Consider the following 103,718-nt stretch of genomic DNA (forward strand, 5'->3'; position numbering starts at 1 on the left):
GTACCACATTTTCTGTGAAAGTAGTAATTCTCAGGGACACATCTACTTCGTTAACTGAGGTATACATATAATTGAATAGGGCAGTTAGCAGTGCAAGGATGATCAAAGGCTGTTGTTGATATAAATGTATTTAAGTTCACACAGAATGATATTTTGGAGCTTCTCTTGTTCTTCATTAACAGAACAAAATTATTGCACCTTATTCCAGGTGAAGACAAATTTTAAAAACTCACCAGTATCTGAGCAAAAGCTTTTGAATATGTTTTCACAAAGATATTGCAGATCTTAGGATTTTTTTCCTGCCCAGTTGCATTCTGTTCTGTCACTTGCCCCTGTCTTTTTTATCCTGTTTGAATGGAGGCAACAGCTATCACATCTCCATAGGAGAATCATAAGTTGGAGAAATGTTTTTTAGAGAAATAACAACGGTTTGTGGGTGTTAGTTTTTGGACAACATTCACTTTGTTTTTGCTTTTTTACTTGGGCTTCAGGAGTGAGAGTTTTGAGAATCCAGTTCTGCAGCAGCATTATATGAACCTAGAAGCCTTGGCACTTGACTTGATGGAACCTGAAAAACCTGAGGATCTGACTAGTAAGAATAATTTGATGTCCTGAAAATGGTGGTTTTTTTTTTTTAAAAATTGTTTCCAACTATTCATAAAAGTTTAGAAACACAGTTAAGAATGACATAAGAGTAAGAGCAGTATCTGATAGGGTAAACCAGATAAATTACTGGTGAACTGCAACTAAATATTGCCTAACACCAAAAACTGGATTTTTAACTTGCCCAGCTTAATGCTAGAATTCTATTTTGACTCTGTTTTTCAGCGTTTGATACAGCAGACTAACACCTTAATCTTTTTAAAAGGGTCCAATTGATTCCTTCCAGGCGGCTGGGTGGACTAGTTACTCTAGACCTCCTGTTCCCAAGAACCTTTATGAGTAATAATGATTTCCTTAACTATTTTTTTTTAGCTTTCTGTAATGCAATTGATCAACTAAATTATTTAAAATTAATTAATTATTCTTACTGCTCTTTCTTATCTAGCATTTCTGACATCTTGTCATACTGAAGCAAAGGTTGAAACAAAGAAATTAAGCACTTCAGCCTGTGCAGTGTCTTATTTTTGTTTTTTCCTTCCCTGTTTAAGTAATACTTCACTATGTCCTAGATGTATTCTTTTTTCCAAATTAAAACATTGGTAAGCAATATTTTTCATTAGATGCTACTTGTTCCTGAGCATTCAAAACATACATGTCTGCTCATCATGGTATGTTTCCCAGGCAGGCCCATGAGAGGAGAATCTAGACCACTTGACAGCCTGCTGTGAACAACTTGGTCAGCACTTTGCAGATAAAATTACTCGGATTTCCTTTTGACTTGTATGCTATAAATAATACAGATCCTGTGAATGTAATATTGGTCCCCACTTTTCCAACGATTATGTTTTTTAAAAAAAATTGTACAGTATGATGATGTTGACAGTATTCCTGATGAGAGCCACTATATGCATGCTAGATCTATGCTTATCAAAAAAGACAGAGGGAGATTGGCTCAGTGTGTAGTGGGAGTGACCAGTTCCTCACTAAAGCAAGATAGAGTCTGGCATGCCTAAAAGAGGCAGTTATAAGACTGCTGCTGAAAAAAACCTCCCTGGATCCCATTGTGTTTGGACAGCTATTGCTAGTTTCCGACATTATTTTTGGCCAATGTACTGGAGTGTGTGGTGGTCTCTCAGCTCCAGGTGTTCCTAGATGAGACAGATCATCTATATTCATTTCAGCCTGGTTTCCGTCCTGGCTATGGGACAGAGATATTTTTGATTGGCTTGGTGGATGACATACCTCAGGAAGTGGAACTTGTTATGCAATGGATCATGTTATCCTTCTAGACTGCTTTGGTGGGATAGGACCTGGAGGCACTTTTACAATGGCTTTGATCCTTCTTTGAGGTGCAAACCCAGGTGTTGCTAGTCAACTCCTATTTGACTCCTTGATCAGTGGGGTGCTTCAGTTTTCTGTTTTGTCCCCCATGCTATTTAACATATATATGAAACTGCTGGGAGATATCATCCAGAGGTTTGGGGTCTGCTGCCATGAATATATAAATGGATCCATTACCCCTTTCCAGCTCAATCCAAGGGAGCTATCTTGGTTCTAAACTGGTTCGTGCCATCAGCAATGGACTGGAGGAGGCTGAAACAAATTGAAATTGAATCCCAACAAGACAGACGTGTTCCTGATCATTCGAAAAGTAGATAAGGGAATAGGTATTTGGCCTGTGCTGGATGGGATTACACTCCCTCAAAATGCAGGCTCTAAACTTGGGTTACTGCTGGATTCAGCCCTGAGCATGGAAGCTCAGTTTTTGGCAGAGGTCAAAGGTGCTTTTGCCCAATTAAGGCTTGTGCCAGCTGTGCCCATTCCTAGAGATGTCAGATTTGATGATGGTGACATATGCCTTTGTTACATTTCATTTGCATTATTGTGGCATTCTATATGTGGGTTTTCCTTTGCAGAGTGTTTGGAAACTTCACTTGCTTCAAAGGGCTGCAGTCAGATTGTTAACTGGAGCTGGGTACTAGTAGCATGCATCTCCTTTGTACAATAGCTCCACTGGTTGCTTGCCCATTTCTGGGCACAATTCAAGTTCTGGTTGTGATCTATAAAACCCTGTGCAGGTTTTTATCCAGGTTATTTGATGGCTCATACTCTCTCATAAAGGCCTGCCATTGTTTAGAAATCCTCTAGTGAGGCCCTTCTCTCTGTTCCAGCAGATTCACAGGTACATCTGGTGGCAACTGGGCAGAGGGCTGTTTTGGTGGCTGCTATCAGACTCTGGAATTCCTCTCCTAGAGAGGTTAGACTAGCACCTTCTCTGCTATCTTTCTACAAGTTGGTTAAGGCCTTTTTTGGTTCACCAGGCCTTTGAAGACAGGCTACATAAAGGGTAATGAACCTTATATAATAGGTTGTATTTCGTATCTGTTGTTTTCATTTAATGACTATTTTTAGTCAGATCTGTATTGGTAGCTTGTCTTGCATTTGTAATGTTTTATTATATAAATTGCTTGTTTTAAACTATTGTGAGATGCCTCAAGTCCCAGAATAGGAAAAAGGCAGGATAACAGTAATGATAATGATGATGCTCTTGAATTGTATTGCTTTTAAGTTCAAAGTGCATGTAAACTTTATTTGTAGACTTATTATTTCTATATATTTTAATGTAAATTCTAAGATAGTCTCTTCTGGGTTGTTTTCTTACTTTCCAGTGCCCAAGGTTGAGGTCATGGATCACAGGCTTGATAACCTTGTGGAGGAGTTCAAGCAACTAGTGTACCCACCAGGCTATGATCCTGATGGAAAAGCTACAAAGCGAAAACAAGGTGGGACTTGAAGAGTGCATAAAGAAGTTATAGATATATCCCCCAATTACATACTACTTTTATTAAAACCTTTCAAAATTCTGATGTGAAATCCAAGTACCATATATACTCATCTATAAGTTGACCTGATGTATAAATCAAGGGCAGGTTTTGTGGCCAAAATTATGGATTATGCTATGGCCCACGGATATGTTAAGGATAAAACTTAGGGCATGTCACAAACATCTTTTCCTCTCTCTTTAAATTGCATACAAGGAATATACTTAGGAAGAGCTAAACAGAAGGAGTGGATCTGTTTATTTTAAGGGTGCAGTGGGAGGTGTAAATGGTATTGCTGATATTCAAATGTCTACATCTATACAAAGAGAGATATTGAAAGGAATATAAATGAGAGAAAATAATGAGAATGTGACCTGGAAAAAAAAGTTGGGGAGAGAAGAGCAAGGAAAGCAACCTACAGTACTTCTGTTAGGGACCCAAGCTTACTGTAAGCCTTGTGTATGTCAAGCCAGTTTTCACAGGTGTTAGTACACAATATAGAGTTGGACAAATAGGCTAAAGTGAGAACTAAAACAAATTTTCTGTATCCCAAGACTTAAAAGAAAAAACTGCTTTAAAGTAGTTAATAGATGGTACTATACTCCATGTACATTAAACAGATTATCTAAACAAAATAATAATGTTGGAGATGTCAAAAAAAAGGCACATATGTGCACACGTGGTGGGATTGCCCAAGCATAAAGAATTTTTGGATAAAGATCCATACGGAAATGTAAATAAAAATTAAACCTAGAATATGATATGGACCCTGAACTTTACCTTTTAAATATAACTTCAGTTTTTGGTGTGGAAGGAGAAAGGAAGTTTTGGAGGACAAGTATATATTTGATAACAGCAACCACAATGATTGTGGCAAAACACTGGAAATCTCCAGAAACACCATGCATGGAGGACTGGAAATTTAAAATTTTGGAAATGAAAGAATTAGATAGGTTAACAGCAATATTAAATAACAAAGATTTAATGAAATGGGAAAAAGAATGGTCAGCACTGACTTACAATGTTGAAAACGAATAAAATTAATAATATAATTTTCTCATTATTCCTGACATCGTCTGTAATGTCATCGTGCCAATTTCCCTTCTCTCTCCCTAATCTTGTGTAAACCCCTTCCCCTTAGTTTGGGATTATCATCTATTATAACCTGTTTTAGATCAGGAGACAGCTCTGAAAAGGAGCAAACTAGGAGAAAGTGTGGTAAAGAATTTGAATTGATCGCTGCATATTGGATTGGATTTCATGGCTTTATATATATACAATTCAAACAATGATATGTGGGTTGTATTAAATAATAATAACAATAACAATAACAATAATAATAATAATAATAATAATAAATAAGTCAATCCAGGTTTTTAGTCAATTTTTGTCAGGTTTTTTAACTTATTCATGAGTATATATGGTATGACGTATCTTTCCGAAGGTAGATGGACACACGCCCGATTCTTATCTGACCACATACTAGTATGCAAGACCCCCATAAATGTATAGATACGTATTTAAAGGCCTGTCATTTTCTGTTCTTGATTCATAACTGCCTGTGGATTACAGTTGGTTTTCTCTGAAAGCTTAAAGTATGTATTGTTTGGAGATATTAAGCTATTTACATCCTTGTAGCTTGATACTAGCTAAACCGGCTAAAAAGTGATTAAACTGTGAATCTATGTGATATTTTGTAATTCTAGGATGCTTTGTAAGGTATTTCAATGATAGCAAGGCCTAAGTAGCAAACAGTTAACTGGAAAATCTCTTTACAGCAGGTGGTGGTACTGAACAACCAGAAAAGAAAGTCAAGATTGAAATCTCTGAAGAGGAGCTGAGGAGTCATGTTAAAAAAGGCACTTTGGGTAAACTTACTGTACCAGTTCTGAAGGAAGTATGCAGAATTTATAAGCTGATGGGGGGTGCAAAGAAGCAAGAGCTTTTAGATGTAGTGACTGAATATTTCAGTAAGCACTGAGTTCTGTGCACTCAGTCAGCTGCTCAGTGTCATCATCTGCTCCCTAAGTCTTAGATCTTGACAAAGGGGGAGAAAAGATACAGGGTATCTGTAATCACATCAAAAGCATGTAGGAATGTTTGCTGCCCCAAGAGATTTATAGTACTGGTTGGAATGACTTACTGATAGGAAAAAAAAGTTTCCTCCACTTCTGATTATAGGCTTCATGACAAATTGTGTGACTTTTCTATAGCTTTAATAAATACGACTTTTTAAAAATTGGTGTCTTTTTTTTTTTTAGTTCTTTTAAACGTAACAATACAAAATGATGAATAATATACTATTTTTGGAAAAAGTAGGCTGTTAGAAAAACTGCATTGTCCTACAGCACCTAGTGTTTGAGCTTTAGTAACCTATTTGTAACTTAGCTCTTAATTGGTTTGAGAAGTATGCTTGCTTAAGTGTATACTGTTGAATTTCAGAACCAAGTGATTTTTGTTCTGCTTTTACTGTAATACAGAGGCTTCCAACTTTTTCCATCATGTGGACCACTAAATTGTTCTCAGAAGCTTTTGTTTTACTATCCTGTAAGCAAGCTGTCTTGAACATTTAACATAGGCTGTAACTGATAGGAAATAAATCTACATATAAAGTGGTATTAAAATTTTCAAATAATTTATTTCTAATAATTTGTTATATTCACTCAACAACATTCTAAAATGGTTAGATAGTAGTAATCAGAATGACCATTCTCTTCTTCTTCAATAACCTCCATTACATGTATAAAGGGGAAAAATCAAGATGCTAAGACCATCAATACAGATTAGCTTGGAGGGTGTTAGGGAACTGCAGGATGGCTAACACTAGTACAGGTATCAAAAGACACTGCCATGTCCCCCCAAAAATAGAACAAGCCTCAAAAGCCAAATCCAGGCATTACAAAAGGTCAGGATAAAAAGAGCACCTGGAGGTATTTGAAAATCATGTGTAACATTTACTATCATTTAATGTAGACATTTAAGCCCTTCCACTTAAAATATATATATTAAACATTTGCCAAGAAGCAGTCATAGTAGACTAACCACAGGAACGCTTTTAAAAAGACACCATCCTGAGTAACTATCAATTTTTCTTTTTACAATCCCCGCCCCATTTTTCTTAGAAAAATAAGAACAAGATTAAAATACAAAAAAGTACTTTTTAAGTTTGAAATCCAACTTGAAATGTGGTTGCTTGCCTTTCTTTCTGCCCCTGCTTCCCCTTTATTAATATGACATTAATACTCCTCCTGAGCAGCTGGTGGTAAAAAAAACACACAACAAAACACTAATCTTATAAATGTATTATTGTTCTGTTACAAAAGGTCTTCACAGGAACTTTGCTCTGAACCTGTGTGCTCACATCCAGCAAATGACCACTAGTTTTGCTCAGAGCATGCCTGGTATAAAGCCCCTTGTTAGACCTGTTATTGGTTTCCTCTCCAAGCATTAATCTGCTGAGATAGTTATGCGTGAGGTGGGTATGGTGAGGAAGGTGTGATTGTGGCCATATAGGATACCAAGTATATGCACTAGACCACACTATCCAATCTATTTCATCAAATAAATAATTATTATTACATTTACAGTATTTATATCATGCTTTTTGCCCCAACATGAGACACAAAGCACCTTGCAAATTAAAACAATAGTTAAAATCATACAAAAGTGAGCAAAAAAGTGAAGTAATTTAAAGTGAAGGGCACCACCACTATAACTCCTCCTCTCACAACCAAGTCACCTTCCTCACTTTTTCCTGCAACATGGTGGCTGACCACAACATGTTATGTTTATTTACTGCTTGCTTGAGTCTTTGTTCTGATGAAAATGGGAAACGGGTAAATAGATAAATGTAGTATTTTAAAAACAATTAAATTAAGAGTGCTTAAAATTAAATACTGTGGGTTGTCAAGAGAACATAGAAAATGTAAGTATATTCTCACATGAATGAACATGGCACAATTCTGTAACCAGATTCACAAGGAGCAAAGAGTTTCTTAAAAGCTGTGTAATAAAATAGGCCATCTAGAAAGATAGCGATTGGTGAATTCTACCAGTACCTTTGAAAACTCGGTGTGGAGAATCAAAACCCATATAACTGAGCTAGCTACTTAGCACCAAGGCTGATGTTGCAACCGCCTAATACAAGGATGAGCAACTAAGGGGATAGGGGTAAGAATGAGTTTCCTCCCTATGCCACTGTTGGGCCAATTAGCAAGTCTAAACCCTCAGTTTTTGTCTAGTCTCTCAAAATGGCAACATTAAGTGATGATGCATCGCTTCCTGTTGCCATTTTGAGGACTACAAATGAAAACAAGTATTTGATGGTAGTACATAGTTCTAGAGTTTGTGTGGCCATTTTTGTGTATTTTCATGCATTGGGCCTTTCTGCATTGTTTTGGGGCATACAACACCTGACAACCATATTGATCCACCCCAACATAATGCAACAAAGAGAACCGCGCACAGCTGCTGTGGCTAGCCCCATCTTTGGGTAGGTTTTCAGCAGGCAATGTCATTCAAATATTTTATCCCATCTGTAACATAAGAATAGACTCAAGGCTGCTGTGCAAGGTGCAGTGTGATTCGGTTGCTTCTGTTGTGGATCCTGGGCATGACCCCAGCCTGCAATGCCTTGAGCCAAAGTATAATTGTGAAGAATGTGGGCAGTGAGACTTGGAAGATATTCTAGCCCATATTAAGTCATGAAACTCGCTAAACCTTGTGGCAATGATATAGTCTGATATACCTCACTGGAGTTATAGAGATACAATGGATAGGGAATTTGTATGTGCCATCTTTGTGCTCAGTGGAGAAAAAGTGGGATATAAATGTAACAAATGTCAATGGGAAGACATGATTGGTAATCAGTCATTGCTACTAGGACAGGTCAATCAACTTAAGCATCCTGGAGTTTAAATTCTGGCACTGTTGAATCCTGCAGGAGTACTGACGGGTAAGTGACGACAGAAAAGACTATAAGGTCATAGAGAGATGGCTTGCACTGCTTTGTACTGGTACGCAGTGCCATTTTTCTTCCTCTGGGCGGAAAGAAGTGTTATTCCTTAATTACACAGTTGCTCCAAGGGCTCACTTTGCCTCCTTTTATTTATTTATCTATCCTTTTCATTCACTAACCCCTTCATGTATCTGTACTAGTGATAAATCCATTTGTGTATAATGGCACATCCAGTGTTATGAGAGGGGCAAGTTGCTGTCAAGAACAGTGTGATCCACCTAAAACTGTGATGGCCTGCAGTGTTTGATAAATGTATTAGGTCATGGATAGCAACCACTTTGTCTACCCAGCCACCACAAGGTGGACTAAGTATATTTCTTTCGTTCTTGCAGCATAATATAATGAGAATGCAAATATGGATAAGGTAGTAATGGTAATGTTATAAACTAAGAAATCAGCCCCAAATACAGCTTTTAATTAATAAAGATTTATGGTACACCTAAGTGAGTATTTTAACATTAGATTAATGGACAATTAAGGAACTACTTTTTAAAATAAGTTAAAACACAAAGGTTGTCACCTACCATTTATTTCTTCATGTTCTTATCAAAGCTGAACATTTGGCTCTTATCTGTCCTTCACTTGTCCATAAAAACAAGGGATATTAGTAAATTCAGCAGGTCATCACATCAGCCAGAACGTTAGATGCTCTGAATTAGAACTCAAATTTTTTAACAGGCAACTGATCCACAAATGCATCTTCATTGAGAGAAAGGGCAACTGACCTAGTTAAATCCCACTGGACATAACTATTTCACATCATCAGCAAGATTTTAAATCAATGGACTGAGAATTCTTTTGTTAAAAAGTCTAAGTGCACATATGACTGAGAAATGAAGATGGTTAAGATTTATTTGGTAGACAAACTAAAGAAAGGTACTGTACAAATGACAAGATTGGGGAAAATGCTTAAAGAAAACATTTCAAATTATTTATGTTTAATATGAGTGGCTCAAGAGACCTAAACCAATAGTCTTTCAATGGCTTGTTGTACAGACTGTATTTGAGGCTTCAGCTGTGAGCCTTCCTTGATAGTAATGGAACAAGCGATGACAGGTCGAGAAACACCACATGCCCGTCCCAGGGCCTGCTTGGAGCGTACAAATACATAGGGCACATTTTTATCCTCACAAAGTAGTGGGAGGTGAAGGATGATCTCAAGGGGCTCAGCATCTGCAGCCATCACAATGAATTCAGCTATTCCTCTGTTCAAGGTTTTAGTGGCTGTGAAAAAAGAAATGGTACAATTACTACAGTGGTGTCCTTAAACTACTTGGTTATATTCACTTATGTCAAACTAGGTTAAAGGGGCTGTTGTTAGGTTCAACATTAGCAGAACAGGTTTCATATAAATCCCTTTTGAATAATTTCTGAGCTTGTAAAAAACTAATAACACTGATAATTTTTAATTATTAGGCAAGATGGGCACCTTTCAGTCAAGGATGCCATGGTCCTGAGTTTGCAAGACCAAGAGGTCTTAGGGTGCCTATTACGTTGAAGCCTGGCATCTAAAGAACTACTCTAAGTGCTAATTTATTCCACCTAGAATGTTAGAAATACAGACATCCTGAGTAGCAATATTTGCAATTAAAACATCTTTTGCATGCAGTTTTGATTAGCTATGTTGTGTGTGTCAAACCTCCAATACTAAATGGCCCTGTCCACACATACATGCTTCACAGGTTATCATTACTTCTTATAAAGGGCTGCATCAACCCAGACAAGCAGGTGGCTGTGGACAGGCTGGAATGCAACACATAAAGTTGACCTCTGGGTGAATTTCCTCTCAGCGGTTTTAGATTGAGACTGACTGATCTAACAAAAATTGAAAGTTTATTAGACACTTTCAAAGCGACACTGGAAAAGCCTTGCTGGTAACCTACTTTGTTAAGTGTTAAAGATGGAAGGCTCTTTTGCACATTGATATACCTGCATTTGGTCCTTTGAATCTTGAGGCAACAACAAAAAACCTTATACACTACAAGTATGTGAAATGCTCTGGAACAAAAGAATAGCCATATCTCACCTTCATTGGCACCTCTGCGTAACTGTTTGTAGTTACAGGATTGTTGTACAAGATCCAGCAGTGTCTTAGTGAGCTGAGCATCAGCAAGTGGATAAGCCTTAGGATTAACTTCTGCCTCAATCTAGAGAAAGAAACAAAATTAGGGTAAAAGAAAGAAGTCAGATTCTTCAAGTCTATTTCAGCTACATTAATGCGTTATTAGCTAGTTATCTTTCCATCATTTAAACTCTTACATTTGTAAGATGCCCTTTGTTTCATCGTTCAAATGTCACTTTACCACTCAACAAGCAAAGAGAGTCCCTGCTCTTAATAATAATAATAATTTGTTTTATTTATATACCGCTATTCCAAAGATCATAGCGGTGAATAGCAAGTAAGCTAATTTGCCCCCAACAGTCTGGGTACTCATTTTAGCGACCTCGGAAGGATGCAAGCCTGAGTCGAGCTTGGGCCCTTTTGCTGGTCTTGAACTCACAACCTTGTGGTTTTGAGTGAATGGCTGCAGTACAGGCATTTAACCACTGCGCCACCACTGCACTTCTAACATTCATTGTCCTAAGTTTAATATGCTGAGAATACACTCATTCCACACCAATAGCAATTGCATTTCAGTCCAAATGCATCTCAGAAAGTAGGCTCAAGTCTACAAAAGCTCATGCGGCCAACTTCTATTTTTCAGTTAGTCTCAAAGGTGCTGAAATAACCCTTTGCGTATGGTCTTTCAGTTGAGTATATTTATTCATAGATTCATTTTTCTGCTCTAAGTGAAGGACTTGAAATGGTGTTTCCATTCATTTTTATTAAGTGCATGTTCAAAACAAGATCCCTTGTTCACCCTTTGCTTGAATTTCCTTTTTAGATCTGAACTTGTTTCTGATACTATGGGCCCAAACAGACAGGCCAATACAATATAGCTGCTTTTAGTCACTTTGGAGGTATGCTGTTATCATATCTTAAGAGGCCAGAAGCTGTGCCAAAGCTGTGCTCCAGTCCTTAGGATGGGAGCATGGCTCTGGTGCGGCTTCCAGCCTCTTCGGATGCATGTATCATTTAATCAGCATACTTCCAAAGTGACCTGAAGCAGCTTTATTTTGGCCTGTCTGTTTGGGCCCAAAGTGTAGAATATAAGCAAGAAACTGCAGACCAGTCTCTTTCAAACAGTGTTCCAGCAGCCTGACAACTCCCTGTAAGTTGAATACTAAGGTCCTGCAACAGAAGGAAGTGCTGAGGGGGTGGAGATGTGGTCTTTGGGTCCTGCTTGGTGAGCAAGAAAGAGAGGAGACACCCCTTCTTGCTCCACACCAGGTACACCTGGCATCCACAGGGAATCCTCAGCAGATGGCAAGGAACCACTGTATATCCTTTGTATATAAGATATACATAAAAGATATACACTTGTCGCAAATAACAAAAACACCATGTTTTTACCTGAGAGGTCACCTCTCTAGGAATCTCCAGGTCCTCCAATGCAACTCTGTGGTCAACGTCCAACAGACACTGACCACAGAGATTGTGCTGGAGGAGCTACAAAGGATTGGTAGAGTGTTCTCTCTAGGGATCTCTAGCTCCTTCAGTGTATTAATAAAACCCGTGAATAATCAAATCCGCAAATATGGAGGGATGAGTGTATAATAAATACAGAAGATCTAGAGTGGTCCCTTGCTATCTGCTGAAGGCTCCCTCAGGGTACCAACATCTGTGGCTGAGTAAAATGGTGCCCCTTACGTAAAGTGGCAAAACCAGGGTTTGTTATTTGAGAGGCATACTTTTTTCAAGCCTGGATGCTTGAATCCCTGGATACGGAGAGCCGTCTGTTTTATTTCCCCATTTGTACTCAAAACACACCAGAGCAGCCTTAAATAGGGCGATCTAAACACAAGTCTGGCTGGGCAGAGCGGGCGAGGAGCTTCCGTTTTGCCAGGGCGACCTGATGTCCTCCTGGCTTCCAAGGAGGAGCCTGGAAATGGAGGACATTCCAGTGGGGGAACGCTCCTAGACATTAAACCTCCCTGTTTCCGAGTCCTGCTCCAAATGGACCTTCTGGAGCTCTCTCCTGGAGAGAAGGCCTGGACGGAGGAGGGGGCCTGGGTTCCTGCACGTGGGGAAAGGCAAGCCACGAGGAGCCCCTCTGCCCGATAATACTCTCCCTCCCAGGAAGCGAAAGGGGCCTCTAGGCGCACACACTCCCCGCTCACCATGGCCGCCAAGGAAGAGGATCCTCTCGGCCCGAAAGCTTCACGGAGGAGGAAGAGAGTGAACGAACGAGCAACGCTGGACAACGCAGGAAAGAAAACCACGCTCCCGGAAGTGATGTCGAGTCACGGCAGGAAATGTCCCCCTGTGACTGAGCTCCGCTCTGCAAGAGCTCCGTCCCGCAGCAGCAGCAGCGACCTCTAGCGTTGGGCGGTGGCAAAGGCGGAGGTCACGTTTCCAATGAACACTGCGGCGGGCGGCTGGGCTCCCTGCCTTTGGAGTGTAGAAAGACAGCTGCAACAACAAGGACAACAATGCATCTGAGGAAGTAGGCTGAAGCCTAGGAAAGCTCATGCTGCCAATTCCTTTCTTTCAGTGAGTCTCAAAGGTGCTGCAAGAGCTCTAAAGAGCAAGGGATAACTGCCATAATAAATAAACAACACCGATATAAAGCGACCTCTGGCGTTTCCACTGAATACTGCAGGGATCCCTTACTTTTGGGTATAAAACGACATTAATAATAATAATAATAATAATAATACAGTAATAATGGGCCTGAACAGACAGGCCAAAATAAAGCTGCTTTGGTCACTTTGGAGGCATAGTGTTTAAATGCCGCATGCGACCTAAGAAGCCAGAAGTCGCGCCAAAGCTGGAGCACAGATTTGGTGCAGCTTTCAGCCTCTTGATGCACCTGTCAATTAAACAGCATACCTCCAAAGTGACCTGAAGCAGCTTTATTTCGGCTTGTCTGTTCAGGCCCAATAATAATATAAGAAGAAGACCTTTAGTTTTTGTGGGTTTTTTGGTCTGTGTGGCCATGTTCTAGCAGAGTTTCTTTTTGACATTTCTCTGAAGATGCCAGCCACAGATGCTGGCGAAACATCAGAAAGAAACTCTGCTAAAACATGGCCACACAGACCAAAAAACTATGGATGCCGGCCATGAAAGCCTTCGACTTTACAGAAGACCTTTAGCTTTTGTTGGTGGCAAAGGAGGAAATCAAGTTTTCATTTAATACTACAGGGCTCCCTACCTTTTGGGTATAAAATGACATAACAACAACAACAACAACTTTTCTGTCTCTTCTCAAGGCTCATGGTGGGGTAGAATCGTAGAGTTGGAAGAGACCGCAAGGGCCATCCAGTCCAATTCCCTGCCATGCAGGAACTCTCAATCAAAGCATCCCCGACAGATGGCCATCCAGCCTCTGCTTGAACACCTCCAAAGAAGGAAACTCCACTACACTTCGAGGGAGTTTGTTCCACTGTCGAACAGCCCTTACTGTCAGGAAGTTCCTCCTAATGTTGAGTTGGAATCTCTTTTCCTGCAGTTTGCATCCATTGTCTCTGGAGCAACAGAAAACAAGCTTGCTCCCTCCTCAATATGACATCCTTTCAAATATTTAAACAGGGCTATCATATCACCTCTTAACCTTCTCTTCTCCAGGCTAAACATCCCCAGCTCCCTGAGTCTTTCTTCATAGAGCATGGTTTCCAGATCCTTCACCATTTTAGTTGCCCTCCTTTGGACACACTCCAGTTTCTCCACATCCTGTTTGAATTGTGGTGCCCAGAACTGGACACAATATTCCAGCTGGAGCCTGACCAAAGCAGAATAGAGTGGCACTATTACTTCCCTTGATCTAGACATGATGATGATGATGATGATGATGAGATCTCTAGAGCTGGGTGGTGGCAAAGGCGGAGGTCAAGTTTCCATTGAACAGTGTGTGGGAGGGGAGAATCCCCTTCCTTTGGAGTATAAAAAGACAACAACAACAACAACAATGCATCTAAAGATATAAACTAAAGTCTACTCTGGAGACCAAGGTTTGGATCACAGCTCAGCTACGTAAACCCACTGGGTGAGCTTGGGCAAATCACACTCTCTCAGCCTCAGAGGATGGAGAAATTCTGCCAAGAAAATCCCGTGATAGGTTTGCCTATAGGGTCGCCATAAGTCAGAAAGGACTTGAAGGCACAACAACAACAAAGACAACCCATCTTAGCCTCCTATTTACAACTTGGCAAAGCTGCCAAGTAGAGCATTTCTCAAAGGCGAAGAGCCAACCTGGTGCTACTCAATGGGCTTCTTAGCCATGCTCAAAATGGAGAACATTTTGGAATTCCTCCTGTACAGAAAATTGAAATGGAGGACATGTCCAGGAAAAAGAGGACATCTGTTCACCCTATTCCAGGACATGCCCTTCATTTGAGCCTTCTGTCCAGGAAGAATTCCAAAATGTCCTCCATTTTGAGCATGACTAAGAAGCATGTACAGTATTTAAATTTATGCGAGTGGTTTTAGCTCAGGGTGACCAGAGATTCTTCTTTTCAGGACATGTCCTCCATTTCAACCTTCTGTCCAGGAGGAATTCCAAAATGGCTGAGAAGCATGTGTTTATATTTATATGGCTGTCTTTTAGCTCAGGGTGACCAGATAGCCCCCTTTAACCTTTACCTCCATTTTGGCCTTCTGTCCAGGAGGAATTCCAAAGGGCCCTCCATTTTGGACTAAGAAGCATGAATTTATAGGAGAGTGTGTGTGTGTGTGTAGCTTTTGTTTTGTAACGCCCCACATTTCATTACCCTTATATATGTAAGTAATGGCGGCCTCCCATCCAAGGAGTAACCAGGGGCCTTTAGGGGACTTAGGCCTCACAGTCAGCTCTGACCACTTTCTGACCACTAGGCCCAGAGCGCATGCGCAAATGTAGGCCGCCAAATTCAGTCAATAGTCGCTGCCTGAGGCGAGGCGGCGCTGTAATGGCGGCGGCCTCCTCTTCTTTCTCCTCAGCGGAGCCTCTGGTTTGCGAGCGGTTCCATCCCCGGCACGACCCTCGCTGGCTCCTGGAGGGCTTGCCTTCGCCCTTGTGCTTGGCTTGCGCCCTTGAGACGCTGAAAGAGGACGGGGTTTCGGTGGGTACTCACCCGCTGCCACCCCGTTCCCCCCTCCTGCGTCTGCACTGTAGCACTAATCCGGTTTGAAGGCGCTTTAACTGCCATGGCTCCAGAGGTGCCCCAACAAACGACCATTCCCAGAATTCCATACCATGGAGCCATGGCAGTTAAAGCGCCTTCAAACCGGATTAGTGCTGCAGTGCAGATGATTGGTACAGAGTGACCAGAGGTCCTCCTTTTCCAGCTCATGTCCCCCATTTCAGCCTTTGTCCAGGAGTTTCACAGTGTCCTTCCTTTTGAGCATGACTAAGAAGCATGAATTTATATTTATATGAATGTTTTTATCTTTTATTTTGTAATGCCCTAAATTTTGTGGTCCTTTGTCCTCCTTTTCAGTTAGGACATCTGTTCACTGCAGTGACTTGCCTCATTTTGGGGTTTGTTATATCTGCAAGTTAGGATGTTTTATTTATTTTTAAATTATCTAAATGTTTATTTTTACATAAAATTATTTTAAATGTAGAGCATATTTATAAACTATAAATGTTTATAAATGTATTATATGTATGTATGTTGTTGTTTGCATTCAAGTCATTTCTGACTCATGGCAGCCTATCATGGGGGTTGGCTGAGCAGTCATAGTCCAACACTCAAAGTCTACACTATGCTGGCTCTCATACACATTCTCTCTCTCTCTCTCTCTCTATATATATATATATATAGAGAGAGAGAGCGCCAATGTGAGGGTTAAGGTCCTGGAGACCAGGGTTCAATTCCCTGTTCAGCCATGGAAATTCCCTGGGTGGCCTTGGGTGAGTTACACACTCTCAGCCCAGAAGACCCCATGATAGCTTCTCCTTAAACTCGCCAGTAGTCAGAAATCACTTGAAGACACACAACAACATTACTTAAAATACATCTGAAAATCAATATACAGTACACACAAGGTTCTTTATAAAGAATAATAAAGCAGCTCCTTGTTCTCCTTTTTGTAAAGAGCCAAGGAGATAACTGCAGATTCCTCTGTGGAGGAAGAGGCACAAATTGAAGAAGGGACAGAGTTATTGTAGTTATTTGTCTTTGTTTACAGTAAGGAAGAGCAGATATTGAAAAACTTATTTTGGACTGTAACTCCCAGAAATGTATATCAAAGTGGTCAGTGGTTCTGTTATAGGTCAAAAATAATTTTTTCAACCCTGGATGTGGTGAGTATGGAATTATGCTAAAGATGTAATGGAAAACATAGGTTTGTGAAGTGATTTCAGGGTTTGAATCTCCACTCAGCCGTGAAACCCCACTGGATGACCTTAGGCAAATCACAGTCTCTCAGCCTCAGTGGATGGCAGTGGCAAATCCCTTCTGAAAAAACTTTCCAAAAGAAACTGAGAGGGGATGTACAAATTTACAGAGAAACGTTTACATGAAGGTTTAAACTTTGCTTATATTAATACATTGTTCTTGTGTGCCTTTTAATCATTTCCGACATATGGCAAACCATAACGTGAACCACCTATCATGAATTTCTCAGTAAGATTTGCTCAGAGGAGAATTGCCAGTGCCTTCCTCAGAAGCTGAGTGTGTGTGGCTTGCCCACAGTCATCCACTGAGATCCAAAGCACACTGCAGAAATAATCCAATTTGGGACCGCTTTAACTGTCTTGGCTCAGTGCTTGGAATCCTGTGTCTTGTACAGTGGATCCTTGTTATACGCTGGGGTTTGGTTCCAAGATCCCCCGTGTATAACAAAATCCGTGTATGCTCAAGTCCCATTAAGTATAATGACATAGCAAAATGGTGTCCCTAATAAAAAATGGAACATCAAGGTAAATTTATACTATTTTGGAACATTTTCAAACCGTGTATGCTTAAATCCGTGTATAAAAAATCCGTGTATAAGAAGGACCGACTGTAGTGTATTGTAGTACTAGAGCTCCGACAGAGAAAGCTCAGTGTCTCCCACAGCTACGGTTCCCAGAATTCCCCAACATTGAGCCAGGACAGTTAAAGCAGTCTCAAAGTGGGTGATTTTTACAGTGTGTTTTGGACCTGAGTTTCCATGTCCACACAGGCAGTCACATGCTGGTCTCCCAGAGTTTTGGTCCAACACTCAAACTCCTACATCATGCTAGCTCTCCTTTTAATAAATAATGGATGTAATTTATCTTTTCTAACCTTTAGCAAGTACGCAAGAAGCATGTGCTCTTCTGCCTTCAAGAAGTTTTGTCTCGGAACACACCACTGGTCATCCCACTGTTTGCACAAGATGAAAGAGTATGTGCTTATTTCATAACAACTTTGTTTGGTAAGAGATAATCATATACTGTATACTTTGTGAATGTCACAGATTTAGAGGGATATTATCCTGCTTGAATGCCATTTCAATCTACCGTGTTTGTTTTGTATACTGGGTGAATTTACAAATTATGAGTGCTAAATTAGATGTTATAAATGTATTTAATGTACTTAGCTTTCCCTCTCTTTGTAGTGAGGTGGGCCTCTAACATCAGACAGATGTGTTTTGGAGGAAAATGTTGCAGATTACGTTTATTGAAGCTTTGTTTGTCTTTTTCCATCCCTGAATACTGTATTAGGCCAGAAGGCTTTGAAAGTAGTAATTGCAAGGTGGATAAAGGCCTGGTTTTACCTTTGTTATGATTATGCTAAGAAACAGAGTCCATAAAATGTTTGCCTGCATACCACTATGGTGGCAGTGGCAACAATAATGGCAGTGGCAACAAGTGCAGCATATGCATTTCACCACCTTTGGAAGATATTTGTATTGTGGTGGGTTGGAAAGATCTGACCACATTTATAAATTTATAAATGTCCCACCCCCGTGCCTGCCTCCAAGGAACTGTGCGAATTGCTGTTGCTGCTGGGAGGAGAGGAGACCTGCGCAGCTGCGCATCGCCACAGGGAGACCGTCTTCGGACTGAAACCATCGCATCTGCGCAGCTATTTTGTCCTGGGGGAGGCAGGCACTGAGCTGTGCCCCGGCTAGCTTGTTGTAAATTTGATATTGTATTTTATTGTATTGTGTTGTTTTGCTGCTGGCTGTATTGAGATGTGCATTGTTATTGCTATTGTCATGTATTGAGATTTGTATTGATATTTACTGCATTGAATGTATTGCTATCTGCTATTGTGATGTATTGAGATTTGTACTGATATTTGTTGTACTGAGATATGTACTGTTATGTTATTGCTATGTGAATCTGTTGTAAACCGCCTTGATTAAGTTTTTAGAAGGGTGGTATATAAATAAACATTATTATTATTATTATTATTATTATTATTATTATTATTATTATTATTATTATAAAGAATTATAAAGTGGATAGATACAGATTGGTGCAGGCAGCATTTGGTCAAAATGTGCTGCAGGTAGTGGTGACTTAGGATATTACAGTACTTATTTCCAGCCAAATCATTAGAGTTTTGCATAAGTCCCATGAGTGAGTGGATTGAGTCTGGTTTGTTGTTGTTTTGCTTTCAAGTCATTTCTGACTTATGGTGACTCTATCATGGGATTTTCTTAGCAAGATTTATTCAGAGAGGTTTTTCCTTTGTCTCCCTCTGAGGCTGGGCAAGGGTAACTAGTCTAAGGTCACTTACGTGACTTTCCATGGCTGAGTGGGGATTTGAACTGTGGTCTCCAAAGTCATAGTCCAACTCTCAAACCACTATGTCATGGTGGTACTTACTATGAATGGTCATTCTGGAATGGCAGGAGGAGCAATCCACCCCTCCCCCAAATTAATGGGTTTAATTGTTATTTTGCTGGCTATGTTAAGTTAGTCAGGTCACAGCTCTATAATTAAACTGGTTAGGAACAGATGTAGTCTCAATGGTCACAATGGAAAGAACTCAGACACTTACCTTCTCTGTTGGTACATGGGGAATAACCCATGAATTAATGGATTGCTCCTTCATCATGAATGACCTTTCACAATAAGTACCAACCTCTCAGTCAGTTTTAAGGGGATGCTGTAAGGATTATTAATGCATTTTAAATACTTTTAATATTTGAAATAATATACTATAAGTGCTGATGTTTTATGCATTTATTACTCATTGATAGCATCAAATTCTTACATCTTGCTTTGTGGTTTTGTTTCCTAGAACCGCAACATGGTTGTTGTTGCTGCTGCTATTTTGCGAGAACATGAATCTGACCTATCTATGAATTTATTTTACAGAGATATTACAAACTATGGAAGACAGCAGTGCTCTGGATTTGCCCATTGAAAGTAAGTACAAAGTGGGACACTTGAACTATTAGTGTGTGTGCAAGCAATTATTTATTTTGAAATTAAATTTGCATTAGGCTTTATTTAATAGAGCAAGTTCCATTAAGAGCAATTCAGGGACCTTCAGATGTTGTTGTTTTGTCCCAAGAGCGATGCTATGGACTTTGGGTGTAGTAAGGCCTCTGGCTCTTAGGAACACAGCCTGAACAAAAGACTTGTCCACAAATTTCTTAAGTTTCAAAAGCTTTACTGGTTATAAACACAAAACATGAAACTGATCTCCTTTTTCTCAATAGTCCTTCCTAAATACCTTGCTCTCTCTTCTTGGTGGATTCTATCTTTCTTCTTCTGAGGACTATCTTTCTTCTTTTGTGGACTTATCTTTGTCAAAGGAAAATACTCTCTCCAGGTCTGACTTGGCTGAAATCTTACTACACAACTGAAACTAGCTGGAGAGAGACAGTAAGAGACCCTGGGATTTCCCACAATCCTTGTCTTTCTTAAAGCTGTAGATCTCTATTTCCCCTTCTAAACTAATACATAGAAAGACTAATATAATCTTAACTAAATATATGTCTCAAGAGCACCAAAGATGCTCTGGAGGCATGACAGTTGTTGAATTGCAATTCTCATCTTCCCTCCCCATTAGCAAGGCTGACTCAGGCTGATAACAATATATGGAGAGGAAATCACAGCTTGTCCCTCTGTATTAAACAGTAGACTGAAATGAATTGGTCTTGTTAGTCACCACTTACATAGGATCTCAACTGGTCTATTCCAGTTGGAATTGTCCTTGGATTTAGCCTGGTGGTCCTTATTCTAGGTAAACATACTTATGATTGTTCTGTCTGGAGAGTAGCTTGATTCTGGTTTTCATGTGTTGTTTTGAAAAATACATTTGAAGATAAAATATTTGTATAGCAATAGTTGCGGTAAGTAAAACTTCAGTTACACTGAATATATTCAATGTATATTTCAGCACTGTGTGGCAAAACACAGATACCACGGCTGGTTAATCATTAGTTAAGAATCCACTGATTAGGCCTGTCAGTCTTTCCTATTCACCCAGTTTTGCATTCCTCAAATGCATCAGCATCGGAATAATATTTGCATAATTTACCGCCTATTATATTCCTCACAGCAGACCCTGTCATGTAACCCCCGTCTGGATTCCTCCAGTAGTGTGAGATTGTCTCCATCTTCCTTTTCAAACAGTTCTCTAATTTTTAATATTGGGAAGGAGCTGTGCAGATTAGCAGGGGCTGGGTTTTGTCATTCCACAGGTCTATGCTCAGGAAAAGCTGAAAGAGCACATCCAGATTTTGAATTTGAGTTATGTGAATAATACATGCCATGAATGTTCCTGATGCAAACTTAAATATGTGAAAATAGAATTGGTGGCTAAATCCCAATCAGTTTTTGTTGAAGTGGCATGTGAAATCTGCTTGATTTGTTACCAAGAAATTGATTTGCCAGTGTTATATCAGCCATCTGCACTCTTCTTAACCAAGCCAAGCTGTACTTACTGTGGTTTTCCATGAGCTTATTTTTCAGTAGAACAGATGGAATAAGATCATTAGACAGTGATTATGTGCCAAGACACCAAATCTCAGTTGGTACCAAGGAACTAAAACAGCCATCACAAGAATACCTGAGCAGTTAATTTACAGTTTCTGAATTATAGTTTTTTTTTTAAAAAAAGCTCCTGCTCCAGTACATGGAGAGCTTATAGTAGGTGATAAATCATCCAAATGTATCTTGGAAAAAGCACCTTTGCCTTAATCAAAATGCTGAAAGAAGATTCTGAGAGGGGTGTGCTGACAGCATAATTGATGGTTGTGCTTCTGATTTAACTAAGTAGATTTTTTAATTCCTTCCATTTGTATATTATACGAAATATGATATATCATGGTTAAGCTAATTTGTATTATACTATGTCTGTTGCGTAACACTAAACAAAACAGAGAGAAAAAGGATGCCTTTTTCTTCCAAATCTCTTCTTCCACACAAGGACTCTGCAGTTTAAGGACTGGAAAGATCACAGTGAGGCTGGGGATGAATGTGTCAGGTCTCTATATAATAATACCAGCAGTAGTTATGGTAAAACATACTGAACTATATGAAAACTGTATCAAGAATGAGCTTATTTTTCTTATGCTCAGTTTTGGTGGTATTGATAATGGAGCTGAAGTTGGATCGCTACTTGCATTATTTACTGGATGAATGCCGGAAAGAGGTTAGTAGCTTATTCCCCAACACCTTCCAATGTGTTCTTGCTTGAAGCTGAGGAATCTGGGGTGTGATGTGCAATCAAGGCAAGAAGATGGAAAGAGTTTTTTTGCACCATTTCCAAATTATTGTTGGTACTGTATTGGAGGATTCTTTTCTATGAGGCTATTTCTATGTTTGTGGTAATGTGGTATACCTGAAACTAATTAAAAGGTCCACTTCAGCTTACCTTCTCAGAGTTTCTTCCTATAATGTAACAAAGTTGTACATGGTGTAGTGCTTAAAAATGGCTGATAGAATAGATGAACGATATTAGCCTGTTCAATAATAATAATAATAATAATAATAATAATAATAATTTATTTATATTCCGCCTTTTCCCAGAGGAATCAAGGCAGATTACAGCAAAAACTATAATAAATAAAAATAAAAATAAAACCACATTTCAAAATCACAAGATACATGATGTAGGGAGAATCATGTCCCTAGCCTAATATCCACCGCTGCTGGCAAGTGATGTTATGTGGACAAGTAAAATGGGGAACTCTGTGGGCTCTGCTAAATAAGAAGTTCATATTGTAAAAATGATATGCCACAGCTTCCCTTCACTACTGTCATGTCACTGGTGCATCTCTCATAGGCAAGCTTCCTTTCAAACAGCTGGGCTGGAGTGATGTTCCTGGGCTCAAAGGTCTGTGAGCTGGCTTTTAAAGGTGCCTTTTAAAGGTGTCTGTAAGCTAGCTTTTAAAGGTGCCTCTCTCACAGGCATGCCTCCCCTCAAAGAGCTGGGCTGGAGTGATGTTCCTGGGCTCAAAGGTCTGTGAGCCGGTTTTTAAAGATGCCTTTCTCACAGGCAAGCTTCCTCTCAAACAGTTGGGCTGGAGTGATGGTCCTCACTCGACTATTTAGAAATAATTAACACAAATGAATGGCATTGACACATTTTTTCTTGACTTCCATGAATCCTTTTGTCTGGAGAAGTGTATCAATTGATCTGCTGTTTCACAGATACTTCCCTTATTGCAGTTCCATGATTACAGAGCTTTAAAAAGTGGTTGTGGGCTAGTCTCATGAAAGCCTTCTGCAATCATGGAAGTATCACTGGAAATATATATGTGGAACAGTAGCCAGTTATAAAATACCCTTCTTCACTCAGTGGTCCAAATGGCCTACATGATTTCTATTCACATGTGTGCACTGAGTGTAATTGGGCAGGCTAATCCCACTGAACATTTTCTATTACCCACAGTTTTTATTACTATCCCAGTGGGAAAGTAATTATTCTTCATTGTAGTGCTTTTAAAACTTTCCTTAGTTTGGTCTTGCTGGGCTTAGTTTAAGTATAAACCTGTCTTGATATTATAAATCCTGGGCATGTAAATTCTAGTTCAGTACATCGGTGAAATTCCTGTTTCCATATGACTTGCTTAGTGTTTTCACAAACAAACAAACCAAAATCTACAGTAGTCCTTTAACCTTGCTTTACTGAACATTTTCTCAGGCCTAAATATCATTATATTGTATAACATAAAGAGGTCATTTTTTGTTGCTGATAATATTCAGACAAGTTATAGCACACCAGTGGAAAACTGACAACACTGGATATGTCTGCATGATATACAAAATTATGGGTCATTGCCTAATCTGAGCAATTAATACACAGTTCAAAACATAGGGGGGAAAAACAGACATGAAATTTTTTATGGAAACTTGGTTTATTATCATTTGTCATATGAAGCAAGGATCCCAGAAAACAAGCTCCAGCTTCTCATGGACAAATTTGGAACAATACCTTTGACTAGTATAAAAATGATCCTGAAATTATATAATTGACTGCTGTACAACATTTTCTTCAACAATGACATTTATTTTTATTTTATGTTAGATGTTTAGATGAGATTTGTTATGTATGTAAGGTGTTTTTTGGATTTTTAAAATATATATATATAGAAAATATCTATTTGCAGAATACATTTCCCCTTGCTATCATTGTACCTTGATAAAGAAAGCTTCATGGACTGTATGCATATGTGAATTGGCCATTTCATACCATATTAAGGAGTACACCACAGAGCATATAATGGGAAACCCAGTTTAGCAGTTTAGGGAAACAAAGAAGACAAGTATTATATTTTTTCAAACAATAGTCTCTTGAATTGTCAGTTTATTTTATAATATTTGCAGTTGATGATTTGCTTTTTTATACCTCCTTCCCCGTAGTTATACAAGGTAACCACTGTAAGAGGTAGCTTACCCATATTTATTCTTCTTGGAAAATTGGCAGATGCCATCCCAAGTTTTGCTGAGGTATTGGTTATTGAACACAGTAAGTATTAAAAGTGAATCATAACTGTATAGTGATGATATTAAGAGCTCTCCAGAAGATGAGAGGTGCATCTTTTTCATGACACACCTAAAGATTATTATATCAGAAAACAAGGTGACTAAAACAAACCTAATTTCAGCCACACTCTTGGAAACTATTCAGAAGATCAACTGCACTCTTACTGTATAAATAGGAACCATCTTACTATTAAAATAGGAACCATCCCCTGGTGAAAGGCAAGAGCATGATCTGTCCTGGAAGCACTGACCCCTTAACCCCCCCCCCCCCCCACTCCCATCCATCTAGCCTCTAGGGTGAGCACAAACAGTTATGTCTGCTGGAATTTTGTAACTTCTTTGACATTGTTTTCCTTTGCTTCATCCTTTAGATCCTTTGCTATATGCCCCTAAGTTTTACCTTTGATTTATCCACAGGCCATATTAAAATCCATAAATCTGGCCGCAAAACTTGCCCTCAACTTATATATGAGGTTGACTTACAGTTGAGCATATACAATATTTTTGGTCAGTCTTGTAAATCTATCTTTGCAGAAGTAATTATTTAGCTTTTGAGCAAAAACATTTTAAAGGACTATGATTTAACAACATGGGTTTTGCAGCTATTGATGATTCATTTATAAATTCATAAATTTTTAAGTTTGCCTGTGTGAAGAGGAATGCTCAGGCATAAGTCGTACTCAGCAAATATATTGTATATTTTACAGGGTATAGAAGCAGAACATGGACAATTTTTGTAAGACAAAATCACTAAATGTTTTAGAATTTAGGGTTTGAATAAAAAAAACCAATATCTTGGTAGAAGACAAGACTTAAAGTGAAATGTGTGGCACTGGCATAGCTCAATAGGTTGGGTTTCATGTGGGTGTATATGGAGGCAGGAAGGATATAGGAGTTTAAACTAAGGGTACCAGGTGAGGTAGTAAAAGTGAGAAGAACTGTAGGGAACTAGGGCAGTACATCTGGGGATGAACCTTTGCATTTGGGGGTGATTTGGAAATAAAGAGCTCTATGGTGCTTTCTGCACCGCCATTTGGGACGTCCTCCGGACGTCCCATTTTAAAAAAGGGGCGTCTCTTATAGACGCCCCTGGGCCTAGTACGGACTCCGTCCGTACAAGATGGCGCCGGCCCTTCTACATGGCCGGTGCCATCTTTGCGTATCGGACGCTGAGCGTCCGTACGCGTCGCGCCGCTTGTGACGTAGCGAGCGCACCCCTGGCACCTCGCTACATCGCAAACGCGACGGAAAAAGAAGCTCCATTTTGGAGCTTCTTTTTCGGTCCGTGCGGGAGTCGGGCCGTGTGAAGGCTCCGGCTCCCCCGCGGACCTACTGGCGGCGGCGGTCTGTACCCCACCTTTGTTAATCTTTTGGTCTTTGGAAGTAGCTGATATTGGTAGATAATGGGCATGTTTTCTACTAGAAAGGATAGTCATATAAGAGGTCAGTGGAAAAAGGTGCTTGGATATTTTTAAGGATAAATGGTGAAAAACCAGTATAGGTTAAGTCTTCCTTAGGATCAGTGCTTTGAATTTCAGATTTTTTTCAGATTTCAGAATAACTGTATTTGTATATACAGTACTTTCATAATGAGATACTCTGGAAATAGGACCCAAGTGTAAACACAAACTTTATTTATATTTCATATCTTAAAGGCACCAGATCCACTTTGATCTTGGAAGCCAAGCAGGGTCGTCTCTGGTTAGTACTTGGATGGGAGACCACCAATGAAAACCAGGTGCCATAGGGCTATATTTTGGAGGAAGGAACTGGCGAAAATCACCTCTGTATTCCATGCCTAAGAAAACCTTATAAAATTTATGGGGTCGCCGTATATAGACTGGCAACTTGAAGGGACATGCACACACATACCCTTAAACACATAGCCTGAAGGTAATTTTATACAATTTTTAAAATAGTTTTGTGCATGAAACAAAGTTTATGCACACTGAACCATCAGAAAGCAAAGATGTCACTGTTTCAGCTACTCATGAAAGAAGTTTTGAGTTTTGGAATACTTCAGATTTTGGAGTTCCAGATAAGGCAGTCTCAATCTGTCTACTTTAAAGAAAATGCACTGTTTAGTTTTGAAATCTCACAATAAATGTTACCAGTGAATGTGATACGATTTACGTTTTTGTTAAAAACAAAAGAGTGTCTTTGCTGTCTTTGTCGTGTAGCACAAATATATTGATTAAGTTAATTGTTTGTCAGAATACTTGCTAAATATTGAGAACCAACGTATTTTCTGTTCTGAAATTCAAGGCTGTCTCTTCTGCCCTCAAAGTGATACCTCTTTTACAAATGTTTTCTTATACTTTCTGCATGTAACATCATGGAACATCTGGCATCTGGTTTGAAGTATCCCAGTGAGAACATAAAGACTGCTGTATGTTATCTTTATGGCAAGCTGTATTCTGTTCCCAGTGTTGCAGAGAGGCTGTCTGTACATTTCACAGAGAGGCTGTGTGACCTTTTTCTGACTACTATGAAGAATGCACAGACCAAAGAACTGCAACTTAATTGTATAGGTAAGGCTCACTGAGGGCAACTCCAGATGAGAAAAAGTCTCTAGAAGTACCAGGTTTTGTTCCTGTACGAACCAAATTTACTTTGGAGATCCATATAACATTTTACTCCTTCCAAAGTATTTTGTAGGAGTTCTTGGCATTACCAAAAACTTTACATTCCCACTGCCCAGGTTAGTTTAAATTAGCCCAGTACGGTGAGCCCTTGGTATCCACTGGGGTTTGCTTCCAGGACCCCACATGGATACCAAAATCCCTGGATGTTCAAGACCCATTAAATACAATGATGTAGTAAAATGGCCCCTCTATATAAAATAGCAAAATCAAGGTTTGCTTTTTTTTTTTTTTTTGGAATTTATATATTTTTTGAATGTTTTCAAGTCATGGATGCTTGAATCCATGGATAAAGAATCCGTGGATATGGAGGGCCAACTGTACTTTTTGAAATGAAACATTTCTGTACTTGCTTATGGGTTTCTATTGTCTGGGAAACAGTAAAGATAGCTGTCACCAAGTAAACACATCTATTGTTTTCAGGACACATGGTCAACAGAAATAAAGTGAAGGAAAGAGGAATATTAGTTCTGAAAATGATGCTAATGCTTGAACAGTGTAATATTGCTAAACCGCTTTAGCCCTGTGACTACTGAATAATAATGGAAGAGGCTCATGCTGCATCCACATGCCAGAAATAATCCAGTTTGACACCACTTTAACTGCCATGGCTCAATGGTAGGAAATTCTGGGAATCATAGTTTGTTGTGGCAGAGAATGTATTCAGGACAGGAGGCTACTGTTAGAAAAGAATACTGAAAAACAGATTGGTTCCAAGTTGGGAAGAAAGTTAGACATACACTGCATTCTATCTCCCTGTCTGTTTCAACCTATATGCAGAAAACATACATAGAGCAGGTTTAGATTTGGAAGAAGGAATAATGAAGATTGGAGAAAGGAACATTAACAATCTAAGATAGGCAGGCACTATACTATTAGCAGAAAAAAAAGCAAAGACTTGGAATGATTACTAGAGAAAATCAAAGAAGAAAGTGATAAGGTAGGCCCACCATTGAACATCAAGAAAACAAAAAATAATAAACATGGATTTACATGAATTCAAACTGAACAAGGAAATTAAAATAGTTAAATAGTTCCCATTCCTTTGATCAATCATTGATCAGGATGGAGGCAGCAGTCAAGAAATCTGAAGAAAACCAGGACTGGGACGTGCAGCTAAGAAATAACTAGACAAGAGCCTTAATGCAAAAATATAAAATGAAACACTACAGTTCAGTTTGCCCATGCCATCATATTTCCTATCATCATGTACAGATGTGGGAGCTGGACAGTGAGAAAAGCTGATAGAAAGAAAATAAACTCATTTGAGATGTGATGCTGGAGAACAGTGCTGAGGATACTGTGGATGACCAAAAGGACAATGAATTTGGTCCTAGAACAGATTAAGCCTGAACTTAGCCTGGAAGACAAGATGACTAAATTGCAGCTGTCATACTTTGGCCACATGAGAAGGCATGACTAACTAGAAAAGACAACAATGCTAGGAAAGGTGGAGGGCAGAGGAAGACAGCATACCAGATGGATAGACTGAATCCAAGGCCATGGCCCTGAACCTGCAGGACCTGAGCGGAACAGGTGAAGACGGGGTATTGGAGGTGTCTTATTCATGGGGTTGTCATGATGTGAAGTTGACTGAAGGGCAGTTAACAACAAAATACATTTAATTTACTTTATAGACTTTGAATGCATAGAGATAGCTGAACTACCCTGGAACTGATGCTCTTTGAGTCAGATTGGCACTGGTATTATCCTTCTAGCTCACATTAGATATATGGCTATCTGTTATCTACTACAGAAAATGTAGAAACTAATTTTACATTTCCCTTGTGAATATAGCTTTTATCTGCTTCGTTATCAACTTAATAAATGTGAGATTTGGAGGGAGCAAGTTGTAGACTCTCAGACAAGGAGCTAGTTGGTGAAGAACTAGTATAAGTAATGACTAAAAACATGAACTGCAAGATAAAAGCAACAATGAATTTCCTGGCTTGCCTTAGGCATGCCTGTCTCCTTGTCAACATCACTTCACCATCTAAAACATAATCTATAATATGGAAATAAAAATGACCTATGTTGCAAGCTTTTGGTAAGGAATATTAATAAAAGCACCTGAAGACATTTCAGAACCTAATGATGTATTCCCTTAAATGCTTTATAATCCCTTATTTGTTACAGTTTCTTATCACCTCTCCTCTGCTCTGTTGCAGGTTTGTTACAGCAGCTGCTGAAGTATGGTTACTTTGTTTCTGTTATTATGAGTAATTCAGGGAAAGGAGCAGATTCTGCAAGCCCTGAGTTGTTTGAGGGAGACCGCCCATTACCTTTAATGCTTAAGAAGGTAACTGCTATATAAAATTACCTGTTCTCCTAATATATGCTGAATAAAAGCATATAGTTTAATTTACCATTAAGATGAGCTGAGTATTGTTGTTGTGTGCCTTTATTTCTGACTTATAGTGACCCTATGAAGGGGTTTTCTTGCCAAGATTTGTTCAGAGGGGGTTTGTCTTTACCTTTTCTCTGCGGCTGAGAGAATGTGACTTTCCCAAGATCACCCAGTGGGTTTCTGTGGCTGGGATTCGAACCGTTGTCTTCGGAGTCATAGTCCAGTGCTGAAACTACTACACCATGCTGGCTCTCTAATTCTAAATATACTTATTTATTTATTTTTTTAGCTTTGCTGTATCTCCCTAAAAAGTAATTAGTGAATATGTTCTATAGGACAAAAAATTAAAATTCTGGTCCAAAACACATAGAAATAATCCATTTTGAGACCACTTTAACTGCCCTGGCTCGATGCTAGGGAATTCTGAGAACTGTAGTTTTGTGAGACATTTGGCCTTCTCTATCAGAGAACTCTGGTGCCACAATAAACTACAGTTCCCAGGATTCCCTAGCACTGAGCCAGAGCAGTTAAAGTGGTCTCAAACTGGATTATTTCCACAGTGTGTTTTGGAGCTCTGTATTAGGACTGAATGTGTTATAGAAAGAGTAGGTGGGAAAGCCTCATATTGCATGGAATCACATTCATGATACAGTGAGTAAGGGAGAATATATTTCTTATAATTATTAATCTAACTACAGCACACACAGTTATTTCATTTGTAATATTTATTCATACTCTAGGGGTTATTTTAATGCTATTTCAATCTTGTCCTGAAATTTAAAAAAAACCCCTCCATTTTAATATCTGTGATGTTTATTTTTTAAATTATGATGGTATGAATCTTTTTCCTAATGCACTTGATGGAGTAAATTGCTGTTAGGAATTTTCTTTAATACCAATTCTTATTTTTCTCTATAGCTATTATTGTCAAGAGATGAGATATTACAGGTAGCAAGTGCTCAATGTATATCTGCGGTACTTGTGCATTCTCCAGGAAAATATGCTCCTGCCTTTATTCATGCAGATATTCCAGGTAATAAAAATAACCAGAGTGTACTACTTGTTATATGCCTCTGGATTATCAGTGTAGGTTACCATGAAATTTTATTTCAAAGCCATATTTGGAATGCCTATAGCAGTAATTGTGTCACTTTAGTATAAATCAATAATACATTAGAAGTTAAACTTCAAAGCTTACGTATAAGAGAATTATATTTTAGCAGTCTAAATCTTAGGGCTATATTCAGTCACTGAAGCACAATCTGTGATTCAAAGTTACCACAAGGAATGAGGCACTCATTCCAAAGTAACGAACTCATTCTTTGCAGTTGTTGTCAATGAAGTGTTCAGAATATGTTCTGCACTGCCTAAAAAAATCAAAACCAAATTATCACCCACTTTCAAGGCCTTTGCAGTAGCACAATTAGTTGTGAGATGTGTGCATGAAGGAACAGTTCTGTATTGCTGCGCTAAACACTAAACTGCATGAGCCATCTGACCCATATTCCTGCTGCATGGGCTGAATTAATTGATCTTGACATGTGGCGACTTGTAGTGGAAGGGCTGAGTTGTTCCTTCCAAAATTGATGGCTAATGTTGCACATTTGTAATGTGATGTAAATATATGTCAGTGGAGTTGTGCTAGATCCCACAATTACACAACCATCCCATAGAGCATGGCTCTTAACAACAGAATATGATGGATGAGGTGAAAGACCTCTCTATCATTCTCTTCACATGTTAACCAACTGGATGCTCAAGAAGCCAATAAGCAGGACATCAACTCAATAGCACCTCCCACTTGTTTTTTATAATAGCTGTTATTCAAAGATATGCTGTCTCTAATATTAAAGGTAATATAGGCCTGTCATGAGTAATTGGTGCTGATAGCCTTATCCTTCATTATTATGTTTAATCACCTTTCAAAGCTGTCCAAGTTGGTGGCTGTCATTGTGTCTTGTAGTGGTAAATTCCACAGTTTAACCCAAATTCTAGTATTAATCTAGTCACTTCTCACTAGGTATAATTTTATATACTGTACACACATCCCTCCATATTTGCAGCTTTGATATTTGTGGATTTGATTATTCATGGATTTGATTAATATGTTCTCTCTAGGAATCTCTAGGTCCTTCAGTGCAACTCTGTGGTCAGCTTTAACTAAAAGTTGCACTGAAAGACTTAGAGATTCCTAGAGATAATACTCTACTAGTCATTTGTAGCTCCTCCAGCGCAGTTCTGTGGTCAGTGTCTGTTGGATGTTGATCACAAAGTTGCACTGGAGGACCTAGAGATTCCTAGAGAGGTATTCTTTCAGGTAAAACCACGGTGTTTTTGTTTTTTGCAGTTTTTCCATATTCACGGGGGTCTTGTGTCCCTAACCCTAGCAAATATGGAGGGACAAATATACTCTGTTATGTCTCTCCTTATGCTTTCCACCTCCCAGTAACCTTAGCAGTACTAAACAATTACATATTTCCTTGTGGGGAATTACTCTAGCCTCTTGATCATTTTGGTCCTCTTCTGCGCCTTTTCCCATTCTACTATGTGGTCATTGAGATGAAAGAATGAACCTTATAGTAAGTGATTTAATATTTTATTATCTTCAGCACATTTGAATGATGTGGACCCAACGTGGCTCTGTTCAAGCCTCCTTTGGAACTCCTACCAAAAGTGTCCTTGGAATACTTCTCTCTGTTTCTCAGCTCATTAATTTAGATTTGTTTCTGTCGTGAGTTCTCAGCTCTTATTCTCAAAACATTTGTATTTTACCAGGTGTTATGAGATGAAAACTGTGTTTCTTTTCTAATTTAGTGGAGTTACTATAAGCAAACAACCAGGTTTGATAGGTTACAGGATATGTTGCAGAGTTTTAAAACGACACTTTTGCTGGGCTCAGCTGATGCTAGGATGGATTTATTTTTGTGCTTGCTTGCAGAGTTCCTGTTTGAGTGTCTCTTCTGCATGAGTGAAATTCTCATCTGGTCAATTTATTGCTGCCTACTGCTTCTGACTGAGGAACAGCTTTTCTTTTCCAAGTGCCACACTGTTTATGGTAAATCTCCACTTTCCATAGCCTGACAAAATTACTGTTAGATTATTCAGCACCTGCACATTAGTTGTTTTCTCTGAAATTGCCACTTTCTGTTAATTTGTTTTTTTACAGAAGGTGCTTTCCATAAAGCTTCTATCCTGTAAACATCTGACATGTTTCACATATTTTTGAGGGGGTGGGGAATCAATATTTTATTTTTCACTTCTAATTCTCCTGTGTTTTCCCACTGCTCTGCCTATCTTTTACTTTTCCACAATAAAATACTTTAAGGAGAAAAAGACAGAGTAGCTGTATAATATTCTTTGATTAGTAGTACTAAGAGCTGTCTAAGTGTGGAAGCATCTAGAGAATCCAGATGATGATTTTGTAAATCTGTATATTTTAGGATGTTTTATAGCCTACACTTTGTAAACTGCTTAGGGAGTGCTTAAGTGCACTGATAAATGATATAGAAATGTACTTGCTATTGCTTTCACTGATCTGTGGTGTGAACAGAGAGAGACTTAGTTCCTCCATTGCAGGATGACTGCTAACTGTGATATCTACTGCACCAAACTTAAAACAGTGGTTCCCAGCTTGGGTCCCCAGATTTTAGGTTACATTTCCAAAATCACTGGTCATTGGTCATGCTGAAAGTTGAAGCTCAACAGCATTTAGGTAATCAAGTTTATGAACATGTGATTTAGAAATTATAGTTCCTTTAGTCAAAAGATTTTGCTATGGAGCTAATTAATTGGGTCCTGATCAGAATGGTGAGAGATTGATGATGTTGCTATCTAATTAGTCAGTTTATCTTCCTTGTTTTGTAGGAAGACTTTAATTGCTACTTCCCTTTCACTACTTGGAAAGCTTTTTATTTGAATAGCAAAATAACAGCCTTTCTCTGTTTGAAAAAAATGTAGTAAAAGAATCAACTTTAGTTTAAACTAAAACCTGCCAACAAATGTGAAAAACAAAACAGTGGCTAACAGATTGGAAATGATCAATATACATTCCCCTCCACAAAAAAGAAGACACGGAAGATTGCAGCAACTAAAGGACCTTTACATTAATCTCCCATGTGAGCAAAGTCATGCTCAAAATTCTGCAGCAAAGACACCTACCATACATAGAGAAATTCCAGACGTGAAAGCTGGGTTCAGGAAAGGAAGAGGCACTAGGGATCACATTACAAACATACAATTGATAATGGAGTGCACCAGGGAATTCCAAAAGAAAATCAGCATGTTTATAAATTACAGCAAAGACTTTGATTGCATAGATCATGAAAAACTATGGATTGCTCTTAAAGTAAAGGGAGTGCCACTACACTTAATTTTTCTGATGCATAACCTATACTCAGGACAGGAGGCAACTGTAAAAGAAAATGCAAAGAAACAGAATGGTTTCCAATTTGCAAGGGGGTCAGGCAAAGGTGCTTCTTATCACTCTACTTGTTCAACTTGTATCCAGAAAATTTCATGCATAGCAGATTTAGACTCGGATGAAGAAGACTGGAGGAAGGAAAATCAACAATCTTAAATATGCAGATGACACCATACTACTAACAGAAAACTACAGACTTGGAACAGTTACTAAAAAAGAAAGTGCAAAGGCAGGCTTAATGCTGAACATTAAGAAAACAAAAATAATACCCATGGTAGACTTATATAAATTCAACCTAGATCACAAGGAAATTGAAATAGTTAAAGATTTCCTCTACTTAGGATCAACAATTGATCAGAACTGAGATTGCAGCCAGAAAATCAGAAAAAAATTAGGACTGGACAGGGCAGCTGTGAAAGAACTAGACAAGATCCTGAAATGCAAAGACATAAAGCTGAACACTCAGGTTAGCATCGTCCAAGGCATTGTATTCCCCACCACCATGTATGGATGTAAGAGCTGGATAATGAAGAAAGCTGAAAATCAACTCGTTTGAGATGTGGTGCTGGAGAAAAGTGCTGGGGATACTTTGGACAGACCAAAACAACAACAACAAAAACTCAACACACTCACACACAAATGGGTCCTTCAACAGAACTCTCCCTGTAGACCAAGATGACTAAATTGAGCAGTCGTACTTCGGCCACATCATAAGAAGGAATGACTCATTAGAAAAAACAATAATACTAGGAAAGGTGAAGGGCAGTAAAAAGAGGTAGACCACATGCTAGTTGGACAGACTGAGTCAAGGAGTGAGTCTACAACCCTGAGCCTGCAGGACTTGAGTAGAGTAGTTGAGGACAAAGGGACTTGGGAGATGTCTCATACACAGGCTCATCATGAGTTGAAGTCAACTTGAGGGGAGCAAACCAACCACAAAACTGTTAATTAAAGTCCTGTTCCAATCAATCCCATAATAGGGAACAAGATCTGACTAATTAAAGTCAATTCACCCTAGATCTCTCAGTTCTTTTAAGTAGAAACAATAATTTATATTGGGTTCCATTGACAAGGCGCAAATATTAAATTAACATGGTCAGTACCCTAAAGGCACCAGACGGCATCTGATCTTGGAAGCTGAAGTGGGTTCAGCTCTGGTTAGTACCTGGATGGGAGACTGCTGATGAATACCAGGTGCTGCAGGCTATATTTCAGGGGAAGGAACTGGCAAAACCCGTGAATATTTCTTACTAAGAAAACCCTATGAAATTCATGGGATTGCCATAAGTCAACAGGTGACTTGAAGGCACACACAAACACACACACACACAGGAACTTTGCTACTGAAGACTTTGCAAATAAACTAGGAGTGTTTTGATCATGAGAATTTTTTTATAGATAAAAAATTGTTGTTGTTGCTCTCACATAGCACTAAATGTAACCAGCATTTAAATTTTTGTTTCTAGCTGATTTTGAAAAGTTTACGTCAGCAAAATGTATGGGTTGTAATTTGGAAGTACGTAACCATAATTTTATTTCTTTCCTTTCATATACTGACATATCGGAGCTCTCTGAACAGAATTGTTTTTCTTAGATACTCTTTTACAGTGCAGTTCTGTATGTAACTTGCAAGGAAGCCCCATTCAGGTCTTCTTTCAATCAAAACTCTATAGTTTCTATGATGTGGAGCAGATGGCCAGGAAGGAAAAGCCTCTGGCTGTGATTGGGTTAGGACCATGGCAACTGCACAGCCCACTCCCAAAGCGGGCCATTGCCTGCAGTCCCAAGCAGCACTGCCAGGAGTTGATTTAAACCAACTCCCTTTTGATCTGGTCCTTTAGATCAGAGTGCAGCCTCCAGCTGTTTTGGGAGTGTGCTTCATTAAACACCACCCCCCAAAGCAGCTGGAAGCCACTTTTTTTGCCCATATATTCCATGCCTAAATTGCCCCATTTGTGAGTATTCACTATCATGGATTTTCACATGTTGATTACAGAATTTAATTTCAGTTGGCTTCTTGTTCTAGGGATTGAACCAATTTTGAGGAGTCTGAAAGAAATCTTGCTTCTTAATAATACAGAATTACAAAAGCAGGGACTTCTGCTTTTCACTGAAATATTGAAAAGGTGAGTGACTTTAATTTTTAATTTGAAGATAATATATTATTTAAAGAAATTTGTGGTAAAATGTTCATGGGAGCAGAAGTTTTAGAAGAAAATAATATATATGTTCAGGAGAGAATGTACATAGTTCACTATGAACTTTCATAGACTTGAGCCTGCTTCCTCAGAGACTCAAGTCTATGAAAGCTCATGCTACCAACTTATCTCTTTCAATTAGTCTCAGAGGTGTTACAAGATCCCTTTGCATACGGATTTTCAAGAGTAACATGTTATATCTCGGAATAATTTACTATGCTGCATTTCTCACCAATGTTTAGTCTTAACAATAAATTTGCAGTTTAGTTAACTACTGTATTGTTTGCCTTTTCTTTCCATGTCATCAAAGTGGATTTGTGGATTTATTTCATACAAGCACTGAAATGAAACCTTGGCAGTTTCTGCAAGGAGTGTTTCTTACCTCTTTTTAACTCATAAAGCAGTTAGTGCAGCAGTAGAAATAATGTGGCCTTCCCAGGCTTAGTTAAACTGTACTTTCCATCATCCCTAACCAGCATATCCAGTATTGAGTTTGGGAGATGCAGTCCAATAACATCTTGGGGGGGGGGATGCATGATTCTTATCACTTAGCAAGATCTTGAACAATTACACAGATCCTAATTGGAGCTGTTACCATTTAATCATATTCTCAAAGTGAAATTACAGCATATATGACTATATTGCTGTTAAGTGCAAAAAACTGTATCCTTCACTCACAGCCGTATGCCCAGTTATGTACAGATAGCACCGACTTATGTGTTTTTTTAAAACACTACTTCTTTCTTATTAAAAATATGTAGATTCTGACAGAGTCCTTGATACCAGAGTGCTGTACATGATGAGCAGTGCCACAAAACCCTTGTTAGGAAATCTGTGGACCTTTCACATATGCAGTGACTTTTTGTCATTATGCACATAAATGTTAGCAAACCATATTAGATATATGATGGATCTGGTTCAAAACACATACATATATATCTGTTTTATATGTAACACGTTTTGTTTATAAGACATGCTGTAGGTAACTATGAACAGGGATTGTAGGTTAGAAATCCATCTGTTTGGTTTCTAATGCATACCGAAGTAGTACTTAATGGATTTAGCAGGCACAGTGTGAGCCTGACGATTAGTAATGAAAGTCTTTATGATGTCCATGTATGGTATGTTTTACTTACTTGGTTCTTAATCTTGTTACTTGAAGCTGAAAACAATGGCAGGGTGCAGTTAGGATTTTTTTTCTGATGCTGGTGAGCTGATATTGAGAGTGATTTAAAAGACTGTATAATGTAAATCAGGATTTTTTTTCCTATAGGTGGCTATTCTTTAAATATTTTTAATATTTCTTCTCTTTAGGCAGCCAGTAGAAATAAAACTGTTTACAAATAATGCTCTCTTTAGAGATGCCATTAATATTCTTCTGGCAGCTGTAAATTCTCCTGTTCTTGAAGTAGCAGGTGAAGCAATGAAAGCTGCTACTGCAATTCTGAGGTAAGCGAGGAAGATTTGGGTCCAAAACAAACTGCAGAAATAATCCAGTTTGAGACCACTTTAACTGCTCTGGCTCAATGCTAGGGAATTCTGAGAACTGTAGTTTTGTGAGACATTTAGCCTTATCTGTCAGAGAACTCTGGTGCCACAATAAATTACAATTCCCTGGATTCCGTAGCATTGAGCCAGGGCAGTTAAAATGATCTCAGACTGCATTATTTCTGCAGTCTGTTTTGGACCTTGGTCAGTTTTGGAGTGAGTTATAGGCACACAGTTATCATTCTGTTCATTGTTCTACTTTTCTATAATTCAGCTTGTCCTATAGAGAGGTATACTCAGGATAAAGTCATTGGTAGTATCTTTATACAAGTGTAATGTCTCATGCCTTATCCATGCCCTGCTCATCACAAGTATTTATTTATCTGAGGTCTAATTCAGGCATTTCTCACTTCACTTTCTTCAACATGTGTGAAAGGGAAACACTAATCTTTGTGTCATTATGCTTCTCATAGGGAAAACAGCATGCCTGAAGATGAGAGCTTTCTATTCATGTGGAAGTTTCCCATGCAAGCAACATCCATGATTTTTCAGGGGTCTTGTTCACATGGAGAGCTTCTCTTCTTCAGACACATTGCTTTCAAAGTAAATAAAGACATAGGTGTAAGAACTAGTTACTAGGGTCTCCCCTCAGTGGTGTCACTAGGGTTGGTGTCACCCCTCCATTTACCTCCTCCCATACTATACAGAAACCTTAGTAATGTTTTTTGTACTAATGTTACTCAGAAATTGTTTTTCCTGTATATCACTGAATGTAATAGCAATAGTTGTGACGTAAACAACTAGCAAAATTAAAATTATACATTTAAATTACAATATCACACACACAGCCTGAATGTATTTATGTGTACATAGTTACATGTAGTTAAAGTGAAAATTTGGTAAGATATGATGTGTTTAATTTTTTTAAAAAAAGAATAAAAAATATTTTTAAAAATTAAAAATTTAATTTTAAAAAACCCTCTGAGGCCTCTTTTCTTCTCCATCTGAGCCTTGCTCCACTCGGATCGTCTCTTCCGCTGAACTGCAGCATTTAAATGGAAACAGGCAAACATCACAGCCTGTTTCTGCCCAAAGGCAGATGTTTGGGGGGCAGTGGTATCACCTGGTTGGGCCTACACCTCCTAGTGTAAACCCTGGCTCCCCTGCTCATGTAGGTGGGTAACAATGACAGTGGAACACACTCCCTCGGAGAGTGGTGGAGTCTCCTTCCTTGGAGGTCTTTAAACAGAGGCTGGATGGCCATCTGTCACAGGGGATGCCTTGATTGAGAGTTCCTTCATGGCAGGGGGTTGGACTGGATAGCCCTTGTGGTCTCTTCCAACTCTGATTCTTAATCTCCAAACATTTTTGGCAAGAATTAAACAGGTGAGTGCTTGGATGCAAAACAGATAAATTTCCTTCTGTCACCTATTAACCTTCAGAATTCCACTCTTTCTTTTCCCTTTCTTCCCCATGTCATTTAAATTTTTTTAAAGCTTTAAAATTTACTCCAGACTCCAGAGCTTTAGCATGAAAACATTAGGCTCTTGTGTTTGGAAAGATCAGTTTCCTCTTCCACTAGTCAATTTGATGAACTCAGGGACTTTCCAAATTATTTAAAACAGTTGTGATATCTCAGTACAAAAAGCTTCATTTCTCACTCATTGGGACTTCCCTAAAAAGCATTTTCAATGAACACAAACCTCTTCAGTTGGGGTGAGGAAGAAGGATGAAGGAAGCTGGGTAGGCAGTTTAGTCAATTCATGTTCAGATTTCATAATGCTATAGACAATTGGCCAGTGAAAGACCTCTTCAGTGTCTTCACTCATTATTTGCTTTGGAGACCTAGATTATTATTATTTTTCAAAGGCAGTGTTTCAAAAAAATTACTATGCTATTCTGCCCCTTTCATCCAAAATTCAAGTAAAGTTTGAAACTAGTTATCTGGACCTTTTGAAAAATGGAGCTTTTTGCTGCAATCTACAGGCATTCCCTCTCTTTGACTGCTTTCAGAATGGCCAGTGCCCAGATTAGTTTCAGTCTCTCCACCACTTTTTTTTTTTGACTTAATATATTCTTACTAACAGATTATGTATTGCACTTTTCACCACAGAAAGGATCATGTAAACTTTCCACCAATAGAATACGGAGAACTACAGAAGCTGGTTGAAGGTGTACTGAAACGCTGTAATGATCTGTCACTGGCACCTTTTAATAGGAGGCTCATGGTTAGTGATTCACTGTTCTTTTTCATTCTGGTGGGGTTGAGTGGTGGGCTGTCTCATACATCAAATTGCTTTCATTTTTCATGAGTGATGAAAAGTCTTCACACTAGCAAACTCTTGTTGCTCTACCTGGCAGAGGTGAGTATTGGGGCCCCACCCCTTCTCATTAAAGGTAACCCTCTCCACCTTCTTCAATTAAGGTGTTGCAGTACTGCTGGGGAAAAACAGTCACTTAATAGTTAAGAATACAGTTGATCTTATGTATCCATGGATTCTGCAACCACGGATTCAACCACCCAGGGCTTGAAAATATTTTTTAAAAATTAGAAAAAGATTTTGCCATTTTATATGAGGAACACCATTTTACTGTGCCATTGTATATAATGGGACTTGAGCATTCACGGGTTTTGGTATCCATGGGCGGTGCTGGAACTAAACCCCAGTGAACAACAAGCGCCCACTGTATGGTTCAGGACAAAGAAGATAGCTATATTTCCTTTAAAATCTTCTTAGTGAGGCAAATGGTAGCATTGAAATGTATTTTGGCCCCCAACAGACATCAGTTTCAGTTTCTTTCTCAGATATTTGTTAAATCCCTCAGGAGTTGCTGATGATATTAAAATACTCTGAAGATGCCAGCCACAGATGCTAGCAAAACGTCAGGAATAAGCTCTTCCAGAACATGGCCACATACCCCCAAAACCCCACAAAAAACTATGACGGACTCTATTCTCAGACAGGGTAGTAGGGGTGCCTTACCTTGTCACTCCCCTTCTTGACCTCAATAAAATATGCTTGATGCTTTAGCATAAGAAGATGTTGCTTATTTTAATTCCTTATGCCATCATACTTGTTCCAAGACTGATTACCTGTTAACTTCTGTGTCTAACACACAAGCTTCCAGAGACTGAAAAAGAGCCCATAGTAAATTTTGTCCACGCACCAGTATAAATGCTTCTCTCAACCAAGCAAAACACTTTTAAATCCTATAATTTGAGACCTAACTCCATTTTTCTGAGTAGTAACAGAATTATAGACAAAAAGAAATGTTTGCATTTTGTCAGCCTATCTGTTTAACTTGTTAACTGAATATATCATACATAAAGCAGGATTACACTTGGAGGCATGGAAATTGGAGGAAGGAACATCAACAATTAACATATGTAGATAACATAATGAAACGATTACTGAAGAAAGTAATGGAAGAAAGCGCAAAATTAGGTTTATAGTGGAACATTAAGAAAACAAAAATAATGACCACATATTTACATAACTTTAAAATAGGAGAAGACATTGAAATAGTTCAAGAATTTCTATACTCTTTCACTACTTGGAATAGAAACTGCAATCAAGAAATTGGAAGAAGACTGGGGCTTGGTAGGGTAGCTATGAAGGAATTAAATTAGATCGCGTGAAGTGTAAACATATATCACTGGATACTAAAGTTATGATTGTTCATGCTGTTGTATTTTCCTTTTCTATGTATCATTGTTAAATCTGGACAGTGAAGAAAGTTGATAGGAAGAAAATCAACTCATTTGAAATATGGTGCTGGAGAAGATTTCTGTGTACTACTAAAAAAAACCTAATAAATGAGTCCTAGAGCAAATCAAGCCTGAACTCTCTAGAAGCCAGAATGACTGGACTGAAATTGTCATACTTTGGCATATCATGAGAAGACATGACTTACTAGAACAGACAATAATGCTGGCAAGGTAGAAGGAATTAGGAAGAGAGGAAGACCACATTCCAGATGGATAGACTTCAACCAAGGAATCCACAGCCCTGAATCTGCAGGACCTGAACAGGGCTGTGGGTGATAAGTGACTTGGAAATCTCTCATTTATAGGATCTGCATAAGTCGACTTGAGGGCAGTTAACAACAAACTGGAAAACAGAACTTTCTTAACATTTCTTTTCTGCAGTGGGTAAAGGATTTTCTTTTGCTGCGAGGTGACAGTTTTTTATCTGTTAGGTTTAGTTTAGAATTTTTGATTTGAGTATGGAGCATGCTACACTGGGAATTTAACACGGGACATTATGAACTTATCTTTTTCCAGGATTTTTATTGATTTGATTTTTATAGATTAAATAGAAGAAAGTTGATTTTGATTCTTCCAAACTGGAATTACAGTGGTGCCTCGGGTTACGAAAGTAATTCGTTCCGCGGCCGCTTTCGTAACCCGAAAAGCCTTCGTAAGCCGAATTGCCATAGGCGCTAATGGGGAAAAGCCGCGATTCCGTGCGAAAAAGCCGAAAAAAGCACCAAAAGTTTTTTCGTAACCCGAAAAAACATTCGTAACCCGAAACAATAATTCCCTATGGGATTTTTTCGTATCCCGAAAATTTCGTAACCTGGGTATTTCGTATCCCGAGGTACCACTGTATAATAATTCCTAATCATATTAAAAAAGAAACAGGTGGGAAAGATAAGTTCATTATGATGGATGATCAAAATGATTTCAAAACTAATATTTTTTGAAGAGAATTGTTACTCTAAACATGAGATTTACATGGCATAAAACATAGTTATTCTTTCATCTCAACATAGAGTCACCTAGGAGGCAGACATCAGAACAAAGCAATTTCACAGCAAGGGCAGTTCCTACAGAGTGCCTTGGAAAGCTTCAGAAATGCTTGTAGGTGAGTAATATTTTTGTTCAGCTTTATTGATCTTTTGGAGCACTTAGAAGGCTTCCTGCAGAGTTTATTCACATTTGTATAAAGGGGCTTGTACTGCAGATGTACCAACTGCCCATCTACACCTGAGTATCTAGATAAAGAGGCATGAAGTAGGGTTCCCTGGTTTGCACCTCTATGTTCATTAGGCACAACAGTGTTCACTTGAAGTTTGTTTTGATTTTTTGTCCTAACTGGCAGAAGCAGAGTTTGCTCCATCCCAGGCAGTAATAGCAGATCAGGAGGAGGCAGAGACATTTCACTCTGTCTAATATTGTAAATTAAGTGCTCAGAGAAAAGAGCCAGGCAGTGCTGTGCTCCACTTCAAATACAAGACACTAAGCTAAGAAGGCCAGATGGGCTGATTAATTGCTGACTATAAATTAGCTTAGCCCAAGTCATTTCATTGCTTCAGAAAAAAACTTTAAAACGACTGTGCACTGCTAATAGAGAAGCTGGGTTGAATCCCAGTTCACCACTCCAACCATAAAACAATAGAACAAACTCAATAATACACACACACACACAACCCAATTTTGCAAAAATTCAAAAGAGACTTAACAGCATTTGAACAACAATTAGCAATTGTCATGCTTCTCAAAAAAAGGAGCAGAAAAACTCTGAAAATGTGAATGATAGATGGTAGGATAATGTAGAGCAAACAAATAAAAAACAATAACCCAGGTGTCAAACAGCTAGTGGGTAGCAAAGGAGAACAAAGATCGAGGATGGAGGTCATCAAGCATCCAGTACTCAGGAGGTTCAGGGGCAGCCAGAAAACACAGCAGCACATTATAAATTTAATCTTGTTCCTTTTTCATTGCTGTTCATCATGCTTTATGCTGCTTGGCGTTTCACTGAATACCTGCCATGAAGTTAAAAAAAAAAAACTGGTATGGATGGCAGAGCGGAGGACTAAGGGAAACTACAGAGCCTTATTGCATTACAAAACCAAGCTGGGAGGGAATAGCAAAGCATGTTGGTAACATTTCCATGGGGAGCCAGACGTAAAAGTGTCCTTTTTCTTTCCCCAATGGATTTTTCCAGTGTGCTAAATTGGATGCTCCCTCTTGGCTTATTTTTGTAATGCAATAATGCATTACAAACTGTCTCCCAGTTTGTTTCCAGGAACATGCAAGAAAATTCCAGAAAATGACATTGAAAAAACAACAACTTTATGTTTAGACTTCTAAAAAACCTGATTAAATCAATGTAATTAAATCAGTGAATTGGTTTTGATCTGCACCTATGTATAAATAGCTGTATATATTTAGAGTTCTGACACCTTTAGCTTAATGTGCAAAGTTTGGGATAGGGTAAGTACAGTTCTGGTCTCCTTGTTGCCCTCTGCCACTTACATAGTAACTACATGTTGAAAATGGGGAGCAAGAAGCTATTTAAGAAGGCTTTGAGCTTTATGATTGAAATGGAATTAAACCTGTTTATTCCACATTGCAGTGCAACAATTCAGGTGCATCAGAAGCCCTTCAAGTTAATGGATAATGTTGAATGATTATATACTACAGTTTCTTATCTAAGCCTTGTGTATATTTTTTCTAGGTTAGCTGTGGAATGCCAGAATGATCCTCTGGCTCAGGAGAATGCTTTCACTGCTCCCAACTCTGAGAAAAAAGATACACTGAAAAGCTTCTCTGAGTTTCTACTGAGGATGTCTGATTCTCTTTGCATTCCCATAGTCATGGTAGGATTGTTTTTCACTATACCCTTAATCAAGCAGGTCACATATGCTTATAGGAAAGCTAGGACTTTTAAGCGGCTCACAGTCTGTGGCACAGACACAAGGAATTTCACCAGTAGAAATGAAACAGTTCACCATGTCCTCATGTTCTGCTCCCTGCCCTAATTATTGGTATATATTAAATAATGAGAATTGTTTGAAGATCCTTTAAGGTTGTTGTTGGAAGAATTTATTGTACATTTGAGTTCTTTTTAATGAACTTGTCAGAGACAAGAACTTTCAATTAGACTTTAGCATTTGACTTGGAGTCATAGGCTTGTCAGGTCCATTTAAAAGATTCTTCATTCCTTTTCTTAATTGCATATTTCTTTCTGTAACAAGGACAGTATGCTTGTTTCTTTGTTCCGCAGAAATATTCTGAAAGGGCTGTCCGTCCATATCTCATGGAAGTCTTCATCTCAACTCTCAACATCTTATTCATTATTATGCCACATATTTGTAAGATATTCTCCATTAAGTTAGGTAAGATAGAATATTATGTATCCCTCTTTATTATGTATATGATTAAGCTGTAGAATTTGTTTCTGCCTAATACTAATGAGGCCAGAAGTTTGGTAATCCAAATAAACACTGGGTCTCTTTTAGAGTAGATGTTCTTTCATATATTGAACATCCTAATTCAAACATTTTGGATGAACAAAGTTTCTTTTTCTCCAGCAACATCTTCTTTCATCAGACTAAACCTGGAACTAAAGGCCAAATTCTGCACTGGGCAAAGGTATTAAAGAGCTACTAAAACTAAATATCATACTCTGGTCTCTTGAAATACTTCTTTTCATATTTCATGGGTTAATTGCTAGAAATTGCATTTTGTTACTTTCTTCTTTTTCTCAGGTGTTATGAGTTGCTTATACACTGGTACCCCGGGATACGAACGCGCCGCGATACGAAATTCCCGGGATACGAAAAAAAATAAATTAATTAATTATTTCCGGGTTACGAACGTTTCCCCGGCTTGCGAAAAAAAGCCGGCGCTGTTTTGAATGGAGCCGCGGCGCAGCCGCGGCTTTTCCCCATTAGCGCCTATGGGGATTCGGCTAACGAAAGTCCCCCGGGTTACGAAAATGGCGCCGGAACGAATTAATTTCGTAACCCGGGGGACGAGTGTAATTTCCATAGAGCAGAAAGTTAGTTTTGAATGCTCTGGAGATGCCAGATAAAATGTCTGAGGTTATAACATTATTATTATTGCTTTGAGGGTTGACATCTTATAGAATAATAAAATATGAAACCAAAGAAAATCCTTTGATTATGATTATATTGTCAAATTTTCTTTTGCATATTTTTTCCTCCAAGTAACCCTGCTCTGAATCAAGCGTGTTCAAGCTTTCTACATAGCATGTGCCTTAGTCTCCATTCCTCCTCTGAGAAGATGGTGGATTCTTCACAAAAGGGCAAGTTTTATAAAGTAACGTGTTGCTGTGTGCATTTGTAGTACACAGGTATGAACTTGGGAAGAAAAGATGTGGCATGGAAGTCTAGGGGAAAATAAGGTCTGTGCATGGACGTCTTATGCTGTTGTCAGTTTGTTGCCTCTATAAAAGGACTCTTCCAATGTTTTTAAAATGAGAGTTCTTGTACCTCCTCCATGAGCCATTTTTTCAGCTTCTGAGGTTGCATGAATTACAAGTGTTCACTATACAAATAAACTTCAATTAACAAAGTAGATGTGTTCTTGGGCTCAAGAAAATTTGGTACCATAGGTAAAATAATGTAGAAAGAATAGGGGTGAATTTTTTACCACAAAAAAGAACAGCACTTCAACATGTTTTCAAGAATATATAATATCAAAACTAACAATAGTTTTGAAATGAAACAGCCAGCTCAGGTAAATTCTGCACAAATACACAAAAACATTTCAAACCTTCTAGAGACCACTTAAAGGTATCTTCCAAATGCTTCTGTCTTTTTTGTTTCACCAGCCTTTCCTTCTATCATTTCTACTTCTGTGGCCAAATGTAAAGATCTGTATAAAATTTACATGTCTTTAACATGCTGGGGAGGGGTAACCAGTGAGAGGCATATCTCTGCTCTCTTTTTCTCTCAGATTTGCAGGTGGTCACACATCTTCAGTGAGAGTTCCTGGGGGAAACAGCTGGTTCCCTTGCCTGTTGTGTGCAGATACGTATGTCTAGGATGACATACAGTAAAATCTTGTTCTTCTTCAGCTTTGTTTGCAGTAGCATTATTTATTGTGAATATGCGGCTGCAAGTCTGTTTCTCCAACAGACTTCATCCTTCTCCCAGTAGCAGTGCTGCCAAAAGATTTGCAGCTAGACAGCGGATGACAGGTAAAGGGGGCTGAGCAGGCATAAAAAGACTGTTATACTTTGCTAACTGAGGTATGTCTGTATTGGCTAATGATCACCTATGATCATTTGAGTGAAGGGAAAAAATTATATTCCCCTCACATTTGAGCAGTAAAGTAGAATAATGAAATAATAGGACTATTGCTGACCCAGCAATTTAGATAGGGGAACTAACATGCACATGTACCATTGTGTTGGAATGAAAAGCCAGAACTTTATTACTTACAGCTATAAAGAGCCATGCATGGGCCCAAATCCAGACAAATGACCCATTTGTTGACTGATGATCTTATTTTCCTAGCCCATGTGGTGGAAGCTACTTTGTATGGCATAAGTGGGATTCTGTGTGGCCAAAAGCCTCTGTATAGATACCACCTGGGGATGAGACAGAATGCCCCCAACTCCAAGATAGGTATGACCAGGGTGACCAGATGTCCTAACTGCAGAGGAGGACAAAGCACCACAAAATGTAGGACATTCAAGAAAAATTGAGGACAATACAAGCTAAAGTCTGAAAACACTCATATAAATATAAATTCATGCTTCTTAGTCATGCTTAAAATGGATGACATTTTGAAATTCCTTCTGGACAGAAAGTTGAAATGTAGAACATGTCCTGGAAAAGGAGGACATCTAGTTACCCTGGTATGATTTATGGGATCCAGCCTCAGGCAAAACTGCCCCAAAGTTCTTACAAAAACATTTGCCAGGCAATAGTCCCATTATATGATCTTGTGGTCATAGGCAACAGAAATCATACTCATACCTATCTTAGAGTTGGGAGCATTCTGTCTCCTCTTGACAATCCCTAGTCATAAGACATAACTTGAAGGAAGTGGGTTGGATGAAAACAAACCCAAATGCAGACTGAGGTTCAGGAAGATTTTTTTTCCATTGGAAAGGTTTTATGCTTCTCCACAGATCTATTAAAATGGTTCTAATTTGTTGGAAGCCCCATGAATATGGCATAGCAAGCCCATGAATATGTCATGGGCTTCTGGGATGTGGTTGCAGGTGGCATAGAAGATAGAGCCTTTTTTCCACTTGCCCTGATGTGGACTGCAACATGGGCTCCTCAGGTAATTTTGGGGCCATACATTGGGGTTATTCAGATGGTGAAAATAATCCAGGTAGAATCTGGATTGAATATTTGTAATTCAAATGCATTTTGAATGCATCTGATTATGTTTTATTAGGGGCTGCCAAAAAAGCCACTTAACCAGGGATAATCAGTGTTGAGTTTTTTTCTTAGTTTTTCTAAAAGATACATTTTCTTGGCTGTGTGAATAACGTATGCAAATAGACCCGGGATAAGCAGGGATACAACACTGCAGGCCTTGAATACATTCACATTTTCAACTACATCTTTATTTGAATGCTGACACATGTGAGCAACAGGACTCGAAGAGATGGGCAGTGATGCGATTCCATAGTGTGAACAACAAACCCAGAATGCTTGAGTGAGATTATTTGCATGGTTGCGCTAAAAACAACATGTGAATGGCCCCATTGTTGCCATTATTCAGCAGGAAGAGGCAGGTAAACAGTATTTACTGTTTGTGTGCACCTGCATGTATGTATTTTATGTCATTTCCTAATTATTTCCCCCCTCTTAGATCAAGAAATATCTGAACTTCTTCAGAAGAGTCTGCCTGAGTTAAACTTTGGTGTACTGGAAAGCCTCAGCTTCTTATCTGAAACTCCAGATTCCTTCTGTTTAGATGAAACTCTTCGCAGTCACCAGTATAGCCTTCTGCTTCTTTTCTACTTTGCATTTAGTCAAGAAGACAGGTTAGAGAAGTGGCATGAACAGGAAAAGCATGGTGTTATGACAGAAAACCAGAACCTGAAATCAATCAACATAACTTCTTTTTTAAAAAAAATCTCTTGCTCCTAGGTTTGTTCCAGAAACACAGCTATTCTCAGCTATAAGAAGTTTCCTCCTGTCAGTACAGGACCAGGGAGACTGTCCACCCCCATATGTCTTCAAAGCTGTTTTGTACCTTCTAGCATGCTGTCAGGACAAGACTGAAGCTTTAGACTTGGTAAATGCTGGGTTAATTACTGTTTCTAGGAGCAGCTCTTAATATTTGACTTATTACATCTTTCAAGGCTTTGTTATTGTTCAGCCTTTTCAGACAATTAAAAGTGTTCAGAGTTCTATTTCCTTGGTGATTGCAGCCATCTATATCCAACAGCACACAGATAAATTGCCAGTAGCACATTTCTCATCCTTGTTGATGAGAAAGTAGCCTCGCTTAGGGGCAGTAGCCTTCATTCTCCTTAGTGTTATCTTTTGTAAAAATAGCTAAATGAATAATCTTTGGTTTTTATTTACCACAGTGTTGTAGTGCGCATCTAAGAAAGGGGAAAACTACCACTAAAGATGACAAATAGTGAGGTAGAGAAAGGGGAGTACAAGGTCTGGATGTCTCACCCAGTGCTGAAGTAGCACAGTTAGAGTTCACAGGCATCAAAGCACTAAAAGAAAACACAACAACAAAAACTCTTTGCAAAATGATACTGGTATGGGTTGGAGGGAAGATCATGTATCTTGCCATTGGTGATGTCAAACTACTAAGTAGAAAGTAATTTTTACTTTGGACATGTGTCCTTTATTTTTATTGTAAGCATAAAACCATTGCAAGAGAAACAATAAGGGTGGAGTAGCAGAATGCAGTAGCAGAATTTAAGCACAGGTAAAATATATCTTTATAGCAAAATGATATGAGGATATTTGGATCTTAGCAACAAGCCAGAAGTAACATATTTATTGAAGGCTTTCACAGCCAGCATCCATAGTTTTTTGTGGGTTTTTCGGGCTATGAGGAGTTCGAGAAGAGTTTGTTCCTGTTGTTTTGCCAGCAGCTATAACTGACATCTTCAGAAAATTCTGAACATCAGGAATAAACTCTTCTAGAATGCAGCCTCATTGCCTAAAAAACACACAAAAAACTAAATATGTTTTTTGTAAGGAAAATTGTTTGGAAAAAGGGTGAATTGAGAAGCAACATAGTAAGTTGTTTACTATTGTTTTTCTGCATAAAGCTCTTGGATACATTTTTCTTAGTGTGATAGACATAGGTACTTTTTAGAAATAGTGGATAGTTTAATGGTTGTTCTTTATATACTTTCATATTATTATTATTCCTTTATAGCTGAATAGAACCTTGAAATGTGTATTATTGTGATGATAAATACTCTTAAAAGCTGCATCTTTCATCTCCCCCCCCCCCCTTCCAGGTTTCACTTGCTACTATAAGGAGGATCCTGGATGCTATATCTGATCTGAGCCTAGTATATGTCCACCATCCTCTGATGCTTAAATTCTTTCTACACTATCCTGAGCTTATGAAAAGATTTGGTCACTGTATTCTCCAGCTCTGGTTTTCCTGTGAAGACTACAGCCAAATTGAATCTGAAGATGCTGTTACAAGTGACTCTGCTGTTTTTCTGCAATCCTTCCATAGCTTAAATAGTTTGCTCTCCATGCTAAAAGGCAATCTCAGTGCTCTACTTGTGTTGCTGGTAAGTGTGTTTTAATGAATGCAAGGTCACTGAAGGGAAATCTTGAACCTGATAAGGATTCATTTCCAGAATTAATGTATGGATTTCTGTACAAAGTATGGATTGATGGCATCCTGTTTAGTATTTATGAAGTCAAACTGAACTTGAATTCATGGTTACAATTCATCCAACACCCAAGAATGCCTCTTTCCCAAACACACCTTAGAAGCCGGGCAGCACTACCAACGTAGGGATTTTTGAGCTGCTGGAAAGGAGGGCAGTGAGTGAAGAAGCACCCACCTGTTTCCCAGCAGTGAGGTGCTTTGCAAGAAGGATTTGTGGCAGGACCCTGCAGAAGTCCTTGTGGCTACCTGTTGGAAAGTACCTAGCTACTGGGGAAAGGCTGGCTGACTCTTCACTTGCTGCTCAAGGCAATGAATACAAGTACAGTGGATCCTTGTTATACGCTGGGGTTTGGTTCCAAGATCCCCCGTGTATAACAAAATCCGTGTATGCTCAAGTCCCATTAAGTAGAGTGACATAGCAAAATGGTGTCCCTAATAAAAAATGGAACATCAAGGTAAATTTATACTATTTTGGAACATTTTCAAACCGTGTATGCTTAAATCCATGTATAAAAAATCCGTGTATAAGAAGGGCCGACTGTATATAACATTTTCCCCAGCCTGAAAACTTTCAGGACACAATAAAGCCCCATGCATTGCAGTGCATTTAAAAGTTACTGCTCATACAGGAAGTTCACATACACATAGACATGCAAAATGAAAAATAAAAATATCAAAACAGGAAGAACATTGCATGGATAGAACCACAATTCAAAAAGGATGTTGAGAAACAAGTGTATCCAAAGGATGGTGACTAAAATGAAGGGTCTGGAAACCATGCTCTGTGAGGAATGACTTAGAAAATTGGGTATGTTTAGTCTGGAGAAGAGACGGTTAAGAGGTGGTATGATAGCCCTGTATAAATATTTGAAGGGATGTCATATTGAGGAGGGAGCAAATTTGTTTGCTGCTGCTCCAGAGAACAGGACCCGGAACAATGGATACAAGCTACAGGAAAAGAGATTCCAGCTAAACATTAGGAGGAACTTCCTGACAGCAAGAGCTTTTTGACAGTGGAACACATTCCCTTGGAGAGTGGTGGAGTCTCCTTCTTTGGAGGTCTTTAAACAGAGGCTGGATGGCCATCTGTTGGGTATGCTTTGATCAGGTGGTTGGATTGGATGGCCCTTGTGGTCTCTTCCAATTCTATGATTCTATAAGAAAATTCTCCACAATAGCAACAGCTATTAACTACTATCAGATTCTGAGGCTATTGGACATTCTGAAAGAACCCAGTATGGACTGTGATATTTGGAAAGAAGAAATACCTAGTTCTGTATAGATCTTATAAAGATCTGACTGTCTTGAGCTAATAGGGGTGGGAAGAATATCACAATTGTCTATGGACTGATGTCAAGGGCTGTTAGGATTTGCAGTCTAACAACACCAGAAACACTACAGCCATTTAAAATGTTGACCATTTTAAAAATGTTGACAATATATTTCCAAGTATTTCTATGCTACATATCAGTGTTCATGTTTGAGCTAATGCTACTGGCTTAAGCAAAAACTGTCCAGGAAAATAAATGTTTTTGAGGAACGCTAATTCTGTTTTGCAAGATGGCTATTTTAATGACTTTCAGATGTGGCCTTTCTGTATTGGATTGTTTCAGCAGATTGGAAATAAAATCACTCAGTTTTCTATTGATGTGTGCAAGCTGCTGACACGGCTTTTATTTTAGATTGTATTACAAAAATATGAATTCAGATCAAGTGTTAGTACAATCTGTTTACTAAAGAATTATTTAATTTTAATTGCTGTTATTTGGATCTAGGTCTTGATCTCTAAGTGGCTTGTTTTTTGCTCTGTGTTGACACATGACATTCACTGACTCCCAATTCAAACCCTTACTTTCCCCTTAAACCTGGGATGGAAAGGATAATATTTTATTCCTATTTTTTCTGTAAAAATGTTTTTATTGCTCTTTTTATGTACATCCCTATTGGTTCTGCTGTACCTCTTGGTGGCTTTCACTACTATCAACCATGATATACTTTTGGGTCGACTTGCTGGGATCAGGCTTGGAGACATTGCATTCTGTCCTTCCTGGAATCTGCTAGTGTTTGCTTATTATTTGTAAATTGGCTTCCAGTCAGATGTCCAGAGCTCTACTATGACAATAGTGAGTAGACACAGCATTCATTTGAATAAAATCTGCTTTGCTTTCTTTCTCAGGACCTTGTCTGCTTTGGCACTGGTGAAGTGGTTCACAAAGTCTTGATTACATTGAAGATTTTTTTGAAACTAAATGAGGATATTCATGTCTGTGATTTGCTTCGAAGCCAGTTTCTGCAGATTCTGCAGAAGCTTCTAATAGAAAATAATTCCAGCACTTTACCAGGTGAGTAAGAGACATGATATTTAAGTCTGGGAGCTGTGTTTGGATACCACATACTCCAAAGGAACTTAATTATTAAATGCTGTCTGCTAGAACTACCTAAGGGGCTGTCCACACAAGTGATAAAATGTAGTTTTGCCCCATTTTGAAACCTACCTGTTTGAACAATACATGTGGCTAACATGGGAGGAATCCGGGTTGAAACTGTGCTCTGAGGCTAAACACCAGAGCAAAATAACCCCTAGTTTGCTCTGGTTCAAGCCGGAAAGTGCAAACTATTCTACCAGCATGTGTACTGTGCACCAGTGCAGAAATAGGAGTCCCTTAGCTGCCCATAATTTTTTTTGTCGCCTGCCCATGGAATCGATCGTACATGCACATGAATGATTAGCTGCACCATTGACTCATTACACACCTTGTGAAGCAAAATGATGACCAATGTGGGGTCTCACCACCAATACAGTGGATTTATTGATAACATTAACTGTCCAATAGGGGCCATGGGGAAAGGGGGGCATGTACGAGGAGCCTCCATGACTGTGCTGTGCCAGCATGTCACTGGATGCACTGATGTGCAGAAGGGTGATTGATCACTTGTGTCATTAATTGGGCAGTTGCATAGCTGGATGTGCGGAGCAGCAAATGGGCTGGTAGGTGGGCAGGACAAGGGAGGTGTGTGCATCTGTGTGCATGTGTTTGTGGTAGAAGAAAAAAAAATGGTGCAATGCAGCTTATACTCATGAATGCCCCATTTTGGTGGGTCCATCCTTTCAGATAAAGGGAGGGGGTGTTGGTACTGACTGCTTGTTGGTGTTCAACCTGTTGTGGGAGATGGTGGTATGTTCAATGGATTCTCCCTACAAATTGGGAAACCCTGGAACTAAGCCAGCTTTCTCCCTCTGTCTGCTCAGGCCCTCAGTATTTTAGCAGTATTATAGTTTGTAACTAGTACTGTCCCTTGCAGGAGGCAGCGTAGAGGGTTACTGCTGCAAGTTCATGTAAATCCTATGTGTAGGCGAAAGGGTGGGAGTATTGATGTTTCCTTTTTAAATAGGAATTAATTAGCATGAATTAGCACAGTACTATTACTGAATTCTGGAGAAACAGTGTAATAATTACTGTGACCATATATGTTCACAGGAGAAATCATGTCAGTGGTGTGTCTTTATCCTTGATACATAACTAACCTCTCATGAATTGCATGTGTTCTTCATGAATATACATCCGATGTAAAATCAGTTAACACTCTACAGTAGTGAAGATACATCATTCTCAAGTATGGATTTGAAATGTTACATGATGTTCAAGGAAGTCCACAACAGTTTTCCCCTTAAAGCTAGATGGAATTATTCTAGCTCCTCAGATGAAAAATAGAAGTTTGTCTCAGGATACACAGAGCGTGTGGTATAGGGAGACTGGTAGCTCTAGGAACCCTGGCATTGGGAACCTATTTATCAGGTTTGGTCATGAAGTAACTTGCAAGTTACTGTATATACTCATGTATAAGTCTAGAAATGTACAGTACATGAAAAAATTGACCCAAAAAAATCTGAGTTGACTTATCCACTGGTCAGTGTAAGTATTGTATCTTAACTCTTATTTAAAAGATGGAATCATCTCCTGGTGAAAAGCAAGAGTATTTTATGTGAAGCACCGACCCCCTCTACTCTCTCATCCATCCAGTATTAGGAGTAAAGAGTTATGTCTGCTGGAATTTTGTAAGTTCTTTGACATTGTATTGCTTTGCTTCATCTTTTAGATCCTTTGCTGTATGCCCCCAGGTTTTACCTTAGACTTATCCACAGTTCATAGCAAAATCCATAATTTTGGCCCCAAAACTTGACCTTGACTTATACATGAGGTTGACTTATAGATGAGTATATACAGTACAGTATTTAGTTTAACCCTTTGTTCAAAGCATGTTGCAACTACAGCATCTATGACAGCATTTTGGTTATATTTTGCTTAAATATGTCCAGTGGAGAATCCATCACCTAAGCTAGTCTAGCTTCTCTCCCCGCCCCCCAATAGCTTTTATTGAAAAATTCTCAGCTTAAATAGGCTTCCCTGTACCTTCTACCCTTTGGTTCATATCTTTATTTAGTTAACCAGACACTGCCACTTTCATTAAACCTCCTCTTCCTGGTGCAATTGAGGTATGTAATGGAGAGAGAGCTGGACAACACAGATTTCAGATTGCTTCATTTGGGTGAGTTTCTGATATTTTTTGGTGTGAGTCTTTGGTTTAGGGATAGGAAAGCTTTATTTGCAGACAAACCAGATGTTACTTTAATAGCATGATGTGATGTCATGGACTTCTGGTGTAAAATGTTGTTTAGCTTACTATATAATTTAAGGTACATTCAAATGGGATGTGCCGCCCCGTGCGGCTCTACACAGCTTTGCGCGTAAGCTCAAAGCCGTGTATAGCACGCCCGCGTAAAACACAGGCGCACTGTAATTTGATTATGAAAAGTAATAATGTAAGGAGCTGTCAGGAGGGGAAGGGGAGAATGCTCAAGCTCAGTGCTTACAAGACATGCAATTTTTTCTGTTAGCTCATCTCCCCAGCTGGTTGATAATTTCTATTGTTAATTTACTGCAGGCTTTATTTTTAGCTCTGTTACCTCTAGTATGGGCTTCTTTGCCTTTTAGCCTGGTCTCATTCAAGACATCCATATTTACCCAAACCTAAATGATATTATTCTTTGCCTCCATCTCTCTGGAGCAAGAAGGGACCTTCAGGCCACTCTTTCTTTTCTTATAGAACATGCTATCTTGATCAATCACAAAAAGAGCCATTAGACTCCAGATACATTTTGCATCTCGGGACCTGATCTCCTCTCCAGAGATGATGGGAAAAGTAATTTTCTTTCAAAAGTGTTCTTTTTATGGGAACAGCCTTCCACAAATTGACATTCATAGTTTGGATCTTCTTTGTCATGGACACTATAATCTTCTGGACTCCTATTAACATTAGTAGGCAAGAGAAATGGAGCATTTCAGCTGATAACTCTTCTGTGGAAGAAGGTGCTGAAGTAATAATAATAATAATAATTTAATAATTTGTTTTATTTATATACCGCTATTCCAAAGATCATAGCGGTGAACAGCAAGTAAGCTAATTAGCAAGTAAGCTAATTTGTCCCCAACAGTCTGGGTACTCATTTTAGCGACCTTAGAAGGATACAAGCCTGTGTCGAGCTCGCAACCTTGTGGTTTTGAGTGAATGGCTGCAGTACAGGCATTTAACCACTGCACCACCAGGGCTGAAGTAGAAGCTGAACCCATAGCTCTCATATAAAAGCTGTGAATTTTACTTACAAGTACACATTATTTTAAATCAATTTTTCACAAGCTACATGTTTTTGCATGCTGTTTATTTTAAAATGTATAGTTTTCTACATATTTTGATTTCTTTTTTAATCAGAGAATTGTATCACAGAATTGAGAGGTGTATGAAAAAGAAAGGATTACTTGTTTAACCAACATATTAGCCTGGGAAATGTGAATCAAGTTAGTTAATTTAAAAATGTGGGCCAAATGAAATCTTTGTGTGCACATATTTATGTATAAACTCTCATGCTGCTGGTGTCAAAGAAAATCACAATCTCATCTACCATAGTCTCCCCCCCCCCAGGATTAACACCTTTGTCCCTGGTTCTTGATACAGAGGTTATATGGTCAGGATAGGTCATAGATTTCTCCTAAGATACTTAGGAGTTTTGCCTATGTAGTTGTCGAGAATCACTGCCTCATCAGTTTTCTCTAGTCTCTTTAATCAGTTGCCCTAAGAATGAATATTTATTAAATTACAGAAGTCAGATATCTGAGTGTTCCAGATCCAATTCTTTGGAGCTTTCAGGAACATTCATTTCTATTCCACAGTCTACAGGGGCATGTCATGGGGATTCTCCACCTATCATGACCCATCCCCTCTAAGGTGTGCCTGATTGTAGGCAGTAGGTGGTTCACTTTCTAGACTGAATACAGGAGAGGATTGCAAAATGTGTGCTAATTACAATCTACAGATGTGACAGTAATCATTATGGAATTTCTTGTTTTCTTTTTTGCAGTAGATATTTCTTGTCAGGGTCTGTAATGATATTAACACCAACTTGATTGGTGTTCTGAGGTGGTATAGCTGTTTCTGTATCAACAGTCTGTACCCAGAGTTTTGGCATATTTGAATACTGACTGTTTCTGTCACACAGTCAGCAATTTGTCTGGAAAATGCAACCCAAGTGATCATGAAATTCTTCAACCATCCCTAAATTTCCTCTACTGGAGTCTTCAGCAGACAACACTTTCCAGTCGGCAAAGAGGTATAAAGTTAAAATTTGATTTTGTGATTTAATTCTGATACTTCTTTCCCACAAGTTGAGGAATCATTATATATCACAGTTATGTCTGCACAATCTGGTGCAGATGTTACAATAAACATCTAGCCATAACTGAATGATTTTGTTTGAGTTTTCAATTAACGCTATTATGTTCAAATCTGGAACTGATTAATCTTTACTATGGTTTAGGGAACAGACCAGTTTGACCAGAGTTTGAGGTTTGCTTGCTTCCCTAAATCAAGACAAACCCCTTTTTATTCAGGTTTGGACTGTACAAACAACCCCGAAGGGGCAGCTTCCAGCCACCCCTTCTTCAGCCAGATTGGGGCTGCGGAAACCACATGCTGTGGCTCCAATCCAACCTTTCCAGGGTGCAAAAAGGAGCTGCAAAAAGCAGCTCCTTTTTGCACCCTGGAGAGGGTGCCATAGCTGCGTTGCTGCGGCTTGGCGGCGCTCCTTCGGTGCTACGTCATATAGTCACAGTGCTGGAGGAGCACCATGACGCTGTGCGTCATGTGGAGCAGCTCGCAGCGTCAGAGTGCCTTGGGGGGCAGAGTTGGGGCAAGCATCATGTGGACATGAAACACCGACTCCGCCCCCAGGCCAGCCCAAAGTGCTGGTTTGTACAGGGCCATAGTTAATTGAAAACAGAAGAAAAAGTTTCCAAATTCCTTGCAGCTGTGCCAAAGGAGAAGATAAGAAGAGAAAGTCAAAGATGCCAAGGCTGTTAATATAACACTAAATCATAGCTGAATTTGTATCCATATGAAACTGAAATATATTCTATACCAGCGGTTCAGACACTGACTTAATGATCTCAGTGTAGCAGTTGAAGACCCAAGCACCCCGTGATGGAGTGAACTCAGTCACTATTCCCAGCTTCTGCTAAGCTAACAATTCAAAAGCATGTAAAAGTGCAAGTAGATAAATAGATACCACTTAGGTGGAAAGGTAACAGCTTTCCATGCAGTCATAGAATCATAGAGTTGGAAGAGACCGTAAAGGCCATCCATTCCAATTCCCTGGCATGCAGGAAATCTCAATCAAAGCATCCCCTGTGACAGGTGGCCATCCAGCCTGTTTAAAGACCTCCAATGAAGGAGACTTCACTACACTCCAAGGGAGTTTGTTCCACTGTCAAACAGCTCTTACTGTCAGGAAGTTCCTTCTAATGTTAAGGTGGAATCTCATTTCCTGTAGATTGCATCCATTGCTCAGAGTCCTAGTCTCTGGAGCAGCAGAAAACAAGCTTGCTCCCTCCTCAGTGTGACATCCCTTCAAGTATTTAAACAGGGCTATCATATCACCTCTTAACCTTCTCTTCTCCAGGCTAAACATCCCCAGCTCCCTAAGTCGTTCCTCATAGGGCACATATCATGGAGTTGTCTTTGACAACACTGGCTCCCTCAGCTAAGTAATGGCAATGAGCACGGCCCCCTACAGTTGGACATGACTTGACAATTGTGTCAAAGGAGAAACCTTTGCCTTTACCTTTTATGTCTCTCTCACTGTATTACGATCGTGACCAATCACAACTGCACAAATATTGGGGAGTTATGGTTGTTATGTGCCTTCAAATAATTTTTGACATATGGTGACCCTAAGGAAAATGGCGACCCTAAGACAAACTTATCACAGAGTTTTCTTGGCACGATTTGTTTGGGTGGGGAGGTTGCCTTTGCTTTTCTCTAGGGCTGAGAGACTGTGACTTGCCAAGGTCACCCAGTGAGGTTCCATGACTGAGTGGAGAGTCAAACCCTGGTCTCCACAGTCATAATCCAACATTCAGACCACTACACCATGCTGGCTTTTGGAGTTATGATTATTTGCATTTTTTTCCTGCATGGTGAATACATATAGTATAAAGCCTCTTCAAATATGACAGATGTATAATCATGAACTATTATCTGGAATAATGTATAAAAGAAAAACTAAAATGCACTCAATTACTATGTGTCTTCCAACAATGAACCATCAGAGGGTTTAAAGATGTGGTATTATCAGTAATGGTGAAAGGGCTACCTACAGCAGCTATAGAGATGTCTGATGGTGGGTGGTGCCACTCTTCTAATTGTTCATTTTACATTTTAAAGACTTTTTACAAATCTATTTATTTACTTTTTCCTATTTTCAATAAGATAGTATTTAAAAATAGCATAATAGAAAGAAAAACATTATATAGAATTAATAATGAATTTCCACCACATAACTACAGAAATTTTTAAAATAAGACAAGCATAACGTGTAAGTTTGGCTGATGAGATGTTATAGGAGTTGAACTACAGTATGATGAAGGTCACATGTACCTCTGCCCTGTGTTTAAAATCATTGGCTGTAACAGGGACGTAGCCAAGGGGGGGGGTTTTGGGGGGCCGGCCCCCCCCCCCTTTACGTTAAATAAAATGAATGGTGTGTGCTGCCATGCTGCTGCACCCAAGCCCCATTATAATGGTGGCACTTAGTCTGGACCCCCCCCCCTTCCCAAAATCCTGGCTACGTCCCTGGCTGTAATGTTTTTCTTTCAGGACAAGGACAGTGTCACTTGTAGATTTTGGAAGCTACTGACAATTGGTACTTAAAGTTCCCATAACTGTTAACCTTTTATTGTACCCATGTCACACAGCTTTGCTAGCCCCTTTTTTTCCTTCACAGTGGTGGCAATGTTATTTTCCAATGCACCTTTGCTTGAGCTACTTGAGAAAGTTCTCCATTGCACTTGGATGCCAGCCTCTTCATCTGAACCTGCTTTCTCTGCATCCAGTGAAGCACTGCTGTGCTCTGCTTGGTTGCTGACTGCTTCCCTCTTGAGTCAACAAAATGCGTACAATACAGAGGTTAGAAATACTATCATCCTTATGCACAACTTATAAAAGGAAGGTTAAATACTAATAAGTATACAATTGTTTTTTGTAAATATGGACAAGTCACACTTTATTCTATAGCAGGAACCTGATGCAGCCAAGCACTGTTAGCTCCCATTAATGTTCCCTAAATCTGTTATGTTAATGACACACTGGCCTGGTTTGGAAAATCAGCTTAATAAACCAAGATATGAATTAGCATTTTGTCTGCACATGGAGTCTTTTCATTCTTCACTGTGTGGCACAAGCAACTGAGAACAAAACAGGGATAAAACATTCCGTACATTCCGCCTCGCACCCTCAGAACATCTGGGCAGCAACTCCTGAAGGTGCCAGGGGCTAGGTTGGCTGTCACTGCCAGAAGATCTTTTTCCACAGCTGCCCCAGCCCTTTGGAATACGCTGCCCACGGAGCTCCGCTCATCTTCCACCCTGGCCCAATTTAGGAAGGGTCTTAAAACCTTCCTATTTAATCAGGCATTCCCCGACTAAATATCCTGTGGGCCTCCCTCCTCTCTCGTGGCCGTGAGGACGGGCTAAGGGGCTTTTTATTGTTTTTATGGATTGTTGTTTTATTATGGTTGTTTTTAATCTTGTATATTGTCTGCACTTCGGTGCATTTTGTTAGCCGCCCTGATCGTTTGGAAGGGCGGGGTACAAATAAAAATTTTATTATTTTATTTATTTAAAACCCTGGCATAAAAATGCTTCCTGGGTCCAGTGGCAAAGTGTTTGCATGGACAGAGGAAAGGAAAACACAAAGAAAGCTGGGACAATAGGAGCTACAACTTTATTTATTAAAGCTGAATAGTGTTGGCATGGCAGGAGAAATAGATCCAAACGTTAGACTGCCAGCCTGTTAAAGCACAAACCACCTCAATCTGGTTTTTGATGTGCTCAACCTACCTGTTGAGGTGCAACATCAAATAACAGCTGCAGAATCCACTTGGGTGTAAGCCCCTGGATACTTACCTACAATTTGTTGTTGTTAACTGCCCTAAGTAAATCTCAATCCATGGCAACTCTGTGGATGAGAGATATCCAAGACTCCCTGTCCTCCATTGCTCTGCATAGTTCCTGTAAATTCATACCCATGATCTATTTAATAGAGTTCATCTATCTAGCATGTGGCCTTTCTCTCTTTCTACTTTGGTCCACCTTTTCTAACATTATTGTTTTTTCCAGTAAATCATGCCTTCTCATGATATGTCCAAAGTACAACAGCCTTAGTTTTGTTCTCTTGGTTTCCATGGAAGTTTCTAGCTTGATCTGCTCTAGGACCCATTTGTTTGTCTTTTTGGCTGTCCATGGGATCCTCAGTGCTCTTCTCCAGCACCACATCTTGAATGAATTGATTTTCTTCCTATCTTTTTACTCAACTTTCCAGCTCTCATATCCATACATTGTAATAGGGAATACAGTGGCTTGTATAATTCTAACTTTCATGCTCAATTGTATAACTTTGCATTTTATGATATTTTCTAGTTCTTTCATAGCTGCCCTCCTCATTCTAAATCTTCTTATGATTTCCTGGCTACAGTCCATGTTCTTATCAATGTTTGATCCCAGGTATGAGAACTCTTTTATTATTTCTATTCTTCATTGTCTAGGTTGAATATGCCAGACAACCTATGGACAAGTTTTTGGATTCTTCGTGGTCATTATTTTTGTTTTCTCTATGTTGAACAGTAAGCCTGCCTTTACACTTTCTTCCTTGGCTTTCCTTAGTAGTTGTTTCAGGTCTGTGACGTTTTCTGCTAGTATTATGGTGATTTAAATTGTTAGTATCCCTTCCTCCTATTGTTACTCCTCTTTCTTCTTTGTCCTGGCCTACTTTTCTTACAATATGTTCTGCATATAAATTGAACAAGTAGGGTGATAAGATGCAGCCTTATCTGACTCCTTTTACAGTTGGGAACCATTCTGTTTCTCCGTGTTCTGTTCTGACAGTGGCATCTTGTCCTGAGTACAGATTTCTAATCAGGACTATCAGATGTATTGGCACTCCCATGTCCTTAAGGGCATTCCATAGCCTTTCATGATCTATGCAATCAAAAGCTTTACTATAGTCTATAAACATAGTCTATAACAAATTGTAAGCCGCTCTGATAGCCTTGGCTGAAGAGCAGGGTATAGTAGTAGTAATAATAATAATAATTATTATTATTATTATAAAGCACATGTTAATTTTCTTTTGGGATTTCCTGGTGCGCTCCATTGGCCATCGTATGTTTGCAAGGTAATCCTTGCAGTGGTGGCGAACCTATGACACGCTTGCTAGAGGTGGCACTCAGTGGGCACATGCTTTGTCACCGCACCACAGAGTTCACCAGAGTTTGTTTCTAGAAAGCCAGAGGAACATGGCACTTTGTGATAAATAAGTGGGTTTTGGGTTGCAGTTTGGGCACTCAGTCTGTAAAGGGCTTGCCATAGTGCCTCTTCCTTTCCTGAACCCCTCTTGGACCTTTGGGATTTCTCTCTCTGCATTTATGGTTGAAGCAGATGGCTTGGCAGGAGTGGCCAGAGACTGCTGTGGCTGTGGTCAGGCTGTGATTGCACTGGGGCCATAGTGACCTCATGGCCCACTTCCAAAGCAGGGATGAGACTCCTGCAAATATGGAAAAACTGTGAATAACTCTGCCTCCCCCCACTCAGAAGCCAATTAACTAGCTCCCTGCCCCTTTCCCAGCCAGATTGCTTTCTTCCCCAGGGGGTGATCAGGCAGGGAAAGGGAAGAGGAGCCCCCATCCCCCCAAATCTCTTTCCCAGCTGGATCAGGGTCTGGGCTGCTCAGGGAGTGATCCAGCTGGGAAAGAGTCCTGGGGGGTGGGATGGAGGATGCTCCTCTCTCTGCCTGCCCCATTGCCACTTGGACAGCCCAGGGAGCAATAGGGCAGGCAAAGAGTCCCAGGGAGATGGAAAATCCTCCTCCCTTTGTCTGTCCCATCGCTCCTTGGACAGCCCAGGGAGTGATGGGGCAGGCAAATGGATGTGGGAGGATTGAGGTTCCTCCTGCCTTTTCCTGCTCCATCACCCCTTGGACAGCCAGGGAGTGACGGGGGAAGGGAGCGGATCCTGGAGGGATTGAGGCTCCTCCTCCCTTTCCCGTCTGGATCACTGTCTGGCCAGCTGGGAAAGAAATGGAGAAAAGCACAGGAGGGAAGGGGAGGAGGAATGCCTGGGCTGGCAGCCTTAACCTTGCGAATAATCAAAACCGCAAGGGTCAAGACCGCGAATATGAAGTATCCAATTTGTTGGCCATCATTTTATTATTTATTGATTGATTTTGTTTTCCATACTCGTTGACATATGTTGGTTAGCACTAGAGTTGTCTCTTTAAATGTAGATTGAAGCAATTTGATCGGAATATCATCTGTCCTTGGTGATTTGAGTATAAATAAACAAATTAGTGGTCTGTATAAAATTTGCTGCTTCCTCTCTTTGTGTGTTGGCATCATCGGGGTATTGGTAGTTGTGGGGAGACTCTTGAGTCAAAGCATTCTCCAGGTATGATGGGGGGTACCCAGCTGCTGCTTCCTCTTCCTCTGACAGGTCAGCAGACCATTTTTTTCTGAACCAGGAGAATATGATTGCCAGCCTAAACAAAAAAAAAGACAAGATGCTAAGTCAATGTTATGTTATTGTTAAGATCATAGTTTGTTCCAAAGCTGGTAACTACAATGTTCTGGTTTTGGACAAAAGAAAAAGCTGTGGTTGGTAAAATACTATCTGGTTTAATTATAGCCTGTGAAAGATATGAATGGCTGATTGCAGCCATTCCATATCATAGAAGTGGTCTACTCATAGTTCACCAGATATTGAACTGCAGCTTTCACCTGTCCTCAGCAATGGCTAGACTGGCTAGCGCTGATTAAGTCTGATTAGAGTTTCAGGCCAGCAGCATCTGGAGAGGAACAAGCTGCATAACCCTGATCAAAGGAGTGGCAAAATAAGTCATTGTCTGCAGAAGATCCATCCACAATGGGTTAAATTAAATCCCAACTCAAACCACAATTTATTCTATAAACTGCCTAGGTAATATATGTAAATGACATGAACCATATCACTTAAACTTAGGAAAGCGGATTCAAGACTACTGTATTGTTACTTTCCTCTGTAGTCTCTAGGAAACTTGAACTATTATGTTAAAGTATGAATTGAGAAAATTCCTGATTCTCAGGAGTACTTTGATACAAGCACAAAATTGATGGAACTACTTACTGTTCATGCGCATGAGCTAATGTTGTGTCATTGCCTAATCATCTAAAGGGAAGCAACATTTTAAAGAAACAGTTGGCCTCATTTATTTCAGCAAGGTGCTAAAAATGAAGATGAATCAAAAGCATGGTTCCTGACTGTCTGTGTTCTCTCATTGTGAACACAGAAGCTATGGAATTCTGCCTCTTATAAATTAATAATATAAGGAATAAATTGCAGGAGTTACAGTTACAGTGCCAGGGTTCTTTTTGTGGGGAGGAGTCAATCTCTGGAGAGCAAAAACAACAGAGCTTGGGGGGTGAGGGGTATAATTCCCAGAATCCCAGAATCCCTTTGATAGCATGTCTACTGAGCGTTGTAGGTTCTGGGACCTGTGAGGTGGAAAAGCTAATATTTCCAAACTGGAGAAAATACTATGGTCCCTCTTTGTGTTCTTTATAAGAACCTGTCTTTTTTTCATTCTCTTTCTGAAACCATTCCCTGATTAATTTCTGAAAGGTTCATCATGTAATCTGTCTGGATGTGGACAAATTCTTCAGTGCACTTGCATTCAGGAAGGAGAAGCCCTTATTATTCTTTGGTAGGTGACATCTCTGTCAACATTATTTAATGCTGAGAGAGTAAGTAAAGTAAAGGCCACTTCACAAGTTAGAAAATGTAAGTCACTGCTGTTTGGAAAATGTGTAAATCGTGGGACATTGCAGCAAATTGTAGTTTGTCACTGAATTTATTTCTGTGCACTATTGGAACATGCCTATACCCAGGTTTTCTTCAGTTCTCTTCTGACAGTTAGTTGAAGATGCTTTCCCAAGTGGATCAGTCAGCAGGGAAGGAACTGGAAATCTTCCTTTCCTTTGTGTTTCTCTCTTTACCCAAGTAGTTTGCAGGGAGTGCTCTACGATCCCCATCCAAGCATGGATCAAATCATTTCCTACTTCAAGTTTGCCTACATGTTCAAGTACTCTTGACCAATGATTCCCAAACTCTGACCTTCCAGGTGTTTCAGACTTCAGCTTCCAGAATCCTAGAGCATTGGCCAAGATGGCTGAGGCTTTTGGGAACTGAAGTCCAAACTATCTGGAGAACCAGAATTTGGGAATCACTGCTCTAGACCATTCAGTGAGCTTCGAATTATTTGTGTTTGCATCATCAAGTGTAATATAGGGCCCCTAAAGACAGGCCAAAATAAAACTGCTTCGGGTCACTTTGGAGGTATGCTGTTTAAATGACACACCCATCGTAAGAGGCCAGAAGCTGTGACAAAGCTGTGGCCCAGTCCTTAGGACTGGAGCGTGGCTTTGGTATGGCTTCTGGCCTCTTAAGATGTGTCTGTCATTTAAACAGCATACCTCCAAAGTGACCCGAAGCAGCTTTATTTTGGCCTGTCTGTACAGGCCCATATATATGAGCACATCACATAAGAGAAGCAGAAACCTGCAAACCTAAATACTGGATTTTTACTCCTGAGGTGATACTATGTATTTTCTATAATCAGGCAGTGTAAAACTAATGTTTCTGAAATGGACACTGCCACTGAATGATATTATCATATGGATGTGACAGTAGTCAGAAAACAAGCCAGTTTGTAAGTTTACTTTTTTCACGTCCAAATTAAAAAAAAAAAACAATTGAAAACTTAGTGTAGACATTCAAATGCAATATGGAGCTCTAGAATAGTAATTTGTAACTGCTAACAGTATCTGAAGTGTGAGATGGGGAATATTCTTTGTACTAATGTATAATTCTTTGTTCAGTCAGCGTCCTTCAATTTTTGAGAGCCTTCTTTAGGCAGACCCTCTGCTCCTCATTTGTGAAATTTGTTCAGCAAGGGAAGGAACTACCACAGTCAAAAGAGGATGTCTCCTTGTATCCACTGGCCTTGGACCATGTACTGTCCTTGGTAATCCATCTACAGAACCTATTGGTCCAGGTAGAAATCTCTTGATAGTAATTTAAATACAATTGGCCCTCCACATTTGCAGCTTTGATTATTTGCAGTTTTGATTAATATGTTCTCTCTAGGAATCTGTTAAGTTCTCCAGTGGAAGTCATGTTGGAAAACTTAAAGTAGTGCTGGAGAACCTAGAAGTTCCTAGAGAAAACACTTCTCTAGGCATTTGTAGGTCCTCCACATGATTCTATGGACGATATCACATGACGGTTTTTGCAACTCCAATCCGAAGCCATTTCAAGCCCAACCATGCGAATTCACGTTATAATGTGATAGATTATCACACGTGATTGCTTTCTATGGGAAGTCATTCTGAGGCCAATCCTACGTCAATCCAAGGTCACTCCTGATGTAGGTGAATTTGGTGAACTAGTGAATTCACAAATCTTTTTCCAAGGTCAATTCGAATCCAATTAGAATTGGTCTTGGTGTGGAATGCAACTTTGCTTTGGTCCTGGTACCCCCCCCCCCCAAAAAAAACTCCAAGGCAATCTGATGTGTCCAGGAGGGATGGCAGGAACGATTCATGTGAGGCTAGAGGCAGAGTACCCAAAGGAGAACAAGGCACAGCGTAATAATAATAATAATAATAATAATAATAATAATAATAGGGTATTCTAGCTCAAGCCTGGAGGAGAGGCAGGAAATAATTTTTTTATTAATAATAATAATAGGGATGGAAAGAATGGAGGCTACATTCAGATGTGGCTGGGAGGGATGACAGGAACGATTCACATGAGGCTAGCATTCATGTGAAACAGGAAATTCATGTGAAGCTAGCATTAATGGAAAACAGGAAACAGAAAGTGGCCCCCTTCACCCCAGAAGCGTAAAAGTTCTTGATGCGTTCAGAGCCCCACTGAGCATGGTGCCAATTCGAATTGTTGAATCCGCATGGTATGATAATTTATTTTTCACTTGTTCCGCTTTGCCTCAGAAATGACCACAATTTCCCTCTTCATGTGTGATAATTAATCATGTGAATTGCCTTGGATTCGAAATGACTCTGCTTCCCCTTCCCTTTGGAATGGTTTTGGATTGGAGTTCCAATTTCACATGTGATAAACTCCTGTGATTGACCTCTGGCAGATTTAACCATAGAGTTGCACTGGAGGACATGGAGATTCCTAGAGAGGTGTTCTCTTAGGTAAAAAGAATAGGGTTTTTCCCCCAGTTTTTCCACATTCATGGGGATACTTCACCCCTAACCCCAGTGAATGTGGAGGGACCACTGTATTTGTTATAAGCAGCACACGGGTGATCTGTTTCAAACTAACAGATAAATCTGAGAATTACATTTTCTCCCATTTCTATTCCATTCATTATATAATTGAAATCTTGAATATCCACAAACAATAGACCATTTGTTTCAGTACAGACCAAGTGTAAACTCCTGGGCATTTGTCAGGTCTTGTTTTAACTCCAATAGCTTCCTGTACTAAGAGCCGAAACAGACAGCCTGAAAAGGGCAGATTGGGGCCGCGACAACCTTACGCTGCAGCACCAATCCACCCTGACGCTTCCCAAATAGGAGCAGAAAAGATCCGGCCCAAATAGGAGTGGCTTCTGGGTGCTCTGGTGGCATGTGGTATGTAAATGCATCTCAAAGCCACCCCCACGTAATCAGCCGGGGTGGTTTCCGGTCTTGGGGGCATGAGGCATGTAAACCTTAAAATATTATGTAATATTTTTGATCATTTTGACAGTGGGTGGATAGATATTCTCAGTTTATTTTTGTTATAATCTAAAACCTGTTCTTTAGCTAGATTTAACTAAGTATAGTCAGTGTCTTCATCATTTTCTTTATACTTACAGAGGGATCTTTTGCTATCACAAAGTGCCATTGGCTGTCTTGAGGGCTTCCTGGCATATCTACAACCAAAGAATCAGAGTATTGGTATAGTTTTATTTATTTTATTATTTTGCATTGTTTGGATTATCTGTAGTAATTGAACATCATCATTTCTGTAATTCATGTAATAGCAATAACAATGGCATTTACATTTCTATACCGCTTCGTAGTGAACTCAGTACTCTCTAAGCAGTTTACAATCTGTAAGCTAATTGCCCCCAACAAGTTGGGTACTCATTTTACTGACTTACAAAAGGACGGAAGGCTGAGTCAACCTGGAGCCCTCTGGGTTCGAATTCACAACGTTGTGGCTGCAGCATTGGCATTTAGCCACTGTGCCACCAATAAAAACAAAAATGATGTCCCAGTAGACTAACCTCAATGTTAACTGGCCTAGCAGTTTTCTTAGACTTTATATTCCCAGAGAGCTCCTGCAGACTGTCCAATAATTCTGGTAAAAGTCAGAGCATTTTGTTCCAGGATTTCATGCATTCTAATGCTTTGTAATGCTTATTTCTGCCCCTATTTCCAGTGGTGCTCTAAATATACTGGTTCCTCTTTGTTGTTGTTTATAGTGGAGTTTAGCATTACACCCAGTCTGCACTTCACTATTTTCTCCCAGTTGAGGTGTGGTTCACATGCTTTCCCTCCACCAATGTGTTCCTCTCCATGAACTCAATACCTCTATCCAACATGGTCTTCCCTCAATATCCATGTTTCCAATTTTTGCACATTACTTCCTTTTTATATTTCTAATTTTCTATTTATTTATTTATTTTTAGTTTTTTGTGATATAAAACTATACTGCTTTAGCATTATAAAAAGAGGAGAGAAAATATATATTCAGTAATACTGGAAATGAACTGAGGGAACACAGATCACTGGAAAACATATGTGGAAAAGGTGACATCCTCATTTGAGATATCATAAGTGGGCCTCCTCAAAAATATAGCAGGAGGAACTGAAACAGGTTTGTGAAAGTTCCCTGACTGGTATTAGAGATCCCAGGACAGGGAAAATCAACCCCCCACTGGCTGTAAAAGTTGCAGCTAATACCTGAATTTCAGGATAAAAACACAAGACAGGAAGAGCATTGTACAGATATTTTTTAAAAACACTGATAAGTATAGCTACAGCTCCTGCCAAATCCTGTGGACTTTGGTTGGTCTGGAGGAACTCAGAATTTATCTTCTGCTTTTATATCCTTTGGTACTTTTTGGCTGTTAATGAACTAGGTAGGCAGTTAAATTGTGACAAGTAGTAATGGCTCTTCTTGAAGGGGGATAGTAAGTTTTATCTTCACAAATTTGTCTCTTGCTAGAACAATTTCCCTTTATAATTTTCTTGATGAAATAAAGGACGTCTTTACTGTATATGAATAAATTCAGTTAGTTAGGATCTTTTCTATTGGGTTGTTTTTATTAAAACCATTAAACTAGTTCTGGTTCGTTTCTCTACTTTTAGCATGCCATATTGCTTCACAACCATGGAATAAGTTCCTGCTGATCACACTTCTGGATGGTGGTGAAAATTCCTTACTTCAACCAGAAATTCTTAGACTGGTTACTTTAGTGAGTACAGGGCTATACATTATCCTGCAAAAATCTACCATGAAGGACGCTCTGACTTCGTTTATCTTCTTTATGTCCCCTTTATCCTTATGGCAGGAGTATCAGTCATAGAGCCATGCAGATGTTATTGGATTGCAAGTCCCAGCAACTCTAGCCAGGATAGTCATTGAAGAAGAATACTGGGAATGGCAAGTCCCAACAATATCTAGGAGCCCAGTTCTATGATGATCTCAGGGCCAAAGTAGATGTGCTATCTGTAATTAGCTCTTCTGATGAAATCCATTCCCAATACATTAAATGTAGTTTTTGGGATTCTGATTTTGATGAGAACATTAATATTGGAGAGGGAGTAAATATCCTTGCCTCCTTAATTCTCTGATCATAATCTTTCACAAATGTCTCTTTCCCCAGCAAACTTGAAAGCAAATTCAGGATGTGTGTGGTCAGGATATGCAGTGCGTTGTTGGAGGAACAGTTTAAATGATGCCTCTGCTCCAATTAAAATTGGAGACCCACATAGATGTTTCTAAATTTTAAAAAATCAAAAATTATTAAAGAAAAGATGGGACATGTGAATTTACCTCTTCAGTATTATGACTATTTTGTCACCATAGAAACTGAGGTAGAAACCAAGGTAGAAACCCCTTGGGCTGACAGTTTCTCAGCATATCAAGCTGAATGATATTGTGGGCTAATGCAGATCACATAAGGACACAACAAGGGATCTGGGGGAAATCCTTTAATATTTGTAACACATGCCAAACTATTAGACTTGCATATATCCATCAGTGTCTTGAATTATGGAGTCAGAATATCAGTATTTGTCCACAACATTCTTAGCTTCAGGAGAGATAGCAAATTTTACTTCATCCTTCTTGGGGATGATAACTTCTAGACCTCCCCCCCACACACACACACCAATTTTGCCAGTATATGTCTTGCATATTTTCCATGCGGTGTCACTTTTTGCTAGCCCTGCAGAATAATCATATGCATAACTATTCAGAAGTAAGAGCCAATGAGTTCAATAGGACTTACTCCCAGGTAGGATTACAATCTTAAGTATTTCTGTATATTATGACATGGCCTCACATCTAGCTTTATATTTAATATTTTGTAACTTTGGAAGATTACTTCTAATGTAATTTGCTACAGAACAATTACCGTATATACGGTAGTTGTGCATAAATTGACCTCATGTATAGGTTGAGGGCAGGTTTGGGGGCCAAAATTATGGATTTTAATATAACCCATAGATAAATTGAGGGTAAAACCTGGAAAAATAGTTGGTCATCTAATCCTGGCCTTGACCCATCTGGAGCAGGATATATCCAGACTAATAATGTACTAATTTCTAACTTCTTTTCTGAAGTATTATTGAAGAATCAGTTCAAATATCTCCTCTGGCATGTGGAGTCGAAGGCTTTCATGGCCGGCATCCATAGTTTTTTGTGGGTTTTTTGGGCTATGTGGCCATGTTCTAGAAGTTTCTTCCTGATGTTTCGCAAGATAGCCCGAAAACCCCACCAAAAACTCCTGTGGCAATTACTGGTTTTGTGTTAATCTGAATATTAGTCTGCATTGTGGTTAAAATAAAACTTTATTTCCCTTTCAAGTTCATGCAGTATCAGAGAACCAGCATTGTTTCACATACTGAAATTAGCCACATACTAAAAAAAGCAGCAAATACCAAATTGAGAGACCTTTCTGATGCCACAGTTAATGCTCTTCGCTCCTTTCTTCTTCAGGTGAGGATTTTTCTGAACATAATCTGCTAGCAGTGAGCTGATGTTATACTTAGAGTGACAATGGTTGTTCTTCCAGCTGCTATTTTTGTTCTTGTCCATTTCATTTCTGTAAAATCTACTTACTAGGGAGGGAACCCATTTTGCCCATTCCTGTCCTGTATTGTATGGGCTATATGATGTAACATCATTGGTAAAGGCATTTGCATTTTTCTCCCTTTTATGCCTTTATTTAATACCTTCCTTTCAAGTGAAATAATCGCTTTTAAAAGTAAATAAAACAAAATTCACTCTGTACAGTAGTTTATTTTGTTTTTATAAGTATTATAGTATTTTCTATATTTTGCATTTTTTTGGTAACCGTGTTCTTTAGTTTGCATTGTAAACTCTTCTGGGCAACATTATGAAATGTAGTGAATAAATATTACAAATCAGTGGTTCTTAACTTGTGGGCCATGGATCCACAGAGGCATACAATAGCCTCTCAGGAGGCTCACAAAAGCTTGAAGGTAGCTCAGACCACCACCTCTCCGCAGCAGAACAGTTGTATCACAGGAGCCAAGGCACAAATTGGTGGGAAACAGCAGGAGAAAAGTCTTCCCTCCCCCTTTGAAGCCTCTGAGGGAAGGTTTAATGGATGATGTAATTATTTTTATTTGGCTTTTAAATCTTGAGTTGTCTTGAGGTCTGCAACAACAAAAGATATTTAAAGGGGGTCCCTGCTAAAGAAAAGGTTAAGAACCACTGCTAGAAATAATTGTAGCACCTTCAGACAGATTCAAGTGTTTTCTTACTTATTTATATCAGCATTGATACCATGGACTATTTAGAAACCCCCCTGAATGTTGTACATACAAAACCAAATAATCTCTACCCCATCCCCTACAATTTAAAAATGGAGGACACAAAAGGAAAAGCAAATGGAGAAGGAAGAGGAAAACAAGAAATTCAGTTTATGAAATCTGGTAGATGAGCTGCTGAATAACAGATGGGGAGAGGCAGATTCTAGTAATGCTCTAATCAGGCTTCTATCCTCTAGTATCTGCACGGAAAATGAGATGCAGAAGAATTTTACATAAGGAGCAAATATATGCAAGATTGGCACTGGGTCAAAAGTACACTTATGCTGTCCCAAAACCAGTAATACCACATGGGCATACAGATGCTGATTATCTGTGCTTTATTCCATACAGTTTTGGGATGTATAGAACACAGCGAGCTTCATATGTGTAGACTGTACAATGTGGCTTTCTGATTTCAAAGCAGAGAAAATATAACTTTTTTGCTGAAATTCTCTTATTTTAAAAGTACCCTGTGCATCTGATTTTGTGGTATGGTAATTTGTGCTAGGGAACTCTGCTATGTGGACATGCCTTTGGGTTTATCACTAGTGAAGATGACAGAAGGTATGAAAGAATAAACTCATTGATTATGTCTGTAATTTATTTCATTTCAATGTCAGATTCAAAGTGGAAAATGTCAAATGGATTCATCTCAAACAGTCTCAGTTGAAATCTTGCTGGAGAGTCTCCCATCCACAAACCACAGTCATTCGACCCATCAAGACATGGTGTATCCTTTGGCAGGATATTTGTGAAGTTACCGTAGGCATGTGTCTGGCCTGCTTTTTGTGGCATAACACACCAGAATTTCACTGTGCTTTTGTCAACAATTGAGCACAGGCAAAGTGAAAGATATAAAGTCAACATCAGATGGAAAGAAATAGGGTTGTAAGAGATTGTACACTGGATGCTTGAGATATTGTGATGTTGTGTGTTAGTTGCATAGGAATGATAAAGTATTGGTTTTTATTCCACTTCCTTGTTTACTAGTGGAGGGCCTTTCCTGTAACAGGTTACTAGAGACACTGCTTGAGTAGCTTTCATGGTAATTTCATTGGTAGTGAGGAGAAACAGTATAGCTAAAGACAGTACATCATGGACATAAGAGAATAGACACAGATGGGGTACCCTTGGGTTTTGAGATTAACTGTGAAGGGATCCTGAGTTTTTCGCTTCGTAGTGAGTTCCCTTAAAATTGTTCAGCATTAGGAACAGATTCTATGCTACTGAAGCATTATGCAGGACAGTAATTATTAGTTATAACAATTTCATTCAAAAGCTCAGAATGACTGTGATATTTGTATCATAATTTCTGTGCTTCTGTGGCTAAAGGAAAAGCATTATGTGAAAGGATAGGTACAATTTTTTTTTTGATAGATTCAGCCTGAAGCTCCTTGTCTAAGATAGCATTTCTGCATTCACTTATCTGGAAGTAAGGTCTTTTGAACTCTTTTTAACAATGTTCTGAATAGACATAAAAACACTGAATAGGAATGAAACTCAGACATCGAATTAGGAATGCAGTTAGAATCTGACAAACATTTGAGCTACTTTGAGAAATACTTTCTGCTCCTTACCCCCTCCCCAAAGTGCTTCCAGAGTTTTAGATAGATTTTTTCCAACAACATATATATTTTTTTTCACTTTTCTGTTGATTTTTCATTTAAGACTTGAATTCAGATGTCTTGGAGGTGTGGCAGTCTGTCTCTCACAGATCAGAAACTGAAATAAAGAAACAATACTGAGAAGAGCTCATAACAATGGATTGATAAGTAACTTGGCTTTGTATTTTTGTGCCAGCCAGAAGGCTTAGAAATATAATACTGTACAAGTGTTTAGAGCCTGCTCCAAAGGTGATTTAGTAATCTGTTCAGTAATTGAAGCATAAACTCCCTAATTAAAAACTTAAAATATGTTTCCTGTTTTTCTTGGAAATGGCTTAACTGAAGGGTGCATTTAATTTCACCTTACTGAGCTGGAAGATAATTTGCAAATGGTACTGATAAATTCCCTAAGCGCTTGGACTCAATAAATAGACTGAAACTGTTAATGCTCAGTAAATGAGACTGAGACTGGTATCTGTGCCTCACACAATTGGGTAATGCATCTGAGAACTGAGTAGCTTTTGGTGGGAGCTCCAGCCCCTTCAGATGTCAACGTAAATGGTACTAGGAGCTACTCGCCCCCTCCCCCAATTCCTTTTCACCCATCATGCTGTTCATCTGGGGTAGCATCCAGCCTACTAGTCACTTGTAACTTTTTGCTCTTCTTCTTCCCTTCTTTGCTTCCTCATAGATGTTCTCTCATATTTTTTTTTAAATAGTGAGCCAGTGTGGTGTACTGGTTTGAGTATTGGATGCTACATTGGAGACTAGGGTTCAATTCCCTGCTATCCTATGTAACCCAGTGGGTGATTTTGGGCAAGTGACATGCTCTCAGCCTCAGGGGAAGGCAATGGCAAATCTCCTCTGAACAAATCTTGCCAAGAAAACCCCATGGTAGGTTTACCTTAGGGTTGCTATAAATTGGAGTCAACTTAAAGGTACACAACAACAGTTTCTTCCCTCTCCAACTCTGTCCCCTGTTCTCTGTTGGAGAATGCTCCTTTTGTATGGCCTTGAAGGCTCTTTTTAGGAGCTGACACGCCTGTGGAGGAAAGACTGCCTACACTGATGGCCATTCCAAGTGCCTCTTTTTGCTTGGGTGAGGGCTATTTAGTGCACTCCTTCCCCCATCTGTAAAGGCTTTATTCCTCAAGGAGTCAGAGAGTGTATGTCTTGTCTCGGTTTGCACCTCTGGAAACAGTCTCTCAAGATTGAAGATGTTGCCACTCAAAACTGACCTCTTCACTTGGCATTGGTGGCTATTTGTAAAAAAAAAAAAAAAAGCCCTCTTATGGAGCTTCCAACAGCTTGGAAAACAATGGTCTCCCCATGAATATCAGAAGCAGGCCTGTTGTTTTGCCTCCACATGTTGAGACTTAAGGTGGCCCAGATACTACCTAGGCTTCCCCAGCTCTACGCAAATCCATTTCCAATGGCCTAAGCCTGGCAAGGGGCATAAGAAGAGTGGTCTGGATTCTAAAGCCTTCCATAAGGAGAATAAATGATGTAAAGGAAAAGAGAAGACCACTCTGATATTCACCTTGGTATCAGTGGTTACCCCAACCAAGCATCCATCCTTGCTTCATCCTTTGCTTGCCAGTATTGAGACTGTGGCTCACATCAAGAGTCAGTCCAGGAAGTGTCTCATCTAGCATGCACCCAGTCCTACCAGCCCTCAATGTAGTAGTTTATTGGAGGACCTTGTGCTCCTAAGAGAGCCACTTATTGGCTCATTTACCATCTTGCCTCTCTCCTTGCCACCTCACCAGCAATCTGACTCATCCAGATGGACTTGTATGCTGCATTGTAATCAACCTGATATGGCTTTCCACCCCGAGACTGGGCAGGCCGAAGACCTCATATATTATTATTTATTATTAACCTTTATTTATGAAGCGCTGTAAATTTACACAGCGCTGTACATACAATCTTTTAGTTAGACGATTCCCTGCCCTCGGGCTTACAATCCCAACATTGCTCTCCATCTCCAGACAAAGTGTGCACTTATGTAATGGAGTCCCCTGGGAGGCAGGGCTATTGCTTGGGCTCAGAGTGGCATTGGTACTGACACTGTGTGGTCTCCCTGATTTGGCAGCATCTGGCTACTACGTATTTGGTTGCTACATATATGCCCTGGACAAATCCACCATGTGGCCATCTTCTGGTACCACTGTAAGAGGCCTATTATATCTGCCCAGAGCTTTAATAGAGCTCAACCCATTGCTACACCAAATATCAAGAGGTCTATCAACCCAAGTCACCACAGGAGCATTGATACAGATCCTGCTCAAGGACTCTGCACCATGCTGCCTCTCGTCCTTGGCATGTGATACTGATAGCAATGGTTTCAAGGCTTCTGGACTAGCTGACGGCTTCAGTACCGATGACTGTCTCCATACCGCAAGACTAGGGAGCTCCTTTGGCAATGGTCTCCTATCCTCTGGACCAAAAGGTGGCATCGACATCTAAATCCCAACCTTTGGACCAGGAATCTACTTTGGCAAGCACCATGGATGCTGGCATCATCTGCTTTGCTTGCTCTACAGACTGAGATGGGCTTCGGACTACCTGCTGTTCAGCTTTCGTCATCTTCTAGGCTTAACCAAACTGCCAGACACTTGGTATTGGTGTCCTCTGATGACTTCAGGGGAGAAAGATGAGAGTGTGATTGACATGTCTTCACAGTCACCATCCCCTTCACCTCACCTGCAGAAGGGTAGGTGACACAGCTCCTACTGTCACCTACTTAGGCTCTCCAGCCATATGCAGAATCAGTTCCTGTGGACTGTGAAGTCACGACTCGGAGGTCATGAGCTGACCTGCCCTCTCACTGGATCTGGTCTTTCAGCATGTGGCTATTCAGAGCTCCATGCTGGTTATGCTATCCCTGATGCCAACCCTGCTAGACTATGTGAAATAGTCATGGGCCAAAACCCTTCTCTGTTCCACTGACATAGATGCATATTGAGAAGGTACAGCAAGAAGGGACCCCCTTTTTATTTACTCACTCAATTCCAAACTCTGTAGTGGTAGAGGCATCATAGTTGAAGTTGTCCTGTAAGTCACACTCCACTCCATAAGACAGAGAAGGTTACTATCCTGACCAGTTTGGAAAGCAATCCTATTCCTTGGTAGGCCTGCATGGTGAGATATCAACATTTTCTCTGAGAACAGACCCTATCCTTTATTCCATACTTACCAATGGTCAGAAGAATGAGGCTGTATTCTTGCAGCAGAAGGCACTTCAACTGGCTGCACAGCACAACTGAGTTGCATGTCACAGGGCACATTGTGCCGCAAATGCTATGGCAACATCTATAGGCAGGGATGTAGTGGGGGGGGTGTCCAGACCCCCCTTCTGTTAGATAAAATGAGTGGTGCGTGCCGCTGGACCCCCCCCCCCTTCCCAAAATCCTGCCAATGTCCCTTCTATAGCCTGTTAACATTATGCTTGGCTGAGGTCAGCTGGCCTCACTGAGGAAACCAGAAGGAGGATCAAGGACCTTCCCTTTGGTGTGGAGGGCCTATTTACTCGGTGAACTTGCACATGAATGGTAGGCAGGAAGGGATGGGGAACATTCTGCTCTAGAACATTCTGAAAGGGCTGTCTGTGCAGGTGCAAACCTGTTTGTGTGGAGGGCACAGATGACTAAAAAAACCCACAGTTAACGGGTAAGCAACCTATTGTTTTAGTTAATGCAAAATGATAGTGTGGTTTATGTAGCTAACAAGTCTCATGAGAAAGCAGTTATGGATAAAAGATTTTAACACAGCTAGCCAAATTTGTAGTCAGCACTCTGTTTGGTTGACCTTTCCCCCCACTTACTGTTGGCAATAGCAACAGTAGTGAGTTCTCAGTTCTTTTGGTACAAAAATACTGCCTTAAAGCTTCCATCTAAGAACTGATTTTCATATTTTTGTAACTGTGCTAAGAAAATCGTATTTATAGTGAGGGAATTTATTATTTATTATCTCATTCTCACATTATTTCCTAGACTGTAGTCATTTCTGCATCTCTTTAATGTTTTAAATGAATGTATAGCATTTCATGTTCAAATGTAACTGTATCAGTTACCTTTATATATTTATAAAATACCTAAAACTACTACACAGTATACAGAAAATAAAAAGAGATGCATTCTTTGCCTATAAACGTACAATTTAATCAAAGGCAAGATACACTGAAGGGGAAAGAATATATATGAAAAGCAGTTCAAGTGGGGACAGCTGAAGTAAAAAGATGGGTCTAAAGGAGACGTTTGAAAGAGGAAAGAAGGGAAAAGAATCTGTTCTTAAGTGAAAGGGCACTCCCACACTAGAGAGCTACAGAGGGAAAGGGTGCAGGCTTAAAATAGAGAAGGCTGTTTTAGGCTTAACGACAGAGACTGACAGAGATGAAGAGCAGGAGGAAAGTAGTGCAGTATGAAAAATGAAAGTATGCAGTATGATCTGAATGGCAGGCAATGGAAGCATGTAAGATGAAAAGATAGCAAGGATAGGAGACAGGAGATTATCTGAAGGCTACTAGAATACTCTGTGAAAGAGATAAGGAAATTATATGATAATTAACTAAAATGTTAATTAAAACAATTAACTGGATGAAAAAGTAAATCATAGCTATAGTGGTCAGCTGAAGATGGTAAAAATCTGTATATCTTCATGAAAAATCAATTTCCTTGGATTCCTGAGAAGAATAAACAGCAATATTACTGATAGCAAAAAATAAACCTGTCTTTAACTCAGCCTAAGTAATTCAAATTAGCCCTGGGCAAATAATCAATGGGTACTTGTTTCAGTTAATTACTAATTAAAGAACTCAATGTTCAGCCTTCACTTTTTTCACAACTACAATATGAATTTGAGTATGTGTTGCTGACTACATCTTAATATTTCACCCCTTTTTTGCTATGCAGATAGAACCATATTCAGGTTCTAAAATAATCAGGAAAAAAAGTCTGATTTTGAAAATAAGTAAAATAGCAGTTCTCAGAAGGTTGTGATTTGGGATAGGTTATATAGGGAAGAGCAGTGTACCCTTTTTCACTTCTAATGTCATGGGCACTAATTCATACTCTTCCAAATTTGACAGATAAAAAATGGAATGTGTGTGGTTAAACAACATCAGAGTACACTCAAGTTGGCAAAAGTTATTGAGGAAGGACATACAAGCTACGAGAGGCTGCAGCAGTTTGCTTTTGTCGGCGCCTACTAGGAAGGGCAGCACTCTGCTCCCTCCTCTCCTCCCCCCCCCTCCCCTGTTAACCACCGGCAATTTACAGCCACTGAAATTTGAAACGACTGATGTAAGTTGACAACAAAGGGGGGAGAGGAGTAAGAAAATGGGACATTTTAAAAGCAGCTGAAAGAAGGGGATGAAAGGATTAAACAGGACTGCCATGACAATTAGGACAGTTGGAGGGCATGTTGCGACAATAAATGTTGCTGAGGCTTTGCCAAACATTCTTATACAAAATTTGAAGGACAGTGGATACATTTCTGAAGAATAAAAAAGATAACATTTTCTATAAGCAAGTTGTTGTAATGTGCCTTCAAGTCAACTGCCCTATGTTCTGGGCAAGATTCAGAGGTTTGTGAATCTTGTTCTCTTCTAATGTTGAGAGAATATGACTTGCCCCAGTTCACCGGGTCAGCATGACTGACTGGGGATTCAAACCCTGGTCTCCTGAGTCCTGGTCCAACATTCAAACCATTAGTTCATACACATATTGCTGGGAGGATGAGATACTGGAATTGTATAATTTTAATTTGTAAACTACCCTGGTTGTCTTGACAGGCGGGATATAAAAAAATTATTATTATTATTATTGTTTATTTTATTGCTGGGAATGAAGTTTTCCAGAAGCAGATATGGTAGCCACAGCGAATATATATATAGACAGTTTTCAATAATTCCACAGTTTTTGCTCATTAAAATGACTGGAAGGACTTTCAGTCACCAGGTTATCAGTAGCCCGGCTCACATTCTGCATACTCAGGGCTGTGGCTTCCTATTACCTTCTACCTCCGCCAAACATTATTGTCTTTTTTAGTGAATCATGTCTTCCAATGATATGCCCAAAGTACAATAGCATCGGTTTACTCATCTTGGCTTCTGGAGGGAGTTCAGGCTTGATTTTCTATAGGACCCATTTATTTGTCTTTTTAGCAGTCCACAACTCTTCTCCAGCACCATATTTCAAATACTGTAAATTGGTTTTCTTCCTATCAGCTTTCTTCACTGTCCAGTTTTCACAACCATACATACAAACCATACATACAAATAGAAAAAAGATGACATGGACATAGACAATCTTTACTTTAGTGTTCAGTGATATATTTTTACACGAGGATCTTGTCTAGTTCCTTCATAGCTATTTGTTCAAGTCCTAGACCTTCTGATCTCTTGACTGCATCTTCATTTTGATTAATGACTGAGCTAAGGTATGCATTACCACTCCAAAGAAAGAATTCTTCCCATCAGTAAAAGTTTTCTTCACTCCCCAACTTTCTAGCATTGCAGTGAGTGAGATCATTCACATCTATTTACCATATGCACATTCTCTTGGTCACTGCCTGCTTCTTTTCTTTGGATGTTGTTTCTCTAAATGTTCACTTGCAGTTTTAAGTTCTTGCAGAGTTAGACATTTGTAGGCTGTAGGAAAGTTTCATGGGGCAACTTATCAAATCCTCATTTTGCTGCTTCTATAGCTGCACTTACAGGTCCCACAAACTCAACATGGTTTACTTATAAGTAGTTACATATATAGTGGTTTGAGAGTTGGATTATGACTCTAGAGACCAGGGTTTGATTCCCATCTTGGCCATGAAATCCACTGGCTGACCTTGGGTAAGTCACATGCTCTCAGCCTCAGGGGATGGCAAAGGCAAACCTTGTCTGAACAAATTTTGCCAAGAAAATCCCATGATAGGTTCACCTTAGGGTTGCCTTAAACTGGAAACTACTTAAAGGCACACAACAACAACAGCAAACAAGTATAAGCTTGCACTTGGTTTCCCCCTTAGTGGTATGTTTTTCTGTCTGTTGGTTTGTACCTGCAAGTTTCTTCAGAAAGGGTTTGCTGCTGCCATCCCAGTGGTTTCCATGCTAGAGCGGGGATTTGAACCCTGCTCTCCAGAGTCATAGTCCAATGCATAAGCCACTATACCTGTCCTGCAATTTCCTGGACATGTAATAAGTGATGAAAGAAAGTCATTGTCAAAATATTTTAAAATTACAACAGAAGCCAAACAAGCGAACAAAGAGATGCTCACATTAATAATGGGTTCTTTCTTACCCTTGCTAACTAGGTTCATCCTCAATCTAACTGCAAATTGCTTTTGGATGCTGCTGTGACTTGCAGTCTTTTTCAAAGGGCCCTTTGGGTATTTCACATAAATGAGCACTAAAGTCAGAATCATCCAAGCCATTGTATTCACCTTCACAATACAGGATGCAAGAGCTAGACAGTGAAGAAAGAGGATAGGAAAAGAATCAATTCATGTGATGTTGGAGAAAAGTGCTGAGGATACCAGGGACAGCCAAAAAGACAAATGGGTCCTTGAGCAGAATAAGCCAGAAATCTCCCTGGAAGGCTGTTGTACTTTGGCCACATCATGAGATGACATGAATCTTTGGGAAAGATGACCATGCTAGGAAAAATGGAAGGCAGTAGAAAGAGAGGAAGACCATCTGCCAGATGGATAGACTCAGGGTGACGTTTTGTCCTCACCACAAAGGCACTGAGAAATGTAGGCCATTCGAGAAAAATGTAAGACCTGACCAAATAAAAGCTAAAAACAGGCATATAAAGATACATTCATGCTTCTTAGTTATGCTCAAAATGAGAGATGTTTTGGAATTTCTCCTGACGGAAAGGTGAAATATAGGACATGTCCTGGAAAAGGAGGATGTTGGGTCATCCTGGACACGCTCAATTGGAGAGGACATGGGCATGAATCTACATGAATTGAACAAAGCAGTGGAGGAGAGTGGGTCTTGGAGATGTCTTATCCACAGGGTTGCCATGGGTTGCGGCTGACTAGGCAGGGTGACCAAAAGTCAACTACAAAGGAGGATAGGGCACTGCAAAATGGAGGATGTTCCAGAAAAATGTAGGACAAAATAAAATAAATGACAAAATAAAAGCTAAAAATAATTATAAAGATAAAATCATGCTTCTTAGTATGTAGAGAGATCTTGTAGCACCTTTGAGACTATGAAAGAAAGAAGGTAGCATGAGCTTTTGTAGACCCTCAGATGCATTTGGTGGAGACATCTGAAGAATCATAGATCATAGAATAATAGAGTTAGAAGAGACCGCAATGACCATCCAGTCCAACCCTCTGCTCATGCTGCCAACTTCTTACTTTCATAGTTTTCTGTGGGCTTTTCTGGGCTGCGTGGCCCCATTCAGGAAGAATTTATTTCTGATGATTTGCCTCCAACCGTGGCTGGCATCTTCAGAGGGTGGTGGCATGGTGGAGTATATTTACCTGTGGGACCCTGACGTGGGAGGCAGTGGTTCTACATGTTAATGGTGGAGTTTGTCTGTAAGCAAGCTTTGGCTACCAGTCCTGAAAAACATCAAAATGAAGACTCAAGACAAGGAAATTAACACCACGCAGGCTCAAGAGGTTTCTCCTCCCGCAGACAATGGATTACCAATAAAATAGACACAAATCTCCATCTTGCATCCTTCTGAGGTGGCTAAAATGAGTATCCAGCTTGATGCGGGCAATTAGCTCACAGTTGTAAACCGCTTACGGCAGGGGTCGGCAACCCCCAGCCCGCATGCGGCCCGGCAAGGCCGGGGGACTGGCCCGAGCCCGGTCCTGCCGCTGATTGCCAAAGGCCCCGTGCCGGCGGCAGTCGGCGGCAGGACCAGGCCCCTTGCGCGGGGCCTTTGGCCTCTCGCCCTCGCACAAGTGCGCAGGGGCTTTGGGGGGCCACCGGCCTCCTTCCTCCTCCTTGGCCTCCGTGGAGGCTGGGAAGGAGCCTGCGGGGCCAGGAAAGGGGGGGAAGCCTACAGCGCTGGTGCCCCCGCCGGCTCTTTCCAGGCCTGTAGGAGCCCCGCTGCAGTCGCCGGAGCCCTCCAGCAGGGCTCCAGGGGCTGCAGCGGGCCTATAGGAGGCCATGCAGCCCCAGGTCTCCCTCCGGAGAGAGAGATCTTGGGCTGCAAGGGCCGTGGAGGAGCCCAGGAGGTGGCCTGCTGCTCCGGGGCTCCGTCGTGGCCCATGCAGCCCAGGCCTCCCTCCGGAGAGAGAGATCTGGGGCTGCAAAGGTGGTGGAGGAGCCCAAGACGGCGGTGTGCCCAAGCCCTTCCCTTCCCTTCGGCCTCCCTCTCCTTCAGCCAAAAGGGACCCTTGGAGCCCGTTCAGCCGAAGTAAGGGACCAAGGAGGAGAGGGCGGGCACATGCCTCCTCCCCCCTGTGGGGCTTCGGCAGATTTGAGGTGTCCTTAGGAGGACACCTCAGGCTTGGCGAAGCCCCGAGGAAAGGAGCAGGGGCCGCGCGCCTGTTGCTCCTGCCCCTCACGGGCCCTTACTGGTCCCCAGCTGTCTCTGAGAGGCAGCTGGGGGCCAAGGAAGGGCAGGAGGAGCAGGCGCGTGCCTGTCACCCCCTCTCCCACTTCTAGCTGTCTCTGAGACAGCTGGAGGTCGGGAAATGGAGCAGAGAAAGCCCCACCCCTGAAGGGTGGAATCTCCACCCCTGAAGGGTGGAATCTCCACCCCTGGCACGCGGCCCCACCCCTGGAGGGTGGAATCTCCACCCCGGCTTTGGCCCCCCAGTTGTCTGAGGGACAGCAACCCGGCCCCCGGCTCAAAAAGGTTGCCTACCACTGGCAGTGGTCCCCAAACTTCCTAATGCCATGACCCCTTAATACAGTTCCTCATGTTGTGGTGACCCAAACCCATGAAATTATTTTCATTGCTACTTCATAACTGTAATTAAATAGGTGTTTTCCAGTGGTCTTAGGCGACCCCCATGAAAGGGTCATTCAACCCCCAAAGGGGTACCGTCCCACAGGTTGGGAACCACTCGCTTAGAGTGATATGAAGCAGTATAAAAATGAAACTGCTATTGCTATATACCTCCATTAAATATTTGAAGGGATGTCATATTGAGGAGGGAGCAAGCTTGTTTTCTGCTGCTCCAGAGACTAGGACCCGGAGCAATGGATGCAAGCTGCAGGAAAAGAGATTCCCGCTCAACATTAGGAGGAACTTCCTGACAGTAAGGGCTGTTTGACAGTGGAACAAACTCCCTCGGAGTGTAGTGGAATCTCCTTCCTTGGAGGTCTTCAAACAGAGGCTAGATGGCCATCTGTTGGGGATGCTTTGATTTGGATTTCCTGCATGGCAGGGGGTTGGACTGGATGGTCCTTGTGGTCTCTTCCAACTCTATGATTCTATGATTCCACAACACACCTCCAGGCTGTGTGCCATTCAGCACAGTACAACATACAAACTAACTCCACCATTAACATATAAAAACCACTTCCTCCCACACAAGGGTCCCACAGGTATTTGTGTGTGTATGTGTGTGTACATACATACATACCCCACACACTCCTATGCCACCATCCTCTGAAGCTGCCAGCCACAGTTGCAGGTGAAACATCAGAAATACATTCTTCCAGAATGTGGCCAGCCACACAGCCCAGAAAAAACCACAGAAAACTATGAGAGAAAGAAATGGGCAGCATGAGCTTTCCTAGACTTAAGCCTACTTGTACCCCGGTTGTCTCCAACAAATGCATCTGAGGAAGTGGATTTTAGGAAAGCTGCTGCTGCCAACTTCTTTCTTTTAGTTAGTCACAATCAAAGGTGCTTCAAGATCTCTCTACAGACTGATTCCACAAACTAATACAGCTATATCTCTGAATTCATGCTTCATTTAGTCCCGCTGCTTGTCCAAATGGAGGACGCTTTTGAATTCCTCCTGTGGAGAAGGCTGAAATGTAGGACAGGTCCTGGTAAAGTCCCTGGACTTAACAACAGCATAACAAACAATAGCAAGCATTCTTTGCTCCCCCAACTCTGCAAGCAGATCAGTCTATCTGCACACGTGGCTTTTGCTGCTGCTGCAAAGGCTCCCAGGCTGCTTGAAAGGGAACTACAATACAGGGGATCCTGGGAAGCCCAGCAAGGAAGTGACGTGGCCTTGTGGGGGTGATGCTGGTTTGCTAGCAGCAAGGCCAGTCAGCCGGAGAAAGGGACCGGGAAAAGGAAGAGAGGCTGCAGCATGACAGTGGGCTCCTGTTTTGGAGATGCTTTGCAGGCAGAAGGTAAGATCCCCCCCCCCCCAAAAAAAGAGAGATGCTCGGGCAAGGAGTAGTAGTTTTAGCCTGAGCAAGCCCCTAATTCTCCAGTGGGCATGTTAGTAGCAAACTATAGACTTGAGAACTGCAAAGATAGAGCTTTGTTAGTAGCAAACTATAGATCGTGAACTGCAAAGCAAGCTGCAGAGTGGTGCATCCGCACTGGAGGCATAATCCGGTTTGAGACCGCGTTAACTGCCAGGGCTCCAGGCTGGGGCATTCTGGGAATGGTAGTTGGTTGCACAATCAACTACCATTCCCAGAATGCCCTAGCCTGGAGCCCTGGCAGCTAATGTGCTGTCAAACCGGATTATGTCTCCAGTGTGGATGCAGCCCAAGAGACAGAAGAGGAGAATCGAAGTTGACCAACTGCCTTAATGAAACTTCCCCCCAAATGTTTAGGCAGCTGGGCATCTGTTCCCATTTTGCAGGGCTCCTACTCCAGATTGCTCATTTCTCCCCCTTGATATCCATTCATTATTCTGGAAGGTTTGCTGCCCCATGGTTCTGCAAGGCTCAGTGTGTGGATGAATCTGTCTGCTGCGAGACAGCAAGTTAATTAGACTGCCCTGAACTTGTCTTCTAAACTGGAGGCTGTTTGGAAGGTGGGGACCCCAATATGGTGGTGTGGGCATGTGTTGAAATAGCTGTGCTGCCTGAGCTGATGGGAGTGCTTGCAAAGGAGGAAGGGAGGAAAGGGTTTTGCAATGAAAGAGTCCCCAGGCACAGTGATAAGATCAAACTAAAAACAGGATCTGTGAAGGGGGACTGCAGTCAAGAAATCAGAAGAAGGCTAGGATTGGGGTGGGCAGCCATGAAAGAACTAGACAAGATCCTAAAAGAGGAAAGATAGACATCTAAACGCTGAAATTCAAAGGTACAGTATAACCAGCATGCAAAGCGACCTTGTAGCACCTTCTAGACTAACTGAAAGTTGTATGTTGGATTGGTAGGAGTAAATGTTGGAGATTGGAAGAAGTAGTGGACTGGGATGATGTTGGAAGGAATTGGAAGATGATAGAAAGATAGAGAACAAGGAAATAGAAGGATTTTAGGTGGGATTGAAAGATGGTTTTAGGTGAAATACAAGAAGGTATAAGGAGGTAGGTTGAGAAATGAGAGATAGGGGGAAGAAGGAAGATGTAAGGATATGAAATTGTTTGAATGGGAAAAAAGAGACTAACTGAAAGAAAGAAGTTGGCAGCATGAGCTTTCATAGACTTCAATCTAAGGTACTTCCTCAGCATAGACTGAAGCCTATGAAAGCACATGCTGCCAACTAATTTCTCTCAGTCTCAAAGGTGCAATAAGATCTGTCTACATATCTAAGCACTAAAGTTAGACTCATCTAAGGCATTGTATTCCTCATTGCCATGATGCAAGACCTGGACAGTGAAGAAAAGGGATATGAGGAAAATTCTTTTGAGATGTGGTGGTGAACAAGAGTGCTGAGGATACAGTACCTAGACAGCTAAAAAGATAAGAAATGGGTCCTAGAACAGATGAAGCCTGAAATCTCCACAGAAGCCAAGATGACTAAAATGAAGCTGTCATACTTTGGCCACATCATGAGAAGGTGCCACTCATTGGAAAAGACAGCAATGCTAGGAAAGGTTGAAGGCAATAGAAGGAGAGGAAAATCACATGCTGGATGGATTCTATTAAGGAGGTCATGGGTATGAATCTACAGGACCTGAGCAGAGCAATGGAGGATAGGAAGTCTTAGAGATGTCTCATCCACAGGTTCGCCATGAGTTGAGATTGACTTGAGGTGGTTAACAACAGATGATGATGAATGCTAAATAAAATGCAGTGAAACAGGCAGGTGGGGAGGGTCACTTTGTGACTTCTACACTTATTGGGGTAAATGTAATGTTGCTCCTTAAATTAGCTGTGACTAACAAGTATCGTTCCTTTTGGTGGTAGTGTCCAGGTAAGATTAACACTGGATGTTTCTCTGTGAGCCTTCTAGTCTCCTGTCAGTTTAAGCTGATGTCATGAATTTCATGGAGTTTTCTTAGGCAAAGAATGCTCAAGAGATGGTTTGTCATTGCCTTCCTCCCATGACAGCTTACATATCTTTGCTGAAAACCAGATGCACATTTTGCCAGGTTTTCTGCAGGAATTTTTTCATGGATAGCATGCTGGATGCACCCTATCCTGCCTCCCAAGACTGGGAAGGGAGAAGAAAGGATTTTTTGAAAACCTAAAACAGACAGGTGACAAAGAGAGAATAACTAAGGAAAAATTGAGAAGTCTGTTTTGATGTCTGTTTAGAATGTTGGATAAATGTCATTTCTAACATACATTTGATGTACAATGAGGCACAAGTAAGGCAAACTACTACTGTTGCCACCATCTTTTTACAGAAGCAGTGAGAGTAAGGGTATACTCATCATAGAGATTGTGAATTTTGGAACATGATTCTGTAGTTATATAGTTGTGGGGGGGGATGCGCGCACACATCTTCAAGTCGCTTGTTGACCTATGGCAACTCCATGGATTTCATTGTATTTTCTTAGGCAGAGGGGCCAGTTCTCCTGAAATATACCCCACAGCACCTGTCATTGTCAGTCTTCCTTCCAAGTACAAACTAGGGCTGATCCTGCTTAGCTTCCAAGATCAAACTAGAACTGGTGCCTTGATAAAGGTTTTTTATTTTATTTTAATGTGAATCTGCAAGAGTCGTAAGCCCGCTGCAGTAACTGCTATCGTATATCCTACTGAGGTAAATTATTGCCTTGCTGAACTTAACAGCTACATTATTGTCTCAGGTAATGATGTGTTTCTTTAGAACAAAAACTGTTTGCATTTATTAATCTAAAACGTGATGCTTACCTTGGACCCTTGACAACAGATAGTTCAGAAAGAGGCATGTACTTTGAACCCTTGCATGTTTGTTTGCAAACGTACATCCCAGGATATTCTATGGTGCTTCCTCCCAGGTTGGTGTGTATATAGTTACAGTCTTAAAAACTGACATGTGCTTACAGCCACCATGTAAAATAAAACTAGCTGGAGAGCTATTACAGTATTCAAGATAGTCTGTTCCCTTTAGTACAGCACTTGAGCATGAGCTTTCTACTTCCCTCACACCTATAAAAGTATTGGCTTGAGATACAAATAGAATACAGTTGGCTCTCCACATTCGCTAGGGTTAGGGGCACAGGACACCTGTGAAAATGAAGTTGACCATAGAATCATGTTGGAAGACCTACAAATGCCTAGATAAATGTTTTCTCTAGTAATCTCCAAGTCTCCAGTGCAACTCTATGGTCAACTTCCAGCAGAGTTGCACTGGATGACTTAGAAATTCCTAGAGAAAACATAAATAAAGAGAGAACATAAATAAAATCCACAAAAGTCAAAGCCGCAAATCTGGAGGACTGACTGCAACAGTGATTCCCTGCTCTGTAAGACAAGCCATAATGGCACTTGTAACTTTTATCCTACCTGTTGAATCAGCTGCACCTATTAGTGCATTGTCACATTGTCCCTAGCAGTCTTTTCTATCTCATAGTTTATTGATAGTGATCTGTGTGTAGCCACCAGGTATGTAATGTAAAAAATAGGAGTGTTGTAGGAACAGTATGGTAAGAGAAGGATATGATGGATGAACAGTGATCATTCTGTATATCCTAGAGGCTACTATGACCTCTAGGTGAATGAGCCATCCTTAGTATGCTATATCTTTGAGTCAGTTTTGGACAGCATGGCCTTTAATACTGACTACCCTACAAAAGTAGAATCCCTTTATTTTGCCAAACACCAATTACTGATCTATTGAAATAATTTTTTTTAAATTGTATTGGTATTTTATGAGCATGGCTAATTTTTTTGGAAGATGGTTTATTTGTTTTTTTGCTTCTGTTTACAGTATGTGTGCATGTGCCATGTTAATATGATGATTTTTTTTTTTTGCTGAGCCTTAGCCTATGGAATGAATGAAGGTGAGAATTTTTTGCTAACATAAGATAGTTGGGCTGCATCCTACGTGAGGTTGTCTACTGAATTTTTCAATGAAGAAACAGCATCCATAGTGATTCCTGTAGTGCTTCAGTTTAGTTTGCAAATCAATCGGTACAGGAATGAACCTCAATCTGTTCCAGTAAATAAATCCACCAACATCTTTCCCAGGGTGTGAAACAGATAGTTCCTATGAAATATGTTGGTGCTGCTCTCGTAATAGGACATTAAATCTTGTTTTATAGATGAGATATGTTGATCTCCCAGTAGTACATCTCCAAAAATCAAAATAAAACTTACCAAGGGACCTGTTACTATGTTTACAGAGAACACTGAGAATGTGTACCCCAAAGGGATACCACAGTGTTAATTTTTCCTCTGCTTCTGTTCCCTGCACATGTATTGAAAATAAGACTGTAAATATAAGGGCATTCTATGATGCTTTCTCAAATTCTTCATAAACCTTCTAAGAGGTTTATGACCCCCTTTTGTGGTTCTTGTTGCTTCCTAACTGGTAAAAAGAGAATGTGCAGATAACACTTGCATGGTTGAAGGTTTTTTTGTTTTTGTTTTAGTGTTTTAATGCTCTGGAGTAACACAAAGAAATAGGATGTTTATCCTCTGAGCACTGCTAGAGGGTGACATGTTTAAGGATAGTTCAAACAGAAGCTTTGTTCTTCTAGCACGTTCTTTAAAGAGTTCTGTTGAATCCTTCAAATGCACAGGGTGCTTTGCAGTTCTGATATTATTTTCATACCAACTCTTTGGGATAATCTAGTCTGGGAGAAAATGGTATGCCCAGGACAATCTCAGTGAATGTTGTCTGTTACAGACTGCCAAAATAAAGCTGCTTTGGGTCTCTTTGGAGGTATGCTACTTAAATGATGCATGGGTCCAAAGAGTCCAGAGGTCACGCCAAAGCCACACTACATTCCTAAGCACTGGAGTGCAGCTTTCGGATTTCTAGGGTGCATGCATCATTTAAACAGCATACCTCCAAAGAGACCCAAAGCAGCTTTATTTTGGCAGTCTGTAACAGGCCTTTGTGATCAAGTGGGAACTTGAACCTCCCCTTGTTGAAACCTGATATACTGTTCACTATGCCTAAAGGTTAGTGAATTTCTTATTGGAAATGCTGAAACTCAGCAGCACCAAGGGTGCCTTTTGCTTTTCTATTCCTCAGGTTGTATATCATGCTACATACCAGTTGGCCATGCTGGTAGTGGCCATGTTGGTTGTCAAATTTTTGGAGATATTAAAAGCAATCTTTTTTGCACTGACTAAAGAGAAAGGTTCCTCTTCTAGTGTGACGCCCAGCTACCAAGGGCATTTTCAGACAGGGCTTATTCACAGCCTTATTCTTAGAACTTTACAGTGCATTCAGTCATTCTCGTCTTCCATTTAAAGCTCTGCTGTGTTTTCCCATTGCTTCTTCCATCTATCAAGGGAGAAAAAAGGAATAGCTACATGGCACCATTCAATTACTGCATTAGGAGCTGTGTATTTTAAAGCATCTCTGAACTGGCCTCATGGTGCTTAATCTTAACCATAAAAATCTGTGAAGTTGAAAAATGACAAACAACTGATATCCTTTGAGTTGTCTGGAGGGAATGCAGATCTGACTAAAATACAGCTTTTTTTGTCACTGGACACTAGGAGGTTAGATAGCTTTAATGCAAACTTTATTTTGGTTTTCCCCACAGCTGTAAAAACTGTAATTTGGGAATTGGCTCACATGGAAGTATTGGGCAAATTGTAATATGGCCACATCAAGAGTGTTAGTGGAGAGCTATCTGCAGCATCTGGCATGTGGTGTAATATCTATCTGATTGTTCCATTGCATGCCTGACTCACAATTCAACTCATATTTGCTGCACCATTACAGCATCTTTGAAAATGGCTTGGAAAAGGATCTATCAGTAGTGGTTTAGTGGCAAGTTAATTCCTGGTGTTTTTAATAGCTTACCTGCTTTCCAAAACATGGACCAAACAGGAAGGGTGCTTCCCCCATGTTTAGGGATGAGGTGCCCCCCTTCCTGTTCTGTCCACAAACCATCACTGTTAGTCCATGTGTATACCAGCAGGATCATGGAGACTGCATTAGCAGCTAACAAGAATGTGCAAGTTGAGCTGACAGAGAATTTTTGTCATAATGACAGAAGCTGCAGTGAAAATTGTCCTGGGGTTAACCCCTAGCAGAACAAGATGGGATTCAGTTCTGAGTATGTATGATTGGAGTAATGCTGCACCGTAAGAAAATCACTATTTGCATTAGAAATCCCATAGACGTGTGTTTACCTGCCTTCAAATTACCTGTCGACTTATGGTGACCCCGTGAATTTCATAGGGTCGTCGTAGGCAAGGGATGTGGTTTGCTATTGTCTTTTAAACAAAGCAAATACACTAATTGTTTCTGGCATACAGTATTTGGAAACTGCAGCATGAACATGCATGCAGTCTCTGTATAGGTTTGTTTGTGCTCCACTCATGCCCCCTCCAAAATGGACTCATTGGGACTGACAATAGAATCAAATAAAACAAATACTGTGGGCCCTTGGTATCCACTGGGGTTTGGTTCCAGGACCCCCCGTGGATACTCAAGTCCCATTAAATATAATGGCACAGTAAGATGGTGTCCCTTGCATAAAATGGCAAAAATCAAGGTTTGCTTTTGAGAATTTCTATATTTTAAAAATATTTTCAAACGGTAGATGCTTGACTCCATGGCTATAAATCTGTGGTTATAGAGGGCTAACTGTACAGTTAAAGCCCCACCGTGGCACATCTTTTCCATGATGGTGGGATTGCCTGCTCCTGTGAAACAAGAAGCTATGCTGATAGTAGCATGATTGCTGGTGGGGTCTCCCATGTCAGACAGGTTTTTTTCTGTGGAGCCAGACTAAATATCCCAAACAGGTTTTGGGCAGCAGCAAATGTGTATGTGTTTGTGTGTGGGGGGTGGTACTGGTGGAGGAACTCTCAGAGACAATGACAATTGCATGTTAGCTAAATCTTATTAATACTGCACAGAAGCAAATACCAGTAAACCACTCCTGAATGTCTGAAGCTGCTCAACTCATATACTGTAATAGGAACAGAGAATACAAGATGCATGAATCAGGCGAGCTAGACCCAGTAAAATAAGAAATGGAACATGTAAACATTGCAGTACTTAGTGTGAGCAAGCTAAAATGTTTAAGAATGGGCCATTTTCAGTCAGTGCTTAACACAGGAAATGAAAAACTAAAAATAAATATCAATATAACTGTAATTTGATGGCCAATGGACTATATCATTAGAAGTAGAAGATGGATAAGTCCTTTATCTTTGCAAAATCAAAATCAGAAACAGATCGTGGCACAAACCATGAACTGTTAATATCAAAAATTAGAGTAAATCTAAAGAAGCATGCTAAATAAATAATTGTGTAAAAATAAACCTGAAGAACATCTTGGTAGAATTTAAAGATCACATAAAGAATAGTTCTGTTCTATTAAGCATAATATACTGGGAACCATAAGAACTCTGGACCAAAACCAGGGATGTTGTCAGGGAACAATTCAAAAAGACACTTTATACAGACAAAAAGACATAAAAGCCTATTAGATGACAGAAATAGGGCCAGAATCCTGAATGTAACTGTTCAGCAAAAAAACAGAGGAAGAGAACCAAAAAGGGTAGAACAAGAGATCTTGTATATATGAGATATGTGAGAAATGTGAGAAATTAAGGGCAATATACTGAAGAACTATGTGACAGAGTGTTTTCTTTTTGACCACTGTTCGATTCTGTATGGAACGTGTTTAGGAGGCCTTACAAAAACTGGTGAACCAGAATGCCTGGCTGTGAGCAGTAATTCTACTAAGAGCAGCATGCTACTCTGATTTCCATTAACCTCATTCCCAGCTTTAACCTCTCTCTGTTTAGTTATTTGCTGCCCTCTTAAGTGAGGCAGGAGCAGAATATGGTTTTCTGTGAAATATTGTGATGCTACATTTCAACTATGGGACAAATAAGGCATCATGGCTGTGGGGGTAATAATAAAATGATACTTTATCTTCCTTGTGGTGGAAGCCTTGGCAGGTGACTTTGATTATATGGATTATACGGATAGATATCTGATCAACTTCAGCAGTGTCACTGATAACATTATTAAAAAAATTGTGTGAACTCTGGCTCTGCAGCATCCTGAAATAGCTATGACTATTGAAGGAAGTTGAAAAGTAAAGATTGTGAAAAAGCAGATTAAAAAACAAAACAAAAACAGCAATCCAACTCCCTGACGTAATACAATTGTTTCTAAACTCTAAATGTTTTTCAAACATTTCAAAGGACTCTAATAACACAACTCTATTCGTTTTTATTTGGAAATTAGTCCCAATGTATTATGGCTACAAGGATGGGATTGCAGCCTGACGTTATCTGTTGTGTAAGGCATAGGTGGAAATCAAGCCGCTATTAAGATGTTACTGAACTGCAACTCCCTCAGTCATAGTTAGCACAACCAGTGGTGAGGGATGCTGGGGATTATGCTTCAGTGACATTTGGAAGGCTGCATGAATCTCATCTATGGCCTAAGTAATTTTGGCAGTGGTCCATGGGTGCATCTGTACTGCAGATACAATGCACTTCAACTTCACATTAAGCGCTGTAGCTTCATCCAATGGAATTCTGGGATTCTGTAAAATAGAGCCATTAAAGTTAAAGTGGTGTCAAACTATATTATTTCTACAGTGTAGATGCAGCTCATATCATTTATTTATTTGTTGCATTTATATGCTGCCTTTCTCCCCGTGTGGGACCCAGTGTGGCTCACAAACAATAAAACAAAATTAGCTAAAACCCCAGTAATACAATTATTTAAAATATCACCATTTTAAAAATTATACATTATTATTATTATTATTATTATTATTATTAACCTTTATTTATAAAGCGCTGTAAATTTACACAGCACTGTACATACAATCTTTTAGTTAGACGGTTCCCTGCCCTCAGGCTTACAATCTAAGAAGACACGACACAAAAGGAGAAGGGAGTGGTGGTGGGGAATGTTATTATTATCATTATATTATCATTAAAAACATAGTCAAGTTAAAAGTAGAGTCACCCTCCACCCTAATAAAGCTTTTGTTGGGTGCCTTCAAGTCATTTCGAAGGCGATAAGGCAAATCTATCATGGCATTTTCTTGGCATGTTTCTTCAGAGGGCATGCCATTGCCATCCTCTGGAGCTGAGAGAATGTGACTTGTCCAAGGTCATCCAGTGGGTTTCCCTGAAGACAATTAATCACTAAAAAACAACTTGAACATGAAGGTTTATGCCTGTCAATAAGAGGAGAGCAGGGAGGGGACCAGCCTAGCCTCTTGTGCAAGGGAATTCCAGAAGGTGGGAGCAGCCACTGAGAAGGCTCTCTTCAGTGTCCCCACTAAACAGACCTGTGATGGTGGTGGGACTGAGAGAAAACCTTCCCCTGTGAATCATAAGACTCTGGGGTGAAACAGATGGGCCTAATAAAGTATTTTTAAACTGATTTGAAGGTGGGACGTTTAGATGATGCACAACTCCAAAGTGTGTAGAAACTGGATTGAAGCTACGCTCTGGGGCTAAAAACTGGAGCAAAGAAAACCTGGGATATTCCAACTTAGCCCAGAAAAAGTGTACAGTGGACCCTTGTTATACGCTGGGGTTTGGTTCCAAGATCCCCCATGTATAACAAAATCCGTGTATGCTCAAGTCCCATTAAATATAATGACATAGCAAAATGGTGTCCCTAATAAAAAATGGAACATCAAGGTAAATTTATACTTTTTTGGAACATTTTCAAACCATGTATGCTTGAATCCGTGTATAAAAAATCCGTGTATAAGAAGGGCCGACTGTACCTTTGATCCTGCATATAAATGCCCCAATGCTAGAGCAGTTCTAAAGGAGCGATCCATCCTAACCCTAACCATAAAGCTCTATATAAGTGCATTGATGCAGGTGCACATTTAAAAAGGATGGAGCTGGCGTACTCAAGTGGTTGGTGTGGCAAAGCAAAAAAGTGAAACTATGATACCACCAGTGGATAAAGTACAAAATACACAGACCAGGCAGTCCAAGAGGGACCATGGGGTGAAGGGGGCATATAGGGTGGGAATCTTCATGATTGTGCTTTGCTAGTGTTTTTACTGGGCAGATTGATACTCTGATGCCCTGTCCAACTGGAGGATCACAGGTGTTTGGCCGATCAAAGGGGTGGCCATCTAGTGGGATGGCATCCAAGCAGCAAGTAGTCACCGGCAGTGTGTTTGTGTGATGCTGCGCATGCTTGGTAGGAAGGCGACAAAAAAAAAAAAAAATGACCCAGTGGTGTGGGCCATGCACATTCAGGGCCCCTTGGGGTCATTGCGGACAGCGGGATTTTGATCAACTTCTGGAAAAAGCAGGTTCCAGCTGCTTTTTCCTGCCCATCTGTTCTGCCTTTCTGAGATACAGTCTTTTAAGTACAGTCTGGACCTAAGCTGTATTTATTGGTTCCTGTCATCTCACTGTTCTTCCAGTACTGTTGAACCAATATTTTTCTTAATATCAGTGCACTGGATAGAATTAATTCCTATGTCTTAAGACTGATGTTCTTAAAATAATAGTTTAGGATTGACATAACCCAGGTAACTTGAAAGGAGATCAGCAATATTCATGTTACGGGGGAAAACTAGTTTGGTAATTCCTCATTTGCTTTTGTTCTTTCAATGAAGCAAGACTTTAAGACTTTTTGTTGCAGAGAACTCATTTCCAATCAACTTGAAAGTTGGCTATCATGACACAGCTGATCTTACCTGTAGGCCATAGTTTACCTTAGCCTTCCTCTGCCTAATGGCTTCCAGATATGTTGGGCTACAAAGCCATCATGCTCATGAACCCAGCATGGCCCTGCTGCCTGGGGATGACGATAGTTAAGTCCACCACAGATCATCTACCTCAGGGGTAGGCAAGCTTTTTGAGCCGGGGGGCTGGGTTGCTGTCCCTCAGACAACTGGGGGGGCCGAAGCCAAAAATTAAATAATTAAATAATTGTTTTTTAAAATTAATTAAATAAATAAACCGGGGCAAATGTAGGACAAAATTTTTAAATGGAGGACACTTTTGCTGATTTTTAAAAAAATGTTAATATAAATGCATGTTTCGGAGGCTTCTATAGACAATTGCCCCCCTTGCCCGCTGCTTGCCCCCCTTGCCTGCCGCTTGCCCCCCTTGCCTGCCTCCTCCTGATAGGCCAAAGGCCTCACACCCTCACGCGAGAGGCCAAAGGCTCCAGTGGCAATTGGCGGCAGGACCGGGCGGGGGCCGGTCCCAAGGCCTTGCCGGGATGCATCCGGCCCACGGGCCACAGGTTGCCTACCCCTGATCTACCTCTTACTCACTCTTGGCCTAGGTTGGATAAGGCAGGAATATTTGAATAACATTGCATTACTTCAGCCTCTTTGCAGTGAAATAAAATGAAAATTTACTCTTCTGTGTAAATGAATATATGAGGTAAACCTGCCCCACTGGATGATAGGATTCTCTCAAGCTTTGATGTGCCTGCCTTTCAGCTTCATGAATTTTTCAGCCTAGATGTAGTTTTCAGCTACTCCTCCTTGCTTTGTTTTGCTCATATAATAGAAAGTCTTCAAATGCCCATTATTCCTCATTGTGATTTTTTTTTAAAAACGCACAGCAATGTATTCAGTACTAATATCACTTTGCAGTGTTGACTTGAAGATCCCAGTGGACCAACTGATCTCTCTCACTAGCCAGCTCCATCTGTTTCAGAATTTGTTTTGGAATCTCAGCGATAGACTGAATGTTCTTCTACTGTGCCATGTAGGAATTGGGGAAAATATCTTAAGGGCCAATGCAATGCGTTACAAACAGCATATTAATTTTAATGCATAAGATAATACAGTAGATCCTTGTTATATGCTGGGGTTTGGTTCAAGGACCTCCTGTGATAACAACACCGTGGATGCTCAAGTCCTATTAAATATAATGACATAGCAGAATGGAAAATCAAGGTTTGATATTTGAAATTTATACTTTTTTGGAACATTTTCAAACTGTGGAGCTTGAATCCAGGAAAAAAAAATACGTCAGTCCCTCTGTATCTAGGATTCCTTACCTCACATTCAACATCCAGCTTGAATATATATATATATATATATATATATGAATTCCAAAGAGCAGACATGATTTTGCCATTTTATAGAAGGGACACCATTTCACTATGCCATTGTATTTAATGGAATTTGAACATCATGGATTTTGGTATTCACGGGTCCTTGAACCAAGGATACCAAGTCCATTGTCTAATCATTTTTTTATCATTTTATCATTTAATCATTTTAATAATTATTAATGAAGTATTATTTAGTGACTGAATGGTCACAAGGAAAACCACTCTGAGTATTCCTTGCCTAAGAGAACCCTATGAAACTAATAGGTTGCTGTATGTGGACCTGCAACTTGAAGGCACAGTACAAACAACTACCACCTCTTTCTTTGCTTTGCCATGTTTATTACAAACATGTACAAAACAAGCAAGCAAACAACAAACCCTATAGCCTTTATTTGTAAGGGGAAATTCAGTCTTTTTAAAAAAATGCTTTGTTATACAGTACTTTCCCCAGTTTGTGACTTTCTTTCTCAAGGGATTGGTCAGAATTATAAAAGTGCAATGTGGCTGAAATAGATGGCTGTAAACACATTGGCCTAAATTCAATTGCTGGTCTCAGCAGCCAGGCCAGACATATTGAACAATGGCATTTAGATAAATGTTGACTTACCATTCAGTGGTTAACTGGGTGATTTATGGTAGGTGGAATAAGCAGTTGAATTAGGCCATTGCAGTACTAGCCAGTTGTGTTCACTTCCCTTCTTAATAATTGGTAGTACAGTACTAGAATACTTTTTCCACTGCACCTGCACACTGAAGGTGTTTCTGAACAAAGATGTATTTTATTACCAAAGTAACAAGTCAAAATGCACAGTGGAGCTATTCTGGTTTTGTTCCCTTTATTGGAATTTTTTGTGGAAAGAAAAAGATGGGAAGTAGTGGAAAGAAAACAAAGTGTGTCTGTGTAAATGTAAGATGATGTCTGGAGCCCCTTACAACCCCCCACCAATGATTCAGAGCAGTTGCACAACAAAAAAAACTTTGTTTGGAAATACTTTCAGCTGATGCCATTGAGATATAACTGAGAACTCTTTCTCGAATCAAACATTGTCAGCTGAACGATAAAGTTAAGGTTGTTTGCTCCATATGAATAGCTTCCTAACCTCCATGCCATATTGTTCTCTATTCATTCAATTTGAAGAGCTTCTTTTGGAGAGCTTGCTTACCATTTCATTTTTCACCACTCTAAATAATTTGGTGTCATCTACAAATTAGCCACACTGCTCATTCCTAATTCAGAAAATTATGAGTCATTGGACCCAGTGCTTACCTTTTTCCATAGTGAAAACGTCTATTTACTCACTACTTTCCTGCTCTTTAACTAGTTAAGAATTGGTAAAATCCTATGGCTATTGATTTTTTGATAGGAGAATTTGAATCCTGTGGTTAGCTTTTTGGAAGGCCAAATAAATAATGCTATCGGCTTAGCTATATTTACAGCTTATTGATGTTCTCAAACTTCAAAATGGTTGAGGCTGGATTATGAGCAGTGTAGATTTGTGTTACTCAGAAGCAGAAACTTCTGTCTTGAAGAACTAAATTGTGGATATGAGGCACCTGATGACTTCCTGAAGATGAGCTGGAGCTGTATGTTTTACTACTCAGTAATTAGACTTGTATTAGGATCATAAAGTACTGATGGGTATAGGCATTCTTCCTCAACTACTTTAATTTTTGTTACAGATAAACTCAACTGAAAACAAACTTGTGATGCTGTAGAAGAGATCTGTGGACGAAACTTCCTGATGATTTTTGACTGACAGTTTTGTGATGTGGTTTAGTGGACATCACATTAGCTGAACAACTTGTTCAAGAATTTTTATTTGATTTACCAGGTAGAAGTGTTTTATTTTGTCCATTAATTTAGATAACTGTCTGATCTGTAGGTAATATTGATTCATAAAAATACATTGTTGACTTTTTAATATACCTTAAAAGTTACAGTACTATAAATTTATAATACTTCAGCAAACAGTCTTTTTTGTCTAATGAAAAGGTGGGAAACCTGTGGCCATCCAGTGTAGTTCTACTGTTAACCGACTGATGGGTGTTGATATACAGCATATTCAAAAGTCAAGCATAATGATGTTGATGTTCAGCAATATTGGACAATGACAGGTTTGCCCACCATGGTCTAATGGTACTGTGCACCTAATACAATTTCTCATGGTAGTTGCATGAGTGAAATGAATCCTTAATATGCATGTAGATAAGCTTCAGGTTGAGAACTGCATGCAATTATTAAAGGCCTCTAATGCCACTCTCAAACATACTCAAGTCTCCCCCATGCCCATCAAATATGCTTCTGCAAGTCTAGCTGTTGGTGAATTATAGGTAGTAGGATTGTAATGAAAAAGTGCTAGATTGACCTTACATGTCTGCCAATCCCCCACAACGGAAGGGAAGACTTAGCAGGGATGTGTACTGGCCTAGGCCCTGATTGCTGCTAGCACATATTTGCTGCCCCCATGCTTTTTTACTTTGAATGATTTTATATTGAAGATCTGATTTCAGGCAGGAAAAATCTGTTCTATGGGTACACCTATCTCCTGATACATAAGCTGTAATGTTGCAGTCTGTTTAGCTGATAGTAAACCCCACGAATCAGAGGACTTATTTGAGTACAGAGACATAGGATTGTAGTCTAAACTCCAAAGCATATTTAATTCAAAATACATGGCTAATTAGCATTGTTGGATTATTGCAGCTTGTTGCAATTTCCTGTTTTCAGTATAAGAGGTAAATATTTTCTGGATCGGCCACATTCTCCCTGATTTATTTGCATGAATAAATAACCCTGTTCTCATACATTGGGTACCATACTCAGGAACTCCATCACCTTTCTGTTCTTGGGCAGGGATGACCAATTTCATCAGCTTGGAAGAGCAGACAGTCCGGTGTCCTAGATTCCTGGAGTTGCTCTCCTTTGAGAAACCAGGAAAAGGAGCAAGACAATCAGACTGAGGGGGTGGACTGAGTCACCAGGTGGAGATTATGCAAAGCAGAGCTAAGCTTTCTGTCTCATTTCTGTAATACTCAGGGTGTAAAAGAGCTGCTCTGTTACAAGGTTTTATATTTTTGAAGATGAAGAAAATAACTTGCAGGCCTAGTACTGTTCAGCTGCCCTTTTACAGCCAGATCAGGGCTAGCGTGTTGGCTGCGGCAATAGGCTTGCCATATCCCGCCTGTGGGGGGACTTTCCGGTTTTGGGCGGTCCGCACGGTCCTGCCCCGGTTGCCGCCCGCCCCGGGATTTCCCCCGCCCCCGGGCTTTGTTGCAAAGTGTGCAACAGTGGTGGGGGGGAAGAGAGAGAGGCCTCTGTAGGCCTCTCTCCTTTGGCGGAGGGGTTTCCCTCCCCTCTTTGGCTCTGCTGGAGCCGAGGAGGGAAAGAAGCCTCGCCTACAGAGGGCAGACTTCTTTCCCTGCTGAGCTCCGCCAGCAAAAACGGAGCCCAGGCGGGGAAAAAAAAGCCTCCCGAGGGAGGATTCCTTCTCCGCCGAGCTCCGTCCTTGGTGAGAATGGAGCCCAAACGGAGAAGGAATCCTCCACTCAGCGAGGATTCTTTCCCCTGGGCTCCGTTGGCAAAAACGGAGCCCAAGGAAAAGAAACCTCCCGTGGGGGTGGATTCCTTCTCCACTTGGGCTCCATCCTTGCTGAGAACGGAGCCCAGGCGGAGAAGAATCCTCCCTCAGCGAGGCTCTTTTTCAAATGCAGGACCCAAAAAAAAAGGTCCTACATTTGAAAATTTTTGTCCACATTTGTCCCGGTTTGGAGGTCCGGACTAATGGCAACCCATATGCGGCAACCACATGCTACGGCCCTGATCTAGCCTTTCCAGGTTGCCTGTATGGACGCCAGATGGGCGCATAACACTACATGCTGTGTGGTGCGGCATGTGATGTTATGCTGCCCTGGGGCGGAGCCGGGGCATCATTGTGTAGACACTATGCCCCGACTCACCCCAACCGGCCAAAACTGCAGTCTTCACAGCCCCACAGTATTCATCCGGTTTTTTAAAACTCGTGTACTGGTTGACAGTGTAAAAGAATATTAATACTTACGTTCCAGGACAAACAGGGAAACAGTTGCCCCACAGTAATCATTACAACAGCAAATTCAGGTGATAAGAGCTACTAGGATTTAAGACAGAATTGGCTACTGGGAAGCGAGAGGCTGGTACGGACATGCTTGCAGAACCTTAACATTTGAGTAGTCCAAAGTATGAAACAATAATACCTCAAGGGTGCAGTAAACCCCTCAAATAGCCAGTAAAGACAAATTGTATAGGAGTCACAGCATATCTTGAAGATCCATAATTTCATTGATGCAGTGCATGCAAGCCAATGCAACTCAGAACTATTTATATCACTTATGTTCCTAGCTACTGGGCCAGTTCATAACCTAGTGGCCAGCTGTCTGGTGACAAGCCTGCTTGTACTCAGCTAGGTTGGTTCTTGGATGGCAAACATATAGTTTACCACAAAAGCCATACTTCAAATGTTACCAGTTTTCTAAGATCTGCTCCTGCAGCATAAATTTGAAAGCCCTGGGTCACTTCTACACCATGATGGAAACAGTAGATTAAGAACCGGTGAAGATTAGGCAGAGTTCCTGTTATAAAATAAAAATGGGAAGAAAGAGGAGTGGGATGCTTTGGTGAAGGTAAGCAACTCTGAAGCCAAAATAGAAGGATTTTATTTAAATGGGAGGATATACTGAACCTCTTTTTGCAAGTCCATTAATCTTATAATGCGGAATGCTTCTACCTGCTATGTGTTTATTTACAGCTCTCCACCCCTGGAGTGGCATTCTTGTGAAGCCACTGTTGGCAATGATTGGCATACTATGTTTTATGTATAAGGAAAATTCCATTTCCATAGAATTTTCAGATTAAGCTGATATATTCTATTCTGAATCTAAGTTCTGTCCCCCTGGAAGTCTTATTTACACACCTTCAGTCATCAGAGGCTTCACCTGTCTCTTTGCAATGTTGGGTTATCTTGGCTGCTCAAGAGCTAAGATATAGCTTTTTAGAAATACAAGAAAAAGAGAAAAAGACAATTGCGGATTTTCAGAGTGCTAAATTCTTGCTCACTATCAAAATTTTTTGTTAGCTGCTATGATTGGCAGCAGATGACAGTCAAAAGAGTTGACAAAGACTTTGTTTGAGAGAGATTTAAAACAAGATACGGCAGTAAGTCACAAGACTCCATCTATGAACCCCTTTGCCCAGCTTTCTTTTCCAGTTGGGCAGACTTGCATGTAATGACTCTCTCACACACAACACCATCAGAAGCAGTTTGCTTCTGAATTAGTCCCATCTGATGGGTAGTGTTGCACTCATGTCCTGCTTGTGGATTTTCCACAGACAGCATTGAATTGTGTGTTGCATGTGAGCAAAATGCCACACTGGAGAAGTTATGATGTAATGAAGCCATGACTCTTGCAATTTTATCTTAGCCTAATGGATCACTTTCATTAAAGTAGCTATTATGGGCATTAATTAAGTGAGAAGCCATCTATGAAATTATGTCACTTTATTGCAATCCACATAAGATAAAGAAGATTAAAATTTAGCTTAAATTATTACTGACTCACACCAAGAAGAACACAGTTTTGTCATGTTTTCAAAACTTTAGATATGAACGAGTACCCATACAAGCATTCATTTTTATTGATTTGCATTGCTGGGTTTAGTGAAGAGTACAGTCAGTTCTCCCTATTCACAAGTTCTGCATCCACAGATTCAACCATCCATGGTGAAAATATTCCAAAAAAAAAATTCCAGAAAGTAAACTTGATTTTGTCATTTTATATAAGGGACACATTTTACTACACCACTAATTTAATGGGACTTGAGCATCCACAGATTTGGTATCGTGTGAGATCCTAGAACCAAATCCGTGGCCCAGGCCCTGTACACATTTCCCATTTACTATGCAGAAGATAAATAATAAGGACATGTAAGCTTTGCCCAGACATTGCCAGAGTTTGGAAAGTTGTGGCTAAACTTGACAATCCTATCTTAGCACGGGCTAAATTCATTGGAGGATGCTGGGAGATAACCCACCCACCACTTGTTCTTTCCTTCTAGATTGGATTACATTTGTTAGTACTTTTAGAAATGAGCATATCAACATTGCCTTCGGAGAATTTGGGAGAAGAACTCTCATGAAGCAACCGCGCACTGGTTATTACCTGTAACAACTGGGCAGTATGTGGAATGATTTTGTGTTTTTAATCTGAAAATAGTGTCCCCTCCCCACTTTTGTCCTTCCATCTAGGATTTAAAGATGGATTATTTTCGGACCTGCACCTTGCTCTTTACACGATATTATCAAGAAGTGTCAATCTGACATGGAGAAGACAAATCCAGATTCAGGCTTTGAAATTTGTATCCTTCTCATTGCCTAGATTTTAGCTTTGAACTTGAGGGGGTATCCATTTTAAGTGTGAGGGTGGATCAGGAAGAATTGACTTTGTAAAAATGTGGTGGAAAAATGCTTTATATACACCTTTCATTATGTGGGACCAAGCATATACAAAATGTACTAAAAATTCTAATAAATAAAAACAACAGTGTCAGCTTGCAACAGTAAAAGTCAGGCATGCATAAAATATCAGCTTGCGCCAATGAATAGAAAATAAAATTGCTGAAATCTCTGAACAAATAAGTTTTCCTCAGAGTAGTGCTTCAGTTGTTGCAGTTTGTCAAGTTCAATTATATTGTGAGTGGGAGGGAAGTGATACAGGTTAGCTTATATTAATGCTGGTGATCCATAATGAATATAAGTATGTGCTTTTCAATCTCTGCTTCTTTTCCCC

The 103,718-nt window shown here is 40.1% G+C and overlaps 4 protein-coding genes across 14 annotated transcripts in view; 3 read left to right on the top strand and 1 right to left on the bottom strand.

Moving 5' to 3' along the window:
- Nucleotides 1-5,664, top strand: part of XRCC6 (X-ray repair cross complementing 6) — a 31,283-nt gene extending 25,619 nt beyond the window's left edge. The window contains exons 11-13 of one of the 2 annotated variants that reach the window (XM_042467750.1): nt 492-592; nt 3,273-3,386; nt 5,207-5,664. In XM_042467750.1, coding sequence (XP_042323684.1) covers nt 492-592; nt 3,273-3,386; nt 5,207-5,406 — 415 coding nt within the window. In that variant the 3' untranslated portion in view covers nt 5,407-5,664. Of the gene's footprint in view, nt 1-491; nt 593-3,272; nt 3,387-5,203 lie in introns of both variants that reach the window. The other variant, XM_042467749.1, reaches the window with a different exon arrangement.
- Nucleotides 5,665-9,269: 3,605 nt separating this feature from the next.
- SNU13 (small nuclear ribonucleoprotein 13) lies at nt 9,270-12,818 on the bottom strand. Its single transcript, XM_042467787.1, has 3 exons — nt 12,664-12,818; nt 10,469-10,589; nt 9,270-9,666 (listed from the first exon to the last, which is right to left on the bottom strand). Exons 1-3 carry the CDS (start codon nt 12,664-12,666, stop codon nt 9,404-9,406), a joined length of 387 nt encoding a protein of 128 aa, XP_042323721.1. The 5' UTR covers nt 12,667-12,818; the 3' UTR covers nt 9,270-9,403.
- Nucleotides 12,819-12,863: 45 nt separating this feature from the next.
- MEI1 (meiotic double-stranded break formation protein 1) lies at nt 12,864-73,808 on the top strand. Of its 8 annotated transcripts, none has more exons than XM_042467744.1 (31): nt 12,864-13,036; nt 17,743-17,835; nt 19,764-19,814; nt 21,977-22,050; nt 24,264-24,369; nt 26,714-26,917; nt 29,197-29,327; nt 30,294-30,408; nt 32,314-32,430; nt 35,822-35,921; nt 37,308-37,442; nt 39,595-39,709; nt 42,258-42,349; nt 43,946-44,087; nt 44,495-44,606; nt 44,802-44,862; nt 45,441-45,538; nt 48,070-48,244; nt 48,351-48,498; nt 49,697-49,981; nt 52,262-52,427; nt 54,529-54,633; nt 56,639-56,749; nt 59,420-59,601; nt 64,344-64,425; nt 65,600-65,775; nt 67,612-67,693; nt 69,113-69,219; nt 70,836-70,967; nt 72,427-72,536; nt 73,487-73,805. In XM_042467744.1, exons 3-31 carry the CDS (start codon nt 19,778-19,780, stop codon nt 73,530-73,532), a joined length of 3,546 nt encoding a protein of 1,181 aa, XP_042323678.1. In that variant the 5' UTR covers nt 12,864-13,036; nt 17,743-17,835; nt 19,764-19,777; the 3' UTR covers nt 73,533-73,805. The 8 variants fall into 8 exon arrangements, 7 of the variants coding, with proteins under 7 accessions (XP_042323678.1, XP_042323681.1, XP_042323675.1 ...); XM_042467747.1 differs by having other exon boundaries at nt 13,001-13,036; nt 17,743-17,866; nt 73,487-73,806; XM_042467741.1 differs by lacking the exon at nt 12,864-13,036 and adding an exon at nt 15,399-15,582 and having other exon boundaries at nt 17,743-17,866; nt 67,612-67,687; nt 73,487-73,808.
- Nucleotides 73,809-84,561: 10,753 nt separating this feature from the next.
- CCDC134 (coiled-coil domain containing 134) overlaps nt 84,562-103,718 on the top strand; it is a 36,581-nt gene continuing 17,424 nt past the window's right edge. The window contains exon 1 of one of the 3 annotated variants that reach the window (XM_042467780.1): nt 84,562-84,697. Coding sequence is in view for 1 of the 3 variants with exons in the window: in XM_042467781.1 (XP_042323715.1) it covers nt 103,251-103,287 (37 nt within the window). In the remaining 2 variants the exon portion in view is untranslated. Of the gene's footprint in view, nt 84,698-98,616; nt 98,729-103,246; nt 103,288-103,718 lie in introns of those variants that run through there. The other 2 variants (XM_042467779.1, XM_042467781.1) reach the window with 2 other exon arrangements.

This window comes from Sceloporus undulatus, chromosome 5 (assembly GCF_019175285.1).
Source record: "Sceloporus undulatus isolate JIND9_A2432 ecotype Alabama chromosome 5, SceUnd_v1.1, whole genome shotgun sequence".
NCBI lineage: Eukaryota > Metazoa > Chordata > Lepidosauria > Squamata > Phrynosomatidae > Sceloporus > Sceloporus undulatus.

What these genes read in the sequence shown, in the direction of transcription:
- SNU13 (XM_042467787.1), bottom strand. An exon ending in ACGCAGAGGTGCCAATGAAG is followed by an intron (nt 9,667 to 10,468) that starts GTGAGATATGGC and finishes CTTTTTTCACAG; the next exon opens with CCACTAAAACCTTGAACAGA.
- MEI1 (XM_042467740.1), top strand. Translation starts at nt 15,430, where the DNA reads ATGGCGGCGGCCTCCTCTTCTTTCTCCTCAGCGGAGCCTCTGGTTTGC. An exon ending in TGGATGAATGCCGGAAAGAG is followed by an intron (nt 22,051 to 24,263) that starts GTTAGTAGCTTA and finishes CCTTCCCCGTAG; the next exon opens with TTATACAAGGTAACCACTGT. An exon ending in CAAGTGCCACACTGTTTATG is followed by an intron (nt 32,431 to 35,821) that starts GTAAATCTCCAC and finishes TTCTTGTTCTAG; the next exon opens with GGATTGAACCAATTTTGAGG.